General features: G+C 41.6%; 5 protein-coding genes across 5 annotated transcripts in view; 4 read left to right on the forward strand and 1 right to left on the reverse strand.

The window, feature by feature from the left end:
* The window catches only part of maneal (mannosidase endo-alpha like), a gene marked incomplete at its 3' end in the record, with an annotated part of 16,487 nt that extends 16,122 nt beyond the window's left edge, over positions 1–365 (reverse strand). The window contains exon 1 of the mRNA XM_083982779.1: positions 1–365. This exon is cut by the window's left edge and continues 170 nt beyond it. Coding sequence (XP_083838905.1) covers positions 1–350 — 350 coding nt within the window. The 5' untranslated portion in view covers positions 351–365.
* Positions 366–8,643: 8,278 nt separating this feature from the next.
* LOC310993257 (protein lin-28 homolog A-like) lies at positions 8,644–38,808 on the forward strand (the record flags this gene model as incomplete). The annotated part of the gene is made up of 4 exons (XM_083981571.1): positions 8,644–8,674; positions 9,592–9,746; positions 14,715–14,893; positions 38,580–38,808. The coding sequence occupies 4 exons, from the start codon at positions 8,644–8,646 to the stop codon at positions 38,806–38,808; spliced, it is 594 nt and encodes a 197-aa protein (XP_083837697.1).
* Positions 38,809–45,445: 6,637 nt separating this feature from the next.
* On the forward strand, positions 45,446–66,679 carry pdik1l (PDLIM1 interacting kinase 1 like). Its single transcript, XM_083981758.1, has 3 exons — positions 45,446–45,538; positions 49,955–50,250; positions 65,066–66,679. Exons 2-3 carry the CDS (start codon positions 49,966–49,968, stop codon positions 65,804–65,806), a joined length of 1,026 nt encoding a protein of 341 aa, XP_083837884.1. The 5' UTR covers positions 45,446–45,538; positions 49,955–49,965; the 3' UTR covers positions 65,807–66,679.
* Positions 66,680–69,737: 3,058 nt separating this feature from the next.
* Positions 69,738–79,135, forward strand: LOC310993258 (replication protein A 32 kDa subunit-B-like; the record flags this gene model as incomplete). The annotated part of the gene is made up of 8 exons (XM_083981572.1): positions 69,738–69,815; positions 71,842–71,943; positions 75,635–75,736; positions 75,847–75,915; positions 77,156–77,263; positions 77,809–77,916; positions 78,280–78,377; positions 79,054–79,135. 8 exons carry the CDS (start codon positions 69,738–69,740, stop codon positions 79,133–79,135), a joined length of 747 nt encoding a protein of 248 aa, XP_083837698.1.
* Positions 79,136–103,331: 24,196 nt separating this feature from the next.
* Positions 103,332–144,179, forward strand: part of foxo6b (forkhead box O6 b) — a gene marked incomplete at both ends in the record, with an annotated part of 44,855 nt that continues 4,007 nt past the window's right edge. The window contains one exon of the mRNA XM_083981833.1: positions 103,332–103,832. Within this exon, the coding sequence (XP_083837959.1) occupies positions 103,332–103,832 (501 nt within the window). The remainder of the gene's footprint in view (positions 103,833–144,179) is intronic.

Raw genomic sequence — 144,179 nt, forward strand, 5'->3', positions numbered from 1 at the left:
TGATCCCAGTGGATGTACTTGTTGTCCACGCTGGGGGAGCCGTACCACAGGTAGTAGAAGATGTGGACATCGTAGAAGATGCTGTAGTCTCTGTCGGATTTCGTGAAAACCACTTTAGTGTCGCTGCTGCCCATGTGGAACTGGCCCGGGGACACCACCACCACGTCTTTCACACTGTCCGGTCGCCGCCTGTCGGACGACCTCTCCCCGGGGAAGTCCATCATCCCGGGGGCCATGTCCGAGAAGCCGTCGCTGGGTTTCAGCGTCCTGAGCCCCATCATGGTCCCGAAAATGAAGAGCGTGAAGAGGAAGAGCGCGATGAGAGCCTTCCTGCGGAGCCGAGTCATCATCGTCGCTGTCCGTGGTGCTGCAGGAGACACACCGCTACACACCGCTACACACGGCCCATGACGGCCAGCTGGCGCCTTCACTCAACCACCGGCCCTCGATCTGGCAGCTAAAACAAGAAGCGCTTCAGTCTGTGCTGCATACAGGACGTCTGTCAGACACACGACCAACTACAGCAGCCTCATTCCACTTCCATGAGAACAAACCGAGGACATCCTGCATCTGTGGCGCTGCGATAAATCTCCTGCTCGCTTCTTCTGCACAGACATGACGATCGCGTCCGATTCTATTCTTCCTCCGTCCTCTTTTCCTCACGCACAAGTGATGATGGATCGCTCTCACTCAACAGTTCCTTCATGGCTGGCCAGTCCGATCAGATCCGAGCTGGGAACAACCCAAGTCTGGTTATATCTCTCCTTGTTCCGTCCAATCGCATGATGCCACTGACCGTTTGCGTCTTGCATCGAGCTGTTGCAGCGGCTCTTCCTTTCATCCCATCTTCACTACATGGGGAGGTCTCGTTTTCTGTTTCTATCTCCTGTCCTGTCGCAGGAGAAGCAGTCCAGGGTCCTGGATCAGAGAGGCGCAGTTTTAATGAATGTTCACACTAGACCAAACAATGATGTATTTGTGTCTGTGGTGTGAGCAGGAGGGAGGTGGGATTAACCCCGACCGGAAAAAGATGTATGAGGAGTCATTAAAGCCACAGAGAGACAGGGGGCGGAGCTTGTGGAGAGATAGACAACAGTGCCAGATCATACATTTTCAAGACTGAAGTCTTTTTCAGTGGAGAGCTCACTTGTTAATTCGGCCACAGCATCTTGACTCTCTCCTTTGGATTCTTCCTGTTGCTGACCAGCAAAATATTCTGGAAATACAGTTTGGGTCGGATGAAACATTATTTTGTTTTTAAAATATTTGAAAACATCAATAAGACCCCTTTACCCATGTGGGCGTCCAACTCTGGCTTACAGGGGGGGGACAAACAGGTCAATTGGGGCCCATGGTAAAGGGAAAGCCCAGAACTGGCCCCTCCAACCAATAAATTATCAGCAGGAATATTTTTTTGAAATAGGACTATGTTTTAAAAAAGAAGAAGGAATATAAGTTATATAAACGCTTTTTTATTAAATGTGTCTAGCTAATTCTCATTGAACCAGTGAAAAGAAGATCCCCACCCCCATGGTTTGGTCACTTACACAATTTTTGACTAAAAATTAATTGAGTTCATTAGCATTTACAGCCAGAATAAGTGCGCAATAAAAAAAAAGCGAAGAAAAGAAAAGGAAAATAGAAGGTTGAGGGAGTTTATGAGCATATATTTATAATCCAAATAGTGGGGGAGGAAGTGTAACATCAATAGAAGGTAATAAACAGCGCAGCCATGAACGTTTACCAGCCTTGTAACATTACCCAATTGGCCAGCTCTGGTTTTAATGTCCTTTATAGCTTGTATAAAAACCTGTCATGTTCTCTGACAGAAACATTTGACTTTGATAGCTCCTTCAGATACAGTGGGCCCTAGTTTCTTGGCGCAGCGCAGGTGGCGCAAGGTAGCGCAGCTGGTCTAATGCAAGTTTCGACCAGCGCAGCCTAGTGCAAAGTCAGATTGGAAGATTGGCAGATCGCGCTGCGCTGAGATAGGCGTGGCCGCGCAGCAGGGGGAGACGTCACAGATTCAGCTTGGTGCAGTGGAAGTTTTGTGCGAAAATGTCCCGCCGAGGTTGCGCTGAAAGCTCGCCACCTCCAACCAGGTCTACTCTCAGCGCAGGGCGAAGCGCAGCAGGTGCAGTGGAAGTTTGGCTGACTGACCTGCAGTGCACACACGTCACCAAGAACTCACAGGCAGATCTCCACAGTTCCAGGCACATTTCAATGCAATAAATATCCACAATAACCACTATTTAATGCAACTAATGGAATCAACACGTGAATTTATATCTATATAGATTGTCCCGTCACATCTGACGTCAGATCAAAGCAGAGATCAAAGGCTGTGGCACGCGTAATGGAAACTCCACCTGAATTAACACAGCAGGGACGAACTGGCACTGAAAAGCAGCTGTGGATGTCCCAAGCAGGACTGAGGGTGGATGACTGCATGTCGCTGCCGTGTTGAGTCTACGCACTGCCGTTGTGATGATCGCTTTATTTATTTATTTACTTATTAATTCATTAGCGCGGGCGACCGCATCACGCAGCCGTAATGAAAAACAAAACACAAATCTTCATCTCTCTTAGTCCACCACAGCCTCGGTATCAGATAGTCAGTATATAGCCTACTACAGTATACTCAGCATCTCTATCACAGAAAAAAAAGAGAAAAAAAGAGACGGACAGAGAGAGAGAGAGAGAGAGGAGGACAGAGAGAGAGAGAGAGAGAGAGAGAGAGAGAGAGCGTCCTTTACGCTGATTTCATCCAGCATGGTGTTTGTTTATGTTGTGATTAGTGTAGGCTACACTTCTCATCTGTCTTACACAGGGAATAATAAATTGAAATGAATAAATGTGAGTTTCTTCATTAGTTTATTAGTTGTTGTTTCTTACATTGGGCAGGGGTTCTCAGTGTCAGATCAAACCTGATTAAGGATATTAGTAAACTCATTATTGGTCACTCTGAGCTCGGACCTCCGGACCAAAACAGCTGTTTCCTCCGGGGAGAGGTTCGGCCTCTGGCGTCGCTGTCTCCTCCGTCCATGTCAAAGTATAAAATGACAAACTTGCAGTGCGCATCACCCGCGGCGCAGTTAAAGGTGAGGAGAGGAGCTCCTTTGATTGGTGAAGATCCGAATCGGCTGTGTTAATCCCACTTCTCCTCCTCCTGTCTCCCTCCCGCCCTGTCTCCTCCCTCTTTGCCGTTTGCGCCGGTGGGAGGGACGAGGGGAGGGATTGCGCTGGTCTAAGTCTGACTGCGTGGCCCACCAATCTTGCGAAATGGACCTGGGCCACACCCCGTTGACGTGGCGAAGCTGCGCTGAGGTTAGACTTCACCTGGTCTAAGAAACTAGGGCCCAGTGACAGAAGGTGTCTTCACCCAGCTGCTCCACCCAGTATTAAAGCAGAAGTAAGTGGAATGTTTGTGTTAATATAAGTCTTAAATAGTTATATCTTCTGACAGCAATCACTTATATAGGGTGTTTGGTCTGAAACACGGGTCTGTCAGTCACTCTGCTCTGCTGTAAGCCGAGGAGAAAACTTTCCTTGTATCCTACAACCTTTATCCAATGAGGAGAGAGAACGGCATAAAGGGGCGGTCCTCTCTGTGCGTGCAGCCAAGGGATGCACGTGAATGTGTGATGTAGGGACGAGGACGGGGCTGCTAACTCCATCTGCTGACATGAAGTTAGCCAAAACGACCGGATCGCTTACTTCTGCTTTAACATAGCCTACTGATTTGTGATGTTAGATTTATGATGAGCATTTGTTTGATGAACAAGAGAGGAAAACTTGTGAGCAAATGTGGATCTTCAGTTGGCTAGAATGCAATGCAGAACTATGAACTCTCAAAACAATAGCTATAATGGGGATTTCCTTTTAGAGTTTTAATTGGATGGGCAGATGATTCCTCTGGGTGGCCAATCCCCACCCCAGCCCACCTGTAGACACACCCCTGCACACAACGATATAGGCCTACTGATTCTCTCCTATCATCCTGAGGCATAGTGGCACTCATGACCTCTCATATGTGTTTTTTTTTCTTGTTTTGAAAACGCACCATTTAGTTTGACATACAGAAGAGGATTAGGGCCACATCTAAAAACGTCACAGTTCACAAAAACGTCACAAAAAAAAGCAAAGAACAGTTTGTTCCTCCTAAATACTGAGAGATACTCTGGTGTTTTACAACTAACTGCAAAAATGTATGATTAATAAAGATAATAATAACAATGATAATAGGTCTCAGATTATGAACGTTTCTGTCATACAATAAAGAATTAGAGCTTGGTGTCTATTGATGAAAACTTTCCTTTAGTCATTTTCATAATTTTCCGTGTAAACTGAGTTTATTGATTAGAACAGATGCAGACTGCAGCATTTGCAACAAATAGTTTAACCTGATATTTATTTAGTTATCGTCTGTGTTTCCATTAACAATTCATTACAAAAAATGTAAAAAGTACTGTTTGTGTGATCATCTAACCAATCACTATTTGCTCCTGTAAATTATGTACTAACCTTAAGATAATATTACTGGAATATCTTGGGTGGTCTCAGAGAATACATGATTGAGGTGACACCTAGTGGGAGTCAGAAAATAATGCATTATTGTCTGTGTGCCTGTGCGTGCAGCAGTTCCTCTGCCTGCATGGCTGCAGCCACTGCCCTCCAACCGTCACTGAGAGTATATCATTATCCCTGAATAGACTGCATGTCCCCGTGTCTCCTGAAGATGGTATCTGTGTATGTGGAATATATCACACAAGACACATTCATCTTGTTGTCTCATTTTGTTTTATTTCACATGTTTCTCTGTCATTTTCAGTCTAATTCACTTTCAATCCATTGACAAGGGTAGTATTTTGTGAGCAATGTGTTAGTTATTATTATTTACCATTTACATACACCCTTAATATATACTTTATATGGGATTGTAAGGTGTGAAGGTAGATCCATTCCAGTTTGAATAAAATAATCTCTTTCTATTGTAGGTTAATCCATAAGATTATCTGTCATAGATTATTAATCAACTTTATGCTTCATTTTTCAGTGGAATTTTAATGAGCCTTGGCAGTCGTCAACAACAGCACTCTGTAAATATTTAAATTGTTGGTATGAAATTGCTGCACTGACCTTGTCCTTTAGAGGAGCTGTTCCTGGTGCTGAAACAGGCTGTTACATCCAGTACAGTACACTGCTCACTAAATCAACTATACGTAAAACATTGTTGTCTTTTCCTAGCCATTTATATGCACCTCCAGTCCATTACATAACACAGCAAGGACGAAAGAAAGAAAAATCTTCTTCTTCTATATTTCATTGGCACTGTTTTGTGGTGATATCAAAGTTAACTGATGGTAGACAGTAATAAAGAATACATTTAAAAAAATGCTTCTGCAGATCTGACCAGGTGAATGTAGGCTACTCAGAGAAAATCATAGACCACACTAACTTTATTCCATCAGAGTCATTTCTGATTTATAGCCACTGTAGCCTGGAAAATCTGCAATCTGAGACTGAATATCTTTTTTTTTTTTTCACTGAATAGTGAAATCAACTGCAGTGTCAATCCCCAAAACATCTTGTTATAATCCCTGAACGTCAGTCTGTCATTGTTGCCTGTTTGGCCTGAGCTGGCCCACAGCAGGCTGTCTTATACCTAGGAGCCTGTTGTGGGAGGGATATCTGTCACAACATGGCAGCGTGATATGGATTTGTTATTGATCAGGTTTATTGATTGATGTCCCTCTGGGGGAAAGGTGAAAGGTGAGCTGACAGGCTTCCCATGTGACCACTGCTTATTCTCCCCCTAAGTAATACACAAGGACCCAGGCATTCCCAAAGTGTGTTTTAAATCCCACATTATGACAAAATACTGTTTGGTTTTCATGGAAGTTGAATTCTGCCTTTTAAGAATGCGCTCTCTTTTCACAAGGTATTTTTTTAAATCATTGCAAAACAGCAGCGTGTGTATGTTGTGCGTGTTGATTCAGGGAGGGAGGGCTGATGAACAAGCACGTGCCAGAGGCTTTGTTCCCACCAGCTCCTCTGAGTGACTGGGGTCACCTTTGGGTGGCCCTTCTATTTCTATGGTGACTTTAAGAAGGCCTCTGGCTGGACTGTTAGGCTGATGCATGAATGGAGCATGTCATTTAGTTTTAATCAGGCCAAACACACACACACACGGGATGTAGATGCAGGTGCCTATTGGTGTGTGTATCTGTGTTTTTTCAGGAGGTTCTATGACTGACAGTCTGTGATGAGTCTGTGGAGCTGTGCAGCAGCTTCAAAGCCATTCATTACCAATTAATATAACATCTGAATGAAGAGGCTTTTTAAAGCAGAAGTAAGTGGTCCGGTCGTTTTCGCTAATGCTGCGTTCCAGGCAGGCTTTTGAAATCGTAAATTACAGCTTCAAGTCACAACTTACGACTTTGTAGCGTTTCAGGCAACCCACTCGTGTTTTTCCGACCTGTTTTACCAGTTAAAGTCACTATAACGGCCACTCGTAACTTCCGACCGGTGAACTCGTACCAGATCGAACTGGTACCACTTCACGGTCGGAAAAATATGAGTTTCCTTGAACGCACCATAACAGTCCTCGTCGCTACGTCACCACATTCACGGCGTTCCTTGGCTGCACACACAGCCCTGCATGCCGTTCTCTCTCCTCATTGGATAAAAACTGTAGGATACGATAAATGTTTTCTCTTCGGCTCAGAGCAGAGCAGAGGGACTGAGAGACCCGTGTTTCAGACCAAACACTCTATGTAAGTGATTGCTGTCGGAAGATATAACTATTTAAGACTTATATTAACACAAATATATCACTTACTTCTGCTTTAACTAAATTCTAACAGGTGAATGTGAATCAGCTCGGCACAGGATGACATTGCTCAGTGCTCACCCTGAAGGCCGAGGCCATCTGGGGTCTAAATGTCACCTCTTTGTACAACTGTAATAAACAACACAATACACAACGCACAAGAAAAAACTGTAATCCCATAATTACACTCAACTGATCCGCAACAAACCACTGGAGATGTATAGGCCTACATTATGTTTCAAAACACCTTAACTGACTGTAAGTAAATGCACTTATGGAGCCATAGATCAAACTGGTCCACTGGGCAAACTAACATGATCATAAAATCCATCTTCTCTTAAAAAGCCCTAATTTATATATTAATATTATGCAGCTCAATTTGAAATATTGTCTTTTCATTGTGTTTTTACAGTGTTATTGAGGGATTGATATAAAATGCAGTGGAAACGTATGAAGTGATTCTAAGGTAGAAACTGTTGGATTTTTCTCAGTGTTAATTTGCTCAATGTCAGTTACTTACAATTAACAACATCATTTGATTTTAGTGAAAAGTCACTAAAATATGCAGGTGGTCTTTCATGTACACCCAAATTGTCCATATATATCCATATATATTATCCTTTAGCCATCCATTTGAAAATGTCATTAGCTAAATCACTAGTGAACAAATTATGTCATTCAAAAGTATCAAAGGTTTCAGTTTCAGTGTTAGTGATCCTATAGAAATGAAATTGAATAGGCCTATGATTTTTAAAAGAAAGTTACATGTAATATTCATGCTGCTTAGAAATGGAAATGGAAATGGAAAAAATGTTAAGCCATAAGAACTTAATTCTCTGATAAAGTCTTCAACACTGTCCTTTATTCTGAAGATTTGAAAAAGTCAGAAACAAAAGAACAGGTGACCTAAAATCATCTAATGCCATTATGCTTTTTTAGTAAGTTAATTTCTTTTCTTTTCTTTGTCAAAATGTAAACACAGAATGACAATGTATAGATTTCACAAAGGTCCTTTCGATTTTCAAAACATATTGATCGGTGATTAGTTAAGAATCTCAAAGAGCAGTTCTTAGAGATGCAAATAGATTAGATTTAGGAAAATAATTAAATGGAAATCCTTTCATTTGAGGTGTGTGTGTGTGTGTGTGTGTGTGTGTGTACGCGCGCGCCCATTGTGGGCGGGGTGACATCCCTCTGGGCCCTTGGGGTCTAACGTCCTGATTGGTCAGTTTGTCAGTTGGACGTATGTGATTTATCTGCGATTCGTGGACTTGACTGCGGGCGTGTGTGATGACATTCTGCGTGTGTGTGTGCGTGCGTGCGTGCGTGAGGTTGGGATTACCAGAGGCAGGAGGGTCAAGGGGCTTCTGCATATTGTGTAAGAGGAGAGCAGGAAGCAGGGAGCCACACTTTCTCCTGAGGGATCGCACACACTACAGTTCAGCACCACAGAGAGAACGTGCACGGATGTCCAACATGCAGTCCACTATTTTTTTCTTCTAACCCTAGTCTGGACGGAGCTGAGTCCGAGCAGGGCTCTGGAGAGCCCTCACCATGGCAGAAGGTACGTGAGGAGCTGGTTCTTTGAAGATGCTCTGAAAGGAACCGAGTGGCTTTGTGTTCTCCTTCCTTCTCTGAGGAGCTGCTTTAGAAAAGTGCTGTGTGCTGCCATGACTTGGTGTCAGGGGGGGAAGGTGCATGTTTTTTGTTAGTGAGTGTGAGTGTGGAGAGGGAGGTGGAGGTGGAGGTGTGGAGGAGGACAGCGGCTCAGAGCGCTCTGAAGCCGGGGAGGAGCAGCAGAGAGCGGCGGGATGGGCTCTGCCTCCAACCGCACTGTCACAGGTACAAGAGAAAGGAAACTTTCACTGGGAGAGGAAATGATATTCTATCAGGTGATCATCACGGAGCTTTGGAGAAACTGAGATTAATTTGGTTTCTGGAGATTTTAATATTGACTGAGGAGAGATTAATTTCATTTTGAAGGCCTGTTGGTAATGGAAGTGTTGCATTACAGTAAAAGCCACTCATTTCACATGCCTGTGTATTGATAATTCCTGCAGCATTTCCCCAAAACAAATAAAGGGAATTAATCTCAGAATTGATTACTGTATTATTGGCCAATAACGACTGAAACAATTAGCCTACTTGATAGGCTAAATGATTAGTCGATGGATTGTTGTTTTTAATAGCCTGCTTTATAGTCATTACGCTGCCTCCTTCAGTGCTTAATATGTTTCAGCCTATAATGCAGTGCGACCTCTTCTGATACAGATGAGTGAGGACTCTGAGTCAGCAGTGGAATAGAAAAAGAAGAAACAGAGATCAGCGAAACATAGCAATAATAGGCTACTGTAAATAATACTCAGCATCTCCATGTGATAATGTGCTTATTATCTTTGATAATCGATTGAACTGTGTTGCGAATAAAATAATACATTGGAGTCAGTTTGGGTTGGAATGTCCACTTTCAAAGTTTAGTGATTTATTGATCATTTGCAGGACATTAATAAGCCTACTGGAGAAGTAACCTTCATCAGGCAAATGATTATAATTATTTCCTCTGGTGAACTAATAGACTGTTTTGTTGGATCTTCACATTGTCCCACCACAGGCCTGCTGGGCTTTTATTTTTTCTCGCGCTCGATGGTTTCTCTGTGAGAGCGGGCGCATGTGTGTGTGTGTGTGTGTGTGTGTGTGTGTGTAGGGTTGTTAGCTGTTAACTGTCCGACCACATCATCATGTCCCTGTCTCTCGTGCAGGAGGGTGCGCGCAGGGCGAGGAGGAGGAGGCGGGACTGTCCCGGGGCAGCGGGGTCTGTAAGTGGTTCAACGTCCGGATGGGGTTCGGCTTCCTGTCCATGAGCAGCAGGGACGGAGCGGCTCTGGAGCCGCCGCTCGACGTGTTCGTGCATCAGGTGAGGCCGAGCGCCTACAGGAGATCATGCTGTTGTAGGACACTACTGCACCAGCTGTGTGGGACTTGCTGTGTCTTTAGTGTTGGAAGCAGGGGCGTGTTCAGACATTTTTGATAGGGGTGGCCCAACTGGGGCACTGACTAATGGTGGGGTGGCATGAGGTCTGAGCACTAGGGCCTGCAGCCATACCTAGTTTTGTCAGCAAAACTTCAATTACTAACACTGCATGAACAACTAGTCACAATACAGGACTGGCAACATACAGTTGTGATAGAAAACCTCAATATTTTACTCTTGAAAAAGACATTTCTACTTGACAAAAGCATAAACAATGTATGAAATGCCTCTGACTGGGCATATAGCCCGTCATATTTTTGGGTGGCACATGGGGAGGCCAATCATATTTCAGGGGCGGCCCGTGCCACCCAAGACCACTCCCTAAACACGCCACTGGTTGGAAGTCCTTAAATCTCTCAGTTTCATGAGCCAGTGATCTGATATACTGTATGTAAAGGTCAGGTCACTGAAGGACACATCACATTATTGATGATCATTTTTATTTTGCATGTGCAAGTACAACTACAGGTAGGCTACATATTTACAAAGTATAACTAAAATGTTTATTTTCCAACAGTGAACAGACTAGTTCTCTTTATGGTATAGCTACACAGTGTTTCAGTTTTGGCTCTGATCAGAGTTATGGAATTAGGCTGCGTCATGTTGAGTTTTCCTGCGCATGGCTGTAGGCTATAGCCAGCTATGAGGTCACTGAGGTCCGGACCTCGGTAAAAATGTCTGTGAGAAAAAAAATAGAAGAACTAGCATGATGAATAGCATGATGCATGTGGCAAGACGTCGCCTCCGAGATGTAAAATGTGTATTATAGAAGAGAAACACTCAGGACCACTGACTCGTGTCATGTGCTCTGATTTTCACCCCCTTATAGGCTCAATAGGCTACAATGCTGTCAAGTATTTGTCCCTTCCCTGATTTCCTACTTCTTGCATATTTGTCACTGTTGTTTAAGATCATCAAACAACTTTTAATATTAGATAAAGATGACCCAAGTAAATATAAAATACAGTTTTTAAATGATGATTTCATTTACTAAGGGGGGAAAAGGCTATCCAACCCCCCCCAAACATTTAAGTGTGACAAATCTGCAAGAAAGTAAGAAATCCGGAAGGGGGCAAATACTTTTTTACTGCACTTTATTTAATGGAAAGGGAACAATGATGTTCTCAGCTGTAAACGGTAGCCTATAGGCTAAATGTAGCCTAATCATAAAAGGCTGAAAACCACAGGAAATTTCTGTCCCAATAGTCTAGCAGTGTAAAGCTCAAGCATGTGGTAGCCACCTTTCATAAGAATAAAAAGTCTAAGTCTGCTTTATATAATTGTGGGTCATTTTGATGTAATTATGTACAGCCTATAAAATTAGGGGTCCAAAGTGCTGCATACTTTTTTGTCAATAATGTGACAATTTTTAATACCCCCCCTCCCTTCGGACCTCACCAATTTCTAAACCCTGGCTACGGCCCTAAGAACTGACCAAAAATCAAAATGTGATACATGAGCGTGAACTGATTTAGAAACCTTACTGCAGTAAAGTCAGGTGTGACAGAGGAATGTCAGACAAATACTGTGTAGAATTAGCTGTAGTTGAACACATCTTTTTATTTATTTAGTTAGTTTATTAAGGGACAATGTGCAATGACATTAATAATTTGCGAGAAATGAGGAGCCCAGATTTTGCTGGCTGCTAATTTCCCAACATGTAATACACAACAGACACACAATCTAAAATACAAAGGAAAACCTAATACATAGAATGACATGAATAAACAATGGACAGCAGACACACAATTTCCACATTTAAAGTCAACTATGTGTGAGCCAGTACTGCCACTCCCCCCACTCACTTCACCTCACACACACTGGTGTTTTCTGTAGAACTTTAAAGGTGTGGGGCGTGGGAGGAGGGGGTCAGGGCTCAAACATTTCTTTTTTTTTTTTTCAAGAAGGGGTTAGAGGCTAAAGCAGAGATAACAAGGCTCATTCCTCTTCCCATCCAGCCCTGCTTCCTGTTATAAAGTCATTAAAGCTTCGGGGAGCCCACCCAGGGCTGTGTTTGAGTCCCGCCTCCGCCTCTGGAGTCTCACGGCAAAGACCTCCTCTCAGGTTTCTGCTGTAAATGGTCTGATGAAAGAGGGAGGATAAAGACTAACGCTAGTGTGACTGGCCTTTAGTGAGGTGTAAATCCAGTTTGAAGTTAGATGAGACTGTGGAGTCTTGTTAATGATCAACTTGTAGGAATACATTTGGAAACCAAATTTGAAAAAATAACATCACATCAGCCAAAGTGGAAGATAGATAGTCAGATAGTGTAAGATAGTGTTTTATGATGTATTTGTAGGTCTTGGTTATTTGTATTTGAACCAAATGAATATTTTCAGTCACTGGATACAAGATCTCAAGTTCTCAGAGAAACGTGCTGAGGAAATGTTAAGAGCTCTGAGCGCTGGTCAATCACTGACTTTTAAGGTGAAACTCCTTACCAGCTAATCAGCAGGTCTGTTTGTTTTGGAGTGGAGGACACGTCTGGAGATAATTTGGCCCCAGTAAAAAAAAACTTTCTGAGCCACAATGATGGACACTAATTCACCAAATAATGTTTCATGTAATTGTTTTGATTGGGAGACCCCCTCACATCAGAAGTGACATATGTGGCAAGAAAAAGTATGTGAACCTTTTGGAATTTCTTAGTTTTCTGCTTGAATTGGCCATTTAATGTGATCCGATCTACATCTAAGTCACAAGTAGAAACAAACACAATGTGCTTAACCTAATACCACACAAATAATTATAACATTTCATGTCTTTATTGAACATATCCATTAAACATTCACAGTGCAGGTGGAAAAAGTAAGTGGACCCTTGGATTTAATAAGTGGTTGAAGCTCCTTTGGCGGCAACAACCTCAACCAAACGTTTCCTGATCACAACTGATCAACACTCAGGATGAATTCTGGACCATTGGTCCTGACAGAACTGCTTCAGCTCAGCCATGTTCTTAGGATGTCATGTGTGAATGGCTCATTCCATAGCATCTATTGGATTCAGGTCTGGGCTCTGACCGGGCCACTCCCAAAGGTGGATTGGATTGGATTGTTTAGGGTCGTTGTCCTGCTACATCACGCTACTTCTACTGAGTTTCAGCTGGTGGACAGCCACCATGACATTTTCCTGTAGGATGCCTTGATAAACTTTGAAATGAATTTTGCCCTCGATGATGGCAAGCTGTCCCAAGCCATGATGCTCCCTCCATTGTACAAAAAATACAAAAAAAGTTTCATCAGTCCACAAAACATTTTCCCATTAGTGTTGTGGAGTGGCAAACTTCAGGCCTGCAATGGGAAGCAAAAAAGAAAACTTGGAAATTTCAAAGGGTTCACATACTTTTTCTTGCCACTGTATTGTGTGTTTCTGGTATTTCATGAATATGTCCCCTGGTAACCAAGTACTGCATGAAGTGGCCATGATTGAGTGCTGGTTTTGGAAAAGTTTGTCTGAACTGTACTCTGTGGTTCTGACATTTTTCTTTTTTTACTAAACATCTGCAACTGACTGTTTAAATTACAGGTAGGTGTCTTGTGTGGCTACAGCCTACTGCTAAGCTGAAAGAGATCAGCCACAGGTGGTTGGTGTGTTATAGACAAAAAAAAGATGCTCTCTATTTTTTGATTGTGTTGTTTTTCAATTCAACCATTATGATCAAAAAGGGAAAATATAAAAGCCAGGATGGAACTGTTCACTTTAGGTCAATTATTTCTTTGCAGCTGAAAATAAGAAGGAAAACATTAACCTGAGCTTTAGAAGAATGACTGACACCAGAGCAGTAGATCATGCCTTGATAGCAAAAGTACCAGAATCTGATGAACATCAAATTGACCAAGCAAGCAGAAAAAAATGTAATCCTTATCCTACCTTGTGTTTATATGAAGTGGAAAGCTGTTACTGAAAGATCAATAGTGCTACATACTGTTGGGTGAGTTTATTTTCCCAGGATGCAACTGCAAAAACCAATACATTAGTAGAACATGTACTGGCTTTGAATGCATTTCCAATTAAATGCCAGTGTTGTTTAGTTGTGGTTTAGTTGTGTGAAAACATAATTTCTGGGAGAAACAGCTGCTACACTCCTTTTCCTCTCTGTCGTTTCCCAGCATCCTCCACTGCAGTGGTCAGCTTGAGACTAGACCAGTTAGACTCATCAATACGGCTGCATTTTGTTGTTGTTGGTGGTGGTGATGTGTGGCAAGATTGTGCAAAAGATTTGTCAACAGGACAGGGTTTTTACGAGGGAGCTGAGGATTCCCTGACATGATGTTGTCTTCTTTTCTTCTTAAATTGATTACATTTATAGGAAAGTAATGTAAGATGTGGCTAAACTGCCTATTTCAAGATGAGAATTTAAACTTGCTTGCTCTTATTTGGGAGCTTTTGATCATATCATGATCTCCATCTGGCTGAGAAGTTCTTTGAGTGCTAAAAAAAGTGACATTTGAGTACCTGGCCGATGTGCACTACATCAGATGATGTTTGTCTCTGATGCTACCAGAACCAGAACCAAACAAAGTGAAACAGCATTCAGTTATTATGCTCTTCATCTGTGGAACAGTCTGCCTGCACAGCTGAGGTCTGCGCAAACAGCTTTTATCTCAATTCCATATATCATTTTAATGATTTTAATCATTCTAATTGCTATTATTGTCTTTTACTGTCTTATTTCTTTCTTTTCCCTTTCATCTGTTTTGATTTAATGTATTTCTATGCCTCTGTAAAGCACTTTGTATAGCCTGGTGTATGAATTGTGCTATATTACATTTGCCTTGTCTTGCATTGCCACCCTGGTCACCATGTGTTAGCCGTGAACACTCAGTAACTGTCCCCCTTTTCAATCGACAGAGCAAACTGCACATGGAGGGGTTCCGCAGCCTGAGGGAGGGCGAGGCCGTGGAGTTCACCTTCAAGAAATCCTCCAAAGGGCTGGAGTCCATCAGGGTCACTGGGCCTAGTGGAGCACCGTGCCTGGGCAGTGAGAGGAGACCAAAGAGTGCACAGAAACGCCGCTCCAAGGGGGACAGGTAGGTCTGCTTTGAGGACGTCCATTATGCTGGTGTAGACCTTTGTGTGTGTTGTGGGATGGGGACTGTGGCTAAGAGAGTGAGGTAAACATCAAGGGGACTTAAACTCACAGCCATATTGGTTCTTGGTGGTTTATTTAAAGGTATAATAATAGGAATTCCCCCCATCTAGCGGTGCAGTTGCATATCGGAACGTATTCTTGATGTTGCATTCACGTGAAATCGGGCAGACGTCAGACAGACAACAGACGCTGCATGTAACAGGATAAACAAGCGTCTATGTAAACAAGTGTACCGCCAGCACGAGGCAAAACAATACAGGTGTGACAATATGTTGTCATGGTGATGTCCTATTGTTTACCTGACCCACGAGTAAAATGACATCCGGTTGGTTTAAAAACTTTCTCCCCGAGCCGACAGCTCCGCTGAGTTTCCGTGGTTACCTACGGTCACGCTGCCACTCAACGTAAAAAATGGCGATGCAACATGGCCGCCTCGGTTCGGTGCGTCGCCCCCTTATGTATTTGTAACGACTTGTAACAACTCATTCTAAGGTTCCAGAAAGCTTTCATTTGTATGGGGGTGTGATTCCACTTCAGTGAAATACGTATTTATGAAAGCAATATTTGATTTTTGCTAATAAAAAGCCAAATAAGTTACATACTGGGGCTTTAAATGTCCCCATGTAGGGGCCAGCCAATCAGATCATTTGTGTGCAAATCATTTATTACATTTGGGGAAGGACTCTTCTAAATGATTACAATGTAACTATGTACTGGGGCTCAAACAGAGCAGAGGCAGACACTGTGTTGGCGTCTGCTTATGGAGATTATTTCCTGTGTCTTTCTATTTAGCGCTGCATTGACAGCTGGCGTGGCAGGTTATTGTACAAATTAGCATGTCTCCAGTCAGCTAGGTTGTGTGAGTGTTGGTGATAATTGCCACGGGATCAAGCATCAGACACAAAACTCAATACAGTGTTTACGTGCATCCATCTGCACACCTCTGGCTGTTGTGCAGAATCCCAGAACAGGTAGTGAGTCTTTGAGACTTTAACTGTGCTGTATACATGTAACATTAACATACTGTATCCCACTTGATTTATTTGTACATTTGTGATTAAAGTGAGCTGGGGGAACTATTTATTGGCTAATTATTCATTCCTTCTCCTGTCCCTTCAGAGTGTGCTGCTGCTGCTTGTTTGGCTATGCATAGGTTTTGGTTTAGTGTCTGCACAGGACTGATTGTAAATCCAACATGTCAGTTTCTACGAGGCTATAAATTATAATTTTTACCTCCATGTCTGTGTACAGAAAAAATAAATTAGAGACAAGATGCCATCAGCGAGCTGTTGATATGTTAGACACTGCTAGAGGCATGTGAAAATGTTAAGGACAATGCAAAGGAGTTAGAAGAAACATTTCGCCTCATTAATGTGACACATTCCCAGTACACGGGCCAGTGCATGAGGGATATTTCAGAAAATAATTGTTTTAAAAACCATCAGATTTGTTAAAATGTAAATTTTGTATTCATGTTGGTTTTATGTGATTTGAAATTACATTTGCACCTTTTTTTAACACAAGACTGAATGTCCTGAAAATGTCAAATGGTGTAACCATAAAAGAATGATAAATATTAAATATTTGATCCACCTACACTGGATTTAAGTGTAGGCTACTTATGTATACTTTCATCTAAAAACATTAAATTGAAATAGATTTTTTGCTGTATTTCTATATTTAGATTTTAATGCAGTGGCAACGCTGAGTAGGACTTATCCTAAAAACACCAACTTTATTTTCTAAATAATGTGACAAATGATGTAAAAATTGTTAAGAAACACTATGTTGCATTGCATTGTGAAAAGGAATTACATTTATTCCACATTTGAGTCCAGATTTATTTTTCTGCATAAGATCTTTATGAAAAAATACCAGTTACACCACTTGACATTGGGTTGCACCATGTCATTTACCCAGGATGTTGCAGGGTGCATGGAGCAGACACCAAACATAATATAATACCAATAAAGTTTTTTTTTAAATTATTAATTATTTTCCCTGTTGTCAACAAACCAGTTGACCATGTTATTTACTGTAAACAGTTTAATGCCACAATATCTTTCCATGATTCTGAAAGTTGTCAAAGTGATCATACACTGTAAGACGCAATTAGTAAACCTTACTAGAAAAAAGCATGGAAACTCGTTCCAGCTATTAAGGTTTACTATAGTATTTACTGAGTAAGGTTTACTTGATCATTTACTTAGTAAGGCTTACTTGATTATTTACTTAGTAAGGTTTACTTGATCACTTACTTAGTAAGGTTTACTTGATCACTTACTTAGTAAGGTTTACTTAATAATTTATTTAGTAAGGTTTACTCGATCCTTTAGTAAAGTTTACTCTATCATTTATTTAGTAAGGTTTACTCGATCCTTTAGTAAAGTTTACTCTATCATTTATTTAGTAAGGTTTACTCGATCCTTTAGTAAAGTTTACTCTATCATTTATTTAGTAAGGTTTACTCGATCCTTTAGTAAAGTTTACTCTATCATTTATTTAGTAAGGTTTACTCGATCCTTTAGTAAAGTTTACTCTATCATTTATTTAGTAAAGTTTACTCGATCCTTTAGTAAAGTTTACTCTATCATTTATTTAGAAAGGTTTACTCGATCCTTTAGTAAAGTTTACTCTATCATTTATTTAGAAAGGTTTACTCGATCCTTTAGTAAAGTTTACTCTATCATTTATTTAGTAAAACTTACTAAATAATTTACTTGAGCTCTAATTAATGATTACATTAAGGAACATCAAGTTAATAAAATAAACATATAATTTAATTCAGAAACAAATAATATTGTGGCCTTTATTATAACAAATTAACAGTTAAAAAAAAAACCTGTAATAAAGTACATCTAAACTGAAAACGCTGTACCAACTTTCAACTTGCTGTTTAACAAACCAACAGTCTGACAATAAAGTCATACACTGGCAAGTGTGCATTTTACATTCTCAAAGATTTATTGTACAAACGGTTAATTAATAACGTCCAACAATCCATACCAAGCACTATGTAAAACCAATAAAATATAAAAATATGAATATTATATATATAAATGTCAATACAAATTCATTTCTTTTGATGGCAGTTTGAGAATACATTCTTTCACACATGAACATACACCTGGAAATTTCCAGACTAATAGGGCTGTCCACACTAAGTGTAACACTTTTGTCAATATTGTTTAGTTGTGTTGAACAGGAGAACAGACAACACAGTCATTATTGAGTTGAATGAGTTCTACAGAGCCCTTGGTGGGACATGCAATAAAAAAATATACAATTTGTGGCCACGAAATAGATATAATACTGTCAGATAAATTTGTGGTATGTTGTTGTAGTTAAGAATTAGTATTTCGTGGGAACAAGGTAATATTTTGTGGGAACAAATTATAATTTTTTTATTGCATGTTCTAGCATGGGCTCTGTAGAGTACCTATAATTCAGTATTCAATTTTATTACATTTAAAGTCTAAGAATTTGTACCTCAAAAGTACTTATTAGCTCAAAGGTGCTTAAAACCCTCCTGTTGTCCTTCTGGGTCAAAAATCTGTTCTCTTCCTCCATCCTTCCCTCTTTCCTTCCTTTCTCCTTTCCTTCTTTTGACAATCATTTTCTTCATTTGTTCGTTCCTTCCTTCCCTCCCTTCGTCCTTCCTCCCTTCCCTTTGTCCATCCTAACTTCTTTCCCTTTCTCATTCCCTTCCTTCTTTGACCCAGGAGGACAACAGGAGGGTCCACTTGAGACACAGATTGCACAGGAAAAAAAAGTACCATTTAGTACCAGTACCAGTTAGAAATGCTCTAGCAATGAACATGTGTCTCCTAAACAAACTTGGTTTGGGAATGTCTAAAACTCACATGTATAATAATAATCAATTACATGAAACTTACATTGAAACTTTCAGTTCAAAAGAGAAGCTACACAGAAAGTGGCTTCAAAACTCAACATGTATAAAAATGCAATTACATAGAAACTTGACCTGTGTCAAAGAACCTACAGTTCAAAGGCGCTTAGAAAAAGGTATACAGTTAAGTTGCTTCAAAGCTCCTGTATAATGAATCAATTACATACTTAAAGCTGCCCTGTGGAGTTTTGCTCATTACGAGCCGTGAGCCTTGTTTTTTTTCGAGTAGGCTACTGCAACCATGGATATATTATTGCAACAGTCAGTCTGCGCCGTTCGATGACGTTAACCCCCCCCCCCCCCTTCCCTCCCTCCCTCTCCGAACGGTAAGTGCAGGTAACCAGGCAACCAGATGACTGGCGAAGTAGGAAGAGAAAAAAAAGTTGTGGTCATTCAGCTTTGGCATTTATTTAGGGGTGTGACCTTATACATGTGTAAACGTTTACACGGAATTAAACTGTAAACGTTTAGTAAAAAAAAATCCCTAAATGATATCTAGGCCTACACGCAATTTATTTTCATATTTTTAGCTATACATAGGTCTACATTTTGGGGGGGCTGGGTGAAAAATAGTCCCGCACACTGTCTTAATTTAGAGAAAACTATGATTTAATAAAAATGATGCTGTGACGCGCTTCCCTCCTCCAAAATGTGTGTAAGTGCGTTTTTTCTTTCCTTTTTTCTTGTCTTTTTTTTTGCGAGCAAGTGTGATGGCGCCGCCACGCCGGGTCAAACATTGCTTTTCTGGTTGCCAAAAAATATTCTAAGCAAATATAGCCTCCCTAAACACAAACAGATAACCTTAAACGGATTGAAAGGGTCTCGGGACTTTAAAGACGGCCGAGGACCGACGAGACGCCTCTGGGCTGGTTGCTCCTGCCCGGTCTGTCCTCCTCTCATCCGCACTTCAGCACCTGTCCTGGGCTGCACAGTGTCGGCTCGGCTCGCTCCTCGTTTTAAATGACTTTACTCCTAGTGTAAACAATTTACTGTTCTGATCACTCATATGCCTGTATAGTTAGGCAATACGTTGCATTATTATTAGTTAGCCTATAGCTACTTCAAAAATAAAGGACGGTGGAGCGAGCCAAGCTGTAGCCCAGGACAGGTGCTGAAGTGTGGGAGAGGAGGGAGAGACTGGGCTCCGCGGGGCTCTGGCAACTTGCGGCGGATCAGAGAGGGCGGAGGACCAACATGACAGGGGGTCTTGGTCTCCTGGTACCTGTGCGGTCCAGGACCGCGGAGGTCAGCGAGAGGGGGGGGGGGGGGGGGGGGGGGGGGGGGTACGGTGGTCGACTCTGAACGCGCTCACCGGGCGGATCTCTCCAGTTACGGTGCGGTGCGTGTCGGGGGGAGGGGGGCGGGACGAATCCGCCGTCGGGTCTCCTCCGCTCCGGTGTAACGGTGGCTCGGTGGCAGTGCTTCCACCGGCTGTGCATATCAGACTAGACAAAAATAAGATAACATGTTCTTCTCTTCTGTTTACCAACGCTCTAAACTCTACGTCAAATCCGAACGTGTTGCGTTGCAAACGTAATTCCCTGTGCGACAGCGCGGGAAAGTCGCTCCTCAGAGGCAATTGCGCTCCTGGGTAAGCCAGGGACTCTTGTGTGGTGGAGATGCGTTCAATGATCATCCTAATAAGTCGTTTGGCAGTGGCTGCAATGTAACGGACATTGTTTTATATGTATAAACTCCACAGGCCAGCTTTAACCTTTGTAACTTAACCTGAGACACTTAAGAAGTTGCAGCTCAAAGGTGCTTAAAAAGGTATACACGCTCATCTTCCCTACCCTGAACAATACAAGAATAACATTCTAAAATGAAAGGAGGTTTTTCAAAGTTTGAAGTTTTGGAGGTAGTTTTTCTTTTTTCCCTATTTCCAGCATTACCTGTTGGATGAACCGCATTGTGTTTTTCATGGACTCTGGGTAGGCCAAATTGAGTATATATGTGAGCCCAAGTACCAGTTAGAAATGCTCTAGCAATGAACATGTGTCTCCTAAACAAACTTGGTTTGGGAATGTCTAAAACTCACATGTATAATAATAATCAATTACATGAAACTTACATTGAAACTTTCAGTTCAAAAGAGAAGCTACACAGAAAGTGGCTTCAAAACTCAACATGTATAAAAATGCAATTACATAGAAACTTGATCTGTGTCAAAGAACCTACAGTTCAAAGGCGCTTAGAAAAAGGTATACAGTTAAGTTGCTTCAAAGCTCCTGTATAATGAATCAATTACATACTTTGTAACTTAACCTGAGACACTTAAGAAGTTGCAGCTCAAAGGTGCTTAAAAAGGTATACACGTTCATCTTCCCTACCCCGAACAATACAAGAATAACATTCTAAAATGAAAGGAGGTTTTTCAAAGTTTGAAGTTTTGGAGGTAGTTTTTCTTTTTTCCCTATTTCCAGCATTACCTGTTGGATGAACCGCATTGTGTTTTTCATGGACTCTGGGTAGGCCAAATTGAGTATATATGTGAGCCCAAAGACCAGGCACAGTGCTTTTGGGGTGTTCTGAAGCTTCTCCATTACAATAGCTCCTTCAATGATGATTGCTGTATTGATGACAGCATCTTCAGTCACAGTCAGCAATCCTATGTCCACTCCTGGCCAGGCCTCTTTGCTGTGACCATCCTGTATAGAACCAAACAGACGTACAATAGGATAATGTAGATCACTCACACATCTGCATTCAGAAGTTTTATCACCATTGGTATACAATACAATTGAATTACTTAATTACTTAATACTCAAAATTTATTGAGTTAAAAGTATGACATTTTAAGACTTTTGAAAGGTCCCCTTGTAAGGTCGGAAAAAAGTCGATTCAAATTGTAATTTGCAATTTTCAAAACAATATATTTTTAGGGCTGTCTTGATTAACTCTTTCACTGCCAAAGACGAGTTATCTCGTCTTTGGGAATCCAAGCATAGTCTGCCAAGGACGGGATAACTCGTAAACTCCTCTGTGAAGATCAGACTTGTACTATCAAAATAAAGTGCAGAAAAACACATTTGTATTAAAAAGTATAAGAAAATATAGTGTATTTCTCCCCCCTCGTGGAGTGGTGCGGTCGTCTGACTGCAGCGGGGCTGCTCTGTCACACTGCCGGCCGCCAGTGAGAGGGGGGCGGCGGCGGCGGGGCTCATGGCGGCTCGGCAGCTCGTTGAAGCTCCGTGATACAAAGCACACACGTTAGTAACAACAACCCAATTGATTGCTCATCGTCAGCCGTCAAGAGCGTTTGGAAAGTCGCCAGATTTAGCGAGAAATCACAGAGAGCATCTTGAAAATCCCGCGATCTGGTGTGGATGAGGAGCGGATGTTGGCGAACGGAACGAGAGCTAAAGGTGGTTGGAGTGTCTGTTGTGAGCTACAAAGACTGTCTGTGGGTTCAGGGGGCACGTCAGCCAGAGCTGCAGGCTGTGTGTGTGTAGATGTGTGACAGTCAAAGAGTTAACCCTCTGGGGACCTTTAAAAAAAAAAGTTCTGTTCTGTACCTTAAGGATGTTTTCGTCCACTAAAAGCAATAGCTGTAAAAATGTATCAGATAAATATTTTTTTCTACTTTTTTTCACAGATCGTTCTATTTATCTCTGATCTTTTCAAAAATACAAAATATTATATTTTTTCATCAGATTTTAATATTTTTATTTACAAGACTACGCTGGATCTGGGTGGACGGGGAAGAATGGGCAGGTCTGGCACTCCACCAACTACGGTGCCATTTATCCAGCCTCCTCGGGGAGTAACTCTGCAATAAATTTCCTTTGCAGGTAGAGGCGCTGTTGTGATTTTTAAAAAATGGTGTCTGCATGCTGAGAGAAGGAGAGGCAGTTGTCCAGGTCGGTTCCAAGGTATTTAAAAGACTCAACCTGCTCCACCAGGTGACCCTGGATGCTGAGTGGTTTAAAAAGAGCGGTTGCTGACTCTCTTCTGCCCCCACAACACAGCTCTTTGGTCTTCTGGATATTTAGCTCAAGACATAGCTGGTTAAAAGTCTATGCCAGGTTTTCAACAGCCTGCTGATACCGGTCCAGAGCAGTGGTGTCAGTCAGGTGGGCCATGTCATCCGCATATTTAAAGAGGCTGATTCCCTCACTGTTACAGGTGATGTTAGAGATGTCAGAGAAAAGAACGGGAGATAAAACACAGCCCTGGGATGCGGCAACTTCTTATGCTTGGAGGTCCCTCGCCCTCGGCCAGGAGCTTCTCCAAAGAAAGGTAGCCATGGTCGGGACAATAAAAAAAAACAAGCCAGAGCTCCCACCAAACCTTGTCCAGGTCAAGGGGCGCGAGATCCTCTCCTCCCGGTTCGCCTTCACCAGGTAAACAACGGCGGTCAGCTATGTGCCCAGGCGTGGAAGAAATGTAGTGCTGCTCAGCACTAGAGGCAGCGGTGGCAGAGGGGGAAAAGCAGAAGCCGGTGATGACAGAATACTACAACCACTGCAAGGGTGGTGTCGACAACCTGGACAAGGTATTTGCCATTATTATTTTTTTATTATTATTAGGCTATTTATTATGATCATATATACTGTATGAGGCTGAATATTTACATTTTATTGTCCTTTTCTCTCTTTTAGGTTGTCAGCCCCTACGGCTGCCGCAGGTGTTGTTCTACAACATGGTTGGTATCTCAGCCTACAACTCTTTCATAATCTTCAGAGCCGTGGATCCCACCTGGAACCAGCCAGAGTTACAGGAGGAGACTGTACCTTGAAGAGCTTGGCAACCCACTGCTCTCTGCAGCTCTCCAGAGGAGAAGGCGGCTCCCAAGCACCCTCGCTGATGCAGCAGCACGCTCCTCAAGAAGCTCCTGACACCAGCTCAGAAAGCAAGAGGAGACTGTGTGTGCAGTGCACGGGGCGGAAGAAAAAAAAACGTCTGCTGCTGCATTCGGTGTGGCAAGCCGACATGCAAAGATCACCATATCTTTTGCTGTAAGTCCTGCTGGGCAGACTAAAGTTCTGTAGCCTATTGTTCTATTGTTGCACAATTGTTATGTTTTGTTGTGTTGTTTGGTTTGGAATGGTATGGTTAATAAATCTTGTTGAAAATTATATGCCAAGTAGTTTTTTTTTAGGGAAAATGGAAACGGTATTACTGACATATTCTGAGGTATTTTCATACTTGCTTTACTCATATAAGCCCAGAAACATTGTCTTGCTTTACATAGACCTGGTTTGCAGGTAAATGGCGCCATCTGCTGTTGCAAAGTAAAATCGTCAAATTTGAAGTCTTGTGAAGAGGAGAAGCCATATGAGATCGCAGAATGCATGTTTTTTTATTCCCACAGCTCTGCAGTCAAAACATGTGGTTTTAATGGAACTGGAAAAACTGAAACTACCAAAAAACAAATAATGCATCAAAATCAGTTTTGTTACTAATCTTTGACATATCCAAGGGTCTAATAGCCTGCAAAATTTCTCCCGCTTCCGATCACTTTTTATATTGAAAATCAGACATTTTCTGTCACTTTTTTCAAAAATCCAGCGCACCCTATATTGAATTGTAAATAAAAATATTAAAATCCAATGACAAAATATAATATTTGGTATATTTGAAAAGAACAGAGGTGGGTAGAATGATCTGTGGAAAAAAAGTAAAAAAAAATATTGATCTGGCACATCTTCACAGCTGTTGCTTTTAGTGGACGAAAATGTCCTTAGGGTACAGAACGTAACTTTTTTTGGCCACAGCATATTATTAACCTTAGAAAATTTCAAAACCAAATTTTGAAAATGTACTTAAAATTAAGTTTCCTGGGCAAAAATCATGCCATTTGAGATCATGCAGTGAAAGTTACCGCCAAAAAAGTTGCTTTTTTTTTTTTTTGCAAGAGGACGAAAAAGCCTCCAAGAGGCCCAGAGGAGAGAGAAGAGGCTTGATGATGGTGCAAATGCACAGATTTTTTCAAGAAATGTCAGGTTGTTCATAATGTTTTGTAAAAGCACAGTAGATTGTCTGTAAACCTCTGAATACTGTAACTACTTGTAGACTACTTCTTTGTACTAAACAACTAAACAAATAAATGTATGGTAAATGGACTTGCACTTATATAGTGCTTTTCCAGTCACTTGGACCACATAAAGCGCTTTACACTGTAATGCTCGCATTCACCCTTTCACACACATTCATACAGCACTGTTCACAGACAGGCTTTTGGTAGGTAATCATTCACACACATTCATACATCCGATGACACATCGGAGGGCAAGTGTGGGTTCAGTGTCTTGCCCAAGGACACTTCGACATGCGGACTGGGGGAGCCGGGAATGGAACCACCGACCCTCCGGTTAATGGTTGACCCGCTCTACCTCCTGAGCTGCAGCCACCCATCAATCATGTAATGCAACATATGGGACCATGAGAACTTACCAAGTCAGTGTTGAAGAAAGTACTGGTGTCATCTCCTAGCAGAATAGGGAGGCCTTGCAGGACAAGTGTACGCCGTGCCGTCACATCCGAGCTCTAGAAATGGATAATGAAAAAATGAAGTTCAAGAGTTACAGTGTAAGTGAAGGTCACGTCACCTACAAGACCTACATTAGACCTTTGTCAGAGTGATCTTGCTTTTGGAGTCGGCTGCTGTAAAGATGAAGAGAAAGATGTCGTCCTAGGGATGCCAGGCAGGGAGTGTGGTGTAACATCAGAGAGGTGCATTGTTTTATTTTGAAATGTGAATTTTTATTTCGGTAGCAGAGAAGGAAGTATCACCTCTCTTGACGTGGCATTGGCAGTAAGTAATAATATTTATTTTGTGATATGTATCCTGGGGGAATTTGATTCGTGGTAATATATTAAATAATATTTTATGTAACGTGTGAAACTGTTAGAATATGTTCTAATATTCTTGTGGGTGTGTAAAGGAAAATTGCAGTTGATTTGTGTATCCTTTACTTGTTACAGTTTTCACCTTTTCTTCATTAAAAATCCTGCCAATCATGACACACGACTACTATTTGGAGGTACTGAGCAGAAAGGTTTAGCTTACTGTGAAATTTGATACCAACATCGAAGGAGAACAGTAGAATAACACTTCTATAACACACCCACGTAGCAATAAGGGCTATTTGGGGTTATAGGTTGTAACCAAATTGTATGATTAATACAAAGCAACAGCAAGCATGTCTTACCTCATCAAATTGCTCCACAATCCCAGACAATTTCTGGCCAATAGCACCTCTCTTGGACTTGAAGATCGTTGCCAATTGTGGTGTGTGACGATCTAGAGCCTCAAAGAAGGCTGTCTCTAGGTGTGTGGTGGTGAGCCTGTTAAACTCAGCATTAACCTACAACACAGCAAACCACAGAACAAAATACATTTGAACCATTGTGTATACACACACATATGTATGTGTGTGCAAAAATTGTTCCCATCAAGGGGTAAAAGCACTTAACTTACTTGTGTTTCTCTAAAAAGAGCTGGCCAACGCTTCTTAATCTCTGACACTGGAGGTTCGTTGACCACAATCTCCCTTCTCCGCAGGGCAAAAGTCTGGTCCATCATTACTCCAATGGCACTCGCACTCGGGTTTCGTTTTTTTGTTTCTTCCACTAGGTGCTCTCTCTGTTCCTCTAACATGGCTTCATCATTCCCGTGAGGGAGATTCGGTAAGTAATTTACCTCATTCCTTTTTGGTCTTTTGAGGCCTCTTGATGGCGTGGCACCTCTTCGCCCTCCATTTACAGCAACCTCCAAACATCCTATTTTTCTCATTTTAGTGCGGAAGTTGCCCATTTTGAAGATCAAATTATTTTTCCATCCAGAACATCCATCTCCAGAGCCTCGCTCTGTCAGGCAGGGATGTTTGCGTATGAGCGCTAAAGCCACAGCATGCATTTGTGGTTCTTTTGGATACGCCTCATATTTGAAGATCTCTTCAGCAAGTGTCTGATAAATTAAATGCTTCATATGTCTTGGTGGATTTAGGCATTTTTGGTCTTGCAGATATGCAGCACTAGCCTGTCTCAGTTGGTGTTCCACTTCAATTGGGAAGTTAGGAATGTCAAAAGGATCTGGAAACTGTTCTTTTCTTATTGTTGCTGAGGATGAAGGGTGAAGGGTGGTGGATGGACTCTCGATGGATGGAATCTCGAAATTTCCCGAGGCACCTGTTTCAGTGTCAAAGATGGGGAACATGTCGAGTGTCACCAACGGAATGACCTTCACAGTGGCTCTTTCATCAGGTAGGTCTTCTATGTCATCAAGGTTGGTGAAGGGGGAATTATGGAATTCAGCGTCTTCGTACTGAAGTTTGAATTCATCTTGCAGCTGGCATTTTTCTTTTACTTTGATCCTCAGCTCTTCAAGTGTTTCTGGTTTGCTAGTCAGTGACAGTTTCCTTACATCATCTTCATTTAAGATGATTCTCAATTTATAGGTGGCCATGGTCCTACAGAGTGAATAAAAAAGTCAAGTTAGTGGTCTTATCATATACTGTCATTCAGCATAATATGTAACGCTTTAAGGTTACATACACATTGCCTTTAACTCGATAGGAGGACAGGGGGAAAACATCATTTAGCTCAGACAGGTGCGTGACTATGAGAGACCCTGACCCACTTGTGCACAACTCGTAAGCACGTAAATGCTCATGATACCATGATGTCAGCTGCCTGCAGACGAGCAGTATTTCTGAGTTGTTGATGACAATATGAGTGATTTGCTGGAACTCTGGAAGACACGAGGAGCTGCCAACTGAAACTATCATGTCTGGACAGTATTTTACACCATGAACACTGGCAGAAGATGCAACCATCACTGTAGTTTGGTTGGAATTTCGCTGACGTAGTGAACTCTGAATATTTTCAGGGAAAGATGTGACCATAACAGATGTCAATTTCTCTGCTTCTAAAGCAGGCTTGAAGAATGTTGATGACTGCAAATGGAAGGCCAACATCTTTTGGTGCCTTAAAGCAAAGGTATGCGCTACATTTCTGAAGTTACGAGTGATATGCACAATATTCTTGAAGAATTTGTGCTTGCCTTCAAATCGCATGGTCCACATATCTGATAGTGGGCCAAAGGTTTTTATCAGCGAGGGATAATGTTCCACGAAATGGTGTTTCGGGCGGAGGATGTAGTCCGGAAAGGTCTGCTGCAGTAACTCTCGATGCTCTGAGATTTTGCTTCCCAGGAAGTGGATAAGATCATCATTGAAGTGTGGTGACATTACTATCTCCAAGACATCTTTTAAGAGCATTATTACCTCCCATGCTTGATCTCCCTCAGGGATGTCATGGCCTATGAGCAATGGCAGCAGCCTCAGGAGACACCAATTTTCATGCCCATTGCCCCCGATGGTCTTCTTTGTGGTGAATGTTTTTGGAATCATTTGTGGTTTGTCATTTTTGTCTGAAAATTGATATGGGAAATGCCGAATAGCTGTATTCAAATAATCCAGTGAAATGTACTTTTTTGCGATCAAATCCTGCAGACATAGTGCCAATTCTGCTGGTATTATTCCCTCCAACAAATCGTGTAAAATGTCTGGGGGAAATCCATCCACAACGTGAAAGTGGCTCAGGTGGTCATTCAGTGGACATCTCCCTTTCACACCATGCTGACTTGCGGTCTTAGGGTCCTCCAGGACTTTTTCCACATGTTTGTCATGCTGTTCTTTTGTCCTGGGCTGGTGTAATCCTGAGGTGACCTCTGTCTCCTGCATCTCATTTTTGTTACACATGCAAAAGCGACAACAGTAACCTACAGAAAAACACTCCCGGAATCCCGCCAAACCATGAGCCCCCAAGTTATCAGCTGCAACATACAATACTGTGCCTTTAACACTTTGTGCAAGTTGTTCGACATACACACCATGTTCCTCAAGTGTTACAAGATCCTTAATGAGAGGACGAAGAACTTCTGCGTATCCACAATCCGTCACAGTGTTGACTTTACAAAGGAGGGCAAGTTGGATAGAATGAAGAGCTGATCGAAATTTTGAGTCCAGATTTGCAAGCACCCAATACACGGCACATAGTTTGTGTTTTTTTTTTGATGTTCCCAGGGGGTTGGATACTTCAAAATCATCTATATACAGACCAAGAGCGATTCTAAATCCTTCGACATTCAAAAGAACGTTTTCTTTAAAACGAGATCCGTCTCTGAATGAGTGGTATCCTTGACCTGAAGTTGTCTCTGCATGCAGAACCTTATCCAGAATATCCTTGTTGTTCAACAAAGCCTGCAGCATCTTCAGAATGGGGACATACACAACAGAATGACCTCCGTCAAGACTAAATTCTTCTGGCATAACAAGTGGAAATTCTTGCTTGATGTAAGATTCTCTCCTGCGAGCAGTTGACAAGGATCCTCCGTTATCAGTGAATTTCAGCAGGACATTATTATCCGAAAGTACATTTATAATCTCACTCAAGATGGAATTATCCACATCACCACAATGCTGGCTAATAATTTTCTGGACTGCACTTTTTAGTAAAGGTTTTGAAAGCAGGTGGATCTGGTTTATCTCCTGAATGATTTCTTGAGCAGCACTTTCAGCGATGTTCAGGATTGATTGCATCTTTAAAAACAGTGCTGCCAAATTTCGCTCCAGTTGAGTTTCCAATTCCTGCAAGTCTTCCACAGTCTCCAAATCACACTCGCTGTCATCCTGAGAAGTATCCTCATTCTCCTCTACTTCAGATAGCCTATTTGGATGTTCAATGTTGCGCAATATTGCGCCTTTAAACTGTGTAGCAGTACCACGATGTACCTTAGATCTGTGTGAATTAAAAGTTGCATAGACATTGGTCTGGTAATCACACCCTTCATATGGACATTCAACTTTCTGTTTAAGTCGTAAATGGCTTCGGATGTGTGTGAAGAAGTCATCTTCAATGCAGGGCTCTTTGAACTCACATAATTGGCAGTGAAAGACCACTGTTGGTTTACTTGCTGATTGAGAGTGCCATCTTGATAAATGTACTTTGAGTGCATTAAAAGACTTAAAAGTGCACACACAGTCTTGATAGAGACATTGTATTGGCTGCTGCCGAGTGAAGCCTCCATGTTTTAGACGACAATGTTTCAACAACTGTCCTCTTTTGTCCACAGAGTAAGTGCAGTGCTTACAGGTCCACTTCATACTGGCAATCTAACTTACTGAGTGTCATGTGAGCCACGGTTCTGTAAAGGTAAAAAAAAAAATTGTTTTAAAAGAAATATCCATGTTTCCTCCTAGGATATAGTCTAATCTACAGTATGTGCATGTGATTACCTTGCATGTAGTAAGGTGCTCTGGATAAAAAAACATGTCTGTACCTCATCAACGATGGGACGAGAGCTGCGTAGAGGAGTATGTGGCAGTGAGGGCTGCTTCACAATGGTCAGATGGAGCCAGGAGGAGCTCTGTACATCTGCACCCTAGAGAAAGGACACAGCCTGGTCAACTCAGATAGACACCGAATGGATGCTGGATAATCATCGAGCCCAGTTCATGTTAGTCTGTAAGTGTGCAAATAACTGAAAACAGTCACGACGACTGACCAATCTATGTGCATGTGATTACCTTGCATGTACAGTAGTAAGGTGCTCTGGATAAAAAAACATGTCTGTACCTCATCAACGATGGGACTAGAGCTGCGTAGAGGAGAACGTGGCAGTGAGGGCTGCTTCACAATGGTCAGATGGAGCCAGGACACTTCCTGCTGTAAAAACATTTTAGACATGTTAGGTAAGACATTAATTGTATTTGTACATATATTAATTGTGTATTGTATTTGTGAAATGTTTATTTTATTTGTGAAAACACTAAAGGGGAGATTTCACCGTTTTTGTTTGATACCTGCAGACCTCATTAGACCAGGTCCAGATCAAAAACCGCTATGCCTAGACTTCTCCAATCTGGCCTAGATTAATCTACAGGCCCTGAAGATTAATTCAGACACAGTTTCTGATCTGTGAAACATTTATTTTATTTGTGAAAATGCAATAAAGGCACATTTCACTGTTTTCTCATCATATAGACCACTAGACCTGGTCCTGATCAAAAACCACTATGCCTAGACTTCTAAAATCTGGCCTGAATTATCCTACAGAGGCTAAACATTCATTATAACGCAGTTTCTGATCTGTGAAACCTTTATTCTATTTGTGAAAATCCTATAAAGGCAGATTTCACTGTTTTTTCAGAATATAGACCACATTAGACCTGGTCCAGGTCAAAAACCACTATGCCTAGACTTCTACAATCTGGCCTAGATGAATCTACAGGCCCTGAAGATTAATTCAGACACAGTTTCTGATCTGTGAAACATTTATTTTATTTGTGAAAATGCAATAAAGGCACATTTCACTGTTTTCTCATCATATAGACCACTAGACCTGGTCCTGATCAAAAACCACTATGCCTAGACTTCTAAAATCTGGCCTGAATTATCCTACAGAGGCTAAACATTCATTATAACGCAGTTTCTGATCTGTGAAACCTTTATTCTATTTGTGAAAATCCTATAAAGGCAGATTTCACTGTTTTTTCAGAATATAGACCACATTAGACCTGGTCCAGGTCAAAAACCACTATGCCTAGACTTCTACAATCTGGCCTAGATGAATCTACAGGCCCTGAAGATTAATTCAGACACAGTTTCTGATTTGTGAAACCTTTCCTCTAGGTCTAATGTGGTCTATATGATGAGAAAATGGTGAAATCTGCCTTTATTACATTTTCACAAATAGAATAAAGGTTTCACAAATCAGAAACTGTGTCTGAATTAATATTTAGCCTCTGTAGGATAATCCAGGCAAGATTTGAGAAGTCGATTTTAGGATAACATAACCACGCTGACCCACTGAACCCGCTTCACAATAGCTGCACCCTCCGTCTCCTTCTCTCCAGCCGCTCTGCGCCGCGGGCACACAAGCAGCATGAGACAAGCCGCGCATCAACGTCATCTTACGGCTCGGCCCGGAGTTAAAATCAAACGCACTAGTCCTGCTGCGGTCGAGTTGAACAGGGTTGAAAACACTGAACTTTGAACTTCGTTGTTGCGATGTACATTATCATGCAGATAAGAAAGATTAAAAAATAAGACCAACGAAAACAACGACGACTGGTTTCATTTCGATGGGCGCCCCTATCAGTTTGAGACCGAGTTTACTGATGATAAGCTGAAGGAAATGGAGGAGAAAAGTAAAAGAGGGGCAGCTGCGGTGGTGGTTGTGTGCTGGAAATGGAAGCTAAAGGTGACAGAGGGATAGAGCCGGTGGAGTCTAAATGCTGGACCTGGAGCTAACAGATATTGATGCCTCGTATTATGAGATGGGACCCTGTTTGTACTGTTGATGACGTTTGGTGCTGTTGATGTATTATTTGTGGCTGTAAGTGGCTGTTTGGTCGCGGTTTGTACGTGGAGAAATAGCCTTGGTGTTGGCGCGGTTCTACTACAACGGGAGGGGGGTCGGTATCACGGTGCGTTACGCCGGAAGACCCCCCTTCAACCCAGGCTACAGATGCCAAGATGCACGTTGCTCACTACTCACCCCCAATTTCCACCTGGCAGCGCTGCGGAACGTCTCGGTTCCACCGCTGTTTTCATAGTGACAGTGAGCGGCCCAATGCTAATTTTTACTCCGCTCCCCCTCTCCCCCTCCAGCTGTCTCTCAGGCGCAAGCACACATTGTTCACTGAACGCACCTCCATCTTCACGATTCAGGTAACTTATTTTGGTTTCAAAACGGCGAATTTGACCGGCGAAAAGTGTGTCTGTAACTTCCATCCATTACAACACTCTTTGAAACAAATACCGGGTGGTTTAAATACATTTTAATGTGAAGACATGGACTTTTAACACGGTGTGGCGAACTAACGTTAATTTTAACTTTCCATGGCTCTCGCCAAACCCCGGTTACACAGCCCCCACCATTCTTAGTCCAATACATAACGGCAGCGGCCAGATAAACACATTTAATAGTACATAAAACGTATAACTTATAAAACTTACCTTCCTGATGAAATGAGTCCAGGATATGAAAAAAGATTTAAAAACGCGCTGTTTCCTTCTGTCGTAGTGACTCTGCTGCTGTGTCAAGCCAAGCCAAGCCCGGTTGCTCAAGTAAAGCTTACTTGTAAATAAAAGTAAATGTTACTATAACCACAGTGCAATTAAAGGTTACTTGCTCTGGCTAAGTAGCCCTAAATACAAATAAAAGTAAATATTACTATAACCACAGTGAAATTAGAGATTACTCGCTCTGGGAAAGTAACCTTAAATACAAATAAAAGTAAATGTTACTATAACCACTGTGCAATCAGAGGTTACTCGCTCTGGCCAAGTAACCATAAATACAAATAAAAGTAAATGTTACTATAACCACAGTGCAATTAGGGGTTACTCGCTCTGGGAAAGTAACCTTAAATACAAATAAAAGTAAATTATACTAATCACAATGTAATTAAAGGTTAGTCGCTCTAGGCAAGTAACCGTGAATACAAATAAATAGGTAAATCATACTAATCATAGTGTAATTAAATGTTACTCGCTCTGGACAAGTAAAAAAATATATCTTTACTCAAAACAATAAGTAAATTGTGTTTTTCAGTAAAGGTTACTTGATTAAACCTAGTATTATATCAAATTAGTAAAGGTTACTCATTTTTTCTAAGTCTTGGTGACTATTATGTTTTACAGTGTATAAAAATAGAGTAGGCTAGATCTTAAGTACAAAATCCTCCAGGACTGGATGGGGGGTGCAGGTCGTGGCTTGGGGCACAGCTGTGGTCAGTGACTGCTGTGACATCACAAAGTTAGAGAAATCATGACTGTTTGTTTGAAGTTGTTGTCTCTGAATGCAGCCTCTCTGTGAGCTGAGTCTCTGAGACTTTCACAGTATTGATATGGAACCAAGAGCTGCTTTATAACCACACTACACATGGACATCTACCTGTATACAAAATAGAACCTTTAACTTTTCCCAGTGATGCCAGATCATGATTTGAAGGATTTGAAGGTTTCCTTTAGCTAATCTGACACTCCAACAGAAGATATTTACTTGACTGAATGTGGGATCTTTGTGGAGCAGCAGGCTGAGCTCGATCAATAGACTGTTTGATCTCTTCAGGCTTGTCCAACCCCCAGTGCTCTGTTTTCTGTCTTTTGTGCTGCACAGCTTCATCTGTTTGTCAAATTACTACAAGACAAGAATCAAAAGCTTCACATGAATATGTAAATGTGTGAGACTTGAAAACACCAACTTTTATTTGTAATATTTCTGTTTGTCTTTGAAGTTTGTTAATATCCAGATAGGCTAATGTGAAATCTTCAATATTTGACCATATTCATCATGGCTGGCAGAGATACAATTAATCCCACATCCTCCTGTCTGGATTTGATGGTATTCAGATGTTCAGACTTTCTTCTGACCAGACCTCCAACAATCAAGAGTAAAAGGCCTCTAAAATCTGACATGCTTATTATTGTGACAGCGTTTTATTAGATTCATTAATCATATGGAGCAATGATAAAACAATCCCACAGCTTCCTGTGGTGAAATAGCAACAGCAGGTTTGATTGCATTCACATGCTCCCTCCTCTGCTCTCAAACATAAATGTTGTATTCACAAGACGAAAGGATCCTATCGGTTTAATTGATAACAGATGTAGGTGCCCGGGAGAGGTCAGAGGTCGCCACTGCCATGGCAACAATGGGATGTGGTTGTGCAAATGAGGTGGAGGTGGAGGGTGGGGGGAAGGGCAGCAGCAGCAGCGAGCGAGCGGGGGTCAGGGTTCAAAGGTCACAGGAGTACTGGAACAAAGGAGCTCCTTCTGCCGCCCTCGTGGCCAAGCTGATCGATACTGAGCTGTGGTGGGGGGCTGGGAGGGAGAGAGGAAGGAAGTGGTGGTTGGTGGTGAGATGGTCCAGGACCTGGTCTGAGTTTCATCTCTCTCTCATCTCACAGGTGTAAAGAATTGAGAGCGCCAATCTATGTTATTCTTATTTATAACAAAAAACAAGACCGAAGCCAACGATGAGTGGAACCTAACGTGTATTTACTGCTGCGTCATGTTATTCTGAACCATGGAGCTCCACTGTTTTCCAGAAACTGGTAAAAATAAAAAGAAGACACATGTTCCTCCAGTTGCATGAACATGCTCTAGTTTATTTTGACTCAGTCCAACACTGTCCTGCTGTAGTAGATACTTTAGATCACCAATAGGCTTGCTCTTATTAACACATTATATAAGACTATAGGGAGACACATTTAAGAATGTCAAAATTAATGATGATAGAATACTGTACACACAACAGACATACTTAAAGTTTAAAAAGACAGATTGGTTAAATAAAAGTAAAATACTAAACCAAACTCTTTAATCAAACACAAAAATAAGTTTAGTTTTGTTTAGTTACCTTTATTTAAACTCGTTAGTACACTGAGGCAAGCCTCATTTACAGTGCAGACGAGAGTACAAAGCAAAACAGACAAAATACAGAACAGATATACACAATAAAATACAGTAAAAGACAGAACAGATCAGAGGAAACAATTACAAATGGAAGACAGGGAATTATTAATTAATGATTTGAAGTGATTGAATGGGACAAGTGAGTTTAACTCAAGAGTTAGTTGTAGATGATTCCAGATGTGTGGGGCATAAGCTGAGAAGGCAGACCTCCCTAGCTCAGTCCGAATTTTGGGAATGTGCAATTGCAACCAGTTGCTAGAGCGGGTGTTGTAAGTGATTGTGGACTGAACAAGTAATGAAGAGATGTAGATGGGAAGTTTGCCAATGAGGGCTTTATAGATGATAACAGAAGTGACTTTGGATAACTGATAAAAAAAAAAAAAAAACTCCTCTGATCTAAGTTGTTGGCCACCTTCTGCCGCCCTCGTGGCCAAGCTGATCAATACTGAGCTGTGGTGGGGGGCTGGGAGGGAGAGAGGAAGGAAGTGGTGGTTGGTGGTGAGATGGTCCAGGACCTGGTCTGGGTTTCATCTCTCTGTATCTCTTAAAGATAAAGAATGAAAATGACCAATCTATGTTATTCTTATTTATAAATAAGAAAATAAAATAACGAGACAGATACATCTTGAATAAATTATACAGTGGTCTGCAAAACCCATGTTTTTGCATGGTGCATGACTTAGTATCAAAGAGTGCTCATCAGGCCGTAGCCAGGGTTTAGAAACTGTCTGGAGACAGGCTGCTTCGAGGCCAGTGGGCGGGTTCTCGGCCGGCCAATCCAACATGGCGCTGTTCAAGCCGCCATATTTGAGTCACAAAAACGACTCCCAAAAACCAATGGGTGACGTCACAGATGCTACGTCCATTCTTTTTACAGTCTATGGGCAGCCATCTAGGGAAGGTTTTCACCACTGTTCTAAGCTTAACGTTCTCCATTAGTGGATAAAGGCGCCTCTCACCGTGGTTCACTGGAGTCTCAAAGCTTTAGAAATGTCTTTGTGCATGACGCACGTCTACATTGAAAGTTATGTGTGTGTGCAAAAGACGCTATATCTGAACCCCCTCCCATGCACACACACACACACACGTTTTAACCAAGGCGCCTGTCATCTCAATTCAAGGTTTCTGCGTTCCGCCGATACATTAACTTCCCGCGTGTCGTTTCAAAATAAAAGCTGACCGATATGTTTATCATGCTATTTAGGCCCTGTGGCTTCTTCTATTTTTTCTCACGGAAACCTCATAGCTGGCTACGGACATGGTGCTCATGCTTCAGAAGTCTGAAAAAGGCAGTGCAGACTTTCCTTCTGTGTGTTCACTTGCTCTCCCAGTCCCACAGATGGAGAGCAGAGGGAGAAGCCGGGGTCAGTAGAAAACCAGATTGACCAAGAAGAAAATCAATAGTTTTTGCCGTATACTGTTTAAGTGGCCAGTGTCCCTTTGTGTCACACTGCACAGGCCCAGAGCCTCACTTGCCTTATTTATCGTGCCCTAATGAATTCACCAACAGGATTTCACTTAGCTGCTGATCATTAGCTTTCTCAGCATAGATTTACTAATGAAATACCCATCACCTGCAAGATCAGCAAACAACAGCAGAGCAGAGGCGTTTGATTTAGAGAAGCTTGAGCAGCAACTGTTCTGTGAGATTTATAAATGTATGTTTTGACCTGTTTATTGTAGCATTACCCCCCCCCCTCCCCACACACAAAAAAAGTGATACAAGAACGACATTTAGACATTTAAGTAAATGTCGTTCTGTCCACTGTGAAAAAATCAGAGACGCTGACACTCAGTTCATCAGTTTAATCATTTTATATTTGCTTGTGCGTTTGCTGTGCAATATTATAAAAAATTATATAAAATGATATAATATGGCCATTTTAAACATTGCAATGTTTTTAAATACACACAGTTATGATGTAATTAAGAATAATATATCACAAAGTCAATTGAATACATTCACAGGCCATCAGTCAGACCTGCACACAAGAAAGAGATGCTAATTGTCCATTGTGTATCACTGACACAATGGACAAGGAACACATTATATAAGACTATAGGGAAACGCAGTTAAAGAATGTCAGTATTAATGATGGTTGAACACTGTACACTAGTTGCAATTTATGTCACAACTTAAAGTTTAAAAAGACAGATTGGTTAAATAAGAGTAAAATACTCACAGCAAACTCCATGTTAACACAAAAATAAATGAAGTGACTTTGGATAACTGATAATAAAAAAACAAAACATACCTCTGATCTAAGTTGTTGACCACATCTTGTCGGTGCATTTTAACACACTGATTGTCCTGTAAGGGAGGAGAGAAGTAACACACACTTTCAAATAATGACCAGTCTGAATGGCATTCTTGATAAATTATAAATGTATATGCACACTGTGACGCTACAGCTTCTATCTATTATAAGTGAAAGACTTAGAGGGCTTCAGCTGCATGTTTGATGTGATCACAGGGACGGAAGGTTATGGTACAAATAACTGACTCTTCTATAGATGTCAAAGTCTACTCAGAAAAAGACACATGCAGAACACATTTTAATTAATAATACTAACACAAATACTTAAAGGTCCCCTACAAGACAGAAACACTGTGCTGTGAATAAAAAAAACACGTCCTTATATGTTTTCTCAACAAAAAGTTCAATAACTTGGTTAAACAAAGGAAAAAAACTGCACCAACATTAAACTCCCTGAGGGATCAGATCAATTTATCTAAATCTCCTCACAGCTGCCCACCACCACCACCATGACAGTTCATTTCAGATAGCCTATGTTCAGTGACTCAGCTCAGAGCTCATAGTGTGCTGCTCTCTGGTGGTAGAAACCGCCTCACTGCAGATTAGACACTTAGATCTCAAATATAACAACTGAGTTGATAATATATTAGAACATATTATCATTTGACTCAGCCAACTATACAGCCAGCCTCCCTGGACGACATCATAATCAATCATCGTTAGCCACTGAGCTAGCTAGCTAGACTAGCTACAAGCTAATTGATTTGCTGCCTTAAATTATCTTTATAAAATGTAACCTATTTATTCAAATCAAAAGAAACAACATTGTCTAAATATGATACAAAAAGCTTAACAAACATGTCTGTATTTCCTCTAAAGCTCAATCTGACCAGGCACTGCTAGAAAGATGCAACGTTGACCCATGGGGTCATTCTAATGTTTGTCAATGACACCTGGATGTGTTCAATCCACTTTACTATGGTATTGCCTCAGTGAGATAACTCCCTCTCGTCTTGTAATTTCAGATGCTATAACTGTGGAGGACCCGGCCACCACGCCAAAGAATGCCAGCTGCCCCCTCAGCCCAAGAAGTGTCATTTTTGCCAAAGCGTGTCCCACATGGTGGCAAACTGTCCAGTCAAAGCACAGCAGCAGCAGCAGCAGCAGCAGCAGCGCTCCTCCTCTCCAGGCTCTCAGGGAACAGCTACCTCACCGGGGGACGAGGAACACCCTCTGAAAACTCAGAGTGAATAAACAGGGAATATTTGAGCTTTTTCACCGGAGCACTGCTCAAAGAAAGAGCTACCTCAGCTTTTATTTATTGCGTGGCAACCAGAGAAACCACTGCCGTGATGCCGCTTGATAGCCTACTCTTTCTTTATTTCTTTCCAACATAGGTAAGTGTCTTAGCTTTGGAGTGAAACAATCAGACTAACTGCTGATTCAGCCATGTAGAGGTCACATACTGTATATCAAGTCCCCGCTTGGACTAATCTGACATGACGTGTGCCTCTGTTAACTGAGCCTCTTTACAAAAATGCCAATACAAAAGCTTCTAGTTTACAACTCTCCAAATCAATGTGTGAAGTTGCTCCTAGTGGCCTAAACCACCAGGATGTGTTTGACAGATACATTTGTTTGCAGATATTTAAGCACACTGGCATAAAGCCTGCAGCTTGATTATGATAAGAGCAGACTAATGAGCTGTGATTACAAGAGAAGCCTTGGTATATTTAAGACCCACAGTGTGCTGGTATTGTTGATGCTTGTGGGGCCGTTCTTATTTGTATTAGTTTCACCTGTGCTTGTTCTGTGGTGACATATCTGTTTTGAGGCCTGTACAAGAATGAATCACACTCAGGAAATTATGTTTTTTGTTACTTTTTTTTTTTTTTTTTTTTTTAAATATGGCACACACAGTATGTATGTAATTGAGTTCCAATAGTTAAACTCCAGTAAAGTCACAGGGTCTGTGACAGAGAATGACGATTGCCTGATCGGTGTAGTTGTCATTGGTCAAAAAAGTGACACCATAATTTCGACTCCGTTGGGATTTAACATGGAACTTGATATTCAGTAGTTAGCCTAAGTAGCCTACACCGTCCAATATGTGAATGTAAAGAGATAAAACAACAAAAAACAAATTATTTCCTAATAGTATGGAAATATTTTCGGGTGAAAAGTGAATGTTTTAACATAAGTGCCAAAACCTCCTATAATAGCTGCTTTCAGATGCTATAAACAACATTACCTCACCACACACATACCAGTGAAAACTACTTTTTCTAGTAGTGGTGAAATATGTTTTAATACTAAGTTGTCATTTCACAATTGAAACTTATATGCAAGACCAGTATTGATTGTATGGCAGGCTTTGTCTGCAAAACAGTATTAATCCAAATGGAATGTTTTTACTCATATCAGGGAGTTTTTCACATAAACAAGACTTTCTGAGTCATTGTACTTGAAAGCCTCAGGTAAAGCAGGAGTAAGGATGATTTTTTTTTTTTTTTTTTTTAAAGTTTTAACTAGTTTTGCTGTAGGTTCTAAATGTATATAAATTTTTATCTTTTTTATATTAACTATTTATTCACAGTTTTTCAAGTTAAATCTCTTTGTCTTGCTCATTTTGTTTAAAGCAGAAGTAAGCGATCCGGTCGTTTTGGCTAATGCTGCGTTCCAGGCAGGCTTTTGAAACCGTAAATTACAGCTTCAAGTCACAACTTACGACTTTGTAGCGTTCCAGGCAACCCACTCGTGTTTTTCCGACCTGTTTTACCTGTGAAAGTCACTATAACGGCCACTCGTAACTTCCAACCCGTGAACTCGTACCAGATCAAACTGGTATGACTTCACAGGTCGGAAAAACACGAGTTACGAGTTGCCTTGAACGCACCATAACAGTCCTCGTCCCTACGTCACCACATTCACGCGCATCCCTTGGCTGCACACACAGCCCTTCATGCCGTTCTCTCTCCTCATTGGATAAAAATTGTAGGATACGAGAAAAGTTTTCTCCTCGGCTCAGAGCAGAGCAGAGTGACTGACAGACCCGTGTTTCGGACCAAACACTCTATGTAAGTGATTGCTGTTGGAAGATATAACTATTTAAGACTTATATTAACACAAAAATATCGCTTACTTCTGCTTTAACATCTTGTGTGTGTCACAAATGTTTCAGACAAATTCTTACTGTGTAATGGCTTTCTGACAGTGCAGTCACTCTACAACTAAAGTGTACTGTCACTGCACAACAGCCTTACAATATCCTAGTGTACATTGTATTATTATTATTTTTTAATATATATTTTTTGATGTTATGCCCAATGTAAATGACTTTCACCTCAGTATCAGCCTGTTTTTAGTTTAGTTTAGCTTAGCATCTTTACTGTGGTTTCAGGGAGAACCTAACCTTTGAACATGGTTTCTTTTATGACGTGTCTAAATGTTATTTACTGTCTTGGGTTGTTAGAAGACTCAGGACACTGACTGCCAAATGAAGCATGCACTCTTATTTCATTCTGTAATGTTTGCCAGACCGACTAGACATTGGTATGTGTTCTTGTGACCTTGTATGACCTAAAAGAACCATCAACTCTAAATGCTGTGTATATTTTAGCATGATATGCATTGCATTCCTGGCTAACTTTTGTTGATTAGTGATAAAAAAAAAGATGAAATGCCATCGTAATATGTAGCCTGTGACAGCAAAAAGTTTTTTTTAGGGGAAAGTAGCAGATATATTGTTTGCAAAGTATTTCAAAAGGTCTAAGTTGCAATAATTTAGTCTATAGGCTACATATCGCCACCTAGCTAAATCAGCCATTAAATGGGCCGTAGCATTGTTTACATTATAGATTTTGGTGTCCATTCCCTCATGAGTCTCAACATACACCCATTTATTTATTTACAGGACTCCTTAAAAGTGACACTAGAAAGTTAATAAAAATCTCATATCAGCGAAGCTATTATGGAGTTGGAGCTAAAAATGTTTAGCCAAGTGAAAGCATGAACAGTGGCACTACCACAGCTCTGCTCAAAGTGGGAAAAGCATGCCTAATTTATATATTTATACTAATCTATACACAGACATGAAAGTAAAAGCGAGCTATATGCTATTCTTCTTTCTTTAGCAGCAGCTATGCTCGGTGACTGTGTGCAGCCTCCTGCAGCTGCTGGGAGGACGGCTATTGTTCCTCAACAATGTATAGAACAGATCTTTCTACATTTTGCTTTGCGTGATGGGTTAAAGAAGCAGGATAAAATGTGGTAATTAGTGAGCTTTAAAGATGCAGGGAGGCGTGCTTCTTTGTAACTAGGCTGTCCTATTTAGTTGTGGGGGAAACAGCAGGATCTCACTCTGGAAAACAGGATAATTATGTGCGATTCCCTAAACGCTGAAATATGATTTGAAGTCTGGGCCTTTCCTCTGGTTGTTTTTGTTGCTGGATGACATCTCACTCCAAATCTGAGGGAAATATGCTTCACCAAAGCATTCATCACTAAATATGCACCAGATACACTGATTATACTGTAACAGCATTATGAACAGCTGATTACTTAATGGAAAGAGTTGTCCAAATGAAGATGTCTTAATGTCTTAATCATTTGCACTTCTTATGGATATAATAGGTGACACTGATCCACTGACATGTTCCTTAGGTTAAAGGTCAAAGCAAGCATGGCACTATGTTTTAAAAGTAACCTTGACATTGTCTGTATTGTAAATATTACTTGTCTTGTTCACCATGAGTCTGCATGATACAGAGCAGAGTGATAGATTAGCTTTATGTGAACAGGGACTGAACACAGAGGAGGCTGGAAGCATCAGTGTGGATCAGTTTCTATGATGTACTTGAGTTCATAATGTTGCATGTCATGCTGCACTACAGTGACCTCTAGGTGAAGTCCCTGTGATTTGTCTTGTTTCTTGTTGGTTGTGTTACTTCTTGTGTGATCGAGACAGAAATTGTCTTGTCAAAAATCTATACCAGTCTACCTCAGATGTGATTTTTGGTTTTAATATGGATAGCTTGAGAATAGCCGAGCCATAAACCAATTCTGTAAGTATTGTACAATGTTTGTCTATTTAGTTTTGTGTTTATATATTTATTACTTTGTTCATTTCCATTGTGATATGCCACCTACAATACTTTTGATATCTTTATGCTTTTGTTGTTGCTGACAGTTTAATAAGACATACGTATTATAGGCTACTGAAGACCAAAGTGATGCTTTGGACAAAGAGAAATACAAAAGAATTTCATGAATAGAAGATGCTCTCTGATATTTTTCATCTGTACTCTCCAGTGGAAACACACACACACACACATGGGGTGATGTTCATGTTGACTGTCATGAGTACAAGTTTAAAGTTGGATTTTCCTTCATGCTCAGGGTTATGTGTCCAGAGATGCTGCAGCTATGTAACTCAGTAAATAGTTGTGATTGCACATGTATGATTGTATCACTTTGAACTGATGCTGCAAAACAATGGAAAATTAAAGATCAAAAGTAGAAAAGACTTGTTTTTGTTTCTTGTATCACTTCATCCTGCTCTGGGAAGCTAAGATCACATTTTCGATCTACACATCCCAACATCAAGACATAGGTAGGCCTACTAACACCATTGTTGATCTATGGAAGATGTCCTCCACAAATGCCGGCAGGCCAGCTGTGATGGATCCAGACTGATGCGAGCCAGTGGGGGACCAGAGCCTGCAGGTAATGATCAGATGTCTCATCTAGCCTGTAGAGGGAGCTGTGGCCCATCCGCTCTGTCAGGTACAAGTCTAGTTGTGTTCCTTCTCCTGCAGCACCATCATGAGGAGGAACTCACTGATCTGGAGAATCAGGTTGACATCAGTCAGAATAATAGCCTGCTCCACCAAGATGAAAAATGGTCTGCTTTTATGAGGGCTACAGAGATTTACTCTACTACTCTACTAAAAAAGACACTTTGTTGGCACAATATGCATGTTTATTTATATGTCTTTCTCTGTCCTCCTCTTTCTCTCTCAATATTCAATCCAGTATACAAAACAATGAGGTTTTTTTTTTTTTTTTTACATAAAAATCTAATTAGTTAAATGAAAAGACAATAGAAGGAAGCTATGCATCGTCTCTTTAAATGCATCCCCAAAAGTTATACCTACTTGGTTTGTGAAATGATTTATAAGAGTAATTTCTTGGAAGAGAAAATAAAAAAACACTGACACTGCAGTAGCTGCCAAAGGTGGTGTTTCCTCTGGGAGCTGATGTCAGTGGCTCTGCGTTCATTAAAGAGGGTGTCACCCTGCTGCTCTGTCTGCCAGCCCACCTGCTCATCACTGCCTGGAAACTAATGATTTTACTCTGTATGTAAACATAGCCTACATGTTAGCATGACTGAATCCCTGTTGTCTTAGTGTAATGAAACTGTAGAAAAACACAAATCAATTCCTTTGTCGGTTTCAGAATTTTAGAAGGTTGAGGTTTTTCCAGCCTCTGCAATGCATACATTTCATTTCCATTTTGTTTTTCACCATCTTTGACACCCCAAATCAGTTCATTCTGTGAATCCCAGTGAATGTTTCTGCCAAGTCTGAAGCTCTGTCAAGTGGTTAGATGTTGTGTCCACAGCAATGGAATGGACTGACACTATCCTAGTAACTGGCTGAACTGCTGAAATCTCAGTTAGGTATGAACAGTGGACATGGCAATGGTTCCCATAGAAATTTTGTTTTACAGTTAAGCTCTAGCCTACTTATTAAGCCTCAAGTCATTGCCACCACAGTGTCATCCTGAAAAACACAACAGAATGAAAACATCTCCATACATAGGCTATTTACAGCAAACAGTAAATGTACGGTAATATGGGGTAGCCTATAATTACAACCAAGTTAGCAGACTGTTTCACTGTTTTAAGTAGGCCTACGCAATTTAAAGTTTTTGATTGAATTGCAGGGCCATTAGAATGTAGGCTATTGCAAAGGTTTATGCAGGTGTTCTTGTGCTTGTGTTCACTCCCTGCAAGTGACAGCTCGGCTTGAGAGGGAGGACTCGCTGCCTGGCTGCTGAAAAAAAAGGTACGTAAAGTTAGCCACATTTAGCCTGAGGTATGGCCGGAAGTTTTGTAATTTTCCTCCAAAATACACCTCAAGAATGTATCAACCTAGAGAAGTTGTCAGTATAAGGTTGATATGTAGCCTAATTAGCTAACAGTGAAAACAGGTAACCATGTGAGAAACGGTGCGAGGGTTGGTACAAAGCAACAGCAACAAACTGCTAATATGTAGCTACAACGTAGGCTAATAAAAAAGGATAACAGATGGGATTTGGTTTGGTGTAGGCCTATTAGACTTCTACAACTATTTCACAAACTAGAACGAAATAATATTGATTGTAAGTCTGCATTTTTGATTGACCGATTAATTAACTGTCAAACAAAACAAAACATAAAAACAAATAAAAACACAGCTAGTTCTTTTTATTTGAAAGGCTCTTATGGGTTGGACAAAGGTTGTAGACTATACATTAAGGAGTTCAATGTTGTTATAACCTAAAAGTGGTTTGGTTTTAATGGACGTTTTTATTTTTATTTTTATTTTATTTTGTATGTTATGGGTGGAAACATCTCCACATCTCTATACCATAGACTGTAAAAGCTCTATACATGAGGTTTTTTAGTGACACGTTCTGGGGAATATCATCCCAACAGGCAACGGTCTTAATCTGCTCTGCCTGAGTTTTACCAAAGTCCTTCGTCTCTGGTTTTACAGTGTTGTACTTTAAAAGGTAGTTTATTTTGAAAAGAGCAGGCGGAAGTCGTCTCATCCTGGCCACCGCTGCGCTGCACTGCACAGCAGCTGCACGCTCTCACGTCCAGTGTTTGACAAAACCTCCCCGGTCTGACTGTGCGAGCAGAACGTGCGCGGCGCGGCGGTAATGGCTGCCAGGGAGAGAGAGGAAGACAACAAATGAAGCCCTGAGAAACGACTCCAAGGTGAGACCGGAGAGGTGTCAACTTTCAGCAGGACAAACGCTGCGTCCTACATTTCAACTATTGTCCTGGCTGCTCTGCTTACTTGTGTACTTGGCTCGCAGGTGTGTGTGTGTGTGTGTGTGTGTGTGTGTGTGTGTGTGTGTGTGTGTGTGTGTTTGGAGGAATCTGGTTGGATTGCTTGATGGCACACATACACACACGCGCGCGCGCACATACACACACACACACACAGAGGACAATAAACTGTCAATAGCCAGTACTTGCCATGCATGCCCCCTGAACGCACCACTGTTTAGTTGAATTCAGGGGGCGGTGAACTTGTGCTGGGGTTGAATTATATAAGCCTGGTGCAGACATACATGTCGATTGTGCTGGCGAGAGCTGGACTCTTTGTTAGCGGGTGTTAACGTGATTAGCTAACGTTAGCTCACCAACAACACCGTGAGCTGACGGTGGCCAGGCCACTTAGCAGTTAGCCTGTTAGCCAATCAGCCCAGTGGGTGTCTTAATTATCCCGTTAGCCTGCTGGCTACCGTCCTGTCTGTCTGTGTGGGAGGCAGCTTCTCTCCTCAGACTCCTGCTCACTGTTCATCTTATCCTCAACCTGTGATGGGAATAACGGCGTTACTAACGGCGCTATACTTTTCAGTAACGAGTAATCAGAAAAGTTACTGTTTCCCCAGTTGTAACGCCGTTACCGTTACTGATAATAAAATGTGCCGTTGCTTGACTCAAATAGTCCTGTCAAAAAATATAGTACATCGTTAAAGTGTACGTTATTTACACATTTTTACACATTACGCAACAGTTACGCTTCCTGGTAATTAGTTACTTTTTTTATGTAGAAATTCAGTTGCTAACTCAGTTAGGAAAAGTAACTATGAAAAGTAACGTGGCCAGCTGTCATCAACTGACAGTGTTGTCAATCTTTATGTTAACACCAAGTTTTAATACTGTGTAGACGCCGGGTACTTAAAGGGATAGTTCAACATTTTGCACATTTTTGCCAATTGCCCTAGTCATAGCAGTAGGTTCATTACCTTTAATTGTCGGCGCATGTTGTTTGGAGATCGGCGGGGCAGAGACGTGAGCTGCTCAGTGAACACAGGAAGTGAACGGTACAGGTCCCTTGTCCCTCATCAAAGTCATAAAATACACAATCCAACAACTCCAAAACGCTCTCGTGGACAAGTTGGGACCTGCACATTTACCATGCTATTAAATAATAATGAGACAGAGTTGTTTTCGAGGCAAATGCATAGTTGGAACTACATTCCAGACATGTCAGCAGGGCGGAGTGATTTCAAAAGTGTAAGTAGTTCCAATGTGTCGTAATGTTACATAATTATACAGCATTATTTCATAGCATGGCGAATGTGCGTGTCACAACTTGTCCATGAGATTATTTAGGCGTTGTTGGATTGTGTATTTGATGACCTGTACCGTATGACCCCACCCCTATGACTAGGGATTATGGCTATACTGTAGGCGAATTTGCCAAAATGTTGAACAGTGTCAGCGTCACTTGCCCTGTCATTGTTACTGCGTGACAGCGCTGCACTGTTGGCTGCTACAGTGCTAACTTGCACTGTGTGTCAAACTTTGGGGTTATCTTAATGCTGTATATTACACACTTCTACATATGTAATCAATACCAGTAATTTGATTCTGTAGGAGGAAGTAGAGCTGAAACATAAAACCTGTGATTAATTAACAGAGGATGAAAAACAATGCTGACATGATGAGTGCTCGGTCATTTGTCAAGTACAAGAGTTAACCATGCCCCAAGCTCTATCATCTAATAATCAGCATCTTTGGATTTTATTCAGTAATAAAAATGTTACTGAGGGGTAAGAAATTACTTGATTACTCGGAAACCTCAGAGCAATTGTGGATATAAAAATAGTTGCAGTAAAAGTTGTATGCTTGAACTTTGATCAGATAAAATAAGATATAGGCCTACTTTATTTATCCTACTGTCCCAAATTATTGTGTCACAGCAACAGGCAAATAGAAAAATAAGAGAAGGAATAACATAGAGACCATTTTTGAATAAGAATATCCATCATTTAAAGTAATAGTATGTGTAGTGAATAAGGAGAAGTATAATGGTGCTACATGAATACAGGTGCAGGTGTGTTGGAAACAAAGGTGAGTAGTTATTCATTGAGTCCGGAGTGTTCTCTGTTATACTCTGTGAAATCTACCCTTTTGTTTGTTTGCTGTTAGAAAACTCATTAGAATAACAAATTCTCCAAAAAGTCCAAAGTTTCAACCTTGGAGGTTTTTTTTTTCAGACCAGCAGGTGGATCAGGATTATGTAACTAGTAGGCTACTACATGATAAGGATGAGTGACGTTGATGGTCTGATTCGGCCTCGTCTGGTTGGAGTATGACTTTTCCCATGCTTTCAGTTTTTTACATTTGTATGGTGCCATTGGAGGCTCTGGGGAACATCATGTGTGTGTTTGACATGTACAGCGGCTACTGTACGTCAGGACATGTGACGCCTGAACAAGGTGTAAAGAGATACCAGTTTGTGAAACCTGATGGCAGTTTGTGGTCATTTGGGTTGGCTCCAGTGTATAGTGTCATTGAGGTGTGTGTATGTGTGTGTACTGCAGAGCCGTTGATTGTGTTTTGTGTGGTTATATGTGAATTGTTTCATTTCATTGTTCCAGCGGAGAGGTTGAAGAGATTGAAGCGATACGAAGAGAAACAAGAAGAGATGCTGTTGTATTTATCTCAACAAAACTTTGTTTGTTCTTCGGGGAACTAGAACACACGTTGATTATGAGAGAACCACCCACTGTGGAGTCAAACAGATTTCTTCTTCTATGTGAAACTCATAGAGGAATTTAAAGGTACATTGTGTAGGATTTACTCCCATCTAGCGTTGCGGCTGTATAATCGTATTTTTCATGCTGCATTCACGTGAAATTGGGCAGACGGCAGACAGATGACAGCCGCTGCAAGTAATGGCGTAAACAAGTGGTCGGTCAGCACGAGGCAAAACAATACATGTGACAATATGTTGTCATGGCCATATCATATTGTTTACCTGACCCACGTTTTACCGGCTTCCTCTGGACTTCTGTGACTAAATGACATCTGGTTTGTTACCGACGGCCGTCTGCCCGACTGCACCTGAATGCAGCATCAGTGTAGCTCCATTCCTCCTCACTGCGTTACCGCGGTGACTTTTCACAGGCGCCACCTTGACCTGAGCCGTCAGCTCCGGTGTCTCCGCTGAGTTTCCGTGGTTTCCTACCGTCACGCTGTCACTGAACGTAAAAACATGGCGACACCACATGGCAGCCAGCACCGAGCTTACCCGCTCCATGGAGATATGAATGATATGAACGGCTAATTCAGAGCTGAAAGGAACACTCCACTTTGTTGATGGGGGGGATTACTGATTAATGAAAAATATACTTTTGAACTAAATAATCAAATTTCGTGAATGATAACAGGAGAATTTACACAATGTTCCTTTAAAGTTTCTTAGAGGAAAAGACATTGTGGTGGGCTAGAAGGATGAGATAATGTTGGATAATCTCAAGTATGTCATCATTGGGAATTATAGGCCCTGGGGAAATATGGTGAATGGCATTCCACTTAACATCACTTAACACCCACTTAACATACAAGACTTGCAAGCTAGCAATGTAAGGCTCCTGTGATGTATCGTAAGAGTTTGATGTCAACAGTAGCAGGAGGAGGTTTTGTCCAGCTACAGTTGACATCAAACTCTTATGATTGTTGTCCCTCCTCGGTACACTAAAAAATCACAATATTTCGATATTCAAAAACACTTGCTCATCGCACGATCGAGAGTTGGCGAACTTAGCCCAGGCAAGAAAGTATAGTGTACAGGGTGAAAGAAACAGGTGCAAGCTGGCGTGCTGCTGAGTTAGTTTGACTTTAGCTTTTGCATCTGGCCCATTTCCTAACAGGTTTCAGCAGCAGCGACACAGCAGCAGCACTGTCTCACAACTCGTGGAGGCAGTTAGGGAACTTTAAAAACCTGTTGGCCACAAAGAGCGTCAGACTCTGTTTTTTTTGTTATAACTCAGACTAATGTGAGCACGCAGACTTGATGCATTTATTTTTAGATTCAATGTGATTTCTACTTTCCTGTCACAGATATCCATCGCAAATAAACGTCAATAAATCCACTTACAGATCGTAGAAAAACAGCAACGCTTCCCGTTACTGCAGAACTTGCCCGAGAACCATCACGTCATATTTGAAGTTTTCATGCGTAATAGTCCTGTGCTGTTATCAGTGGTGTATGTATCCAGTCTCACAGAGGCAGCTGGTGTTGCTTCAGACTGGAGTCTTTGGTTCAAAGTCTGCTAAACTGTAAGAAAACAAGATGTCTAACCCCCCATGTCTTCTCCACCCCCCCCCCAGTGTGGACTAGGATGGTAAGCAGCCAGCCGAAGTACGAGCTGATCCAGGAGGTGGGGCGCGGCAGCTATGGCGTGGTCTACGAGGCGGCGGTGAAGCGCACGGGGGCCCGGGTGGCGGTGAAGAAGATCCGCTGCCACTCTCCGGAGAACGTGGAGCTGGCCCTGCGCGAGTTCTGGGCCCTCAGCAGCATCCAGAGCCAGCACCCCAACGTCATCCACCTGGAGGAATGCATCCTGCAGCGGGACCAGCTGGCCCAGAGGATGAACCACGGCTCCAGCTCCCCGCTCTACCTGGAGGTGAGGACACGGCTTTGACTCTAGTCTGACAGTGTAGAGTTTACTGTAACTCTGCTGTGAGTAGGGATGTCACCATTATAGATTTTCTTGGTACGATTATTGTCAGAAAAATAATCACAGTATTACGATTATTAGGCGTTAATAAATTTCACAACACTATGAATGTGTAAAATCAAATATAGACTAAATATAATGACATTACTAATCTCTTAAAGGGATAATTCACCCAAAATTGAAATTGCACTCATTATCTACTCACCCTCATGTGGACTAAGGGCTGGGAGAAGTTTCAGAGTCCTCCGTGGCTTCTCTGAGTTACAGGGGGTCTCGGCGTAGCAGTGCATGTCCATATAACGGTTGCAAATGGATACCAACTGTCCTCGTAACAAAAAGACACACCAAAAAACATCCAAATACCTCCATGCTGCTCGTATGTAATGTCCGTCTTGTATTGAATCCCCGAAATGCGAAATTGTCCCGAAAAAAATGAAATAAGTCTATATTTCAAGCTTGTTTTGTAGCGGAAGCTCCTCTTCCTGGTTCGTCAAATTTGGACAAACCAGGGTCTGTCCTCTTCCCAGTTCGTCAAATTTGACGAACCGGGAAGAGGAGCTTCAAGAAGCTTCCGCTACAAAACAATACAAAACATACGAGCAGCATGGAGGTATTTGGATGTTTTTTGGTGTGTCTTTTTGTTACGAAGACAGTTGGTATCCATTTGCAACCGTTATATGGACATGCACTGCTACGCCGAGACCCCCTGTAACTCAGAGAAGCCACGGAGGACTCTGAAACTTCTCCCAGCCCTTAGTCCACTTGAGGGTGAGTAGATAATGAGTGCAATTTCAATTTTGGGTGAACTATCCCTTTAATATAGGACCAGCTATTAATCCCCAGGGGGAAGTGTTTGAGATATTTAAGTCATTAATTGTCATCTATACCAAATGTTTAAGTTTATTTTAATATATATTTTTTAAATTACAAATGACACTTACATTTAAATTCCTATCAATGAAGTGTTACGCTAGGTAAATGGACCAGTATCTGTGCATTTTCCTTTACTTTGGTGCACATCTGCCGATATACTGTAGTTCCGACAATCTTTTTTGGAAAGTGACAATATTTAGGAATCTTTACGATCAATTAATTGTGGCGTTTAATACGGCGATTAATTGTGAAAACAAGTAATCGTGACATCCCTAGCTGTGAGATAAGTTTTATGTTAATTGGATGGAAATGCCCCAGAATTCAGGATGGAAGTGAGTCTCTGAGTGTTGTGTTGTTCTAAGGAATGAATTTGAGTGAACAAACTGAATGGAATTAGGGCTGAACGATATATCGCTATCGTATCTATATCTAGTTAGAACATGCACGATATTAATATCGCAAAGGCAACAACAGCGACAGTTACTGTGCGTCTGCCCCGACTCTGAAGCAGCGCCAGGCCGCTCACCGTCACTGAAACGCTCGATTGAAGCTTTGATTAAATACGATGAGAAGCAAAAGTTGTATCTCACTTGGTAGAGCTGCAGCGACCTGGGTTCAATTCCACCTGGCCGTTCTTTTGCTGCGTGCCGTTCTCTCTCTCCCCCTCCCTGTCTCTCTCCAGCTGTCCTTTCAAAATAAATGCATGAAAAGCCTGAAAAAAACAAAACAAAACTCTGACTGGTGAGCTGGTGGCGGTGAGAAGTTTGGTGGCTCTGAGTATTTGCATCCATTTGTTATTATGTTGTCTTTTGAAGAAGACTGTGAGACTGTAAGTCACAGCAGAGCTGCAGCAGCTCTACATCCTTTGGTATTATAATAGCTTTATTAATTTTCTTGAAGAATGCTCAGTTTTCCCTGAGACCATAGTCATATCGTATCTATCTGGTATAAATATTGAGATATGAAATTTTGTCCATATCGTTCAGCTCTAAATGGAATCACTTCCTGACCTGATTGGTTCTTTTCTCAGTTCAGTTGAGCTCAGCAGCAGCGTGCAGGCCGGCAGTGGAACTGCAGTGTGGTCTGTCAATCACTCAATCACTCGCAAATCTGGTGGCAGAGACTCAGTGTGAGGGAACGGTGCATGGTCAGTGATGCGTTCACTGTACGCACTGTCACTCAGGGCTGAGGGCTCATGTGCACTGTGCGATACGTTCACTGAATGTACCACAGGCAATAGATGATACGTTTGTGAATGTGTTGTTTACGGAACGTAGTACTGAAAGTAGTGTTGTGCCATTTGCGAACGTGTCATTTTGTCGCTCGCAAGTCTATCAGTCTGCTCAGTGAGCGTACTAGCCTACACAGTGAATGGAAACCTCAGGGCTCAGTCTTGAACTGAATCCTGATTGGCTGGGAGTCAGATGATGCACCGTGCAGTCAGGCCAAGCACTGAACGATTCAGTGAACGGATTTTTTGAACAAATCTTCTTAATGAACTGATTCTAGGGATTCAGTATTGTCAGAAGAGCTGCTGTTCCCAACACTAGTTAGAGTTAGTCGTGACGTATTGTGCAGTGGGTGATGGTATCATCAGGATGTGCTTTCACCGGGGTAAAAGCTAGCTCAAGTTTACATTTGGACAATTTCTGCCGTTTTTGTGTGTGGACATATCATATCAGCCTGATAGGCCAGATATCTGTGTGTGGTATTAGAGACAATAGGGCTGAGGTGTAGACCTTTTTTGTGTTTATACAGTGACAACATGCCTTGTGGGCAGAGCTGAGCTGCTGGTTCAGAGTGTCAGGTGTTAGGAATACGCCAAAACCAGAAGGCTTCTCTAATGACTTTAATGGATTATCACCAAAGTGGATAATGAGGGGACACAATCTGGACGCAGAAAGACATCTCATCAGTCATTAAGTCGTAGCTGTAATTCTCTATAATGTGGCGCCAAGGCTTGGCTAAGTTTGTGCACAGCCATACTGTGAAGTCAATATCATATGACTGGTATAATGTCACTGTGTGGCTCATTCATTTGTTGAATGGTTATAACTGAGTGATGTCATTAGAGCGGCAACAATTCATTGATTAATCAAACAATAATCGGTTATTAAATTAATCATCAACTATTTTGATAATCAAATAATCAGTTTGAGTCGTTTTTTAAGAAAAAAAAAGTCAAAATTCTCTGATTTCAGCTTCTTAAATGTGAATGTTTCTGCTTTCTTTGTTCCTTTGTGACAATAAACTGAGTGTCTCTTTGGTTTGTGGACAAAACAAGACATTTGAGGACGTCATCTGGTGGTTTGGGAAACACTGATTGATATTTTTACAATTTAGTGACTGATGTGCATGTTTTTAAAGGGATAGCAGCATTTTTTTTAAAGTGGGGTTGTATGATCTACAAATAGCCCCTAAGTACTTTAATTGCAGTAGAAGACTCTCTGCACTCCTCCCGTTTTACATTTTATGGACCAAACAACCAATCAATTAATCGTTTACATAATCAACAGATTAATTGATAATGAAAATAATCATTGCCGGTAGTTGCAGCCCTAGATGTCATAGCTATATTGTCTTTGAGCAGTAACATGTTGCTTTTGCTTACTTAAAAGTTGCTAACACTGGTTAATGGTATGGACCATTAGGAGCGTCCCAGCTTCATGGCTGCTGCTGGTCATTATTGTCTCAGTTGGCCTGAACCTGTTTAATCCCAGCTCAGTGTAAGAGTCTCCTCTGACGTCTGCTGGTGTGTACACTTGTGTTACCCTCCTGCTTTCTGTTTCACTGTGTGGGTGTCACGGCCCCTCCCCTCCCCTCCCCTCCCCACACGCACGGAGCAGAGATAAGGAGAGACAGGTTGACAGCTGGTTACATTTAAGTGCAATAAAAGCTTTCAAACAAGTGCTATAGTCCCTATAAAAGCAGTGACAGACAGTCAGAGACCTCAGGTATCTAAAAGTCAGAGACAGTTGGCAGCTCCACTGCTGAAGGCAGGGAAGCCAGACCTGAGAGCAAGAGCCAATCAGGTGTTTAGAGATGCACTGAAGGGTAGTGTTGCATGATACATCAATACTAAAAAAGTATCAAGATAAACCCTGCAGTTTAGAACAGTGGAATGCCCCACTTTATTGGTAGGGCCGCGTTTTAATAAAAGCTGTGTTTCCTCTGCTCCTGCTGGTACATTGGATGTGCAGACTGTACTTTCTTCTCTTAATCACACTGCACCTCTTCCATAGACATAACAGGTGGAAATACGTGTCCACGGAGTTTGGACAAAAGACACAACATGAAGACAAATATGACAACATTTTAGTTTCGTATCCAACACAGCCCAGTGTCCATGTGTAAAAGATGTTTGACACCCACACAGACCAAGGGAGGCAACATATCCAACAAACCTACTGACTCTTGCACTGTGCTGGACAGTCTGTGCCTCAGAGTGAGTGTTAGAATAGAAGAATAGAATAGAATAGAAAAATGATTTCCCCCTGGAGGGAAATTCAAGTCATCCAGCAGCTTACAAGAACACATGACAAAAAAAGACAACACAAACACACAGAGCAATAAATAACCTAAAATGTTATAAATACAAAGTAAAAGTGTATAGCCTAACACATGGCATTGTGCATCTTGATGGCAGCAGGAATGAAGGATTTCAGCAGACACAGACAGATCACATGCACTTGACCAGGAGACACAGAGGACAGAGGACACACAGGTGCAGCTCTCTGAACCTCTAGCAGGACATACCACTACCAAACAGGAAGCTTCTGCTGTGCAACAAAGATGCATCTTTCTAGAGCTAAGAAACAAGTGTTAGCATTAGCTTAAGTCCTGCTAACAACATGAAGGAGGAGCAGAAGCTTTCTGCTCTGCAGTGACAGGTGCTTGTAGAAGTTTGGAAAACTCTGCCTGTGTTCTCTGATACTGACACCTGCAGCAGACTGACCTGTGTGGAGGAATCTGTTGTTTTATGGATTATTTTCACATCCACTGTCTTGTATCGACAGCAGTTTTTTTTCATTTCAGTATCAACATATTTAGGCCGGTATGTATCAAAGTCATAATTGTGGGTTTGTTGGAGGCACTGTGGAAAGATGGCCTTCTACATTTCCATGGCACCTGTACCCCCACCCTCCTTTGTGAGTGCCTATGTTTAGAAATACAAGCCCACTTTAGATGGGACATTCTGACCCATATAATTTAAAATATTGATTAGTGGAACATGGGAAAAGTTACTATCAGTGGATTTTATTGATTTTTATTTGTCCTCATTATATTTCAAGGAAAATCATTCCCTTAGGTTTTGGAACTACAATTCCCATAATTTGCAGCATGACAATGTAAATAAGAAGTGTTACTATAGTATATAGTGAGTAAGTTTCCAGGCACAACTCAAACCCCATTTTTTTTTAGCATATGTTTGTTTACATTTGACAAACTAGCTTTTTCAGAATGACAGCTACCAACATGATTCTCTCTTCATTTGACTGTATTACACTTAAGTTACTTCTCTAGTGGATGAATTCATTTTTGGACACTTTCTATGAAGATATAAAACAAGTAACACACCCACCTAGCTATAGAGCTACAGTTACAGATGTGAAATGAAAAGAAAACATTGCTACTGAAGCTGTCAGTGCAACAGCTACAGTATACGCTTTTGGAAAACACTGAGTAGACTGCTGAGTGATTAATAAGGTGAAAACATCACTGTGTTAATGTCAGGCCATTACAATAACAGCTCCTGTGGTTCAGTGAGGCTTAGAGCAACAGAAGGAAGTGAAAATCAACCTTAAACCTTAACCTTCAGCACCGGTGGTGGTCCAAGCCTAATGTGTCAGCATACATTATCAAAGCCAGATCTCGTTATGCTCTACAAAATGAATCGTTGCTTGTGAGAAGTGGGGCCAAACATTCCTGTCACAGAGATGAGACAACAAGCTTGGGAAGGAATCCAGTGACATTTTAAGTCGCGCTTGAAAAGCACTCATTGGTCCACCACATGCTGCCACGTCCTAAAATAGACCAACACTGTAATTTCTGTAATGAATTGGAAGCCTGCTTTGATTTACAGAGTGTATCATGATATCCTGTGACATGTCCTAGACAGATTATAAGAGGAATGAAATATTGTCATGTTGCTGCTGGGACGGATGACTGGGCAGATTTTTCTGTGACAATTTAGACTTGATAAATTAAATCAGAGATGTATTTTTCCCCCAGTAATTCAGTGACTGTTGTTACTTAATCTAGTTTTATTGATGATGTTAATGTTATTAAAGTCAGAGGTTGCAAATTTAGAATACTGGCACTTGGACTAAAGGAAGGAATGCAGCCCTGGTGATCTGCACTAGAGGTGCCGCAAAAAAACGTCTCAAAAATGCATCGAGATTCTTAATTGGACGATTTCAAATCAAGGCAGTTGCACTTAGGCTTATCGGTTTTTAAATTCAAATAAATATAATAATCATTCAAGTTTGATAATGTTGTTTACATCCAATTATTTATTATATTTTGAAGCACAATGGCGGGGTTTTTCCTGCATAGAGAATATTTTGAGTTTCGCTTTTACCGCACACCACTGTCATGCATGCACGCGTGTCTGTGTGTGTGTGAACAGAGAAAGAGCGCTATGAGCAGATGAATGAACGAAACATATTGCATTGGTCGAGCCAAAAGCAGAAAAATCTATTCGTGGCGGAAATAATTTATTGAATGTATGGGAAACACTGTCTTAGTTTAGAATCTCCTCTCCTGTTGTCAATAAACACACCTGGAGACTAGGGCTGTTCGATTTTGCCCAAAAATAAAAACTCGATTTTCTTCTCTGAAAAATCGATTTCCGATTACGATTACGTTTTTCTTGTTAAATGACAAACTATTTTGTGTGCTGTTTAAATGAACCTAATGGACCGTGAGAGCTGTAACTGTGTAGTGGAAAAGGGCCGTTGGTCTTTTTGGCAACAAAATCCTCACTGGTCTTAGCAAAATGCCGACATGCTTGTTTACAGTGTGTGGGGAGAGCAGTGGGAGAGCGTGATGTGAGGAAGGAGGCGGCAGTCATTAACATAATTCAGCGCAGCCCAGATTCATGAACGGGGGGCTTACCGTAATTACCCTAGCTGGAGTAAAAAATCGATTTTTACAATTCAAAATAATCGCGATTACGATTTTAAATCGATTAATCGAACAGCCCTACTGGAGACGGTGCTGCAACCCAAGTACGATTGGCTGTTTGCCTGTCACTCGTAGCTTCCAGGGATGTTTCAATGTCCCACATCCTTGGGTTTTACACTGCTGACTTGAAACATCAGAACAGACATGTCCTGTGTGGCAACAACACCACTAATCTGCACATCTGCTGCTGCTGCTGTTGGTGATGATGATGAAGCAGAAGAGCTGGAAGCTTCTGGCTGGATCGGTGTTGTCCGTCCCCACAGTCACATGACTCAGCTGTCAGGTCAGAGCGGGTCAGTGGGGGGCTCCCCTGCCCGTCAACCTGTCTGCAGCCTCTCAGGCACTCTGCCAGCGCTCGATTGTAGTCTCTCAGTGACACGCAGGGCTATTGTCAAACCATTCATTCGCTTTTCTGCAGCGCCAGCTTTGGACATTTTCCCAGAATCCCTTTTATTCCAGTTCTTTTTTTTTATGGCTCTGTAATGTTCCAGTAGATGCCTCGAAAAGAACAAATGATAATAGGGTGGAATTATCTGACCGCACCGACTGTGGGATAAATGCCTCCACCCTCTCTGGGCAGTGGATTCCTTGGCTAATGGCTTATCAAACAATCTGCAGACATGTATTTACAGCAGGGATTTGCTGCTTTCACATATCCAGAGCATGTGTTTGACCGGTTAAACTACTGGTGTGTAGTCAGACCAGCTTCGACTGAGAGAACTGCTTCAACTGGTATTTGAGCTGAGGTCACATACCGGCCGATTGACACCTTGTCTGAATCTGAATTCCCTAATACTTTGATCTCTTCCTGTCACATGCCGATTAACCTGCTGTCAGTAGATCTACAACTATTCTTAACTCATTTTCTACACACTCTGAATTCGCTCCATTCCGTCTCCGTTGCGTTTAAGATCTGACTGACTGATCACACGCTCGCCCACTGCATGCGTTGCGTCTTCGATCTGTCTCCAGAGCCCAGAGCAGCTGGAGACCTGAGATCATGAGAGAACTACAAACTATCATGATGACAGCTGTGTATAAATTCAGATTATAATATAAACAACAGATCACTCTGAGGTTTATTTGCCTTTCAACATTACTCCGTTTTTTAGTTTTTTTTTTACTTTCTGTTTGTGTTCTTGTAGAACGGATGTGTCATATAATAAAATATTGTGGTTTTCCACCTCCATGATTAGTTTTTCTTCCTCCATGACATCGTGTTACCGTCTGAACACACTGACTCACTGACAACTTGTTGCCTGTGTCAGCCAGTGAAACTAATGTTGACAAAGTGATGATTTGATAATTGGAAGTTGATCCATTGTGTTATATTTTTTTTGAAATTTACCGGATGCTCTGTGCATTTGACTTCCTGTGTGGGGTGATCTAATCGACTTGAAGTGACTGCAAAAATAGACCTGTTGTGTAGTTCTGAGAAGTGCCACAACGCAATGCTCTGATTGACTTGAATGGGGAAAATCAATAGACCGGTCAAACTATCGATAAATGGTAAAACAAAGAAAAACTCCAAGACACTCTCTTGAGTTAATAAAAATGCCTTTAATTAATCTGGTATTGTCACAATGACATGTTTAAAATGACTACGACACGTTTCGGCATCAAGCCTTCATCAGGGAGTCAAACAGATAATTCAGATACACCTAGGTCTTTTGTCTTGGTGTTTAGCCAATGACAAGTTGCTACTCGATTGCTGTGACCCAGAGTGGGTGTGGTCATCAGCCAACTCCTGCAGAAGGGGCTTGGCTATAACCACAGGTGACAAGGCTAAATAATAAAAAAAACAATGGTCAGTCTAAATTTCAAATGCATAAAGGGTACAGACGATAAAAACAACAATAAATCCTGGGTATCGATAAATGGTAACCCAACACAAAAGGCAAATGCATATCTGCAATTGGAGTAAACTTGTGGAACAACCTTGATAAATAATTAAAGGGATAGTAGCATTTTTTTTAAAAGTGGGGTTGTATGATCTACAAATAGCCCCTAAGTGCTTTAATTGCAGTAGAAGACTCTCTGCACTCCTCCCGTTAGCAACGCCAGCCCATAGTCCTGCCCAGAGATTCCTACAACATACAGTGTTGTGAACAGAGCCAAAGAAACCGCCTATTTTCGCGGCCTAAAAGAGGTTTTAACCTGGAAAAAAATACACAGTTCCATTGTTCGCTATAATATAATTTTTTCCAGCCCCTCAAAGTGCAGGAAAAACGCTGTTTTTATTTGGACCTAACCAACTCACGTATCCCTCCGCCCAGGGTTAGCGCCCACCGATCAGCAGTTGGTTAAGTATATTTTTTTTCAGGTAAAACCTCTTTTAGGCCGCGAAAATAGGCCGTTTCTTTGGGTCTGTTCACAACACTGTATGTTGTAAATCTCTGGGCAGGGCTATGGGCTGGCGTTGCTAACGGGAGGAGTGCAGAGAGTCTTCTACTGCAATTAAAGTACTTAGGGGCTATTTGTAGATCATACAACCCCACTTTTAAAAAAAAAGCTACTATCCCTTTAAAAACATGCACATCAGTCACTAAATTGAAAAATATGTTTAAAACTAAGTTATTCAATAAATACAAAACATTAAAGCAGAAGTGAGTGATCCGGTCGTTTTCGCTAATGCTGCGTTCCAGGCAGGCTTTTGAAATCGTAAATTACAGCTTCAAGTCACAACTTACGACTTTGTAGCGTTCCAGGCAACCCACTCGTGTTTTTCCGACCTGTTTTACCGGTGAAAGTCACTATAACGGCCACTCGTAACTTCCGACCCGTGAACTCGTACCAGATCGAACTGGTACCACTTCACGGTCGGAAAAATACGAGTTTCCTTGAACGCACCACAACAGTCCTCGTCGCTACGTCACCACATTCACGGCGTTCCTTGGCTGCACACACAGCCCTGCATGCCGTTCTCTCTCCTCATTGGATAAAAACTGTAGGATACGATAAATGTTTTCTCTTCGGCTCAGAGCAGAGCAGAGTGACTGACAGACCCGTGTTTCAGTCCAAACACTCTATGTAAGTGATTGCTGTCGGAAGATATAACTATTTAAGACTTATATTAACACAAATATATCACTCACTTCTGCTTTAAAATAAAGTAAGCCAATTATTAGTATAAATTGAAGATTATGCTTAGATTAATATTGTTTTCAGTTTAGACAAAATCTGCCATCTCGTGATCTTGTTCTGTTTCTGCAACTTTCCTTCTTGTAAGTAGGGTAGGCAAAAATAAGCTGGTACTTCAGCCCACACCTTTTTGGCCATACTTAATATAGAAATCCAAATTGTATGTATATATCATGTCGTGTTGAATGGACTACTAACTACAGTACTACTACTACTAATGGGAGCAAATTACTCTGGTGTGAGCAACGGAGACGCGGCGGAGCGGCGAGTATGTGGAAAAATGTTGGGGTCACACTCACAGCGGCATCGCGGCTGCATTCCTCTCTTAAGAGGCCGTTGTTCTCCATCAGTGCTGCTGACTGGATGGTTTGAGAGCTTGAAGAGATTGGAGTGGGTTGTCTGATTAGCTTTTTCAGAACCAGCGAGCAAACATTCACACCCACTTGACATTGTGATTGGATTGCTGTTGCTAGGATGGGACTCTGTCTCTCTCTGGCTCTCGTGTTTTTAATCTCTACTGTTTCTGGCATGTAGCTCAACGACAGCAACATTATCTGTGTCTTAATCTGGTGGTGACAGCCAGCGTCACACTCTGCCTTCCAGCTGAGAACAAGTCTAATCACATATATTCTGATATGAAACCAGCTCTTCCCTTTTGTGTAACCCGGTCCCAGACTGTGCTGTGTGTGATGGCTGCATGTCAACCTGCATTACAATACACTTTGATCTCTTTAGGACAATCCATGGTGTCAAACACTGCATGACCATAAATGTCATCATCTCCCCAATTCCTGAGGATGTGCACAGAGCCCTATGCTGACAGCTGTGTGCATCTCAGCGTCTGTGTGTGCGCGCGCGTGTGTGTCTGCGTGTGCCCGGCTGCCCAGGCGATAGATGAGTAAACAGGATGCACATTTCACACGTTGTATCTATTCTTGTTCACGCACTTTTAGTTTTCAGGTGATCAGTCGACTTCAACATCACTCTGCAGTTAAACGGAAATTAACACTTTATTGCAATTTATTCAGTACTGAAATGAACTTCCCTTTTTCTGTCACCACACCAGCTTTAACTGCCATCTCAGCTTCATGCATTATTTCACCTATTTCCATGATCTAGTCTGCAAGTTCTTGCTGTGAGTCCATTTAATGAATAACTGTTTAATGCCTGTGCCTGTGTGCTGGTTGAGTGCCAGTGTTAGAGATGCAGTGTTTTCAGGTTGTCCATCTGTCCCATTCTCCTGAACATCATGTCTCAGTCACACTGTGCGCTCAAATTTTAGCGGAAGCATTCACTTGGACTTAACGATGACCTGGTCAGACTCCCAGTTGACATTATATTTAGATGGTCAAAGGTAGGGCTGTCCCGATGACGTTAATACGTCAACACGTGCAACATACCGTCGAGTTGTTTCCGATTACGTCGATGGCGTAAATACGTCGACAGGTACAACACACCGTCGGGTTGTGAACCCGCCACAGTCTCCTTGCAAACCTGTGGGAAACACTGGTTCCGCTGCTTTATGTAAACACGTCCTCGTGTTGTCTTTTTAATTTTTTTAATTAATCCACTCCGCTGCTGCTCTCTGTGCACCCGGATGCAGCACAGCATGCAGATCGTAAGTGAGGGTGATGTCCTGCACCCCCGGCTTAAAAAACATCCTAGAGGAAACACTGGTCTGCTCCATGACTATACTAAATCAATGTGCCTATTCAAAATCATTGTGCTAATATTTCAGTGTGCACTCTGCTTTATCTGTCTATTTTCCAGGTTAAAGCAAACTGATGTGGCACCGTTTTTCCCCTCCAAAAAAAAGATTATGAAGAGGAATGCACAGCAGAAAGAGTATCTTAAGAATTTAAATAAGAGAAGTGTTCAGAAGTGTTTTTTTGTAAATGACTTATCGTCAACCAATAAATAATTGTTAGATTAGTCAAAAAATTAATCGTTAGACTAATCGACTAGGCCTAATCGAAAAAATAGTCGATAAATTAATCGGGAGAAAAATAATCGTTTGGGACAGCCCTAGTCAAAGGTCAGTTTCACTGTGACTGCAAAGTTGCGACCATATGAAGAAACGATCACAAGGCGCTGATTTTAATAAAACTTTCTATGTGATTTATTGTGTTATTGTTTGACAAATGTATAATTTAAAGGGAACTATGCAAGTCTGTTCACTTCTCCACTTTGTTGTTAACCCTCCTCCCGGCCGTGTGCATTAGTTTGTGCAACGACGCCCGTGTTAAATCAATCAATAGAATGGTACATAAAGCTATTCATCATTTACACATTCCGATGTGTATATTTGTGTAGTCTTATCTGTCATAAACAAGAGATTACATGTTATGGGGTGTGTTTGTGTCACAGTGCTGCAGAGACAAGAGCTGGGACACCGGGGCGGCGACACAAAGTTGGTTTTCAGCCAAGAGCCGCTACGTTCTCCCTGTAACAAGTTAAGCCATTTATTAAACCATCACAATTACTCCAAAGCTCTTTAATTAAGGTAAAAATGTAGCATAGTTAAGGTAAAAATCCTGCACAGTTCCTCATTAAACACCATCTATCAAACTCCATCTCGTTAAATCCTAATTAAATGTGAGATGGATGGACCCTCTCAGGTTTATGGTCAGCTGAGGGGAGTTCACTTACTCCTGAAAAAAACAGAGGCCTTAAAAATGGCCCACAGAGGCAGGTGGGAGACAACATGGTGTGAATACAAAACTGTTTTTGTTATGAGTGACATCTTCTTTTCCTCAGGCTGCTGAGCTGCAGAGTCCAGACTGAAGTGACCTGATGATCCAGGTTGTGCTTGTTCAGCTCTGTCTGTCGGCTCTGGAGATGATGCTCTGCTTTGTTTCTATTTGCTGGAACTGCAGCTGTCAGACAGCTGTTTAGTGGCTCACTGTGGCCCTCTACTAAGACACTTGTGCATTGGGTTAGAAGTATCTGTTACCATGCTGCTGCTGCTGCTGCTGCTGCTGCTGTTTGTCATCAATTCCATTTCTTCAAGTAGGCCCCTCCCGGTTAACATGAGCTAATCCTCCTGCTGCCTTGAGATCTCTACATTCCACTGGTCCAAAGAGTCCATAGAGAAATACACACAGCAGCTTTAGGTCAGGAGGTAGAGCGGGGCGGTGGTTTGATTCCCTGCTGCTCCAGTCCGCATGTCAAAGTGTGGTTATGAAAGTCGCTGAACCCGCACTTACCCCCCAGATGTGTCAACCGGTGAATGATGATGAATGATTAGCCTTCCAAGCGCTCTAGCAATGAAAAATCGCATTACGAATGTGTGTGAATGGGTTAATGCGACAAACAGTGTAAAGCGCTTTGAGTGGTCCGAGAGACATTTACCAGTGACCATATAGAGCCATGATGAGCCATCAGGCCCTGTGTAAGTGATGACACAAAGGAACAGTTGCCACTTGCAGCTGTGTGTTCACATGTGCCACTGCATTTATTCAGAACGTGAGTGTTCTTAAATACTATTAAATTTGGCTTTTACATTGTTCCTTTCTGGGTCAGAGAACACAACAGCAGAGAGACTCTGAGGTGTTTGTTCTCTGACCTGGAAAGGAACAATGCGGAAGCTGTGGTAAGTCTGAATTTTGCTTTAATTAATTTAAAGCAAATTTTTTTATTTAAACCATGGTCAAAAGGATGTTACTTGCGACCACAGAACAATTTTAAAATTAGTCTGGAGTCCAGAACTTTGAAAAAATGATAGATTCTTGAACAAAAACAATTCTAAACGTCCACACGCTGCAGTTGGGAGTATGGATGGTATGAAATGAACTGAGGTGACCTGATATCTGAGGTAAACATTGATTACGACTGGAAATGCCCTTTAACAGGCGTGTCTGACCCGAACAGCCCGGCGGGACACGCTGGTTCAGACCGAAAATTAAATAGAAATCAACTCGGGTCATTTTTCCTCTTCTTTTTTTTTTTTTTGCTGAGTCCGGCTGGGTTTGGGTCAAGAATAAATGCTAGTGAGCTGTGTCAAGTCTGGGCTTTACCAGTCCGGTCTGGCTGGATTTTAATTTTCAGGCCCGTTGAGAACTCTAGAAATCAAAACACCTCACGACTGATCACAGATCAGATCTATGGTCTGATTAGCTCAGTAGTTGTTCATTGTTTTGACACTTTCATTCAAGCATTTGCAAGTGAAGAAACATCGCAACGCGTTTATGTTGACAAAACGTAACCAGAGAACATTCAGTTTCACCGTTTATTTGACACAATTTTCATTTCTTTGTGTTTAGAGAAAGGCTTATTCCACCTCTCTGACCTGTTTATTCTGATTGAGCTGTTTATATTTGGTTTGGACATCTAAACCGATTCTAATCAGAGTATTTGGCTCCATGTGTTGGATGTTATTTGTGATCACTGGTCCTGAAACTGAGCAGAGCTCCTGTAGTTAGTTCAGGTTTGATTTAGAATCTAAGCAGCAGGATTTCAGGAACACTTGATAAGTGTTAATAATACCGTGGGAGGTGCTAAGTGCAGAAAGTGGCTGTGCTTCATGTCGACTGACTTCTCTCTTCCTGTGTTTCCGCTGCAGCTGGTGGAGACGTCTCTGAAAGGCGAGATCACGTTTGACCCATGCTGTGCCTACTACCTGTGGTTCGTCATGGACTTCTGCGACGGCGGCGACATGAACGCCTACCTGCTGTCCCGCAAGCCCAGCCGCAAGACCAACACCAGCTTCATGCTGCAGCTGGGCAGCGCGCTGGCCTTCCTGCACCGCAACCAGATCATCCACCGCGACCTCAAACCGGACAACATCCTCATCTCCCAGGCCTGCACGCCCGCCGGCTCCACCGAGCCCACCCTCAAAGTGGCCGACTTCGGCCTGAGCAAGGTGTGCTCGGCCTCGGGGCTCAACCCGGAGGAGCCGGCCAGCGTCAACAAGTGCTTCCTGTCCACGGCGTGCGGCACGGACTTCTACATGGCGCCCGAGGTGTGGGAGGGCCACTACACGGCCAAGGCGGACATCTTCGCCCTGGGGGTGATCATCTGGGCCATGGTGGAGCGCATCACCTTCGTGGACGTGGAGACGCAGAAGGAGCTCCTGGGCAGCTACGTGCAGCAGGGCTCGGAGATCGTCCCGCTGGGGGAGGCTCTGTTAGAGAACCCAAAGATGGAGCTGCTGATCCCCGCCAGGAAAAAGAGCATGAACAGCCACATGAAGCAGCTGATCAGGGAGATGCTGTCGGCCAACCCTCAGGAGAGGCCCGACGCCTTTGAACTGGAGCTCAGGCTGGTCCGTATCGCCTGCAGAGAGCTGGACTGGGACACGTGATGGCCCGACAGACACACCACAGGACTCGGCCTATCAAGCACATGTATACATCTCATCAGCCACTGTTCACCTAAATGGTCACATAACGGGGGATTGTTGTTGTTGTTGTTGTTGTTGTTGTTTTTTTGTTTTGTTTTTTTAAACTAGGGAACAATAACTAGAACAGTCATTGTTTGTGTCCTGGCTTAAACTTCACTCAGTTTCCAAGCACACACAGTCCTCTACAAGCTTTGTCTTTATAATCAAGAGGAGAGGTGCGACACCCACTGCTGCTGCTGCTGCTGCTGCTGCTGCTGCTCAACACTGCAGCTTAGACTCAGGCTACTCACATCACAGCTTCCGCTCTCTTCTCACGGAATCACCAGGATAGACCGGAAAAGCAGGAATGACCCCAAAAGGTCCCTGGATTCATTTAGAAAGTGAAAGTCAAAAGCGACCGTCGGTGTCGGTTTGTCTACAAATACCGTCCTGGACTCGGTGCTAATTGTTACCAAATGCAATATGAGACATTATCCTGTGATTTTTACAATGTGCATTTCTCCAATATGAAAACACAGTCGCCTCAGTGTGTAGAATGTTTTTTTAGAAACAAAAAAAAGAAACTGATCTCCGCCTGGTCCTTACCACCAGCATTAATACGGACATCCAGATTTGATTCTGTTTCAGCATCAAATGCAGACATGCCCTGAATGCTCAGGTAAGACAAACCTACAGCGCGATGGTATTTGTAGACAAACGTCTCACTCACGCCGTCAGTTTTCCTCAATTCGGAGGGTAAAAAACAAACAAACTTTGGTGCTCTAAGATAAGATTTCATTTTTTTTGTCGTTGCTCGTGTGGGTGGGGTGGGCGGTTTATCACAAGTGTCCAGCACTGCAGGTGCCGGTGGTTGGTGCTTTTTCCTCTTTCTCAGCTCTCTGCAGACTTCAAGATAAAGTCTATTGGTCCCAGACACGCCCTTAACCCATTAAAAAGAATGTATAACGATCAAGGCAGGGCACTTTTATTTAGACTGAGCCTTAAACACAAAAAACAAACACTTAATTCTGATTCCACAGCGCTTCACACTGTCAGTGAGGAAGAGATGGATCAATCTGGTTTGTCACAACTTGGGTCATTCCTGTCCATGATGTCCAATATTGTTTATGTGACCTTCACTATGCCCACTCAGTTACGTCATGCATATATGCTGTTTGCAGTGACAATAGTGGCAGATTTGCCACATCACAGTCCTGGTAACTATAGAAACACTCGGCCCACACAAGTAGGAAAAAACTTACCCCAAAGTGGAGGAGATTCTGTTAGCTAATATTAGCTAAATAACACTGACTCTGACTGAAATGGTTGAAAACTTGTTCCTGTTTCACATCCAAACCCTGTAAGAGACTCGTTAATACACATTTACATGATGGCTACTTGAATGATAAAATTCAAACTTAAAGGGATAGTTCAGTTTTTTTTCAAGTGGGGTTGTATGAGGTACAAATGGCCATTAAGTATGATATCTGCAGTAGAAAGGTCTCTGCCCCCCCCCCCCCCCCCCCCCCCACTGAGAAACACCAGCAGATATTATACTTAATGGCCCTTGTACCTCATACAACCCCACTTCAAAAAAAGCTGCACTATCCCTTTAAAAAACACTGTAGATCTTAAATAAGCCATCACAGAGTCACAGAAACAATGAGCTGGTCTTAACATTCCTTCCTCTGTGGAGCATGATAAGAAAATAATGATTCACTCACTAGTTTGTGAGGAACAGATGTTTCTCAGTTCGCTTCATTTATAAAGCAGAATGTCTCAATTCCAGCTTCTCCAATATAAATATCTGGCTTGCCTCATCCGCTAATTATAAATTGAATATCAGTGGAGTTTGGACTTGAATAAGATAAAACAACATGTCAGATGATTTGATCTGGGAAATGGGCACAGACTTTGGGCACCATTTCCTGTCATTTTAATGGCCTTACTGATTGATGAAGAAATGAGGCGATGTATAACACATGATGATGTTTACAGAATACACACTGACATCAGAAGACTGAGGTGGAGGACAGAGCATTGAGTTTGCTGCATTCTGGGTAAACTAGCATAAATGCTATTTATAGCAACACATAGCTTTTTAATGTGACTTTAAACTGTGACACAATAACACAGGCTCCCACACAGTCAATGTGTCACTTCAGAAAGAATGAGGAGCTCCACCTAATAAGGCCGGCCCCAATAAAACCAGCTTAGGCAGTAAATGCAGTGGTACGCTGCACCGACCCATGCTACACACTTGTACTGAATATAAACATTAATTTCAGTAACTGATGATTACTGTATATGCTTGTGGCCTTAGGATCAACATGACCACTGACTGCATTACTCTGTGCAGTACGACACAGGCTGTTTAAACGTCTCATTTAGAAAGTGATGCTTTAAAAATATAGACACCAAATTTACCTTGAATGTTTCGGTGTACACTCATGGACAAATTGCAAACGGTCAATATTCAGAGATGGTGTCTTTAATGTCTCAGAGCTTCCTCTCTTCTGATTCCAAAATTCAAGAAGTTTATTTAGCCATTTTGTGCACAGGCAAGCAGGGTACAATATGATTTTTTGTACAGAGTCCCTGAGGAGTCAGACTTAGAGTTAAAAATAGTTAAACAGTTTTAAATGAATAACATTAAAGAATAAAAGAGAGAAGCTGGAAGAGGAGATGTAACACGGACACTCTGATGGTTTTTGAAACCACTCATCTATCTTCTTGGTGTAAAACTGTAAAATGTGGGACATTTAGATAATTAACTAAAGCTGATAATTCATCTTCGTGAACAATGCATTTCCTCAGTGCAAACTCCACTGTAGGAACGTAGCTATGTTAACAGATGGTGAATATAATGTTATCATAGCCAACAAAGGCAGTAATGTACAAAAGTATGGAAGTTAACACCCAGGTTGTAGTAAACCAGAATGATCCAGTATTGGTAATAATAAGAAAATCCCTACAAGTGAGTGTGGTACAAAGAAGCAGTGTGGCCCGGTGGCCTCACCAGTGGTAAATGAATTCACTCCCCATGTTGTTTAAACACATTTTTAATGATCAGATGTGTGAGCTGCTTGAATTCAAAGAGCGGTGACATGAATATTCACATCTGTATCCATTTCCACTGAAAACCTGAATGAGAAAAAAAGGGGGTGGGGGAAGGGGGGAGGGGGATGGGGGTTCAATGAAAGCACTTTTAATTTTTGATTTTTTTTTTTTTTTTTTTTTGTGGTTTATATTTATTCCTAATAACTATCTCACTGCATTATATGGAGGAGCTGTGCGTCGGTATTTAGTTTATCAGACGAACACAATGTCAGCCAACAGTCTACTTATGCATGACGTGTCTCTCACCTTCAGGGAAGAAGCAGGAGAAGACGCCAGCTCTCACAATCCTCCATGAGCCAGAGGATCTCTGCTTTTTTTTTTTCTCTCTCTCCTTTGACACATAATACTGTTGTGTTTAACCTGATCTCCTTTCACTGTGTCACTGCTCCTCGTTTCCTCGGGCTCTGGATCTTACAGTAATCCCTTTCTTTATGCTTCCGACAGGCTAATTCTAAGCCTATTAAGTTGTTGCAGCACTTGGCAGAGGATCATGCCTGGGACCCCTCTTGCCTTTTAGGTCATATATAATTCGTGCACTTTTGCGAATTTTACAAAAAGAAAAAAACTATAAAACCAAACAATCCTGGCTTCTTTGTTGCGCTCAAACTCTGGTGGGAAAATCAAATTTCCCTCGACTTGTCGCCAACATTTATCTTATATATGGCCTTAAATTCTCCCTGTAGCTATAATAGTTTGATTTCCTGTCATGATGTGATTGAGATTTGCCTTATTTCAGACTCACTGCTCTTTCTTTTTTTTTTTTTTTTTGGTTGACACTAAAGTGGCCTCATCGATGTCGCTCTCAGAGCAACAACAATTGGCAGAAGTTGTGCTCAAGATGCACCGCGTTCCACTTCAGCGAGGTGCTTGGGTATGAATAGCAATACCACAAATCAGTATTAAAAAAAAAAACAAAGTAAAGAAAAAAAGGCCTGTCTTTTACTACAGGACATCTATGCTGCTTTGGGACAATGTTGCGTCGCTTCAAGAATGTGGTATTTGTGGCTTTTCTGTACGTGGATCAGACAAAAGTTTTGGACACAAAGTAGGTCACCCATATCCTCAAGAGCTCAAAGCAGAACAGAGCACGATGGGTAGAGTCATTTCCGGCAAGATATCTTCCTTTTTACTCTTTTTAGACAAGAGATGGGGGGCGGGGGTGGGGGGGGGGGGGGTAGCAGCAGGAAGACTCTTGACTTCCTGTGAGGTTTGCCAAACATGCTAGCTCTGTGGTATCAAGAGATTTCACCCTTTTGATTTGTTTTCAGTTCCTTTGCACATGTGTAAATAGTGTACAGGATAAACGGGACGAACAAGGTTGATGTACATTTGACTTGATGTGCTCTGTTTTTAAGAGCCCGACTCATTTGTAAATTGCTGTGATGGATTCAATCTTTTGTTTTGTTTTTATTTCCCTTCAGCTCTTAATCCAGCTTCAGTTTACTCCAATCATGGAAAAAAAAAAGATGTGATATATTTACAGGTTAATACTGTTGGTGTGCTAGTGTTAATTGTACGTTTTACATCGGCCTATCCTTTGTGATTTTTTTTTTTTTTTGTGTAAGCGAAGCTGGTAAACAACTTGGGTCGACTCGGTCGTCTTTACTCTCCGGTACTGGAGCATTTGGAAACCCAACAGTCTCCTTTGGAATTCTGGGACATATAAATGAAATGAACCACTTTTGCGTTAAGGTCTGATCCAGGACCAGCGTACAACGTACGACAGCACAGCTTTGCAAACTTTAGCATTTCAGGACAAAGCAGCTCATGAAATAAAAACAACAATTTTTTAAAGGGTTAAAAGTCCTGTGCATTGGCAGCAGAAGACGTTCCATTGACTTCTACATGCAGGCTTGTATTCATAACTATGATATTTAAGGTATGTTGGGTGCAAAAGTGACAAATGCACAGTATGCCAGTATGCACATAATATTTGTTTTTAGTGTGTTGCGACACTATGGCCCCACAATGCATTGCTCAAAGGAAAAAGGAGAACCTGCTCACAGCCTAACTACCGTAAAATTAAAGATAAAGTTGCAGTTCAATGTTCAGTAGTGTTACTTTAATCCAGTGTCTGTTGCACTGTAAACACAGAGAAGATCTCTGCATCTTCTTGGATCTCTTCAAGTGCGGTAGATGATGATTTTGTCACTTTGCACCTGGTCAGATGTTTTAGACTTGTGTGTTTCCACCTGGTGTCAAAACAATGCTGTGATGTACAGTACAAGTCCTGGATCAGCTCTGGTAAAAACGCCCCGCGTCAGATGGAGAACTCTCTCGATCTGATGGGAACTCACAGCCAGGCAATCTTCTACTCTCAACAATTTATGAACATTTTTTTTTTTTTGCTCTTATGTCATTGTAAAATATTTTGAAGAGATTAAATGAAGTTTATCCAAAGTGGTGTGAACACCTGTCAATCACTGTTGAATTGATGGATTTTTAATAAAAAACAAAATTTAAAACGACCCTGGACTTACCTCGTGGAGCACGTGAGCAGCGTCACCACTGATCTATACTTGTCAGGCCTTTTTCTTTGTGCACTGCATCATGGGTAATTGCTGTAATGCAATTCACCTGATGGGTGTGTGCGGAGGGAAGCTGCCACCACAGTTACGCTCTGTTGTTTACTTCTGATGGTCCTCCAAATTACACATCCTGTCATGTGGAATCAAGGTAAATTTAACTTTTCTCAGAAATCCCTTTGGACTTAATAAAGTTGTTTTGCTAACAAATGATCTTTATCTGCTTTGTCACAGCGTGCAGCCAGTCCTCAGCAGGGAGCCATAAAGCAGGGATGTTGAGGGTCTGTCTTCTTCTGTGGAAGGGTCAGAATAAATGTGTGTTTCTGTGTGGAGGTCAGATGAATAAACTCCTTTCCTCTGATTTCATCACAGAAAGCGACCCTGCAGATTTTGCCCTGCACAGTGTCTCAGCTGCTGTCTGCCTCTGAAGTCGTCACTGACACCTTTGCATTCAGTGACTGGGAGCTCAACCAGGTACGAGGACAAATGGTTACATTAGTTCACGCTAAGTTTGACGTCACTAATTAGTTTAGCTACAGTTACAATGAGAAACATTCAACAAGTGGAAAAACTAAGGATTTACCAATGAAAAAAGCCAGATCTGATCAGATGAGTAATATATAAAATCAACAAAGACAATGTATGATGTAATGATTGAGTGTATAGTTTATTAAATGAAGCCATGCCACATATTCAACCCCTTAATGAAACTGCAGGTTAGAAGAGTTCAAACATTCTAAAGTCTTTAGTGACTTCATGATGACCCTCATTCGCTTCAGCTGTGATGCATTTATCAGCCCCGCCCATGTGTTCATCTCTCCACCACATCCCCCAGTGAGTCCATCAGGGAAACATGACTGAAGTCTCCTGATATCATTAAAAGTGCCTCAACTTAACAACATGGAACTTCAGCAGTAGCCGTTGGTGGGATGTACACAAGTGTTATGACCAGGGCCGTTGCTAGGAATTCTGGGCCCCCTTAAAGAATACTAAAGTGGGCCCCTCCCCCCAACTTTTCCATTTTTTTTTCTTAGACTACATATGTATTATCATTTTTTATTTAGCCTACTTTGTTTTGATGCTAGTGCAGCATTACACTGCAAAAACTCAAGTATCTTACCAAGAATATTTGTCTTATTTCTAGTCAAAACAAAAAACAAATCTCATTATACTTAAAATAAGACACATCATATTAAAAGTAGCTTGTTTTTAGACACTTTTTACTCCTTTCAAGCAGATTTTCACTTGGAATAAGTAGAAAAAATCTGATAGTGGAACAGGTTTTTCTTCCTTATTACAAGCACAAAAAACATGCTTTCACTGGCAGATTTTCTACTTATTTCAAGTGAAAATTTGTTTGAAACAAGTGAAAATTATGTAAAAACAAGTTAATTTTTAGGTTATGAGTGGAAAGAGATTAGCTTTGAATAGAAATTAGACATTTGGACAAGAAATAAGACAAATATTCTTGGAAAGATGTTGAGTTTTTACAGTGTACTATGAGTATTAGTCAGGGTCTTATGCAGAATAATTCAGTCATACAAAGATTAGACTACTGGGTTTTTTTGTGGGCCCCACTGGGCATTGGGCCCCTAGAATTATCATCACCTTTCTCCCCTATGCAACGGCCCTGGTTAAAAAAGTGAACTTTCTGAGTCTTCAACAATATCTCCAGCTCATCACTCTTGATGGGCAGAGAGTTGACATTTCTCATGATGACTGACTGTAAAGGAGCCAGTTCATCTCCACCTCCAGGCCTTCATGTTTGCAACACAGCAACCACAAAGACATCTCTTCATCTGAGCTTGAACAGGATGGCGTCCTCCAGACCTGCTCGATTTTTGATGAATGAAGCTCCTCTCTGAAGAATCACCTCTCCACACAGACGTATCCATCAGTAGTTGACAAAATATGACAGAAACACAACAAAAATAAAACAGGTTGAGTAAAAACTGAGAGGAAATGATTTCATTGGACCTCAAACATTAGGTATAAGAAGATTTGACACCAAATCATGCAGACCTCTAGCCTAGAAATCTAGACGCACCCTAGCGGCAGCAAATATATTTGCTTGTCAGGCTAGCAGACCTGGATATGAGAGGAAGCTCTATTCATCAAAAGTGATCAGCAACCTAATCAGGACAAGACTTTCTGAAGGATGGCACAAGTGCTTCTACTCTGCTAAATAAACAGTCAGACTGCAGGACACACTCCTTTGGACCATGAGGCACAACCCAGGTCGCCAAGAAAATATCAGGAGGACTTTGGACTGCAGAGTTTTGGGTGAAACTAAACTGGAAGTGTCTGGACACATGGAGCAGCAACATATGTGGTGTGAGAAAGGATAAACCTATGACCAGGATAATCCTGAATCAGAATACAGTCTCTACAACATGTGCTTCATAACTTTAAGCCTGATGACTTTTGACTCAGAGTGCCCTGATGTCAGACACACTGCTGCTTAAAGAGACTGTTCTTCTCAGACACTGTTGATAACAGATTACCTCAAGGCTAATCATGACAAGCTGATGATGTTTAGCACACGATGACATACAAAAGAAACTCTTCTTTTGTTGTTGTTGAGATATTCCAAACTTTGACTCAAGTTAAAGCAGATAATTTTTGACTGAATGCTACAAAATACATCTGTCCATTCCAGTCTCTTTTGTTTTGCTCTGCTTAATGAATGCAGATGTCATTTAGCATCTATACAACAATCTGCCATGTTAAAACGGTGTGTTTGATACTGATGGGTCTTCACATGCATTGTCCCTATTAATAAACCATTTGAGTTAGCAAGTTTGTTTAGCTTTATCAATTTAATATTTCAGGACTTTGTTGTCAAATTTATTTTAACAATATTTAATCTCTCAAGTACTGAAGGTATTTCACTCAAAACCAAACAAGTCAGCTGTAGAGGGGTACTAGAGGAAATATCAAGGCGGTACGTCTCCCAGTTCATGTAGTATGTAGCCTGGGTGTACCCATGCTGCCTTGCACACGATTTTATTCGCTCTGCAAGTCATCTACATTGAGATGAGTTCTGGTGTTAGCCAGGCTATATGGCTGATGGATATAAACTGAATAGGTTGAACAAGTCAAAGGGTCATCGTTAGAATCTAGACTTGGATCATGAACATAAATCTGTGTAGTAAATGATAATGTGAGTCTCATGGTGGCACTGACTGGGAAAAAAAATTAATCAAAATGACCAAAGACAATAGAACGACTCTTCTGGTGAGTGTAGCATATAGAATAAAAATAATAATTTTAAAAAGTCAATCCATCCAATGTTATTGGAGATAATCATAATGGTTGAATAACACACAGGCCTAGTAACTATGGTGCAGCAGACATTGTGTTGTTCAAACAGGAAGGACAATTGCCTGTGGTAGCACACACCAGCACACACATGGCTCATTTGTAAAACGCTAAGAATAAGACAATTTAAATTTCCTAGTTTCATGGCACTGAACAAAGTTCACTCAGACCAGCGACTTAATTGAGATCGTTTTGTTCCCCCCAGTTGCCGTTTCCAAAGTCGAGGATGAACTTTGAAACTCAGACCACAAACACAAACTGCAGCAGCTGGGACTTTGGGGGGAAGTTGTGTTGGAACTCAGGACTTCATAGCCAAGTCTTGAGAGTTGCATGTGACTTCGACCCACATCTGCAAAAAATGCCTGGAGTGATGGAGTGAAGATCCTGAACACATCATGTGGTCGAGGATGTGTCACATGGTCGACTGTGGTTGAGTGGCTGCCAATCTGAACATGCATCTTAAAGACCCCCTCCCATGAAAGTCGTGTTTTTCGTGCTTTTCACATGTTCCTGTGGCATTTTTCTTGTGTTAGAGCACATATCAGCAGAAAAGGAAGTGCAAAATTGAGTTTCTCTGCCTTCAAATTGCTGTGAACCAATGGCAGACGCAAACTGGCAGTTTCAGGGAGACTGGGGTTGACGTGTCACAACCCCAGGGGAGGGCACTAGTGCTACAAGCTCCCGCCCCGCTCTGCATCTGGCTCAGAGGTGAAAGGCTTGGCAGCTCGGTGGAGCTTTCCAAACTTTGGCTCAAGTCAAAGCAGATAATTTTTGACTGAATGAATTTGACTGTTGAGCTGAGTTCTACTCTGAGTTCTACTTCCTCCTGCTTCTCTTGCTGCAGGTGTCCATTGTGGGTGTCGTCAGAAGAGTTACTCCCTTCATGACCAACATCCAGTACTCTGTGGATGACATGACTGGTCCGCCTTTGCATGTGAAGCAGTGGGTTAACATACAGGCCAGTGGAATCAACTTCATGTGTGCTAAACTACAAATAGAAACCTGAACCTGAAACTGAACCACTGTTATAAATAATCCTCTTTACATGTCTCACAGACCCGTGCAGTGATGTCTTCTTGTTGTGGAAGGTACGTGAAGGTGACAGGAAATCTACGCATTATCAGTGTGAGTAATACAGACTAAGGGTTTAAAGTAGGGATGCACTGATCCACCTTTTTCAGTCCCAATGCCGATACAGATACCTGGGCTTAAGCTTATCGGCTGATACCTGATTCCGATCCGATACCACTATTGAGTTAAAGAGATGTTTCAACATTTTGGCAAATTCGCCTATTGCCATAATCCTTATAGTTTTAGGAGTAGGTTCATTACCTTTAATTGTTGGTGCAAGCTGTTTTTAGATCGGCGGGGCAGAGACGTGAGCTGAGCTGCTCAGCTAACGCAACGGAGGTGCACAGCACTTTCGCATTTCCCTCATCAAACTCATCAAATACACAATCCAACAACTCCAAAACACTCTCGTGGACAAGTTGTGACCTGCACATTCACCACGCTATGAGATAATAACGTGTAACATTACGACACATGAAGCAAATACTCTATACTATACTATATATACTATTTGCGCTTTTGAAGTCACTCTGCCAAGCAGCCGTGTCTGGGATGTAGTTCTGGCTGTGCATTTACCTCAAAAACAACTCTGTCTTGTAACGTTCCATTATTATCTCATGGTGAATGTGCAGGTCACAACTTGTCCACATGAGTGAAGATGTGGAGCAGGTGCGCGTCCTCTGGTCTTGAAGGTGCTCAGCTACAAGACAGTTAGAAAGTCGGCACACTTCAAAGAACAGGCTTTGGCTTCAGGTCTTCATCAGATTTATTGAGCTGACGCGTTTCGGCCAAAAGGCCTTCCTCACATGAGTGTTTTGGAGTTGTTGGATGAGGGAAATACCGTCTCACGTCTCTGCCCCGCCGATCTAAAAACAGCTTGCACCGTCAATTGAAGGTAATGATCCTACGTCAAAGACTATAGGGATTATGGCAATAGGCTAATATGCTAAAATGTTGAAATATCCCTTTAATTGTACGTAGATTTACCATATGGAAGAACAGTGAAGGCATCAGGCTTGACTTTAACATTTCTTTCCTTACTTTGTTAAACGTTTTTCCTCCGTGTTTGTTGCTGCCGACACGTGATGTAGCACGCCTCCGAAACATAGAATTGAAATGAATACCCCATTATCAGATACCCAGTCCAGCTATTCAGTCAATTCCTGGAGCGGTATCCGATCTGAAGATCGGATTGGTGCATCCCTAGTTTGAAGATGATGATGAGATTTCAAAGACGGTGAGCAGTGAGATGGATTATATACAATAAATTAAATTGTTTGTTTTTTTGCATTAGGGTCAAAGGTCATTACAGGCAATGAACATCCGTTGCATTCGAGACCTGAATGAGATCACATCCCACATGTTGGAAGTGGTGCAGGCCCATATGCAGCTTTTTGGAAAGGTATCAGAGTTAGTTTGAACAGTGATTGAAATGATTTTGTTTGACTGTTTTTAATATTTGGAAAAAAATATTTGAAAAAAAATCTCAGCTGAAGGCCAGAACTAATCAAGTAGCAATATGTATTGATCCAATCCAATCCAATTTATTTATAGAGCACATTTAAAAACAACCAAGTTGACCAAAGTGCTTTACACAGAAAACAGTGAACAAAATCAACATTCAGTAAAAAAGCACAACAGATAAAAACAGCAGTCTGATCTGTACAGTACTCACTAAAGGCCTTGGTGACAATGGTGACATTAATAGTGACTGGCATTTCCCTGATTCCACTCCACCAGGGGTTCACTGCTTTGTTTTCTTCCCCTGTGCTATAACTTTCTGTTGGATTAAGTGGCAGTTGAACAAAATGCATGGCAAAAGTAAACAGCAAAGTAAAGCTACAGTAGAGTCTCAGTAGTTGGCGTGCTTCCACCCCCACCCTCCTGTCTGTTTTGTTGCTTAATGCTGCTTTTTTGTCTGTCTGTCTTCATATATTGTTAATCCAGATGTACGACGTGAACATGAACACCACTTGCGCTCCTCTGCCTGGACGGCACAATCACGGACATCCTGCTGGCATCCAACCAAACGGTTTGTCCACCATCCAAACTCAGGTCAGTGTGTGTAAAGTAAAGCAGGCAGGTCCTACAGTAACTATGCCTTGAAGGGCCGTATGGCTGCAGGCTTTTGTTCCAACCAATCAAGAGCACACAGTTTGACCAATCAACTGTCTGAAGACTGACATCAGTTGATTAAATGAGTCATGCTTGGTGGGAACGAAAACCTGCAGCCACACAGGCCCTTTATGGAATAATGTGGACCATGCATAGCACCATGTTGTCAGTCAGATCATTGCTATTGTCAAAAGATTTACCACTGATAATGTATTACAAATGGATATAATTCTAGAATGATTTTCAGTATGTGAATTTTTTAGCTGATACCAGTTGGTAAGTTTTTTTTTTTTTTTCTGTCAGGTGTTGAATGTAATCAGGAAGTTCTCTGGCAGTGATATTGGCATCAGTCTCCAGAACCTGAGGTCACAGCTGGCCTCCATCAGTTTGAGAGACATCAGGTACCAATGAATCATCCTTTACCCTATTTGTTTATTATAGCAGCTGTCTAATAAAGCAAAAATAAAATGACGTAATTGACTTAAAAATCAAAGATAAACAACAATGTTTAACAAGCAAATTGGATGAAACTGCTGTAAATTCACATTCATAGTCCGTAGGTCTACACAAATATACACAATTTAACGCAAATATGATAAATAACATTGTCCACTGCTCCATGGTTTAATTTCTTGCAGACTTTATTAAAAACAAATGCACATGTCCAAGATGAAGGTTAGCAAAACAGAGGGGGGAAAAACCAGATTTTCATAGTTCCCCTTTAAATCCAAATGTTTCCACTCAAAGAAATAATCTCATCATCTAGATTTAAATCCTTTTGGAATATGAATTGGCATAAATGGTTAACCTCACAGATTATTCTATTGTATTTATTTTAGAAATATCAAGTGGTCCGTTCCAGTTCACAAAACTATAGTTTGTGGTGGGTTATTTTTTTCAGCTGTGTGAACAGATCTAACTTACAGTGGACATTGTTTTCATGGAACCTGCTGTCTCATATGATTCTTTATACCTGTTTGTTAATGCATGGAAATGATGACTGGAACCAGGATCTACACGATGAGGAACAGTTCTGAAAGTCAAAGTGCTCACACTTGCTCTCCTGTTCTTTCACAGATCCAGTTTGGCTTTTCTTGTTGATGAAGGCCACATCTTCTGTACCATGGATGAGCATCATTTTAAGTCAGCTGAACCTTAGCAGGTAACCTGGAGGCCAGGGAGCGGGCTGCACACACTACGCACAGTGAAATACTGTGAGGTGACATCGTCACTTTGGTTAACTTTAGTAATGTATTCATGATACACCATTGGCTTTATCTAAAGCTTCTTTAGTGTATAGTGCATCATTTGTTGCCTGGTAAGAATTACTGTATACTGGAGTAATCGATCGCCCAGGTTTCATTTGACTTTATTTTGTTTTTCCAGTTTATTTGTGGGGTTTTTTGTGAGAATCCAGCCAATGATGTCATGATTACTGTATAAAAAGAATGTCATAATTGCATCTTGTGTTCTTTATTTAAATGTCCTAAAGATTTACCCTGTCTCCTAAGGAGCAGAATTCAAGATGGATGGCCAAAAACATAATGTTCTGTTGTGTGATAATAGCTAGCAACAATGATTATACTTCATGTTATTTTCTAAGTGTTTTTCATTAAACAAAACTGGTGCCACTTTAATAGGTGGTTAGCATGTTCTCCCCAGGTTCTCCAGCTAACAGGTTGATCAGAGACTCTAAATTTCCCATAGGTGTGAATGTGAGTACCTGCATCAATAAGCTGTATATCCAATTGTGCTTAAATTGAATCATGAATCCTTCCCTTCATAACAGCAATACTGGACATAATAGTAACACAAATCTAAACATTTTTGTTTGATGTTTTGACTAAATTTCTGTTGTGAAGAAGGACAAACACAAAAAAGTGCTCATATAAATATGAGTGTGGTGTTAATTAGCCAGCAAAGCGCAAACAGATTCCCATAAGGAAGATATGTTTTAATCTCCTTCATCTTATGACTTACTGCAGATTTAATACTGTTGTTACAGTTGACAAGACCCAGACAGACTGTGGTGTCAGGAGTCTGTTTCTGTGTGAGGCTCATTCTGTGAATATATTTCAGATGAACTGTTGATGCAAACCACAGGGAGCTCCAGAGACCTAACGTGAGGCATACAGGATGAGTATTCAATTTAAAGAAGCCTGTAAAGGAACCTGTAGCTGAGGTGATTCATACTAAACACTGTGATAGGATTCTGCTGTCTTGGCAGACACTGCACATACCAGCACTTATTATACGTGACTCACCCACATTGGCGGCTGTCAATCATTCTCCATTACAGATGACAGAATAATTGCAGTTCATGGTACATGACATGCTGCTACCTGTTTCTTCTTTCAAGTCTAATGATGTAAGACTACCCAGTGGGACACGCTCCAAACTGGCTCTGCTACATTATGTGCAGGTTTATATTCAAATGAAAAATATTACATAACATTGTAGCAAGTCCTGCCTGCCAGTGTTGAACAAGTCTAAGCAGAAGAAAGTCTTATATACAGTAAGTACTGATACTGACCTTTGACCTTATATCACATCAGTATTATCATCATCATTATGATGAAGTGAGTCATTGGTGTTAAACAAACTGAAAAGTTTCAACAGAAAGCAGTGAAGTTTGTTAGAGAAAAGTCAACTGGCATGAGTTGAGTCTAGCCAATCAGCTGCCACTTCACAAAAAACCTATAACACATCTGCAAAGCACTTCAGTCAGAGTGTTTGTTCGTGAAGCTCCTGGCAGTTCCTGAATGAAATCCAACTTTATTGCAGATACAATTTATTTTCCATCTGTTCCCCTTGTACCAGTTGCACCGGTGTGCTTGTCTAGTTTTGGGTTTATTAGCATTAGGTATTACGGCCATAAGCCTCCCTCTAGCACCACCCTCTGGTCAAATTATTATACTTTATATCATACTCATTTTGAGATCTATACTTTATCTATCCACGTTATTACTTTATATATATGCACCAAACATGAACCACTTGCTTGACACTAATCGGACGTGCCGTGGCTCAGCTTTATGAAAAAGCATCAGTGATCTTCTTATTGGATACTCTGAAACATGGTGCATTTCATTGATGCTAGCTGTGAGATCTAACCATGCATGCTAGCCTGCCAAAGCTCTGTTGGTTAAAGTTGTAATGAGGATCCATCAGCCTAGTCAATCAATCAGCCCTTTTTCTAGTCTAGTTGTGACTGAAGGAGGACGGGGCAGGTGAACAGCACCACCCTCAGGCAGGGAGGATCAACAACAACAACAATGAAAGCATGCTCAATTCCAAATAGGCCTAACTGTACAAGTTATCACTCAGGGTCATAATAACACACAACTATGTGAACGGTGACCATGGTAACCATCACCTGGCCATTATTAGCATACAGAGGTACTAGCATGGTTGACTTCATCCTAGAAGTGATCACTGTGAAAAACCTAAATGTTATTACTGTATATCCTTTAGGGAAGTTTGTTGAACTTTCTTCACCATTAATAAAATAATGAATATGGGAAATTATTTATGACATAGCAGTTTAAAATCCCCTTTAGTTACTTTTCCAAACAAATCATGTCAGACCAGTTAAACACACACTCTGTATCACTCCGCCTATCAGCTGTTTGGGTCAGCTGTGTGTGGAAGAGGCGGAGTGATACAGTACTGAGCGAGTTGGTTAGTTCCAGATAAACAAACTTTCTTTCCGGCCAGCTGATGCATTGTACATTTTTACTTTAGATTGTACTCTTGAACTGGTGTATTATTTTGGTGTACTATATTAATCCGATTCCTCCCTCACTGACAACAACAGTGTACTACAGTACCTGAGTCTCGGTGCAGCGCGATGCTCCGGTGTTTCTCTGTCGTTGTTGGTGGTGGTGGGGCAGAGACCTTTCTGCAGATATTACACTTAATGGCCATTTGTACCTCATACAGCCCTACTTAAAAAAAGCTGAACTATCCCTTTAAGAAGGGGGAGAATTACTTTTTCACACAGGGCCAGGAAGGTTTAAATAGCGTTTTAACATTAGTTTTCAACTTCAATTCATAGCATTAAAAGATGATCCTTTCATTATTTGTCAGTCAAAAAACAGAATATCTGATAGGTATGTTACAAACTGTAAGAACATTAGTGTTGTTTGCGGGGCAGGGGAACCTCCCTCATGACTTCACCTGGAGGTGATGAGCAGAGACAAGCTGCTGGAGCTCAGATCAATTATCTGCTGCTCATCAACATTTGCCGTGACCTCGCTGCCCTCGGCTGTGAACTGAGCTTCACCTCACAGAGGCAGGATGTGCTGCTGGGTGCTGGGTGCACTCTCAGGACAGAGTGGGATGTTAGCAAGAGCATCTGACAACACTGATTTCTATCATTCTCAAGTCCAAGAAGAAATGTATTTAAAAGCATGCATGCTACTGTATGGTAGAAATATCAGAATTAGATGCAAGCAAAATAACACAACCTTTAATGACTGGTTTTCTCAATTAATTGGTCCAAAATATGATCTGATCTCCATCAAAGTTATAAGTACAGAAATCACAAAGGGCTTCAACCAATAACACATAAGTAATTATCATGATTCAGCCAATTAAACTTTCACTTAAGCGAAGCCTTAACCTAAAACAAGTTCCTCCAGTAGCTGTGAATCAGACGTCGGAACGTTCAGGACCGTTCTTCCTACAAAACTGCTTCAGCTCAGCCACTTTCTCAGGACGGTGCTGTGAACAGCTCAGTGGGGGGTCATTTCACAGCATCTCTGGCTAATGTTCATGTCTGGGCTCTGTCTTGGTTGAAGTCTCATTCTTTGGTAGATTTGCTTTGATGTTCAGGGTCATTGTCCTTCAGCATCATCAGTGTCTGCCGAGCGTTAGCAGTCATCATGACTTTACTCTGTAACATAAACTTGGGAATGTATTTCCCTTTTGATGATTCAGACTCATGCAGCAGTTAAACAGCTTCCTCTAACTATTTTAAAGGTCCCATCTTTTATGTTCATCCATTAGAAGATATATTTGTGGTTTTAAGAACCAAAAAGCATCTCAATGTAAGTTTACATCTCTCCTCTCTCAGCCGGCCAATCAGAAGAAGCTCTCTGATCAAATCAAATTACAGTATGTCAGATTTACTCAGACAAAGCAAATCCTTCAGAGTCAGATGGTGACTCACCTGGGGCACAAGTGAAAGCAGTGCTTTGTTGTGACATCACAAAATTAGGATTAGTCCTAATGGCAGTTTTTTTTAAATTTGATTTCTGAACAGAAGCTGTGTGCATTTCTCTGTGGACTGAGGCCTATAGACACTTTCACAAAATAAATATAGATCTGAATGATAATTAAAGAACACGTGGATCCACCTTTGTAGCTGCAATATGGAGCCTTTACATTTCAAGTTCCAACAAGTAGTCTGTGAACTGAGGAGTATCTAAACTCTTGTAGCCCTCATCAGCTTTATGCAAATCATTTCTTTTTTTTTTTAAGTATTTTTTTTAGGCTTTTGCCTTTAATTGACAGGACAGTTGAGATTGCCTCTGTGGCGCCGGCTCAACCCAGTGAGCTATATGACGCCTCCATGCAAATCACTTCTTGATTGTAAAGTCAGTGTTTAAAGTAGCTTTAGCCCACACGTCCGGTCTCACTTCACTGATTGGACTTCAGGTTGGATAATTCCTGACTCTGATTAGCTTCTGTGGAGTTATCAGCCACACTTTTACTTTTACCCTCCCTGAATGTTTGAATGAAGACATTATTCTGTGTTTTCCCACCTATTCCCCATGTAACGCTCTGTAGCTTTTCTATTTACAGCTGTCCATCAGTGATAATATGAAATGAAAGCTGCTTTTTGGCTCTGGTTTCTTTCTCAGTACATCAGACTTTTGTGGGGTGAATCATCCTGGGAGCACAGGAGCCCCAGTAGGTTCAGTAAGACTCCAACATGTTGTTTGGGGCATCGATGTGGGACTGCATTCATTGGCAACCCCCCCCCCCAGACCTAAAGGAAGCATTGCACCCGGGGAACTGAAGGAACGTAAGGTATGAAGAGCTGAAAGGCCTGCTGGGATTGCCTAGAGAGGAGACGGAGCTCGACGTGCATGGACTAAATCTTTGTTTGCCACTATTGGTTCTCAGCAGGGTGTTAAAAAAGTCTGGATTCAAAGGGGAATCCCTCTTTTCTTTGCAAACACTCTGAATGTGAGCAGCTCCCAACTCCAGACACATTTGCAAAAGAAAAAGTGCTTTTCTTGGGATCTGACAAAGCTGAAGATTGACAGCTGTAGAGACATACATAATTTATAGCCTGGGCCAGATTTCATTTTTTTTTTTTTTTTTTTTTTAAAGAAGAAGCTGTTGCCCCAGGAAGCAAAATCAAAAGTCTAACAACTAAGGATAAACAATATGGTTTTTACAAATCCTAATGTGATTCCAGACTAGTTTTCCTGTGTGGCATATATATTCTTCCAAAGTTTGCGGAATATGATTGTGTCTGACTATCGTGTCACAGTGTGTTACCCACAACAAGCTCATCTCCACCCATCAAGGAGGGAAGAATGGACAACCAGAGGCCTGACGGAGGGAGCAGCAGCTCCTCTTGTTGGTTTCTATCAGATCAAGATTTATACATGTGATGTCATGAATGATAATGCTATGATGACAGGCCCAAAAATGAAACACAGACACCTACACACAGTGTTTATATAACAACAAGAGATGTCGTATCTGCGTTAAAGCTGCATTAAAAACTTTTAATTTGGCCAAAACTAAAGTTCCTTTTGTATGATTTAAAGCTACAAAATGAAATAAAAAGTTATTGAAACATCTTTGAAATCAAATTACAATGGTGTAAGGTTTTTTCTTGACACTGATACTGACTGGTACGATGACAAGTGGAGACCAGTTCAGAAATGTTTAAATTCTACACACAGTTTGAGTAGAGATCTAAAGTTCAAGCAACAAAATAAAGAACAGAATAAAAAACACAGGTTACTCCATCAACACATTTTATCATGCTGGCTCTTGCTCACTCTGCTGTTCCATCAATAATATTGTTTCATAGTGAGGCTAAACTTTCAGATTTATAATCCCTAATATGTTTTACTGACCCAACGTGATGATCTGCTTGAAAATGAAAGGTGATTGATCAATTAAATAGCAAATAATCTTTTGGACCATGGTAGCTGTGGATCCAGTGAAGTAGCCTAGATACTGTAAAACAATGGCAGTCATTAAATGAAGAATTGCTCAGAGGTTTGTCAACAACATAAAGTCTTCATTGTATTTTTTCTCTACTGGTTATAAAATTGGGTCTCAATTACTGTTTTTGAATAGATCAGTACATTCTAATTACACTGTTAACCCTAAAAGTCACATTAGGTTATTCTTTGAATGGATCCACTTTCAGTGATTGTTTCTAATAGCTCTCATTGTTACTCTGCCATTTTCCTGTGGATTCAGACTGAAGACCCACTGAGAGGAGATTTCAGGAAACAGTTTTCTGATAAATATGTCTGATCTGTGAGACTCTGGAACTTGTATTATCTGAACATTTCCACCAGTGGAAGAGCAGGTGTTGCCCAGTCATATGGGAACTGTCATGCTGAGCATCAAGCTGCATCAGTTGATTGGTTGGGTCATGTGGGAAGAAGCATTACAAGTTCCACTTGGACACTTATCACTTTGGTGAACATGTCAGCTCATATGAACTCCTTTAGCTCTGTTACTGTAGCTGCTGTGAACTATAGGTGAGAGAAACACCTTTGACATCATACATTATAATTTGTGCCATTTTTTACATACAAAATATTGATGATTGCTGATAAATTTCTACTCACATAGAAATTAATTGGAATTTAAATGTATTGTTCATTTCTACTCAAAGCAGTGAGAGTGAAAAATTGCGCTGGCTGCACAGTCAAAAACACTATACAGTGATTTCAAAGGAGGTTAAATCGAAAGCAACTGGACTTAGTTATTTGTCTAGGAAGACGTTTCACCTCTCATCCAAGAGGCTTCATCAGTTCATGTACGCAGCTGACCAGGCTGGGACTGGTCCAACTATCTGGTGTGGAGACTCACTATTTAACCTCTTGTGTGGGCGTTTCACAAGGGTGATGATGCATGAACTGATCAAGCCTCTTGGATGAGAGGTGAAACGTCTTCCTAGACAAATAACTAAGTCCAGTTGCTTTCGATTTAACCTCCTTTGAAATACTATGACCTGGACAAATGAGAATATGCACCGGCTCACTATACAGTGATGAAGTCCTGCAGACTTCAGACGTCTTTGTACTCATCTTTGTACAAACTGACACATATTTAGGGTATAATTATAGCTATGACATATTTTAAAATAAGCTATATTAATTATACATATACTGAGTTGGAGATGATGATGCAATTAGCACAATGGTGCTAATTCAGCCTGTCTATATTCAGGGCCGTTGCTAGGAATTCTGGGCCCCCTGAAAGAACACTAAAGTGGGCCCCCTAACCCCCTGACTTTTCCAATTTTTTTTTCTTAGACTACGTATGTATTATCATTTTTTATTTAGCCTATACTTTGTCTATGGATATTCTCATTCATCCATGTCATTGTTCTTTTCTGGGCAAATTGAATCGTAGGCAACTGGACTTGTATTTGTCTGGGAAGACGTTTTTCCTCTTATCCTCTTCATCAGTTCGTACGCAACGCAACGCAACGCAACGCAATGCAAAAGAAATATAGCCTACTTTGTTTTAATGCTAATGCAGCATTACTATGAGTATTAGTCAGGGTCTAAGCAGAATAAATCAGTCATACAAAGATTAGACTACTGTTTTTTTTTTTAGGGCCCTACTGGGCGCTGGGCCCCTAGAATTATCATCACCTTTCTCCCCTATACAACGGCCCTATCTATATTATGGGCTACACTTCACCAACTCACCTGGGAGCCCCACAGACACCTTTGTCCATGCTATGGTTTATTTTTAACTAAGTCCCTTCAAGCAAACAGGAGCATGTTGCAAAAGATGATGGTGAAACTCGCCAATGAAATGATTATTTTCTCCTCCATTGTGCTTTGCAACCAAGGTTCATGTGATTGTTTCCTCCAGTGTGAATCACTACACTCTGATTGGTCAAAGCTCATCACCATTCATCAACATTGCCAACAGATGCTGGCTCACATGCAAAATGAATGACTTCTGGTCACTCTTCTCTCTCCTAGTGGTGAATTTATGATGGATTCATAGTAGTTTACCATCAGCTGTGACCATTGTGTTATTTCTTTTTTTTTTATTCTTCTGTAACCTAATTTGGAGTCTCTGTGCTGTCACTGCAGCATTTTGCAGAAATTTAGCCTTAAAAAGTTCTTATGGTCTTTTATATCATATGTTTTGTCACCACTGACTGTATGAATTCCTCTTTGTTTGAATTATATTTGGTCAGTAGATGATTCGCTCATAGAAAATAGGAAGAAATTGTCACACCAAGCAAGGAATAGAAGACACAGCTGTAATAGACTATGACAAGGCCGTGAACTGTGGGTGAAGACTGACTTCAAAGGAACTCAATAAAGAAACCCACATTTTTGACAGCAAAATCAATGTTTTTCCCATTCTCTTTTTCTATTTTTATACCAGAATGAAGCTCTTTAAGAAAGTGCCATTGTCAGATATTTATGAAAAGCCTGAGAGTGAGGGAGCTGTAATTGATATGACTGTTATTACAATTCATCTATGTTTGATATTTGTATAATAAACTATAATCCATACCTCTCACTTGCGCCGTGTGAAATGATGTGGATGAGGATTAGTGGGTCCCTGGAGAAATCTCACACTGAGCTTACTTTACTTTCATGTATTCAGTTTTGTCTGCATGCTGCCAAGGGTGCCATCTAAAAAAATAAAAAAAGACCCTTGAGAATGCTAATTAAGTGATTTTTTTCTCCTGCTAACTGATATTGATAGCATGTCTCCAGCACATGCTAAATGTGTCATTTCCTCCCCATGCTGATGAAGATATTCTTGGAAGATTGTGAGCACCTATCTCTTCTTCCTTTTTGAATTCTGTCCTGATTGGTGACAGCTATATTTCTTTTGAAATGATTCCAAATGCATGTTTTTTTTCTCCATTGCTTTATTTCTCACATTACCGCTGTACTGTGCTCTCTTAATAGCCATTAATAATTGCCCCAGCACATATTGCAGTGTGACTGTGCCTGGCGACGCTGCCTGCTGCTAAACAAGACTCCAGACGCCCTTCAGCAGCAAAGCATGTGAGTTTAAATGTTGTTGTTTTTCCACCAGAGGGCAACATGTGTACTGTAATCCACAAACAGCCCTTATCCCTCCTTCACTCTGCACTCCTCCAGATGCAAATCACATCCTTTCTTTATTCTAACATTTTCTGTTCCATTTACAGCCTCTTATGGATATAGAAATGTAATTTACTTCCATGAGAAACCTCCTCAGCAGCCTCACTCCTCCAATAATCTGTGAGTGGTACGGGACAATGAGGACAAGTGGAAAATTACAGCTGTGTTTCACTTCAAATTTCTCTCTAAAAATGACTGAAACAATCAACCAGCACTAGTTTATGTGTTTTTTTTCCTACAAAAAGATGAAAAATGTGTATTTTTTAATTCATTAACTGAAACATAAGATTAACACTGTGGCTGTGGATAAACCATACATTACTTCTCTTCCACCTTTAGGGGTCTCTCAAGCTCTGCACAGGCCCTGCTGTCTAGTCAGTACAGATAAATGGCACCTCGTTAATCAAATCTGCATGAGTGCGCTCAGGTTGCCATGGCAATAATTATCAGAGCTGCCTAATTAACTTTCTCAATTGCTTAATGATATACGACCCTCTGAACTCCCTCATTTTTTTTCTTTCTAATCTAAGTTGTTGTGTTTTTATTCCTCCATTTTCACTCCCCAGAGTTAACCCGTGACCGCCAAGATAATAGAAATTATAGAGAAATTAAATTCAGAACCACATCATTTCCTGTCGGCCCACGCACGTGTGCTTGGGGGGGGGGCTCCGCAACCAACGACTTCACATGCAGCACAAGTGCCCGCCGCTGAATGCCGAAGCATGTAGCCGATGTGTGTCTGACCTGTACAGTGTGTGTGACTCACATATTTTGTCTGTGGGCTGTGACTCATGTGACAGCTGACTGAAGGTTGGGAGCAGCGGTCCTGTCGTCCCTGATCACCCAGCCGAAACTCTTGAGATACACAGCGACAGGGGGAATGGTACCTGGTGACACCCACCCTGCCATCCCCTGTCACAGAAGGCCTCCTGTACTGTCTGCCCCCCCCCCTCCCTCCCTCTGCTGCCTCCTGTCACCCACTGCCATCCACAGGATCCTCGGTTAATTTGTTTGCTTTTACACAGATATTTAGTCAGTGACAGTAAAAACAGCTTTATTCTGCTTTAATTTACAACACGACGAGTACTGTCTACTATTGTCCATGTCTTGATTTTCATCAAGGAACAAGAAATAATACTAAACACTAAACTCAGAGTATTCTATCACCTCAACCTGCTCATTTCTGGAACTGATACTGCATGGAAATGCATGTGTTTGGTCAAAGACAATGTTAAAACCACCTGTGATTGCCCACACGGACAGAACCTATAGTTGTTGTTTTTATTTGCTGTTGCTGTAAAATTGGCCGTTTTCATATACGCATATATGCTATATATACAGTATATGCACAGATAAACTGCATATAGGTTTCATATATGCACATACATCCTCATGAGGATATGAAACCTATATGCAGTTTATCTGTAAATATATGCTGCATATGGTGCATATATGGAGCACCATATACGTATATAGCATATATGCCTATATATGAAAATGGCCAATTTTATGTATGTCACATATATTCAATCCTATATTAAAACCTATAGGTTCTTTCCGTGTGGGTGTGTTTCCTCTTGCTAAGTGACCTCTTGCTTAATGCAGATGACTGTTGTCACTCAGATGTTCCATGAATCCAAAAGTGTTTCACTTTGAAACCTGAGACTGCACTTTGCAATTCCTGGCTGCAATTATCCCCTAACCTTCACAAAGTACTTTTAGTGGCTAAAATCTAAGTCAAAGAGTATTTAGTATTACCCTTTCCATAAATTTGAAGGACTCGCAAGAAGACAGATTGAAGACGCCTTGCATCAGCTCTGGTAGTGCCATTCTGTTCAGCAGGCGTGCGTGTTTCGGGTAAAAACATGAAGCTATAGGGAGGGACTTGTCATGAACAGTGATTGTTGTCTACGGTAGCCAATATGGCGGTGAACACCACCTGTGGGATTATAGGTTGCTGCACCCTTCAGCTGCTGCTGTGGAGGTCTTCTCTCCTCCACCCTCACATAAATCTCTGCACCATAGAGACCATAAAGACTGAGCTATAGAGCCAGAAGTGGCAGTTATGCTAGCAGGGTAGGGATGCAGGCCAGTCCCCGCTATAGAGCTCTGTTGGGTTAGCACCATCACTGTCACAGCGTGGGTGTAGCTAGCATTATCAGGCTACAACATGGAGATTGTGACGTAACTGGCAGGATTTATATTTCCAGGGAGGGACGCAAAAAACTTGAGAAACTATTTTAATTGGACCCAAAATGAGAGAGAGAGTCATCAAACATCTGAAATCATTTTACAGGAAGGAAAAATACATTGATTCTGATGTAAAACACTACATCGCCAAACACGATAAATGAACAATTAACATGGGATAGAGGATTAATGTTGGGAAAATTCGTTCATTTGTCATTTCATGAGGCCTGTAAAAGATCAAAATCAGAGGAGGCTAAGATATTCTGACTTTTAGCCCGAGTCACATCACAAAACTTAAAACCGATCATAATGCACCTTGATAGCATCTTTCATTAGACCCTCTCTGCCTGATAAGTAACCACATTTGACATTCTGATAGAGTTATGAAGTCTGAAGCTCAAAGACACAAAATCCTTAAAGGGTTATTTCAACATTTTGGCAAATTTGCTTATTGCCATAAAACCTTTAATTGTCGGTGCAAGCTGTTTTTAGATCGGCGGGGCAGAGACGTGAGCTCTGGTGGACAAGTCGTGACCTGCACATTCACCACGCTATGAAATAATGACGTATAATTACATTGTATGTTACATTACGACACATGAAGCAAATACTCAGAACTACTTTCGCTTTTGAAATCACTCCGCCCAGCAGCCGTGTCTGAAATGTAGTTCCGGCTATGCATTTGCCTCGAAAACAACTCTGTCTCTTAACGTTCTGTTATTATCTCATAGCGTGGTGAATGTGCAGGTCACAACTTGTCCACCAGAGTGTTTTGGAGTTGTTGGATTGTGTAGGCTATTTGATGAGTTTGATGAGGGAAAGCTGGAAATACCACGACCCTCAGTAGCGTTAGCTGAGCAGCTTGTATCTCTGCGCCGCCGATCTAAAAACAACTTGCACCGACAATTAAAGGTAATGAACCTACTGCTATGACTATAGGGATTATGGCAATAGGCGAATTTGCCAAAATGTTGAAATATCCCTTTAAAACACCCAGAAAAAAAAATCTGCCTAATGCCATATGCAGATGAAGATCGTGTAACGTGAGACAAAGCTCCAAAACAGCTACTAATGCAACCAAGATCAAGAATGAGCTTTGAACTTGCAGCCTAATACATAGAGGATGTTGGAGGCTGAGCTCGTGCTGCTCCTCTCTGTGAACTCTGAGTTGTGACGGTCGTGGAGAGGCCATGTTGTGCTGAATAGTGGCCGTCCAGACCCACGCCTGAGTTCTGGGATCAGTGCTGGGTCAGCAGACCGCAAGGCTGGAAGAGTTCATGTGATTAACTTTCTGCAACCACCATCAGGAAGCTTTATAGGACTGGGTCAAATCAAGCTTTGGCAAAAAAACAACAACCTTCCAGCGCGGTTACCACCAATGTCTGCCATATGTCTGGCACTGCCTGCCGACACACTGTGATGCTATTCCCCTTTTTATTTCCCACATAACCTAATTTCACAAAACCTAACCTCGCTCTTTTGACTTTCCTCAGTCAGACCTACCCGTGCTTAATTGTACCTGCTTGCTTTTGTGGCTTTAAAGCCAGTGGGGGAAAGTGGCAGGGGAAAGATTATCTTTGTAACACCTCTGCACTGTATCGCTGTGTATTTTTTCCTCTTGTGAGTGGATTTCATGGTTGAGAGTGCAATCTGAAATAGGATTAACAGTAGGTGTTGGGTAGTGTTAGCTAAACCACTTTATGTCAGGTACAGCAGAGAGAAGTCTGTCACCGCGTCTGCCTGGATCCTTTCACCACCGAACACCGCTGGAGGGGGATTCTTTAAATATTACTAAAACTGTATTTGTATTCATCAAAGGGCTGTGAGGCAAGCAGGAGCAACACAATGTCGTGGTTTCTACCTATAAAAAGCAGAAGAAAGAATCCGGGAGTGCAGTATTAGAGAACCTCAACATGTACTGCCAATATGTGAGCAAAATGCAGCCTTTTGTTTTGGGGGGTAAAAGAAAAAGAAAAAGAAGAAGTGCTCCATATCTGTTCTTTTTTGTCTCAGTGCCTCGGTGACATTGGGACGCCACATGGCTGGCTGTGGCCCAGACCCACGGAGAGGATGCATTCCTGAGATGGCCATCGGCAGTGTACAGGGCTGAGATGCCCGGCCCTGCGCTCCCACAGTTTCCACACACACAGCAGAGAGTCGCACTGGAAAACAACGGTTTCAGTGGGTCTTATGTAACCGGGGTTGGTTGTAAAGAAAAGGGAGGTCTGGGGGAGGGATTATGGACAGCTGAGAGGAAGGAAAAAAGAAAGAAAGAAAGAAAGATGGGAGGCCGTTTAAGGTTGAACTCTCAAACCAAGCTGAGTACAGTAATTGACTTGTCCAAAGCTAGTTTATAGCCTGACCGTCCAGGCTACAGTGTGCAGGATTTCATTTTTTAATGAGCAAATGATTCTAGTCATTATTCTAGTCTTAGTGTTTGATTGAAAATCTGCTCATTAATGACCTGCATTGATGCTGTTAAAGGGATAGTTCAACATTTTGGCAAATTGGCCCACTGCCATAATCCCTATAGTCTTCGGAGTAGGTTCATTACCTTTAATTGTTGGTGCAAGCTATTTTTAGAACGGCAGAGCAGAGCCACGAGCTGCTCAGAGCTACGCTACAGAGGCTCATGGGATTTCTTGGTTTCCCTCATCACACTCATCAAATACACAATCCAACAACTCCAAAACGTTCTTGTGGACAAGTTGTGACATGGGGAATGCGCATCAGCAGTTTTGCATGAATTTACCTTGAACGCTCCGTTTTTATCTCATAGCGTGATGAATGTGCAGGTCGCAACTTGTCCACCAGAGTGTTTTGGAGTTGTTGGATTGTGTGTTTGATGAGGGAAACCAAGAAATCCCATGAGCCTCCGTAGTGTAGCTCTGGTCAGCTCGTGGCTCTGCTCCGCCGTTCTAAAAATAGCTTGCTCCAACAAATAAAGGTAACAAACCTACTCCTAAAACTATAGGGATTATGGCAATAGGCGAATTTGCCAAAATGTTGAACTATCCCTTTAAGAGAAACACATCTTAGGTGTATCGGCAGTAATGAGTTGTACTGTAGGGATGATGTATCTTTGTGGACCAACCCCTGCTTCTTCTGCCAAAATGCTAAAGGGAATTCTCCGTTGGTTTTTGGGTCATACTTTGAGTTAGTTTGTTCAGTAATTCACAAAAGACCTGCACTTTTGTTTTCAAGCTTCACTACAATTGACAAAAGTCCAACAACCACATCTGTTTAACTTTTGAATCATCACTACTAAACTTCAGCTTAGTTTGATTTAGCTCTGACCTCCTCTTCTCAGACAGTTAGTAATAGTTTCCTAAAGCAGGAGTAAACACAACAAGGCTGGAGAGGCAGAGAGTGGTGATCTTTCATGACCAGCATTTAACATTCCCTACAACATCTGCTGTCCCATTTACCCATTTGTTTGCCACAGTTTTTAAGTCACATTAAAACTCAAAAAGGACATTTCCCATAATACTCTTTTATTTTGGGTTGGCATTGTGATTGAGTCAGCATTTAGCTTTCAGAGGTGCAAAACTCTTGTTTTAGTGCCTCTTAGAGTTTTGGTTTTTACCCTGTTGGTTCAGTATCACTACTTTTTATCAACCTCATAGGTAGCATGCTGAAACTTTTTTAATGTCTTATTAATTTGGCAGAACAATGAACATATTGAAAGCCTAAGAGACCAAAAACATTTGAACTGAGTTGTGTAGTGTAAATATCTAACTATCTGATTCCTGTTTATTATTGTTGGTTTGTGTAATTATAGTCATCTTAGGTTATGGGGACATATTTCTAAAAGAACCCTGGTAGAAATTGGAAGTATTTCATATAATGACATACCCGCTATGTCTCATGTTGAGTACACTAAGTACTATATTCTGATGTCATAGATATGTTACTGTCATATGCTGATATCATATAGAGTAGGATCAGAAGGTCTGAGAAAAATACAGATGCTTAGAATATACTTAATATCCAGATGCGATATATTGGATTTTTAGTAACATATGCAGAAACATCACTCCTGCTATAGGGACATATACTGTATATATCTTATAAGACATTTCTAGGGTGGACAAAGTGTGATGGAAGTGTACAGAAATAGTTTGGGATTTCAAACATCTTGTTTCATGTTTATTTCCTCTAACAGGTGAGTTTGACTAACAATGAGGCTTGCTTACATCCTGTCTAACTGTGTGTTTAATTTGTGTTTCTTGACTTGCCTGACTTCCCTACAGTGACATTGCGCTGTACCCAGATCCCCAGCAGTTGGTGAGTGCAGCGTGTTGTTATTTCCAACACTGATGGGCAAAATGCTGGAATAAATTATCCTTTTAAAAGCTTCTGGCTGGGGCACCTTGAAGGAGCTGCAAGGCCTTGACAGATTTACTTCCTTTGTGTGGGGCTGAGGGCTTCCACAGGCCACGGTTGAGACTCAGCTTCGTGATTAAATAAAGTGTAACAGGTGAGTCAAAAATTCACGGTGCAACCATTTCTTTCCTTCCGTTTCAGCTCATTATAAACAAAATAGAGCACATCCCAACTTTCCTGATTGGAGCTGCAGTAGGTGTTACTCAACAGTTGAAAGCCTTAGGGTTTCCCAAGGCAGGGAGTGGCCCTATTGCCAGTAAACACAACAGTAATCCTGCAGGTTGACTGACTGGCTCACTGGATAAAGCATGAAAATGAAGGAGGAAGACCCGCGGAGAGGAAGCAATTAGTGTTCACTCTAAGGTATACAGGGCCTAGGAATAGTTGTAGTTGATGTAGTGTTAAAAGGGGGGTAAACACCAACCCCCGGCTGGGTGATCAGCCTTATGCAAACAACTGTCAAAAGAAAAGTCAATTAGCTGATAATTAATTCATCCTGAAATCAAGCTGACGCTCCTTAAAATACAGTGAAGTTAAAGTAACAGACGTTTTAGAAAAGAAAAAGAAAACACTCAGCTTTTCTTTTTAAAGAGCAATATAAATTTCATCTTTCTAACAGCACGGTCTCTGGGATGTGTGCCTAACTGTAGCCTTGCTCTGTCAGAAGTATAAAAATATGTCTTCCAACAACTCCAGAGCTTCCCTTCTCATGCGATGTAGTAACAGAAACGTTAAAACAAGACACTGCGGCTCATATGTTTCACAAGTCTCCATACTTTCGTGACAAAGTAGGTCACGGCAGCGTCTTACAACACAACCCATCTAAGCCTTTTTTCAAATCTGCCACCTGTACGGTTAAAGGTGCATTAACTGATTAAATACCTGCAGACATGGAGCAACACCAACACTCACTGGAGTCATGTTTGTGGTCAGCGGTTGAGAGCGATTTCCCATAATTCTCTGCTCACACGTTTTTGAAGCTTTTTTTTTTGAAGCTGCCATAAAAACCAAACAATTAGCTGAAAGATGTTGAAACCCTTTGCGAACCGAGGGGAACTGTAAAGTGGGTTGCTAATTCTCTGTGGGTTGTTCGCTTTGTATGACACATTGAACACTGTCATGTGATCTGTTTTCAATTTGGAAAAATATCTGTCAGTCTGATTTAAAGTTCAGGTTGTTTGACATGGAGTCGGAGTTGCATGAGGTACTTCTAGGTCGTACTGTATCGGGACCAGAGTGCTGCCGGCTCAGTGACACAGCAGGAGCCGTGCATGGGAACAGAAAAAACACATAAAAAATGAAATACAAAACATATCAGTTGAAGTGTCTTTATTCAAAACACCCCTTTGCTCTGGAGCTACAGTTTGTGAATCTTTAAACAACCCTTTTCTTATGCACAAGCACAACTACACTCAGCAGATCATCTTAGTTGAGCATAATTGCGCTCATGTGCAGGAATCAAGCATCAACCTGGAAGATGGAGCAAAAACTGAATAAAAACAGGTTTGGTCTCTACAGCTAATTTCCTGCTTCATGACTGTAACTCCCTTGTTTAAATGTCACCAAGCCTTTAGTTTCTTGATAATTGATGGTGTGCTGCTTTGAGTGACAGGTTGGTGAGTGTATGCTTGGCAAAAACCAATGTACACTGAAGTCAGCGTTCCACACACACACTCATGCTCTTTAACCATTTTTGTATTAGCAGGGAGTTTGTGAGAGTCAGGTACTGACAGGATGGTGGAACCTACAGCTGACGGCACACAGCTTTACTCACAGTAGGTCAATGGTTCACATACTGTAGTCCCCAAATAAATGGTTTAATGGCAGGATGAAGTGAAAACAATGCAAATAGACTAAACCGGTGAATCCACTGCAGATAATGAACAGACTAGAGAAGATGGGATGATTGCAACACTTTTTGTCTCAGCTCCTAGAACTTCAGTGTTCATGTTACGGCTCTTAAATTATGACACAAAGTCCCCTCATGTGTCCACTACAAATAGCCATGCCTTAAACTTCTGAAACTATATCACAGAATTCATTATTTGATGTCAAACGCAAGGAGTGCCATTGTTACAACCTGCCCAACTAGCAAGGTAAGTTGTAAAAACTAACAACTGAGACCACACCAAAAAAATTGCATCTATGTAAGTTTATTGTGCATGTTCCAACACTAAAGCATCTTGCTATGGTTCAGTATGAACAAAAATAACTCATGACTGATGACTAAATGAAGAACAGTGTGTGTGGATCCTAACATTAGAAAGTTGGTTTAAAGAACATATCTGATAATACCAATGAATGTTGTACATGTATGAATGTAAACTTTCAGCAGGAGGTTGGAAGCAGCTCATAATCCATGTAATCCCAGGAAAGATGGTTGACACTTAATAAAACAGCAAAGATAAAAGGTGTTACAACCATCCTCAACCCTGTCAGCCATTGTTTGACTAGCTGTATCAGCATGGTGGTTTGAAATGAACAACGATGAAATGACTCACATTTTACCTAAGAACCTGCTCTTCAATCTTATTCAAGTTACCTAATTCAAACTTCAGTGGTATCAGAACTTATCCAAATATAGTCTTCATCCAAAAGATTAGTTTCTTACTGTATGTTCACACCAAAAGCTTCCAAAGAAGCAAAATATTGGAAGTGCGGCTGACGGCAATTGGTGCTTTGGTCGCTCAGGTCACCGGGTTCTCATTGAAAATGAATGACTTACGGCGTTTTTGAAGCTATTGGTGTAAGATATGCTGCTACAACCTTCCCTGGTCTCCCTGACACTGACCTCACACAACCCCACATCCAGTGTGCGAAATACCCATCAATATTCGGGGGGGTCCCTAACTCGCGATTGTTGCGCAATACCGTTTTTTTTTTCTTTTTATAAAGTAGGACTATAACATTACAATAAGCCAAGAAAATTAGCCTATAGCCTAAAAAGGAGAGGCAAAGTTGTGCATTACAATGCAGAAAGTAATTGACAATAAATAGACGATAATTCAATAAATAAAAGACAATAATTGGCACCACACTGGCGCACTTGAACAATGAATAAATGCCAGGTATAGGAGACTGGCGCGATCAGGGCAATGCAGAAACGAATAGACAATAAATAAAATACAATAATTAAAATGAATGAAAGACACCAAACTCGTGCACTCAAATAACAACTGTATAAATCTGGAGATCAGAGACTGGCGTGCAATTATGTGCACAAGATCCTCAGCCTGCAACTATGACCGATCATGTAACCTTATCTAACCATCCATCTAGCAAATACGTTTAAACACAGCATTGAACACATCCACAAATCGCATTCGTATAACGGGCCATCAAGAAAATTGAAAAAGCACAGACAAATAGCTAACAACAGGCGCCTGGCCAAACAACACCACTGGGGGTTCAGGCCATAGTATGCTGAAGCAGGCTAGCCTCTTACCTCAAGTTATTTTCCTGCCTTAATGTCAAGCCAATGGTTGCGGTATTTCCATTACCCCACCTGCTTAGGTGTAAAAAAAAAAAAAAAAAAAAAGAAAAAAAGAAAGAAAAAAAAAGCGGCCAATCACCAGTGCTAGCAGCAGGGGCTGCGGCTACGTCTTCAGAGCACTCGGCCTCAACTTCACTTTCTTCGGCAGAGGGTGGGAGAGGAACGGGATCCTCTGTTCTGATAGCGAGTGGGCTCGACTCTTGCGCTGGGCTGGCGCACATGGCTAATTTGCATAATGCGCAGGTGACATGGTTCAGCTTAATGTTAAACGAATAAATGTTTTGAATTATGAATACTGGACATGGTGATCTTAAACACATTTAATTGACCACAATAAAATTATTATATTATATTATATTATTTATTTTTTGACAAGATTGAGACCCCCCTCAGATTTTGCTTTTGAGTCTTTCAGGGGGTCTCAAGGGGTTAATCGGGGGGGTCCGACCCCCCCAAACCCCCCCGTATTTCGCACTATGCCCACATCACATAACCCAAACTAAGGCTTGATTAAGTTTATACATCTAAAATGACATGGTTAACATTCAGATGGGACCGTTGTTGTCTGTCGTCGTCCTAACCCTAGGCCTTGTTCATCCTAACAGATGGTACTGTATGATGCTAACACGCTCTGCTAGGCGGTGGTTTGTGCAACCACAAGACGTCACTTGTCTAGACTAGATGCACACAGTTAGAGGCATTTGAACAAACAACCAGTGCTATTGTTTTGTGCATATTGAGCTTCCAACAAGAAGTCCGTTTTGGTAAACAGTTTCCTTATCTTGGTGCAAAGCTTAGCTAACGTTTCCTGAACCTGTAAACTGTCATCCACAAGCATGGAGGTGAAGCTGGGATCAATCCTCTTACCTGATCGCTGGTTTGATGGCACATTTACACAGTTGTCTTTTTCCTTTTATATGACACATGTGCTGGTAGCCTATGTGTGTTAGTTTGGCCGTCAGTGGAGTTAGAGCTCAGCAGAAAGAGGCATCTTGATGCAGGCAGCGGTGACAGTCAATATGCATATCATTAATATGTGATGCTGAGGAAATAGAGGGACAACGGATAAACATGAACCTCACAACGGCTCCAACTGGCAGAATCAGTTAATCTGACAAATAATCGCTGGAAATGAAACACTGCTGTAAAAATATGTTCCTTGGAAGAGCTGAATGTTCAGACTCTTCTCGTAGTCACTTCATATTTTTTTTGCACAAATGGCCACAATATCTTTGACAAATCCCCTCCTCCTCCTCCTCCTTCTCCTCCTCCTCCTCCTCCTCCATTCTCTGTGAAAACCATGTAATTCTCCGTCTATCTCACACCGTGTCCAGCCGTGTGACTCATGTCTCTCATGTTTACGCTACGGCGGTGCATCACCTAGTCGTGATGATGAGGTCTTTGCTGTAAGCCACAGCTGAACACCCCATATCCACCCTGCTGGCATGGCTTCAGTGTTTTCATTCCATATGATAGGAGTCACACCACATTCCTGTTACAACTTCTCTGTGGCGCATAAAAATCTCCCCTCGAAACCGCAGAGCCATGTGTTTTGAATTTTCCCTCTGTTTGTTCCCATTTACAGCATCTCTCTCTGCTTTTTTTCTACTTCTCTTATTTTTCCTCTCTCTCTCTTTCTCACACACATACACATGCACACACACGAACGCTGAACATTCGCTATCTTCATGTTGATAGGCCCATTTAGTCCTCATGAAAGCATTCCATTTAGGTGCATTTGAGGTTATGGTTGTCAATGACAACCGGCTGTCAGAGAGTGGCACCCTCTGTCAGTGTTGGGGGTTTCCAGAGGAGCTTATACAGCACACAGAGCAGCCATTGATGGAGCCCGCTTTATGGACTCAGACCCACCAAAAGCAATGGTGTGTGACAAAAGACAGCGAGGAGAGTCGGTAGTTTGATTCTTTGACACAGTGAGCTTAAATCACGAGGCTGTGACGCTCTATAGGAAGAATCGCCCCACCGGATAATTAGCCTCATTTAATTTCAATATAATGCGCTGTTTAGTTTAATATGTTGGGAGAGACTTGGGAGGTTGCGGCAGAAAAAAAGTAGCTAATACCATTGACATGGAAAACGCAGACAAACAAAAAGTAAAAATTAATATCCCAATTAAAACAACAGTAATCTATAAAACAACTAAATATAGATATGTGAACATGGTAAGTAACTGGATGGTGAGCAGCTACCATTTAACCCATTCATATTGCAGAAGCTTTGCAGAAACAGAACTAGAGTCTGAATGAAACTCCTGCTACCAGTTGTTCCTCTAGTGGCAGCACTTTGTCACCACCCAAGAACTTCTGTGGTGGAATCTGCAGCGCTGAGCGTCTCTCGCTGGTCAAACCCAGAGCTGAAAAGTTTAGTGTGGAAACTGAAAAATGTTCATTCCTGCATTTAAACTGTATAGTTTCTAAATTAGCAACTTGATAAAAAAAAAAAAAACAGCAACAGAGGATCCTAAAGTGTAAATTACAATGGATGTAGCCTCCGATGTTGCCATCTTGCCATTACTTGAAGAAGAGGAGCATGCTGGTTGGTGGCAGGCATACGCTCATCACCCACTTGTTACTCACTCCATTATAAAATTGATAAAAAAGTGAGCAATATAAAATTTCACCCTCGAAAACTGTTTTTGTACCAGGCTGTAAACATGTTTACATGGGAGTCTATGGGAACTGGCTCATCTTTTGAGCCAGGACGTGCAGATTTTGGGAGCCTACTTCCATGTTGCCTTCATTTTTCAGAGGTTGCACCATGCTGAGGGCGTGTTATCAAAACAACATTTTGTGTACAGCCGATGTGGAGGTTGGGATGTGCAGTAATTCATCTTCACCTTTTTTAACCACAACCACAATCTATCTGTGACCTTAACCAAGGGCTTGACCTCCCCTGTGCTGACCAGACTGTACCATGACCACAGTTTATTGTCCATGGCTACAGTTGCTCCCTAATGTGCACTCTAGACATGTGTAGACATTAACTGATGCAGTGGTTCTCAGAGCTGGGTTCAGGGACCCCCAGGGGTGCTTAAGAGGAATTAGCAACACGTCAATGAACATGCTTAAGCTACCTAAACATTAATGCTATGGTCAATAAAAACATATTATGTTGCTGGTATTTTATAACCTATTCCAGTATTATTATTTTTTTTTACCACTGGATATTTTTACATAAGAAACTTTTATGCCGACAGAATTTCAATTCGTACCAGAATTTGAAGTAAAAAAAAAAACAAATACACAAACAAAATACTGAATACATTTTTTTTTAAATGTATAAGAAAAAAATGTGGCAGAGTGCCTAGAGAGGTGCTTAATCTCAGTATCTAATGCCAAAGGCTCTTGGAGGAAATAATCAGTACACATGTGGATTCACTCCTTGTTATTTGCAGCTGTACACTGTGCATTACTTATGGATTACTACATTAGAAAATGCAGAAATGTTAACCAAAGGTCAGTATAAATTATAAATATTATAAATCAAGGTCTCGGTCTATGCAGCTACAGGCTGTTCTCATTAATCTAATCTACACAGAAATATCATGGATAACCTTTGTTAAGGTTTAAAAATGAAAAGTGTAGGTTCTTGCCTTTGGTGTGGGACAGTCAGGCAGAAATTCAAACAATGAAACTTGAAGAGGCTTTGTATTATAAATTGATTTGATGCACGATCTATAGCTAATTAGCCATTAAGAATAAACACTACGCAAGGATAGGCAATAAAGTTCACTCTTATCTTAAATAGCGGAACCCAAGCGCATCTGTCACATGTGAAACCACGTCCTTAAATGTGTGTGCGTGAATGACTGGCTTCAGAAACTGTATTGTCGAGAGTGTAACCCCCACCACACACACTCACACACGCACGCACGCACGCACGCACGCCCCCTCCTCCTCCTCCTCTTCTCCCCCCCTCCTCCTCAGGAAACCTGTTCTGGAGGGAGTGACTTGATCCAGGCGGCGTCCAATTATATGGAAGCAGCACTTATTCCACTTTATTTCAGGCTACAGTTAAGTGGCTTGAAGCCTTCAGAGACACACGGTCTCGTAGTATGAGGGCAGGGAGACGGTACCCATGTGACATGTGAGCAGAAAGCTACAGACAAAGGTAGAAAAGATCTACTACAGCGAGAGAAGCGTCTGGCGGCGTTCAGGGGAGACGCAGAGGATGCTCCACGGCAGATCCACGAGGGGCTTTTTTTTTTCTCGTCTGGAAATTCACGGCTTCATATAAATGATTCATTAGAGCTTGTTTCTATTTCTATGGGAGTAATTGCGCTCGCTGTGAGTTTCAGCTGAAGCAGATCTGTAGAAAGACGCTCGTAAAAAAAAAAAGAGAGAACTGGACCCAGAGCCTGGAGGAGAGAGGAAAAAAAATCTAAAGTCAATTAATTTTGAGAGAGGTGGGGGGGAGAGTTTGATAAGCGTCGCTTTTGAACCTGCACTGGACCTCGTCTGTCAAAAGGATCAACTGTTGCTGCAGCCGGAGCGGCACAGAGACATTCTCCAAGTGTGTCTGGCTTTTTCATAATGGATGTTTGACCGTCACTTGGTCCTGCATGCAGCCACACAGCCGGTGTTGTGCAATTAACATGGAAGAGAGACTGATACTGTTGTTGATGCCTCGGATACACCTTCATCTGTCCTGATGTGAAGCCACATTGTTGCACTGAGGAGAATGATAATATCCCACACCGCTGCCGGCGTTTTCATACTGGTTGATCACCTCTCTGTGTGTGAAACTAAACAATCCGATTGTGTTTTCTTTGTACAAGAGACCAGTTTGGTCATCTGAACTCCCTGGCACACATCAACATTGACAAGCTTTTTTTTTTTTTTTTTTTTTAATCTTCGTTAAAGTGACCTTGCCCGGTTTTGACATCTGTTCAGCGGGAGATCATCATCATCATGCTGATGATGATGGAGAACAGCGGCATGGATGCGCATCAGGTTGATATCGATTCGGAATTTGAGCCTCACAGCCGGTCGCGGTCTTGCACCTGGCCGCTGCCGCCGTGTCCGGAGGATTTCCCCGGGGGAGAAGAGGCGAGCCGGGGTCTGGCCCTGGCATCGGTCAAAGTGGAGCAGTACAACGTGCCCGCGTGCCGGGCCGAGAGACAAGGAGGCGCGCCGGCGGAGATCAAGCATCCAGCCGGCGCCCCGGCCCCGGTCGTGGCCGCTCCTGCCTGCATGTCCGGGGCTGCGCTCGACGTCGCCGGCCAGCTGCGCAAAGCCAAGTCCTCCCGGCGGAACGCGTGGGGGAACCTGTCGTATGCAGACCTCATCACCCGTGCCATCGAGAGCACCCCGGAGAAGAGACTCACCCTGTCCCAGATTTATGACTGGATGGTTCGCTTTGTTCCTTATTTCAAGGATAAAGGCGACAGCAACAGTTCAGCCGGATGGAAGGTAGGCCACATGAAAGAATTTCCCCTAACACCACATGGTGAAGCTACACTTATATTTAGCCTCAGCCCATGTCTGCAGCATAAACTCCTTTTCTGCATATTTCAAAGCCACATAATTGACCCTTGGTTCCAACAATTTATGTCAGTGGCGTGTCCCCGTGTCACTCCAGAGTACAGTGTGTGTGGAAAGGGGCGGTGAGCATGGTTGGAGAAGGGTTCACTGGGTTCATCGTATTTAGGGACTGCAGCCTGTGCATATAGGAGAAGCCGCACGGAGTCAAAGTGCCTCCTCTTCCACACGGTTCCCTTTGGAGAGGCAGTTCGCGCGCGTTGTGACGCATTCGCAAAGTGTCTGGTTTCAAAGCTTGTGTTTCTCTCGGTGTTATCGGGTCACACCGGGGACAAAGTGTGCCTCCGGTCCCGATTTGCAGCTCCTCGGCTGGAGCGTCACCCCACGCCGCCGGTTGGGTGTTCGGGGATAAAGCGTATGGAGCCACCCCGCCCCCCTGCTCTCCATTGTGCGCACGTTGAATTACGCACAGACTGTGCGAAAGCATGGCACAAGGCGTGGGGTTTAAAAGGACAATAACAAGAGATGATGACATGGGATGTCACAGCAAACAGATGTAACTGCAGATTATCCCTTAAATTTAAATTAATATGAGGTTAATCTAATAGATTGGTTGCTGTAATCTACTTAAATTTACCACCCATTCTGCGTGAGGATTAATGCTCTATTGTTTCCAAACCCTACACTGGAGAACCACCTCACTAACAGTTTTAAAGTTTTTCTCCCATGTGACCCATTTTTTGAGCGTTTTATCAAACAAGTATTGTAGTTTAGGAATTTCAACATGAACACTACACAAACACTGTGTTCAAATATCTGGCAAATCTCCCCTCTGGTCTCCTGGCGTTAAGTGTTCCATCACACACATCAATCAAGACTGTCCAAACTGGGCCCTGAGTCATAACTGAACACACTTAGAGCTTAAATAAATGACACTTGAACAAGATTGTTTTAGGAAAGAGAAGAGAGAGTCAGAGAGAAAATAACATCTGGCTTGCTGTGTGTCCAGAGAGACACTACTACAATTAATGGGGATTTCTACAACAGATAGTCCAACAGAGCAGGAGTAGCCTCAATAACTCCCTTCTTGTTAAATTTGACAGCAGGCTTTAACATTTACTGGCTTTGCTTCAGCTGGGGGGACACATCATTAAACATGACAATAATCTTAAAGATGGCCAGGGAGCATGTTAAAAAGAAAAGAAAAAGACACTCGAGCAATTCAGTGTTTTGCTTCCATAAAGTCGGCAGATTCACTAGAGTCACGTTAAATAAGAGAGAGAGAGAGTGGTTGAATTAAAGCAGCAGAGAGATCCTGAGTCTTTCTCCTCTGTATGGATCGAGCTCCGCTAGCGCCACATTTCCCATCATGCAGCTCAATAATGTCTGTCATCAGACACCCATGCCAGCCTCTTTCAAACTCAAACACATCACAGTTTGTAATTAAGGCCTTCTGTTCATCTTTTTTTTTTGAATATCTCAAACCCAAGCTGAAATAACCCAGATGACATAACTGTGACATCATCAGGGTCATCTGTTTTTAAAGAAGCATCCCCCCAGGGGGACAAAAGACCCCCCCCCCCCCCCCCTAAATACCCCCCAATTTATTCTCCTTTGTATGTTGCTATAGTGGACGATAGGTTACAGCCCAGAGGAACAGGAAACATAAGTTGCAGTGGTTTGGGGGTGATGGACACTGAGCCTTTCAATGTCATTAAATCCTTACAGAATATTTTGAGAGGTGCCTTTGTCTCCATCCTTCTCTGTCTCTCACACAAGGTTTTTATTCAAGGCTTCCTCTCGCCCCGACATCTCATTTGGCTCCGTCCCAGCCTCCAGTTGAGCAGTATTACGACACAGATTAATCTCAATAAAATCACCATCTGATTTAGGTCTGAGCGGAGCGGCAACAAACCTCTGTCCGGTCTTTATGGTATGGTGGTGGTTTTTTAAAATTGGATTTAAAGCAGGGTTTAACATCCTGGGGCCTTGTTTGTGTGTGTATGTGCTGCCCAAAGGATGCCCAGCGTGATGCCTGCTTCCATTCCAGCTCTGTGTGGTGGAGGTTGTTGTTTTGTTTTTTTTTTCTCCCCGGATTGGCCAGTATGGCAAGGAAGCTGATTGGTTCCAAGTCGAGGTGGAAAACAACTTGATTCAATCATAATAACACTGCTCAAAAAAAAAAAAAAAGCACACACACATGTTGAACTGTAATGTTTGGCAGCGATTTTAATGAGATTTGAAACACAGAGGTCCCGAAACACGTACAATTACATATAGTATATACTGTATACCTAGTGCATTCCAGCACAGCACAGCACAGAGGAGGGGTGTGCGTGTGTTTGTGGAGTGGGGGTGGAGGGTGGGTGGGGGGGTTGTATATGGATGGATGGGATAAGTGGGAGGGAAATAAGATCCAGTCAGAGTCCTGCTATTAAAAGCAGTCTTTAAGAACTGTTGTGTAATCCTGTCTGAGAGCTGCTGCTCAATTCAGCCGCCGGGCTCTTTGTCTTCATCTGGGCCAGCAGCTTCTCCTGCCTCTTAATACCACACACACACACATACACATACACATACACATACACATACACATACACATACACATACACATACACATACACATACACACACATAAACTGCACTGTACACACTGGTGAGGTGTCTCTCACTTGTCTAAGTGTCAAGTGCTGAGGCTACAATGGTGGATTGGATTTCTTTCTCATGTTCACACACTCACAAACACACACTGGTAGTGTATGGATTTCTGTAATTGTGGTCTCATACTCATACTCATACACATACACATACACATACACATACACATACAAACACGCGCGCTCACACAGTGTTGCTTAAGCTCCTGGCAGCAGGGTCACCATCATGTCTATGTATGGATTTCTCTGACTGTGGTTCAGTAATTGCGGTCAAGTGTTTTGGCCATGTTTGTTATTGCATCTGAGGTGGGAGGCTGTGTTTGGTCATATGAAGTAATGAAGTGAGTTCAGTTCTGTAGGTGGTCACACACACACACACACACACACACACACACACACACACACACACACACACACACACACACACACACACACACACACACACACACACACACACACACACACACACACACACACACTCATGCACACACACTGTTATATTCATTTCACAAGTGGCTGTGCGTGGGAATGGATGTGCTGAGCTGTGGCCGGTACATCTGCAGGCTGTAGTGTTACTGTACTGCACATCCAGCAGCAGCAGGCAGGTATAGGAGCTCAGCGACTCTACAGTACCTGAAGGCTCCAACAAGGTGCATTGTGGGTGTAAGACTGCTCCAATCAGACCACAGAATAATCAGCCCATGGCCAACGAGCAGCGGTATACGGACGGAGATCAATTACAAAGTCACTCCTTCCTTTTTTTTTAATGTCTCGTACTTGTAGGACTTAACACCTGAGAGACAGCTGCCAACATCTGTTAGTGTTTAAGAATCAAAATAAATGAGGATTGGTATTAAAGGTCCAGTGTGTAAAATGGAGGGAAAACCGTGACATCTATTGTTCAGATTCTAGATTGCAGCGCTCACTCATTCGCTCATTGGCACTCACCCCTCCCGTCGGCAATGTGACGGTGGCCTGCGAGGACAAAAAAAACTTGTTTACTGTACCACGACTTTGACGCATGGAGCGATGAGGTGAAGATCTCTCTGCTTTTTCTACTCCTTCTTCTTTCTTTCCGCTTTCTTCTCCATTGGTTTATTTATGAACGTGAAACTCTTGAAACGAGCTCTCTGGTTGGCTGGATTTTCCGTTCAGGCTGCTGTACAAACATGGCGGCGCAAGATGGCTACACTCTCCATATGTATAAAAGAATAATTATAAGGCTATGAAAACCAAACAAATTGTATTTTATAGCGATTATACACTTCTACTAATATATATTTATGGGTAGTATATTCAGATTTTGCCAATAAACCTTGCCAATTATTACACACTGGACCTTTAATGAAGTTATTTTTCCACGTCGTGTATTTGCTCATGCACCATACATATGAGAATCTACATCGGTCTCAAGCTGAATGTCCCTGCCACATAATCCCTGCTGCTCACCTGTGTATAGCAGATCTCTGCCACTGATCCAACTCCCCGACCCTGAGGTATTACTGTAGCTCTGAGATGTTCTGTGCCTTGTGTTGATCTAAAATGTAATTTAATAATACATTCATCTGTGTCTCTCTGACCTAAACCATCATCTGCATCCATGTGACATGTACAGTATTGTTGGTAGACGCAGCGGGAAGAAGGAGAGAGGCCGACACAATGTTTGACATCACTTTGTCCTCAACAGCTCCGTTTAAAATGGACACACAGCGTCTACTCTGCAGTGAGTAGTAAACCTCTATAAACCATAGTCATTTTAAATCCTGGCTGACAGCTGCTGAGCTGCACCACTGTTACTTTACACCACTTAAATGCAACACATGGTATTATTGTGTCTCCAGTGATAACAAACATACATGCACCGTTATAAGCTACATACACACACATAGAGAACTGAGTACTGAGAAAGTGCATGACTCACACTGAGGGGCAGGGAGTTAGTTGTCCAACAGTTTAAAAGCGCTGGGAATCTTTTTTTTCTTAATAATTGCTCAGGAAAGATTTCTGTCTTTTATTTTGGCGGAACTGTTCTCACAGGTTTGAAGTAGGTGACAGTCAGATGGACAAATAAACATTAAAACGTTACAACCAATGGCATCTACAGGCAAAATGTAAGCGCTTTCAAGTTATAACAGGGATGTACACACACATACTCTCTCACAAACACACAAACTCACATGTACATACACACTCACACATTCAATTCAGTTCAGTTCAGTTTAGTTTACTGTCATTGAGCATGTTAAAAAAACATGAAGGAATGAAATAAGCTGCGTACAGAATAATATCGTTTAAAAATAGACTCTATAATAAAAAAATATTAGAATATATACATGTTATATAGTGTATATATATGAAATCAGTCACGAAAATTATAATAATTTTATCAGCCCTAAACTAATCAGGACTCAAGTTGCTTTACCTTCTATATCCCTGATTACTGGGAGTAAATTGGGATCTTTACCTCTAATGTGCTTCTAATCTGCTTGTAATGCATCACAATGCACTTTACCGCCCACGCCGGTGGTCATCACCTCCTTCTGCTGAGACTCCACTTGCAGGAGATAGAGGAGGAGAATAAAGGTGCAGAGCACAGAGAGAGAGAGAGAGAGAGAGAGAGAGAGACCACGAGAAAAAAAAGAAAAAGAGGAGGCAAGGTATTATTTGTCCTGCCAATAAAACCTTTTTTGAATTGGATTCAGAATTGAGTGGGAGAGGGATAGAGGCAGAGAGAGAGAAAAGATAGAGTGAGTGTGAGAGTGGTGGCGGTGGCCCCTGCTGCTGTGCACATTGATAGCAGCCTTAATGCCTGTGATGCTCCAGCGCCAGCCGAGACAGAGGGGAATTGGTTGGAGATGGTGGAACAGGCTTAGAGGGTTCCCCGTGCCAGCCGGCCTGGCGCTGGCTCAACAGAAAGCCCTCTGCACCGCTAAACAGTTATTGTTATTATCACAAAGGCACAGCAGAAGGAGAGGCAGCTCTTGAGTTGGCGGGCTTGGCGCTGGGTTAACTGGGGGTGGGGAACGGGAAGAGGAATTTGGAAGGAGAAGGGGGTTGGTTGTTGAATGCGAGACCATGGTAAAAACCTCATCTGATCGGTCCTGTGAATGGAGAGAAAACAGTTGGGAAGAGTTGTCGAGGTCTTGAATGGAGAGCGGGAGATGGAGCGATTTGGATCTGCGAGGATCAGTCGTCTCATCAAAAAAGAAAAAGCATTTGAATAGGAAGCGGACAGATATCGCTTCAAACTGGAGAAGGGTTGGGATGTAAACAAGGGATGCACCGGCAGTGGAGGCGGGGTGTTCTCTCTGCTTAAATGAGTCATACTGGTTAGAATAGAACATAATATTCTCGCCCTCAGCCCTCACACTTCAATCAGTTGGAATAAATCAGCTGGAATAAAATGTTGAGAAACACTCTACAGACGGAAATTCCAGAGAGAAAACCGAGTCCAGACACACAACAGTCAGCGAAGGCAGGCGGATCTTGGGAATGGTGCCTGGTGGTGTGTCGTAAAATGTCGGCCCAGCACACATTCTCTCCATGTTGTCTACCAGACCTAAGGGCTTTCAGAATGTTCTGGTGTCTGGCTTGGACGATGAGCAGAGCGCTAGTCAAAAAAACGCGACTGTCAGACTGTGACTCAGGCCCAGGTCAGATCGTACTGGAATGTTGTTGCACTGCTAACCAGCTTTTGAACGACCATACAGGGGGGGTTTCCATCACTTTCACTCATTTTATTACAATAATAACTCACCATTGACAACTACACATGTGTTTGTATTTTAACCATTGGTGCAGAGAGTCTTTGATTTGCATCCATCTCTATATGACATGAGATTTTATAAATGGATCCTTAAATCTGTATTACATTGTCAACAACAGCAACTCCATGAGTAAAATTGAACTTGAAGGCTATTGAAAAAAAAATCTAATATCTTTACACATAATGTTGTTGTATAAATATGTGTAGTTTTCCTGCCTTCTATGCAGTAGCCTAATTGGTTTCCATACATTAATGTGCCCTATGGAAATCAGTAGGCTGCATACATCCAGTAGCTATACGTTGTGTTTCAGACCTTTAATTGCAATTTGTTGACCGTTTTAGGCCTCCATTGACTTCTACACTGCAAAAACTCAAAATCTAACCAAGAATATTTGTCTTATTTCTAGTCAAAATGTATTTTCTAGTCAAAACAAATCTCATTATACTTAAAATAAGATTCATCACATTAAAAAGCAGCTTGTTTTTAGACACTTTTTTTTTTTTTTTTTTTTTTTAACTTTTTTCAAGCAGATTTTCACTTGAAATAAGTAGAAAAATCTGACAATGGAGCAAGTTTTTCTTTCTTATTACAAGCACAAAAAACTTGCTTTCACTGGCAGATTTTTCTACTTATTTCAAGTGAAAATTAGTTTGAAACAAGTGAAAATTATCTAAAAACAAGTTAATTTTTAGGTGATGAGGATTATTTTAAGTGGAAAGAGATTAGTTTTGACTAGAAATGAGACATTTTGACAAGAAATAAGAGAAATATTCTTGGTAAGATTTTGAGTTTTTGCAGTGTATTCAATTTTCTTCAAGATAAAAAAGTAGAATCATGAAACATATTCATATTTTATTGATTCATTTTATTTCATTTACAGGTGGATCGACAATACATAGTGTTGTACAACATAGTTGTGATGCACAAAAACAATATAATCCTATATTTATCATAATCAGTGTTCAACATCCATAGCTTGTTTGACAATCATTATCCACCTGAGCTTTGACTGCTACTTTCACAACCCAGTGCCCCCAGCTTTATACCTGTCCTAAGAGTAGCACTGAGTATAGTATTTGACCTCAACTCAAGTCTGCATTTATCCATCAGAGATACATTATTCATGTGAGGTGATGTAGATAAGTCTCTACTTACATTGCATTATTACACAATTCTGTTGGAGTGATGTTTAACACTGACATAGGCTTAGCCTTCCTCATGTAATAGTAATAAATTCATTGCATTCACAATGTCTCTGCTGTCTCTCCTGAGTGACAGGTGACCTGTGTCGTGGTCATGTTACATACTCATAATGTTCAGACCTCCATGTGTAACTTCACAGATGGTTTTGTGTCGTGGTTATTCATCTCACACAGCTGACAAACTTACTCCATCGTCTGCTAACAAAGAGCACAGCTGCCTAGTTTACAAGTACAGTAGAGTAACAGTGCGTTGTATTGTAAACCACAACATTTGAATTAAAGGATTCTAATGCACAGTTGAACTTTACTGTGATTACCAATGTGACATAAACACTTTTTTTTTTAGTCTGCAGAGAGAATTTGTTTCCAACTGCGTATGAATGGAAAGTAAACGCCCCCTGGAACAAAGACAGTATAATATACACCCAGAATATCTGTGGTTTGCAAAGTGGTTACTTGTAATGTAAAGTATGATTGATTTTCATATCATACAGAAATGCATGGAGATCAATGGCTGCTTGAAATGCTAGACAGCATAGAGTGCATTTGAATTTCTAAAACACAACAGCGTGGCTAGCAGAAAGTCGACTCGCGCCACAGAAGCACGTCATTGATTTTGTGGCGTGCAGAAAGAAAGGAAACCAATGACTGCCAAAAACTGAACGGCATGCTTTTGAAAGCAGCATTAAGTATATTGCACATGATTTGATGTTAAAGAGACAAAGCACATTGGCAAATCAGTGGTATGAAAGCTCCAAGGTTATCATAAATCACTGAATTCTTCATATTCTGTCGTGATTAAAGTCACCAAACAAGAACAACCGTGTAAAACACACAGAAAATATTTGATTTCACACTGAGACAACCTTTAAAGTGATACATCACACAAGGAGTTATACTTGAAATACATTCATCCTAACAACCCCAATCCATCAATCTGCACCAACAACAACCTGATTATGATCCCACTGGTATCAGAGAAGAAAATGTTATAATGTAATCATGCATCTGAAATTGCGCTAAATTTTAATGTGATTAATGACACAGTCGCTTCATAAAGTATTCAACCCCCTAACTTTCTGCATATTGTTCTCATTATACTATGTACCAATTTTAATAAATCATCATGCACTCACAGTGTGCTTATAATGGGCTTTTGATGCAATGCCTTATGAGCACCACTTCAAGTAATGTGTTGCCCTTATTTTTTACTGCAAATGGGATTAGTTTTTGAGTTCCTGCACACACTGAAATGGGTTTGATAGAGGTTTGTATGGATCTGGAGATTCTATGTGTGTGTGTGCATCTGCTCTTGTTGTTGTGTAGCTAGGCCTGATGGGAGTCCAGGTCCGGGGGGTACAGCTCTAGTTAATAATTCAGATGAGGCTCATTATCAAGGCAGCGCAGATCTCTCTCTGATTCCACCTTAATTGCAGGCAGGATGTGCCTCTCAGACACTCTCAAAGTCACTCCCCCTCCTGTCTGCAGCTGCAAATGACTACCACACACACACACACATACACACACAGATCTCCACTGGTTCTGTTCCAGGCCCCACCTCAGTGCAGCAGGTCCGTTCTCTGAGATCAGGGGCTGCATCTTTTGAGAAAGCAGGTGAATGGACGTTTGGAGATGAGTAGATAAATCCCACTCAGAGCTTATGACTATCAAAGAATATCGACTCCGAGGCCAGGCATGTGCTCTTATTATGACTCACTTACATTTTTAATCAGATCTTCATGAGGGCTTTCTCCTGTTGGAGGGCTCGGCAAAACGAAGATTGATGGATTGCATGCAGGTAATCAGCCAGAGGACAGTGGCTGTGTGATTAATGCCGCTGCGGAGCGAAGCTCTCAGCGCCGCGCCGGACCGCGTCTGGATCGCTGCCTTTCAGACCCAACTTTTACCGGAGGGGTTGAAGTGTACAGGGCATGTAAAGACAAGGCAGCCGCTGCTGTTAACAAGGAGTATTATACTTACAGCCTGTGAGATTTAAATAACGGCCCGGTGTTTCACGATGAATTTACTGTTCAGAGATTTTCCCACAGGTGACTGTACCAGCTGCCAGAATTAAATGCAGTCACACAGAACAAATTTACAGTGCATATATTAGTGGGGATAGGACTGTCTCCATGAATTTACCTGCCATAACTTATAACAGTCTCATTGTTGCACTTAAACATTTATTGGAGTGAATGAAAAATGTATATCATCTCCACCCTGATGCTTGTTCTTTTGGTAAGAGTAATTAGCTCTAGCCTGCTACAGTGCTCTTGCTTGGACATTGTATTCCTGCTCTCCAAAATTGCTCATGACAGGTCGACATCTCTTTCATGTGTTGCTGTGTTGTTGGAGAAATGTACCGCACTAAGAGAGAGGAGAAAATGTTTGCAAATCTCTGACTTGGATCTTGGACTTAGTAGTTTGAATGAGATGAAAATCAATGGTGGCGCAGCCCACCGAGGGTTAGAGACCTCATGGTGGAAAATGTTCGGTATACAGTCACTGGGCCACACGTATAAAAGGAGTCTTTGGAAAAGTTTTACATTAGTGACTTCAGAAGACCTTGGTGCATTCATGAGTTTTTTCTCATGAAAAACCAACAAAATCCTCAAATGGCCCAGGACTGTCGCTGGTTCATGTACAAAGACGGAGTCAGAAGGAACAGTTGTTGTCTGAATGAACTTATTCAGGACATTCTAGCAGTTGCTAACATGTTAACACTCTCTTCTCAGTGACAATACTTAAATTTAACATTTTACTTTAGCACGGTGAGTTGTTTCCCAATCTGTGGACTGGGGCTCACTCTTTGGTCTGTGAAGGTATTGCAAGCGGGCCAATTAGACATTCATAAAACACAGAGAAAAGATGAAATTATATTTTATGACCTTTGAAATAAAATACAAAGCAAAACAAAAATAAAATCTTTAAAAAGACTATTGTCTTTTCTTTTGTTTCAAGCAAGGCCTCTTACTGTGAGAAGGCAAACCACATCATATACATGTAATGCTTTGCCATTGGAGTTTAATTGTGTGCTGACAGATTACACCCATGGCAAAAAAACAAACTGGAGAATCAAATTAGATAGGAGGTTAGCAACAGGAGGAATTAAAAGGAACGCGTGATGAGACAGATGGTCAACCCACAAGTGATCTGCCCCCATTAAAACAAACAGAAAAGAAACAATCTGAGCTTCCCCTGCTTTTAGCTCAATACTTAATGTTCGATCACAATCATTAACATTAGAAAGTGGTCTGAGAATGTTTTTATGAGATTAGACATGGAACAGGTCCTTTAGCATGATGATATCTTTCTAACATTTGCTAACTGGCATTGAATGTAAGTGTTTTTATTGCAGGTCTCATTCATCACACTGGAAAAATGAAACATTTGGATGACTGTCAGAGTGTGTCAGAGAGTCTGTCCAGCAGTTGTCGAGACTTACTGTTTCACTTACAACCACATAACTTTATAAGTCACTTCTGTACAAAATGTCATGGCTTTTAATTTTTTTAAATGCCACTTTTCATTAATGGCAGCCATGGTTACGTTTCCTAAGTGTTTCAGATTCCATAAAGTCACTTATTAACAAATTCCTTTTTATATCTTGTAATTTCCAGCAGCAGCTTGGTGGTATGAAATGTCCTCTTTTTACTCTTATTGACATAAATATAACTTCCCACAAACAGAATAGGACAGGTAGACTCTGGCAATTTGGAGGTACAGATTATGTTGATGATTAAATCTGACTAACACACATCTACTCACACATAGATGGCATACAGAGTGCCCAACCACACCAAGATACACGTGGTGAAAAGGTTGCATTTATTAATGGAAATTAATGGTTGCAATAGTCAAAGACAACAGAGCATATTAGCGAGCCACACTCAGTAATTTCACAGAACCATCAATCACTCTTAATGTGTATTGTTGCAAGTGTGGTTGAGGTTCTGTTTGGCATCAGTCAAGTTCCATTCATTGGCTGGCAATTGAATCTATTTTCATTAAAGATGTCTGTAATTGCACTTTGATCATGTTTGATAAAAGCCAGTTAGAAAATTAAAGGCATTAGTGTCTTAAGAGCAGGGATCGTTTCAACCACAGTTATTTGTTCATTGTCTTTGTTGAAAAAAAAAAAAATCTGTTAAATCAGTCGCTACACTCGCGAGGTGTCTGCTAACAATGTCAAGGCGAGCCTAGACAAAAAAAGAACAACATGCCTACTGTCTATTGTCAGCACAAAGAAGGGTCAGGGAAGAGTATTTTCACTTATGAATATTCATCAGTCCCGCAGCATATTTGGACAAATTACAATAAAAGCCTTTTAAACCAGAGCTGAGTGGAGAAATCATTTTGGATCAAACATCATTAGACTGCTTTAAATCACAGCTGAGCAAATTTACGGTTATATATTATGGTATGCACAGATTGCACATAGTGATTGTGTGTGTGTGTGTGTGTGTGTGTGTGTGTGTGTGTGTGTGTGTGTGTGTGAGGGCCTGCTGAGGGCGGTCCAGGAAGCAGACAGAGGTTAGCAGCGTACGACGGCCCTCAGTGGATTTCTGTGTCAGTTTGATGAAAATAGGTCAGGATTCAGAGCTGGGCGTTTAGCATTCTGCCCATGTGATGGCTGACGCCGTGCTTGACGACAGCTAGCCTCGAATGAACTCCACACTTTTTCTGTCTCTTTGTTTCCCCCCCACCCCCCACCTCTGTCTCTCTCTCTCTCTCTCTCTCTCTCTCTCTCTCTCTCTCTCTCTCTGTCTTCATCCCTCACTATTCCTCTGTAACGTAAACTCCTGTCCTGTCTTCCATTGCTTTGAGCACATAAAGACATTTTTAATCTGTGGGCCGTAGATTAACTCTGCTCCTGTGCAGAAATTGAACTTAAATCCACAATAGTCTGCGTCTGGTAAAATCTATTTGATTTTTGATACACTTTGACTATTGTAGTGCCGCTGTGAAGAGAGAAAATAGATGTTCTGCAAAGTTTTATGATAGTAATCTAACCGTGACCCAGCTTAGCATAAGGTCAACAGTATGTTTGGTCGCCCGCTCAACAGCTTGATTTACTATTCTCCCACAGAGCAGGCCCTCATCTCTCAGGACCGGCACGCTTTCAGAGGGATTCTCTTAAAGGTGAACTCGCTCTCAGATGAGTTTGTTCAACGCTCAGCTACGCAATTGAGTCGCAGCAACGACCTCTGGCATGTTGAGAATTGTGCTGCGCCGCAAAATACCGGAGTAAATATAAAGCTAACAGATAGAAGAGATAATTGAGAATACTGCTGTGAGGTCAATTCTAGTAAGTGAATTTTCTGATAAGGTTGATTTGTGTCTAATTAGATCACCCAGACCTAAAAAAAAAACAGACAAAAAGCTTGTTTCATAGCCTTCAAAACACCGTCTTATTGAGTGAGAACACTTAGCTCTCCTGGCTGGCCGTTACCCAAAAGCTAATTTAGCCAGAGGGCTAATGTAATCGTGTGAGACTTTACAGTTGGATCTAGAAGTCCAGACCAGTCTTACAGGAGTGTTGAGCTAACACCAGACTGTGCTCTGCTAGCATCAGGAGGATAGAGGTTTATCAGCCTGTAGCCTACATCAACACCAAAACATGAATTTGAATTCTTCAAAAAATGTAAATAGTCAGAATTATTTAATTTTTATTATTTATGACTTTCCCCCTACCACCACAGCAAGGAACATAAGATATGCAGAAATCTACAGATGCCTCTCGTGGTAAATGAAAAGTTGCCTGAAAAACAACATTTGAGCCTTGTGCAGGAAAAAAAGATGCTAAACTTTCTCAAGGCTAAAATGCTGAATTTATTCAGGTGTTCCGTTTAAGTCTGAAATGATTTTCTGCAAATGTGCAGAACACATTCGCTCTCCCAAGAGGATGAACCTGTGTGCATTTTATATTTCTGTTTTTCTGTTTCGGTTTTGTTTTTTAGTAGTATCCCCCAGCAAAAGAAAAGTTGATTTTCTGTTGAACAGTATTTCAAACCTTAATCTAAGATTGATCAGATCACAGCAGTGTTGGTGGAAGACTCCAGTCCTTTCATATTGTTGGCATCAGGAACCATTTCAGTCTCCGAGGGCCACTGACGTGGCTTTTTAGTGTCTCTGCGGCCTTGTTAACAGATCCATCAGTGAGGGAAGGAAATTAGATTTCATCATGGCAGATAGACCTATTAGTTGTGTGGTAATCACATGTATCAGCCATTAAAAAAGAACTTATAAACCGAGACCTCAGAAGTCCACCTGCATGTCAAGAGAGATAGTGAGAGAGGTCAGTGGAGTCCAACAACAACTTTTTTCTTTTGTTTTTCTCAGTCTGTTTGTTCTAAGTTAGACCACTGTACTGATTTTATGAGGTTACATTTTTCACAATCCAAAAACACCTGTCTGTTTACTTTCTGTTAAGTCTTATTTGTCTCTTCCCCTCTGTACAGAGTGAGGTGTTAGATTGTGCCTCCCTAACTGATTTATCGGTCCTCTGAAAGTCTGACTTCATCAAATCCTTGATACCTCCAGTCATATATACTGTCTATGATGAGTGCCACCAAAGTCGATGTGTGGATTTAATAGCAGCATTAATCTGCCTGTTTAATGGTGTTGTTGAGTGGAAGGTGGTCACCGCGAGACGCAGACACTAAAAGGTGAGTTACGAGCCCGGGCCGGCGAACGATGAAAGGACAAAATGCAAAGCAGCAGAGATGTGGAGGAGAGCGGTGGGAATTAAAACAGGGTCTTCTTACTGTAGAGACAGGAGAGAGGGCAACACAGAAAATAGAAACATCTCCACACGTCTCCGTCAGTCACTGGGTGCTGCTGAACGTACGCCCGAGGTGATGTTTTATTTGTAAGCACAGTTTGCATCTCTGTTAATTTATTGAGAACACATGATAATTGATTCTCGTGTGGTATTTTATGGGATTACACAAGTGTGCTTCACTTCTCTTCTCCTCATACACATATTTAGCTAATGAGACTCCTAAAACAGATCGAGTCTAAATATCATACACCTTTTTTTTCCAGGTGTTTCCCAGAACAGTCAACATCGTTGCAGGTTGCTTGTTGTAATGAGGCCCAGTGAGGACTCTGCACCATGGTTTAATTGGCTATGGTTAGGAATAAGGTTACACCAATATACAGGGATAATGATAATAGGCTTTTATCATCTACTCTGTGCCACTGAGTGTTGTCCACCTCTGATGGGATAAATACCAGTGGTGAAAAACTAGCATGTACATTCAGTCATGAAATCTACATTTGTGAACAGTGCTGGGGTTTCCCCAGGGGAAGTGGTCTGAGACTGCCGGACCCAGGAGCGTTGCCAGCCATTAATCTGGACTGGGGCACAACTCAGTCTGAACTGACTTGGCTAAGAATACATGCATTTACACTAGTGTAAATGTGTTATATTGTCTTATATTGTCACAATGCATAAAACGGCATGAAACAATGAATGCATGTAGTCAAATAACTGACAAAATATATCTGACAAATCAGTAACTACAATTGAAATTGACAGCTCTGATTGAGCCTATTGTGATCTTACGTATAGAATAACATAGCATAACCCATATAACTTTTATATAGGAATATCTTAAATAATATTAAATAATTTAGTAGTTTTTTACTGTATTGAATTCCATTCTTGCATTGCTCTACAGTATATATCACTGTTTATTTAACTGACCCCTTATCCTCGAGCTGCGTGTCTTGTTGAATAATTGTGTGTATTGTTACTAAAGGATAATTTTTCATAGAATGTAAATGGACTCTTTGTGGTTCTGACAGTCTTCATGAAAACCATTAATAAATACAAAAGTCTGTTGAAGATGTTTTCCCAGCGGGGTCTGGAGATCACCTATGGTCCTTGTCATGGTCCCAAAGTGGACTTATTTATCACCAGTGTAATTCATCCAGTGACAGATAGTATGAATATTTTGATGATGGCTTTCACACATCATTCAAAAAAAAAAAAAATCCCATCAGTTGGGGTCACTGGTTGAATATATAACCTTCAGTCGTCCTTTTGAAAGTGTTTGAGATCCACTGCTTTTGACTATTTGATAATAACAATTAATAATACTAAGTTATATTCCCATTCCACTATGAAAGTTTTCAAATGAGAGTTTTACTCCACCACATTTACCTAACACAATGAGCTCTTTTTATAGGTTATACATTCCCACAATATAGGCAAAATAACCCCCTTGTCAACTAAACAACTTTAAATTCTGTTTACACCTTAATGCATCAGTAATAACAGCTCAGTGCTGTAATGTGATGCTGTGATGGAGTGCTGCATAATAAGAATTTGCATTTTTGATGCAATAAAAGAATTTGCTGATGAAGTATTTACCTATTTATCTGATGTCCTTGGTTTTACTTCCTACCTCAGCGTCAATCTGTTCAACAGGAGAAATGGCTCCACACCATGTAAAAACAGTTACAGCTACACTGCTTAAAGTACATAAGTGCTTTGGTATTAGAAAAAATTATGTTACTGAGGTATTCTGCAGAGTCAGCAGTTTTACCTTACAACACTAATACCCCACTAATACACATAAATATCCATTTTCCAGTCGCTGTTGGTCGTACTCGGCTCGTGAAAACAGTGCTGTAATGTCTTCTGTGGCTCGGGAGGAGAAGGAGGTTTGGCAACTGGGAAAATAAACCCAGATGATGTCATAATGATGTCATTAGGGTTATCAGAGACTACGAGTTTTTTTTAATTGCAAACCTGCAGGACAAAAGACAGTGGCGTTAGGAAGAGAGTTGAGATTTAGTGTAGGGTTGCATCATTGGGGTTCATCAAAGGAACTGTAGACAGAGTTTTAGTTTCTGCTGCTTGGGACAAAAACACAAGATTATCAAAACCTCTGCTGCTTGTTTTAAGGCCAAAGGAAGTCCAGCTTTATGAAAGACTAAGTGGGTGCAAGACTTACTTGACGATCAACATGCTAATGGGAACGCCTCAGTGTGCCATTATAGCATGAATGCAATTACTGCATCTGTGTCTGTTTTAATCCCCCATTGTCTTAACCCCTTCAGACCCGCATTTTTTTGGCTGAGCAAAAACAATTTTTTTTTATGTATTCTGACTCCTCTCAAACATAAAAACAAAGTGGAAAAAAAACATTTTTGCTAACTCATGTTTTTAATAGTATTTTTTCATGTCCATTCCAATGGACGCCAGGACTAAAAGGCTGTAAAATGTCAGAAAAACTTAAGAAATATAAGGTTGTGTTTTTCCACATAGTAATCAATCAGGTATGACCTAAACATCTGGAACTGGATGTTTGCATGGTTTTGAGTTTGTGTACAGTTCTAAACATGTACATCAACTTGATAGAAGCCTGCAAGAAGAGAGGAGGATGTCGCACTTGTCACAAAAGATGTGTTTTTTCATGTATAGTCTTCATCTGGTAGCCTCGTTGTTTTCATCATAATCTGGCATGTTATCCATGTCATACTGCACTTTAGGTAGAATATATATATAGGTACAGTGGCAATAAATAGTATGAACCCTTTGGAATTTCCTAGTTTTCTGCATTAATTGCTTTGCTTTCCATTGCAGGCCTGACGTTTGCCACTCCACAACACTAATGGGAAAATATTTTGTCGACTGTTGAAACTAAGATTTAATTTTTTGTATTTATTTTTTAAAGTAAAAGTTTATCAAGACTTCCTACAGGATAATGTCAGGGTGGCTGTCCACTAGCTGAATTCAGTAGAATAGCGTGATGCAGCAGGACAATGAGCCTAAACATTTAAGTAAATCTACTACCTAGATAATCTAGAGTAGCTTCAAAAAAAGAAAATCCACCTTTGGGAATGGCCCAGTCAGAGCCCAGACCTGGATCCAATAGGGATGCTATGGAATGACCTCCATTCACACCAGACATCCTGGCTCAGCTGAAGCAGTTCTGTCAGGACCAATGGTGTTGTGCAGTTCTGATCTGCAGCTACAGGAAATGTTTGTTTGAGGTTTTTGCTGCCAAAGGAGGTTCAACCATGTATTAAATCCAAGGGTTCACTTACTTTTTCCACCTGCACTGTGAATGTTTATTGGACATGTTCAATGAAGACATGAAATATTATAATTGTGTGGAATTAGGTTAAGCTCATCGTGTTTGTTTATACTGTGACTTAGATGTAGATCGGATCACATGAAATGGCTAATTAATGCAGAAAACTAAGAAATCCCATATTTTTTCTTGCCACTGTATACAGTATATTGTTTGATGTCTTCATAGGGTTTATGGGATGATCCTCATCAATTGGAGGATTCTCAAAGGAAGTGTCCATGATTGTAGTGAATGGCCTGTGACGCCACTTGATTTCTTCCTTCCTTGCTACTGTCATCTCCTCCTGTCCTCCTCCTGTCCTCCTCTTTCACTATACTGTCTGTCTCCTCTACCTCAATCTCATTTGCCACATAAGTTCTTCTGGCATGCATGTACTGTAACCTCTCCACTGTCCCTCTCTGAATCTAATAACAAAACAATCACATTTGAACTAATTTTATGTATTCTCACTCTCGAATACTTATCCATTCCATTTAGATAAGACATTAAATTGATGAAAACCACATACTAAGAATTAAAAACTATCTTAATTTCTAAACTTAGGCCTACCACCTATCTCACTCCTGGTAACATCCTCCTCATTGCCTGAATTCAAGGAGACAAGTTCAGATTTACGAGACGTTTAAGGGAGTCTTTGACACTCATTATTATGATTATGAGAACATTATGAACAAAAAATATATATTAAAAATGTTATAATCATGAATAAATAAACTGTGACACCATGCTTTACCTATGAAAAGCTTACAGGTATTTTGTTTCTTTATATACTGACACTAAGCATTTGAGTGTTGGCTTACCTCGCCTAACTCCTGATGTCCACTGCAATGGACATTGGACTTTGAAAAAATCCTACAAATTAATGATATGATATTTGTTTAAAATAACTTCAAATATTATGACTTGTAACAGTTAAAAGTATACTGACAGCAAATTGCTTTGGTCAGCATGAACATAAATTTATGTTTTTGTCTGAAAATGGGCGCCTCCTCCTCCCTCTCTGCAGTCGGTCCACCATGCTTGTCTTGTCCGATGTCTGTCACTCTCTCAGAGTGTGCTCAAAGTCATAACATGATTGTGGTTGGATAATCAGGACCCAATCAGTAACTAGCATTGCTGACATCATTGAATTACAGAGTATTTATTTGTTTAGAGACAGAAATATGTCATGTCCATTCCAATGGACGCAGGGTCTGAAGGGGTTAATGTTTTAATGGAAGTGTGTTCATTCTAATAGGATACAGTTTCTAAATGCTTGGAAATTGTTAGAAATAAAAGTTGAGCTCTGTTGAGTATTATGAAGAGATATTGGCAGGTGTGGCGTCAGCTTCAGTCCACGGTGATGAAGCTGACAGGAGCAGGGCCGTTGCTAGGAATTCTGGGCCCCCTTAAAGAATACTAGAGTGGGCCCCTACCCCCTAACTTTTCCAGTTTCTTTTCTTAAACTACGTATGTATTATCATTTTTTATTTAGCATACTTTGTTTTGATGCTAATGCAGCATTACTATGAGTATTTGTCAGGGTCTTATACAGAATAAATCAGTCATACAAAGATTAGACTACTGGGGTTTTTTGTGGGCCCCACTGGACGCTGGGCCCCTAGAATTATCATCACCTTTCTCCCCTACACAACGGCCCTGCAGGAGGATGGGATGGTCATACAGCACTCTGGTTGCGTGACTTGTGCGGCATACAGCGCCTGTCTATGTGATTCTCCTAAGACAGATATTAAAGACACAGTGCATCCCTCCGCTCTGTCCCTGCACCACCTTCCTCTCCCCGTTCTCCCTTTCCCTCTCCTTCCCGTTCCCTCTCCGTCTCTGCTAATGATCTGCTCCGCCTGTCGCTGCCTGGCTGACTGATGCCCACTGACAGCCCCACTCATGCGAAAAAGGCTGCACCCCTCCTCCCCTTCACACACACACACACACACACAGTAATGAACTCCTACATTTCCCAACGCCACATATTTACTATGCATATGTGACACACATGCACCACGCACGCCAGCTTGCGTATAGGCACTCGCGGTGAGATAGATAGATCCACATTAACAAATCACGCCCATTTGTTCAGTCACATGTCAGCAGACATATATGTAGAGCAGATGACAAACATGCCAATGGACCGCACTGTATACGTTATCCTCCTCTTCTGCACTATAGCGTGCACACGCAGCAGCCGACTTACCATCCCATGCATTTTTATGCAAATGACAACGTATTGAATCAGATGTTGTGGTGCATTTCTGTGAATTTCCCACAGTGTCAGGAAACAGTTTTTGCTTACTTGAGAAAGAAAACTTTTTTTTCCTCATTAATAAAGAAGTAGTGTAGGATACATACTGGGAAGAATGTATTGGATTTATGAATTCTGATGCAGTACTGACAGTCTGGGAGAATATGCTGAGGACGTTCACGTATCTGGCTTCACGTTAGTTTTCGTATTAAGTATGTCCTGGTTAAAGTGTTGATAATCAACTTAATCATCAGCAGTTGTGTAATTGATTATGGTATTTATTAAGCAGAAAATGCCAAAGATCATGTAGTAGGAGCCTCACAGTGTCCCACTGTAATGTCATTGAAAGCAGCTATAAAACAAAATGATCATTGTTGTAACTTTAAGCCTTTAATTACTGTCATTGTTTAATGTGTGATTATACACCAGATGGGTACACAGCAGTTATAACTGTTAACAAACACTACAAAGATAAATGTGCCACATGTGTTCAGAGCTATTGTTATAAACTGTTACTTACATATTTAAACATGTCAAGACAATGAAACTTCATTATTAATTGAACCCAAAGGGAATGTTTTCAGTATTTGATAATAGAATATAATAAAATGTAATACAGGTTTATTCCAGACAGAGAAAGTGTAGACAGGAGAGACACACAGTAAAGGGTCTTTGCCTGAATTTACATTTTCCGCATCTATGAAGATCGACAAGTGTCTGCATGACAAGTCCCGTCACCTGCCTATGTGTCCCCATATGGACGGGCTGTGGAACTATATATGTGCCTCCTTGACTTTTCTCTACATATAAGGCAAACATCATATGACAGCACATATTTTCACATTCAGTAAACGTTTTTATTCACCTCGGCCCGACTTAAAAAAAAAAGACTAATTCATCTCGTTTTATTGAATCATTTTAAATTTAGCTTCAAATGTCTCAAACTCTGTTGGACTTTACCTCCTCTACCCAGTTCCGAGGTTTGATTCATATGAGTTTTGATGGCAAACACTGATCAAACCATTTTAAAATCCCACTGGTAGGTGAGATTTTTCTCCCAGCTTCATATGCATTTAAACACACATTAGCCTGTTGGAGACAGAAAGAGGCAGAAAAACCCAGAAAGCAACACGTCCAAACTGCAGCCTGTGGATGTAGCCTACTTTCTTAATGAAATAATAACTGAAAATCTTTCTATTCTTTCATTAGACTCTGCTCAGGCACTAACGCTGTATTCTCCCGCTGCTTTTGCTCCTAATTACTAATTGGCCCATACTAATAATAAACAGTCATGCATATGGAAATCTGATCAAAATAGCTTATTTGAATCAATTCAGGGTAATTTATTCTCATCATTATTCCCAGATACTCAGTGCGGTATTGATCAACTCCATAATAAATATGTAATCAATCTATTATATATCACTTGAAAACACTATGTTTGATGTTTGATAAGGCATCGGCGTGTGTGAGCACGCTCGGCTCGGTCCGGCCGTGCCGTCTCAGCATCAGTTCCCTGCCAGGGGAGTTTCAGGGGAGTAAGAAATGAGGTCAGTAAGCAACGCTGTGGTGTAGGGCGACACCCTTGGGCTCCCCTCAGTCCCAGCCTGCACACGGCCCCAGCTGATGGCTCAGCCCTGCCATTACACACAGTTACGCAAGGCTCCGTGAGGCCTGCTGGCTTTGGCACAGATCAGACCAGGAGTACCGGCCAGGTACTTTACTGCTATACCAAATATCTGGGCCGGAGACCAACACGGGAGCTACACACAGACACAGAGCATGCTGACGTGGAGCAGGGATTCTTAGTTCTCCTGTTCCATACTCCATGCACCATATACTCAGACTTTCTAAGTTCTAATTAATAGCTTTATTAATAAATCATTTAGCGATAGTTTATACTTTCATGCAGCATTAATGAGGGCAGGGTTTGGCCTGTCGAGTTTTGAAAAATCTGCATTACTGCTGAGTCATTAACAGCCAAGTCATTTACACAGGCCACATACATACAGTACAGTGTATATAGGCTACAGTTGTAAACTCATTATGTAGGCTACTGTACAGGTAACACTCACTAGTTCATCAATCATCTGTAACTCAGTGTAACTTAGTGTCTTAAACAATTTGTGAGTGTTCATGATTTCAGCTCAGGTCTTTATCGGCAAGATGGTTGAACTAAGTTCCTGTGGCACTGTCAGAACTGGACTGACAGAGGTGTAGCTGCCTTCGTCACCATGGTTACTATAATATCATACCACGGCTTGGTTAGGTGAAAGCGTCAAAACTCTGTGGTCAGGTAAAGGAAAAGGTGGCGATTTTGGTTTAAAATCTGTACTTTGTCAATATGACTCCATCTTTGTTGTCATGGCGACAGTAATTACAATGCTCATTAATAATAAAACAAAACAAAACACACACTTCTACTTCATGCCCTCCTGTGTCATATTTATCCATCCTCAATCTGATTTCATCCTTGTCTCTTTACGCTACGTAACTGTTGCTCCTGTCATAATCACTACGACCACTAGATGTCGCCTAGGAACAGAATTTGATGATGGGTGGTGATATCCTGCTGCACGGACAACCAGAGGATTTTTTTTTTTTTTTCAGTTTCTTTTTCTCACTTGAAAATGTAAGCAACAAGCAGCATTTCATTCTTGTGGTGTTTTTTTTTTTTTTTTTTTTGGCCTTTCAAAGATCAACCCAACTATAATTACAAGAGATTGACACACCCACAAAAAAAAAAAAAATCTGCTTTCATTTTGCTTCAATTAACAGGACGGTTACAGACTGTGTAAGCTGCGGTCGGACCGTCAGGAACAGTCGAGAAACTTCTCGCGTCGCCGCTCAGATGTGCGGCGGGAACAACTTCAAGCCTCTAATGAAGTTTCTCGTCTTCTCTTTGAAAGACAGAACGCTCAGCTTTACCCCCCCCCTCCCCTCCCCTACCCCGCTCCGCCTTCTCCCCACAACTACCAGCTTGACCCCCCCTTTCTTTCCTCCCTCCGCCTCCTTTCACTACCACACACCACACATACACACATGTGCAGACACTCAAACACACACACACAAAAAAACACACACATTCCAGCATCTCCATTAGCAATTCATGAGCGGCGTCTCATTAGACTTTAAGTTTTACCATAGGCCTCTGAAGTATATGGCTGGAGCAGTTATTAATATTTCATAGTCTCCTATTGAGGAGCTAAAAACGAAGTCGACCCGCTTCCGCTACAAAGTGACTTGCGCTCTTCTTTTTTTTCTCGAGTTTTTTTTTTTTTTTTACCCCCTCTTTTCCCTCTTCGTTAGACTGTCTCTCTCTTCCCCTCTCCTCATCATTCGCTCCTCCACCGTCGCTTTCTCTCTTTAGCTTCCTCGCTTCCAATCCTTCTCTGCCACACAGACCTTAACTCAAACTGACTTAATTGGGCTGTCTTTGTTCTGGGAAATGTGGGCATACCTTCGCCTTCTCCCCTGCACGGAGAGAAAAGAGAAGTAGAAAGTGAAGAGGAGGAGGTAAACAACAGAGGAGGAGGGAAACGGTGGAGGAGAAACCTGAGTGAACCCCCGATTGCTCTATGAGTACTCCCTGTGCCATGCTCGGGTTGAAGGGGAGGGGGGGGGGGAGGAGGAGGAGGAGGATGGGATGATGTGAGTTTGTGTGAGTGTGGAGAGGGAAAGATGGGGAGGGGAGTCTCGAGGGTTCACAGGGTGTCTGTCAGACTGGCAGACAGGAGCTCTGCCCCCGAAACAAACCCATGCATGAATAAGTCAATAAAGCCATGTCTGTGCAGTGTGTGTGTGTGTGTGTGTGTGTGTGTGTGTGTGTGTGTCTGTGCAGTGTGTGTGTGTGTGTGTGTGTGTGTGTGTGTGTGTGTGTGTGTGTGTGTGTGTGTGTGTGTGTGTGTGTCTGTGCAGTGTGCGTGCGTGTGTGTGTGTGTGTGTGTGAGACAGAGTAAAAGGAGGGAAGAGGAGAGCATCAGACGAGGATAAGGGTGATCAGGGTGATGAGGCTTCATGTTTCCCAGCGTCTGTGACAATGAGACAGACGCCACATTCCCTCACAATGAGAAACAGACTGAGAGGGAGAGAGAGAGAGAGAGAGAGAGAAAGAGAGAGAGAGGGAGAGAGACGAGTGATCAAAACCAGAGAAAGAGAGCGGGGTGCTTTGAATTGGTTGGGACAGTTACAGCATGTTTGCACATTGCACGAAATTGGTTGGAAGCAAAAGTATGTGGGAATATTCTCCGTGCTGCGTGTGTGTCTGTGTGTTAGGGTTCTGCACAGGCCTCAAGCTGAGATCCGAACCCGGTTGAACCCAGTTGAACCCAGTTGAACTCGACTGAACCTGACTGGTTTTGCCTGTTGTGGAGCCCAAACCTCACTCAAAATGTTTTTTTTTGTTTTTTTTTTGCCATTTTGCTTCCTCCAAGGACAAATAGATCAGCTTTAGGTAGACATCAGTACGCAGACACACAAACAGTAAACACATGTGACATTCTGAGCAGTGCAGTTCAGAAAGTATTCATCTCCTGCTCAGTGGTGGAGCGTCGGGTCCATCGGCGACGTTGGGTGGCGGGATCTGGTTTGCAGTTGTCTTCATGTCCTCATGGACTTTGTCACACTATTGAGTGATTCTCTAAGTGTTATGAGGGTCACAGGATTCCTGAGGGATGGGGGTCATTTCATTCTTCACTAAGACTGGGGTGGGATAAAAAAGAAACAATAACAACAGTCGAGTCTTTATGCAGTTCTAATACGAATGCTATTTCTGTTTCTCATTGTTTTTTATTCTCTCCCGTCTGCTGTGGTGGCTGGTTGTTTGAATTAGGTATGGCAGCACACCAGCGCCAAACACGAGTACATTATAGTAGCCAACGAGGCATTACATGTTGCGTGGCAACACAAACTGCAACAGTGGAGCATTTGACTGTACAGCACAGGGTTCAATAAATCGCCCGCTTTACCTATTCACACCCACATCGGCTGTTGCTTTGTGTTCATCCTGTCCAGGTGAGTGCAGCTGTTTAACCAGCACAGCAAACAGTCAATAGACAACCAGAGAGGAATGTAAACATGTGTCTATAGGAGTGATAATAGTGCAGTTCACTCCGTTTACACTGTATAGCTACGTTTCCAATGACGAAGTTCTTGGTCAAGTTTAAGATGCAGGACCTTCACACAAAGAGTAGGACCTGTATAGGACCCGCCAGACTCCTGAGGCGACGCAATGTGCAACAGTTTCGATCATCAAAATTAATTGTTGTGTGCTTTCGGATTAAAAAAAAAAAGTTTGGATCATGTAAACATTGCATAACAGTTTTGATCGTTGCAAAATCATTGTGTGGCAGTTGTTCTTTTACTGCTCTTGTTGTTGTTTTCCGGCAGTGTAGATGCGTTTCTAATAATGCCACTAACTTTGGTGCTTTCTGGTACAGTAGCATCACATTAGTCTGGGGCCGTTGACTCGCTGTGTTGGTAAGCAACCGGATCCAGGGCGAGAGAGACTGGCCTTTCCGTCAAAATAAAAGCACCAAGCTAATAAAATGCGGTGAAACTTTTTAATTTAAGGAATATAATTTACAAGAACAACCGAACAAAATTCGGAGTAAAGAGAAACCAGGCTCTTCTCCTCTCTGAAGAGCCTGGTGATGCGAGGCTAGCATCACATCCCACTTTGAGTCAACCCAATCAGCACCGAGTAAACCTTGAGCCCCACCAGCAGGTTTTAACGTAGTATACCCCCAGGGCCGTTGTATAGGGGAGAAAGGTGATGATAATTCTAGGGGCCCAGTAGTCTAATCTTTGTATGAATGAATTATTCTGCTTAGACCCTGACTAATACTCATAGTAATGCTGCATTAGCATCAAAACAAAGTATGCTAAATAAAAAATGATAATACATACGTAGACTAAGAAAAAAAAACTGGAAAAGTCAGGGGGTAGGGGCCCACTTTAGTATTCTTTAAGGGGGCCCAGAATTCCTAGCAATGGCCCCCTCGTGCAGCCCCCGTAAAAGTTCCAGGAGATGGTCCTTCAGGGGCGGTTCAACCCTGAAGTTCCTGCAGTGGAAACGCCCCTAATGATACAAATCTACATTCAGTATCTATTTCACACAAAAACCTGCTGGACCAAACTGGTACATTAGAACCAAACCCAGAACCAAAGCTACACTGTTTCAAACGGTCAGAGAAAGTTCTTGAACTCCGTTCTAGCCCAAAACTTTATGTTGAACTTGCCTTAACCCAATATTCTTTGGGACCTGGGGTGAATAACTAAAATAAACTAAATATTCCTGATTATTAAGTATTTGATTCAGCTAACCCTCCACTCACCAGGCTAAAGCGACACAGCCTCTTTCTCTACCACACTGGGTATTAGCCTACTTGGAATATAACACACAGGCATAATGTCCCAATTTTTTTTATTATTGTTGATCAGTTTGGCAGTGCATGATTTACAGTATCCACCATCATATCCAGAGCTTCCTAACCTTAACTTTACCTTGAACACAGACATTATTCTCACAACACTGGACTAATTAGATGTTGAAAAACATCATTCAACAGAGTCCGTAGGGTTTTGCATAACTCTCCAACATGAACGTACTCTTTTGATAATCAAATTGGACAGAGAAAAAAAAAAAAAAAAAAAATCATTATCAAATGTTATTAGAAAATCTGGGAACCGGTCCATAATCGGAGACTTTTTGCAACAAAGTGGGAGTTCTGCTGTACCTGACCTGAAAACGACCTTACACTCAGGGGTTTGTCTCAACCTGTTGGGTTGAGAGCAGGAGGCAGAGCTCCAGTGAGTGCAGAGTGCCGCGGAGAGGTATAAGAGCTTTAGGCGTTAATACATTGTAGCTCCACAATTATAGCTCCCCTGACACACATGTAGGCTACACCTCGACGTGACGAATCAGTCTTGGGCAATGAAGAGAATGATTTAATAAGAGTCAGTGAAGTCCGAGGGAGAAAAAGAAACAGAAGAAAAGACGGGAGACGTGCGGTGGGGGGGGGGGGGGGGGGGGAGACAGTGACAAACAGGGAGAGATGGAGGATGGAAACAATTCAGTGTCCTTGGAAACCAATAAAGCTAATTTGAATTCGAGACCGAGGACTTCTTCTCTCTTCATTCTCCTCGTATGACCTCCTCCTCGCCCTTCTCCTGCGCTTCCCCAATCAGTTTAATCTCTCCCTGCTCATCCCTCCCAGATGCTCTGCCTCTCTTTCTTTTCTCTCTCTGTCACTTTCTCTCTCTCTCCCTCTCCACCCGTCGTTCATTACCACGCTCTCTCTCACCAAAGCAGATTTCTTTTCCATGACGGATGGGCCCTGCGAACGCTCATCCAAAAAGCTCTGTCAGATCTTCGGGCTCACGTAGTAAAAAGCAGAGAAGGCAGACGGTTCACTCGGGGACATGCGTGGCATCGTGGGACGGGGGGATTGTGGGAGTCAAGGGGGGGGGGGTTGGGTTTTTGCTGGTACTTAACGTCATTTTGTCAATGCCTGGATCTAGTTGTGGTCGGCCATGCAGAGACCGTATTAGCCATGGGAAAGCTCCTCCGATGCTTGAAAAAAAATTTTTTTTCTCAAGATCTCCCTCTTTTCCTGCTCTCACCCCATCAGTTCTCCCCACTGCATTCACAGTCTCTGTGGTTCTCCCACAAGCCCGATGCCTCGCGGGCAAGTCCTTCCCTTTCAACATCTTAACCATGCCCCCCCCCCCTCACCCCCCCTCCAGCCCTTTTCTCTCCTCACTCCATTCTGCCCTCACTTTTCCCCCCCATCTCTTTTTCTCTCTCTGTCTACGATGGTCAGGTCTCATGGGGGAAGACAGTTGGCAGGATGCAGGCTTGCTGCCATGGCAACAGGAACCCTCCCTCTCCCTCAGGTCTCCTTAGCAACTAGTAGCTTGGCTTTGTAGTAATGAGCCGGCCCAGCATGCCATGCTGGAGAAGCACGAGTTGTGTGTGTGTGTGTGTACTATGTGTGTGTGCCTATGTGGCTTTGTCTTTGCGCGGGTGATGTGCACACTGTTAAAGACTGTTTGACTTCTATTCCAATGTCAATTAATAGTTCAGGATTAGAAGTTCTGGTGCATTTATGACCTGGAATTATGTTTCACCCCCCCACCCCTCCACTATGTCTTCGCTCATCAATTTCGTTTCAGCTTCTAACATCTGAGCATCTTCTGAATGGAAACGTATAGGCTTCATCTTAGAGTAATCACAGTCAACACACACCAAGGACAGAATAGGGTGTGATTTTTAGGAAAATGCTTTCAAAATGGGCTCTTCAGGACAGCACATCAGACCAGAGCCAAGGTTGTCTTTAAAGAAATTTGAGTTCTCAAAAATTGAGACGGTGTGAAATGGCAAAAGAAATGATCTCCGGGAAAAGAAATCTACCTCGACACAGTTTTTAAAGAAGATCTCTAAGAAGAATGTATCTACTGTAGACAATGAGTGTCCTGTCTGATTGCTATGAATTAGCTGTAATTACTATTCCTGTCTTGTTTGGATATTTCCATGGGGGGCCCAAACCGGGTATCAGGTTACTGTGAGGCAATTAAAGATGAAACTAATGATGATCCATTATGAACGGAGACACCACCCAGGTTGCGGTGAAATATGATACGGACACATCTGTGTATGTATTTTGTTGTGATTAATGTTCTGATCAGAAGTCACCGTGAGGATTCCTGCAGTTTGTTGAAGCGTCACACTTTTTGAAACGAGTCGCCTGTTAAAGTGATAGCTGTGTTTTTTTTTTGACATACAGTAGGGGTTTCCGTTTCCAGTTCTTAAGCTGAGTGATGTCCTGCTGTGGACAGGGTCAGCAGAAAAAAAAATGTTGCCACAAAAGAAGAACAGAAGTGTATTTGCTGTCCAACAGCCCTTTCCTGTGAAACCACATTTTTTGGGGGATAAGTTATTGTGTTGTTGTGCTTCCATCTGTTCCTATGCACAAGTACACCTTCACTTGGCTCTGTTTGACTTCAACAGCTGATCTGCAGCATACCACAGTGTATACACCGTGTAGTGTAGAGTGTATTGAGTTCAACAGTTAAAGAAATGTGAGAGAGAAAGAGCAAGATGGCTCGTTTCATGGCCAAAACTATTTTTCATTTTTTCACAAAAAATTTAAAAAACTGAGCAAACATTTTGCATAATTTATTTATGTAGATCAAGTGAGATTCATATTTATTTAAACTGCTCACTTTTTTAAATTAAGTAAGTAATATGAACTTAATGTTGTTGTTTAGATTCAAGTTAGACTTCATATGAAAGGCCCCATAACATTACACTAACCAGAATGGCTGATAGGTAGTGTAGTGTATGGTGTTGAATGGAAAAGAGTAAAGATAACAGGGTAGATAACATAGATAACATAAGAAGATTGGCTGCATTACTTTATTATTCTTAATGAGATTTATTTTCCCAACAAACTCAAATTGATTCAAAACAGATTTGAAAATTTTAAATTACATTAAATTTACTTTACCTCAGACTCACTTTTTTCAGTGCCAGCTCAGTATTATATTGTTCAGCCTGGTTGTTGCTGCTCTCCTGATCTGAATGTATTACATACAGTATATACTGATTGTGTAAGTACCACACACAACCAGATGATCTATTTAGGGGCTGTACTTCAATGATGTGATACCAGCCTGATTCTACATCTCTGAAATGTTGCCCACAATGTATTATACTGGAGATTGGCAGCTGTTCACACCGTACCAATCAGGATTAAGAGTCATCGTTCTTGTCCTAGAGCCAGAAAATATAATAATGGAAACACTGACAGCTACAGAAAAAAAGCCACATTTATAATGATAAGCATGGAGGAAACTACAGCTACAGCTACCTTTGTTTGTATGTGTAGTACAATAAAATGGCCTAAGTGTCACTAATGGTTAGAGAGAAAAACAAAATAAAAGATCACCTTCTCCCAAACAGAATCCAGTTGACACATCACACTGAGTGAATGAAGTGAAAGAAAATGGCAATGTGATCTGAGCAGACAGGTGACATTCACTGCTGGAGTAGTAACTTCAAGATGGGAGTGTGATGCTTTAATCAAGCAGCACTTTGAGAGCAAAGGTGCTCAGGCTCTGAATATTCAACAATACTTCCCCTTTTTCCACATTATAATGGTTATTAAATACAAAGTGAATACTCATGGTCTTTATTAAGTGGTTTGTCAGCGCTACTCTGGATTAAATCAAACTAACCTATAACTGAGGTACAGACACTTTAAGAAAAGTTGATCACCACTTCTTCAGGAGTCTATTATTCACTCAAGGCTGCAGCATTCAGCGTGGAAAAGCTTTTGAAGTTATGGAAAGCATGAAGGTTGAACTTATTTGAATTATCTGAATATAAGAAATGCTTGTTATCAGCAACGCGGTGTGTGGCAGCGTCTGGTGTTTTTGAGTGTGTCCTTGTCTCTCCAGTTCTTCAAGTCAATCTGGCCTCTCTTGCTTTTCATCTGAAGTGCCGCTCGGCTTGTCGAAGCCCGTGTTCCTTCCCGTGTATCAGCTTTTTTGTTACTGTGGATCTGTGCATTTGTTGGAGGTGTTGTACGGCGTCAGCGTGCGGATGGATGTGACAGCTGAGTGAGGTGGGTGGTGATCCCCCGAGACTCCGATGGCAGGTGTGATCAGGCCTGTTTCTCAGCTTCTCTTTTGGCTCCCATAGGTGTCACAAGGCTCCACCTGGCACGTGAAAAGCTCCCAGGAGAAGGAGCCGTGGAGGTGACTCCTCTTATGAGTGCGAGTCAGAGGTTTAGGTGTCACACTCCTTTAATTGTTGTTGCTAGGTCTTGTAATGAAAGGGGATTTTTTTGGTACTTGTTTTCAGTATAGTAGTACAGTAAGTTATTAGGCAGCCATTTGTTTAAGCATTGCATCAGAAGCTCACTTCATCAAATATGCATGATAATTTAGAAAATACAGTTAATAAAGATGAATGGAATTTGACCTTGTTTTTAAAATGATGAAAGTTCACACAGCGAACACAAGCTATAGCTCAAACACTAAGGTAGCAGCTAATAACAAAACAACCAGGTGTGAGTGGGCATTCCTCGCATCTCTTAACTTTTAACAGAGTTTCTAACAAGAGGAAACATGGCTTTCTTTTAATGGGAGCAATAGAGTCAAACTTTTGGTCATTTGTTAATTCTCTGCTTCACTGGGCAGCTAGCTTGTAGGTTTAACCAAAAACAGGACAGGAAATCCAAAGCAGAGCTCTGTGCTAGCTAAAATCAAAAAGACAAGAGGGGAAACAGCTCTTTTGTTTTCACTGATTACATTTTCCCTAAAAACCATTAAAGAGGGAATAGCGGACTGTACAGTTGCGATATCACACGAACGAGTGTGATTAAACAAAACACAAAGATAAAGACGGGGATGCAAGATGTTTTTTTTTGCCCATTAAATTGACTACTACAGAACATCATTAAAATTTAAGCAGAGTCCTGGAGCAGGACAAAGCAGTGTTCCCCCCCCCTGGTGATTGTGATGTAAAGCCAACAGGAAGGAAGCACCACTCATGTCCACTCTGGGTCCATCAGTCTTTACAGAGCTGACTGTGGCCTGAGGACCGGGCATCTCTGGCACGCAGGGAGGATTTTCCGATCCCCTGCCCTGCTTTCAGATGCTCGTTAATCTGCCGGCTCTATTTTTATCTGCCCTCTCCTCCCGCCCCCGGGCTCTCCGCCTTCACTCACTCCTTATGTCCGTCCGCAGAGGGAGAGGCTGCCTCGGCAGGCCGGCAGCTCCAATTAGAGGCCTCTCCGCTGGGGATTGGGCTTGCTGTCCGCCCCTGGCCCCCCCAGGCTCTCTTCCCCGTCTACCTTTCTCAGGTTAGCCCCAGACGACGCCTCGCTCCCTGCCTCTCTTCCACCCGTCTCTCTCCTCCCTCTCTCTGCCTTGTCTCTCTGTCTTCCCCCGCGAGCTTGTGCAGCTCCGCAGGGAGTAAGGGGGAGTGAAAGGCCTTCTGTCGCCTCAGGGCTGGCTCCAGTCCCTCGGCTGTACTTTGAGGTGAAGCTAACTGGTGCACGTTTCAGGAGACGGCCCCGGTGCAAGTGCCGGAGACACTAACTCTGATCATTTTGTCACAGCTATCGCCGGTGTACAGCAGAAACTGCCACTTGTACGACAAACACTATGATTCCTCCTTCACACAGAGAGAAGAGGATTCTTCAAAGATTCTTTGATTGGGTTCATGGTCATGACTCAAACAACCACCAGTTTAAAAATACTTTACACACGCAGCTCTTCACTTGTTCTCAAAGACTTCTTTGTTATAAGCCGCTGAATAAAGCATTCAGTCTTTAATTAAAATATTTTTACAACACAAACTATTCTTAACATAATCATTTCTCAGGCTGCTAGGTGGTATGTGGCTAAAAGCCATTTTAACATGTTTAAATTGGAGTATTTCAGTTACTGCTACAACTATTAAATATTTCAGTATTTGTAGCTCAGTGATATTTTAAAGATAGCAGCACAACTGTTGTTATGAAAATGTGAGTGCACATATAGGCAGCACACACACACACACATACACAAATATATAGATAAATATATATATATGTCTATATATATATAAATAAATAACTGTGTTATTGTCCCTGCATGGCTACACTGTATTCCTCTGACCCATTATTGTCCTGCAGTCGGCATAAAGAAAAGCATTTTTTCCCAGCTTAGCTCCCACCCAAACTCCGCATGCTCACACCTTCTCCAACCCCATTAATCCCTCAGCCTCCCACTTCTTTATTTCCCTTCAAAGAGACAAGCGCTGCCCGTGACATCAGTCACAGGAAGTGAATCTTTAGCGTTGACTAATTTCCATCGATTGCCTCCAGACAGGCTTAGCAGACGAGACCCATTCCCACACAGAGCCTGGCTGCTCTCATTTAAGTCTCCCCGCCTGCAGAAAACGCTCCACAATGAACGCAGTCAGCGCTTTTATCTTCTCCCCCACTCCTGCTTATTATCAAATAAATGTGCAGCATAGAGAGATACCCATTGACAGGACCGTGCATAATGACTCCTGGCTGTGTGAAATGGATTAATAAATAATGGTTGAGCAAGGGGAGAAAACAGCTTTGCCTAGTCCCACCACTTCTCAACAAGGCGGTGTAGAACAATCCCTGCAACACTCGGCGGGATTGTGCCGGACCACATCTAATGGAGCGCTGTATGGAATTTAAAACACAGCCCTCCTCTTGAATGTGCCATGCAATGCGTCATAAATTAGAGGTGGGCTCCTTAAAATACGAAGCAGAAAGCGCTATAAAATCCACTACATGATGTTCTCCTGAATCCTCTAAAGAATCCCTTCCAAGAGGCTCCTCTCCTGTGAGGATAGAGAGGTAAAAGCAGCCTATAAAAACGTCCATGAACAGAACTCCTCTGCAACCTGTTTCTCGTCTCACTGCTGACAGAGCTGCAGCAGAAGGTAAATCAGTTTCCTTTTTGCTTCTGCTTTCACGCTCTCATGAGTATACCAACAGTTCAAACACACATATCCTGCAGTTTCCATGTGCAAACTCAATTGAACAGGCACACAGTTGAGCGTGCAAACACCGGAGGCCTCCTTGTTTTTTAACAAAGCATCCCCATCCATCCCCTGTCAGTGACATATTGCTTCATTAACACTCTTGGCTTTGTGTGTATTGACAGCTTTTTTTTTCAAAATGGCAGAGAGTAAAAGTGTTCCTCCCGCCTGCTCTGCACCAAAGGGGCTTAAACAGACGATAAAACCCAAACTGAAGCTGTGACAGTGAAGTGTGTGCCCTGACTGTCACTGTACCACTGTGCCAAAGTAATAAGTCTGAGACACGAGGTGAAAAGGTCTCAATCTCCTTAACGCTAGATTAAGCAGCAGCTTGATCAAGGCGTCTTAAGTGCTTCATTTTGGAATCAGGATCAATAGCCACTAAGAAGAATTGAGCCAGGAGCTTGGGTAGGTAGAGCTGATTGAATAGAAGCTAATGACTTCTCAGAAGCCCCTTAGCCTACAGCACTGGAATGGATCACACTGTACATTCTGCTCGTGTTTTTTTATTATTATTTTCCTTTACGTTTCAATAAAAAAGGTTAATCTATCCTCCAGCTCAGGTCTGACACAGTGATACAACCCCTTGTGTCAATGTGGACATGCAAACACACACAGGACTCATGGTTGAAAAACATGTTTTCTAGCAGGACCGCTGATGTGACGTAGATGTTGGGGTCAATCCAGATTTATTTTTTTCAAGACCCGCAAAAAAAAAACCTGTGCTTGTTTTTCTTGGCTTCCAATAACTGCCCGACCAATTATGTCTATCAACACCGCGCCCACCCTCGGTCGCCATGATCCGACCAATCCCCACCCTGTCTCTGTGGTTTCAGGGTGAAACCCAGCTGAGGAGTGCCCAGAATTAACCAGGATTAGCCTTGGATTGTCGGGGATTACTCAGGCTGGAGAGGGATTAAGTATGATTGCCAGTTTGGGGTGGTGGGTGGGTGGGTGGGGGGGTTAGGAAGGGGTGGGGGGTGAGTCTGGGTGCGCAACGCGTGCACATCGAGGTGAATGTATCAAATTCTGAAAAAAATACATGTTGGCATTTGTTTAAATGCGTTGTGTGTGTGTGTTACAGTGCTACCGAGGACTGAGAAGTCTCAAAAACAGCACATCTGATTTGATCTCAACATCTGAAACGTCTGGTTTGACAAGGTCCAGATATATATATTTGATATTAGTTGGTCTGTAGAATTAATATGGAGGCTTTTCTCTACTCAGACACAAAGCTCTGTTGAGAGAATTGCTAGGAACAGAGAGACAGCAAGAGGGAAAAGGGTGCAATGGGTTACATCATTCTTGTTGCTATGCAACACAAACTGGATAATTTGCAATGGATGTAATTAGTGTTAGCTAGCTAACCCAGAATAAAAAAGGGACAAGGGGGTTGAAAATAATAATAATCAAGAAAATTAGCCATTGCTCTGTTATTGCTATTCTGAAATGGAGGATGTGGGCACACAGCTTCCTGCTGAAGACGCCACACACTTTCTAAACATTTGGAGGCAGGGTGTCAATAAAAGTCTCTGTGTAAGTGATGGACTAAATGCTGACAATGTAAAGCATCATTAAATCATAGAGTATAAATCAGCCTCTGTCAGTCTGACACAGTTTTTACACAATCTGAGACGTCGGCCGTGTCTGTGCTCTAGTAGACCACAGATGTTTCTGTCCGTTCTCTGTTTGTTCAGGCTGGAGTATGTTAAAGAGACACTTCACTGCCTTTACACATGCAGCTTAATTTGCTCATCACAGAGTGCTACGTGCCTGTGAAAACAGTTGTGTACTCTTTGGTGTGGCTCTGGAAAGAACTTTCCAAAGTCTGAAAACATGGGCCTCGTGATGTCATCGGGGTCTAATGAAAAGTGCTTCTGAGTTGCATGACAAGGAGTAGGACTACAGGCCAGTAGGATGTCTTTACCTCTGCTATTTTAAAATCTGTCTCTTACACTTTGTTGACTTGTCAGAGCAAATGACAAACAACCTTTGAATTTGCATCATGACCAGTTTTTACCATCAAAACAAGGATGCCCCTCGGAATCTGTATGTGAAGGCATGTGGAGCTGTATAATTAGTGATAGACTGTTAAGCACACAGACTGGTGGTGTAGGGTAAATCAAACATATAGTATGAATCACTCAAACACTTTATTGACACAGACATTATAAGATAACTGCTCGTGCACACTTAGTCCTGACTGCTTTAAGGTGGACGTTAATTTGAAAGTATAATTGGACAGAAAAGTCAATGGTGGTGATGCTGATGTGGACACCAGACATTTGGATGTGGTGAAAGAAACTTCCCCTTCTTTCCTCCTCAGCTGCTCTGTGTCAGGCTGATTCAAAGCAGCAGAGTTCATTTTACACTTTGGGAAAACGTCTATTTCCTTGCCTATAACCTCAGTTCCAGCTTGAATGATACTGCAATTAGAAAAAAGAAAAAAAGTTCAACATCAGTTCAAACAGACCATGTTCTTTAATCCTACTGTATGTAATGACATGTAATATTCTTTTGTTCATAATATTGTTTAACATCAGAGCATACTGCAAGAGTCTTGAATGACAAAAAATCATATACATAGATACAAATACAAGAAAGATGTAACAATAAAGACAAATCCACATGTCATTAGATTAGCATAAAGTTTCCATACAATATAAATGAAGGTGTCTATATCTGTTTCGGTTTTAATGAGCCATCAGGGCTTCTGTAACTTTGTGACATCACAGAAATCACTCTACCAATAAGAAGCAGAACTGTTTCTAGGAAAAAAATTACACTATTATTGTTTTCAGTTCTTAACACCACAAAAATATCTTAGCGTAAAATAAAACACTGACAATTGTGAAATATCTGACTACATAGGATATCTTACATCTAAGTGAAACATGTCAGATTTGTCATGTGGTTAACTTTTCATGCTACCGTTAAGCAACAGAAGACGGGGAAGAGAGCCAGGCCTTTGACAGGAAATAAACTGCACAGATTCACATCAGTACAAACTAATGAGTGGTACTTTGTTGCAGTTAGAATAAATGACAGTGCAGGATGGAAATGACTGACAGGGCGAGAATCAAAAGGGAACAAATCCAAGTGCCAAAGGTTTTTATGTCAATGTTCAGACTTGTTCATCATCAAGTGTCTGTTTGTTTTAGAGTGACACAGAATTACAGTTTGCCTCCACAGAGAGTTGCATCCAGGAGTTTGTACTTTAGAGAGTCCCCTGTCAAAGCTGGAGGAGTCCTTTCTAATCCTCTGCTGTGTCTCAGACCAACAATGTACTTTTATATTTTAACCCACTGTGTCACCAGGCAACAGAATATTGTGCCTCGTTTTAAGTTTACCTTTTATAATGACCATGTGGAGGATATTTTTGCATGCTTGTGCTGACTACTCTTATCTGGCAACATGGGGCCACTTCGTAAAGAAGCACACCACAAACATTTTTCTTTTACAGCAATCTGACAAAAGATTCTTGGAAACTGTGGAAAAATACTGTTAGAGTTTGTTTCTATGTAATGCGATCCACATTTTGGTCCCACAAATGGTTCTGCTTGACCCATGTAATTCGTATAGTAATGAAAATAAATTAAAATAAACATGATGACATGTGAACAACCATTGTTTTATAATGATGATGTGTGGAGGAAATGTATCCAGGTCTTGTCATTAAAATCAGTTGAAAATCAGTGATGCAACTTCCTCATAAAAAAGAAAGAAAAAACTCTTTTCCGCATGAAAACCAATTACTTTAAATCTGGCAAGTGTTTTGTTCTACTGTTATGATTTGATGTTAATATTTCTAAGAGAGTTCCCGTCACAATAGAAACAATTCAATAAAGTATTAACAAAGTGATTGTGATTCAACAACGCTCCTTATTTGATTATGACACAGATACTTCCACCTCATGTCTGTGTTTTCATTAAGGGATATAAAATCTTCCAAACAGAGGTTGTTGCCTGGTGCTTTTGAGAAAAGGTACAAGTGGATGAATTGTGTCGACAGATCTGTGTGTCCATGGGCCATTAGCTAACCACTGGACTGACCATCCCCTGACTCAGTAAATGCAGCAGTGTGTCAAGATCAAACATAGGCAGTAGTTCTATAAAAGATACAGTATCGGAGCGTATGCAGTGCATCAGGCTCCCTGCAGAGGAGCGGTGTGGATGTGAGGCCTCGTTCAGTAAAGCGTTTTCTCCGTAACAGTCCATCTCCTCCTGCAGCGGCAGGAAGGCAAAAGGCTGAGAGCAGAGTGAACGGGCTTCACTTCAGAATCAGTCTTTCTGACAAGTTAATATATACACTGAGGCAGGGGTGGCCAGCTATGTGCCAGAGAGGTTTTCATCCCAGCTGAAAACTAGCCCGGAGGATGTGAATGATCAGATCTGCCAATCAGTGGCATCTCCTGCTATATGGCATTGTGATGTGATGGGAATGTGATGGTCTTTTCATTTCTTGCTGTTGGTTTTGTTGTGATTATTATAATGGTGATAGTCAAACACTTCAGAGGATCCTTGAGAAAGGTTTATTTAGTCTGTATGTTTATTTATTTGATCTAGCCCAGTGCAGTTCAACTCATGGCCTGCTTGAAAATCCCCCAAAATTCTGGCAGTACACATCTGACCCTTTAATAATACGGAGGTCGAATAACACTCTGTCAGAGCACTTTTGACTTTAATGATAAAAATGGAACATTTAAGACTCAGCTGAAATCGCGGTAAACTTGTAAAAAGCTCTGCAGTCTCCACAGCAGCGTGTCACAGTGACAGGCTTTAATACAAGAAAGAAAAAGTGAAATGATTTTTGTTTTGTTTTGTTTTTACACATATTTATGTTAAATATTTTTTTTTTTTAAGTTTTATTTATAGTATTATTATTTATTTATTTATTTTTTACATATTTTTCTTGATGAGCAAGACTGCAGCAATAAAGCTTTACCAGCTGACCGGTACCTGCTATGATGTAGCCACAAGTTTTTTTTTAGTTTTTTTTTTTACTTTTTAACAATACTTTCTCCAAATTATATGAATTTTCTTCAGCCACAGGATTGAAACAGGTGACAGTTTCATTGTTGCGGCTCACTGTACCCTCAATTTTACAATGGCTTCATGGGTTTACTCAGTCCAGCACATTAAAACCAGTCATCTCTTTGAATGTTAGGGCCGAGCGGTGAACAGTATTCTCACAGGTCTACTAGCAAAGCATCATCATTTGTCAGTGTCTTTCAAAACTGTTGAAGCAGATCATGATTTCAAAAATAAAAGTCTTCTCTGCTCTGGTTATGGCTTGGTTCGGTTTAGGCACCAAAACCTACATGGTAGACTCAGAAAAGACAGTGGTTTGACTTAAGATTACAGCTTCCTCAAGGTTTTGGAACATTTGTTGTCATGGTTAAACAGTAAATACAGCTGGAAAGAAGTTGTGATTCCGTTTGAGAAAACACAGTTGTCACTGGAATCTAACAATGCTGTCATTTGTTGCTTAACTGGGGCTATATAGAGTGCAAAGTTATGGAAAGTTATGGACAGTTTCTATCTATAAATTCCAATAAGTCCTAAACACACTGACTTACTTTAATAATGAACACTAGTACACTAGTAAAAGAGGTTTTCCAGCCGTGTCTGGCTGGTTGTAAAAATTACAGATGTGTGTATGATTCAACAGCACTACAGTTGAACCAACAACTCAAAAACAGAACATTATAGAATTTACTTTTGTATCATACTTGCGGTATACTTAGCATAACTAACAAACTGGCAACATCATAAACAGCAAACACTGAGTGTTGTGAACAGAGTTATAACAGTGCAAAATCAGTTTCAGTTGCCGTGAAACTGCAGAATATAAAGCTTAAAGGTCCATATTGTAGAAGTGGATGTCCATGTGTTCTCTGATCATAGGGCGGGTCAGGGTTCTTTATTAATACTGTGAAAGTGTCAAATGCACACAGTCTGTTCACAAACTGAGCTTTATACCAGCTGTTAGGATTTCTGTAACTTTGTGATGTCACAACAAAGCAGTCACTGCTGTCAGCCATGCCCCAGGCCCTGCTGTGTGGACCCATGCTCCAACCTTGCAGGATTTGGTTTCTCCGAGTGTTCACAGATCTGTACTACAGCTCCGGAGAGACACGTGAAATGGGAGATGTGAAGCTACAAAGGTCTCTTACAGCTTCGTTTCTCTTTTCCCCATTTGTGGATGATTCATCGGAGCGGTGTTGTGCTCCTATGATCAGTTAAGGAGGCGGCCAATTAGAAATCGTATTTATTACTTGCTTAGAGTACATATTTTTACTATTAGCAACTTCATTACAAAAATGAGCATATTAGTCTTTTAAGAGTTTAATGGTGTTATTTTCAGAGGACAATGCAGGGGAGCTGCCACATTATAGCACTATACAATGTATCAGCAGGTGAAGGGGAGCCGCAGTTGTGGTATAATTGTTGCCCTGGTAGTTGAGCAGGAGATCTCTCTCTCTATTCACACACAGACAAAGACACACACACACACACGACTGCTAATCACAGCTTGGTACAGGTAGCGAGGCATTGGGACTGCTGGTGATTGAGCCTCCCTGGTGGATTGGAAGCAGGAATCTGACAGACTCAGATAAAAGGCTGTTTGGAGTTGCCTGCAGCATCAAACAGCATCAACCCAACACCGCCTCCCCCCTATCTCCCCCCCAGCTCCTACCCACCCACTCCCCATCTCTTCCCCACCATCACCT

The sequence above is a fragment of the Trachurus trachurus genome, assembly GCF_905171665.1.
Source record: "Trachurus trachurus genome assembly, chromosome: 11".
Lineage (NCBI taxonomy): Eukaryota > Metazoa > Chordata > Actinopteri > Carangiformes > Carangidae > Trachurus > Trachurus trachurus.

Excerpts from the sequence above, each read along its gene's own strand:
- pdik1l (XM_083981758.1), top strand. The coding sequence starts at position 49,966 with ATGGTAAGCAGCCAGCCGAAGTACGAGCTGATCCAGGAGGTGGGGCGC. Across the intron at positions 50,251-65,065 it reads GCTCCCCGCTCTACCTGGAG|CTGGTGGAGACGTCTCTGAA; the intron begins GTGAGGACACGG and ends TTTCCGCTGCAG.